Raw genomic sequence first — 127,079 nt, 5'->3', positions numbered from 1 at the left:
ATCTAATATGAATATTTAATTGAAATTCATTCTCTTTTTAAAACTTTTTTTTCAGATTTGACAATCATTATTATTAGTAGTAATGATCGCTATTTAAAATGTTGGCAGTGTTGGGTTTTTAATAGTTTTACCTGGGCTATTAATAATAGTCGGTGATATAGTTTTCTGCACCTTGCTTCTTTGCCCTTTTGGCCTATTCTGCTATGTTACAGTTTCCACTAAATTTACTACTAAAGTTAAGATTTTAAAAAAATCTCCAATCCCTTTTTCAGACTACCATCTTGACGGAAAATGTTTTCTTAGAGATGCAAAAGTGTGCTTTTAAAAACTCCTTTAGTTAGCTTAATACAGATATTGCCCATAGAAAGACCCTGGCACCCTTCACTTATCCCTACTCTGTGATGCTTGCTTCAGGTCCACTGAGTGGCTCTAAAGCAGGGGTGTCCAAACTTGGGAACTTTAAGACTTGTGGACTTCAACTCCCAGAATTCCCCAGCCAGCTTAAAGTTCCCAAGTTTGGACACTCCTGCTCTAAAGGTTATATGCTTCCATCTGCTCAGTGTACTAAATTTTAATTTAGGATATGAACATACCTATGTTCTGATTTTACAATTTGAAAGATTTTTCTTGAAGTGACAGAAATATTCTCCATAGCGCTGCTGGGAGAGTACAAGGATGGGTTAACACAGCCTGTTTGCCCATGGACTGAGTAGATTTTTCCCCTCTGGCCACGCCTCCTTTGCCTCTTCCGGCTCAGTTTTAAAAACTCAGTCTGCCCGGTAGGACGAGTTTGGGGAACACTCAGCTTTGAGCAAATAGGCTGGGTTCTCCAATAGTAATTTTAGAGTATTTTATGTGTTGATATTTAGTTGTTATTAGGATTTTTCCCCAGGTTTTATTATTTTGACTTTTTATTTTCCTTTTTTCTATTTTTTACCAAGAAGAGGATTTGCTAAAGCAAGGCTGAGGCAGCGATCGGTTCCACAGCTGCTTAGTCGCAGCTGGGGGAACAAGCGAGGCCGCTCGTCCGGCGTCTGCTGGCGAGCGCAGGGAAGGACGGCAATCCCCGTGTTTCCCTGGTCGTTTTGGAGGAGAGGCTTTTAAAAAAGCCCTTGCTTCTCCAAACGGCGTCTTTTGCCGATCGGGAGAGCGGCGGCCATTTTGAAAAGCGCTGCTTTGGCGCGCTTTTCGGCTGCAGCCAATAGGAAGCGCCTGGCCCTTAAGTGAGGCTTTTGGCGCGCAGAAGAACCGGCGGCCATTTTTTTGGAGTCTTTTTACTGTCCGGAAGCAGCAGCAAGCAGCAGAGCCTCTCCGCCTCAAACAGACAGCCGCGGAGGATTGCGAGGGCTTGCCTGGGTCTCCAGCAAGCCTGAAGTTCCCCAGACACCTAAGGGGAAGCGGCAAGGAGTGTCCTGGTGCCTGATCCAGCCTCCCATCTGAGTCTGCAGACGCTTCTGGAGCCGTCGGGCCAGCGTCCACTGCCCTTCCCACAGCAGCGACCTCTTCGACTCAAGATCAACCAGGGATGGCTGATGAAGGTTTGGAGCGAAGGGAGGAGCTGGCAGGGCCATCTGCAAAGCGCAGTAGGCCAGATCCCTCAGGCCAGGGGAGAAAGGGGAACAAGGGCACTGGGGGGAAAGCTTCCCACTCTTCAGCTGGGAGCAAGGCCCCCAAAATTCAAGGGGACAAGGGGCAGGACTCCCTAAAGGACAAGTCTGCTAGGCCCCAGGTTCCCTCTGCACCCTTACCAAGTGAGGCTGGGCCAGTTCCTTCCCCACCCATCCAGAGGGAGATAGAGCAGGGGGAGGAGATGGGGGATAGATCCCCATCCTTCTGTGATAGGGATTCCATGTCAGGATCCCCTGCAGCCTCTCTGGGTTATCCAGGTTCTCCTAGCTCTTCAGTCAGGGAGGATATCCCCTCCTTTCAATGCTGTTTTCATGCAGAGGATCAGAGAGATCCTCCTAGGAGTGCCAGGGGACAGGCCTATGCCCAATCCAGGCCTGTAGAGGACAAGGGCCCAGCTATGTCAGCAGAGATGAGGGATCTCATCACGCAGGCTATTTCCCAGGGTGTGGTAGAAGCCATGAGACTACAGGAAGGCAGGGGTGGCAAGGCCTCTAGGCCTACTCTCCCCCTGGGGGAAAAGAGGACCAGAGTACTCGATTCCCCGGGCACTTCTATCACCACAGAGGTGTCTACGTGGGAGGAGGAGACTGCTGAGGACTTTGCTCTCTCGGAGGATGAGGATATGCCTCCAGACAAGCCCTCTTTCACTGGTCTCTTTAAGCCAGCCTTATTCAAGTCCATCTTACACAAGGCCAGAGCCTCTACTGAGCTTGGTGCCAAACCTAAGGACAAGGAAGTCCCCTCTATTTCCCAGGACCTCATGGCAGGGTTGTTCAGCGAAACAACCCCTGACCCAGAACTGATACCAGTCCCTGACATGTTCATGGAGATTATCCAGCGCCAATGGGCACAGCCAGGTACCCTGGCCAACCCCAGTGGCGCAGACAAATCATTGTATCCCTTAGAACCTAGGCTGGAGGATGTATTGAAGCCTCCAGAAGTGGATGCCCCTGTGGTCTCTCTGACCTCTAATTCTAATCTCCCGGCCGAGTTATTAGAAGGGTTAAAGGCAGAGGATAAGAGGGCAGAAAAGGCTTGTCTCAAAACGCACCAGGCAGCTGCCTGGGCGATCAAAACCTCCACTTCTGCCTCGTTCTTTACGAGGGCATCCCTATTATGGCTGCGCCAACTCAGATCTCAGCCCCCATCTGAAGCATCTCGTTGGCGACATGATCTTAACAAGATCATTACGGCTGTGGAATATGCCTCTGATGCATCCCTGCATGCAGCGAAATTCGCCTCCAGGGCACTAGCGTCCAACATCACTTCTTGCCGCCTGCTTTGGCTTCGGCACTGGCAGGCGGACATGAAGGCTAAGTGGAAGCTGGCTTCAGCTCCATTCAAGGGAGAGAACCTCTTTGGGGATTCCCTAGAGAAATTCCTAATTGAGACAAAGGATAAGAGGAAGGTCCTTCCTTCCACCTTCAGGAAGCATGACAGGAAAGGTCAGGGCTCGTTCAGGAAACAGGCCTTTAGGGCACAGGAAGGTGCCCAGGCCTCCTCCTCTTCATATTCCTCCCAAAGACAGTTTAACCAGTCCTCTGACAGGTCCCAGGAACGAAACAACTTTTCTTCCAGGGGCAGACAATCCAATCAGGGGTCCTTTCGGAAGCCCTTTCGTGGGGGATCCCACAACCGTCAGTTTAGACGTGGGAAGTGACCGTCTGGGGTCTCCTCCCATCGGGGGCCGCCTGCAATTCTATGCAGACCGTTGGGAGGAAACAACCTCGGACAAGTGGGTCTTAAATACCATCAGGAGGGGTCTAACCTTGGAGTTTCTATCCTCTCCTCCGCGGACCTTTGTTCGCTGCCCACTATCCAAGAACCCTGTAAAGAGGGCTCTCATGCAGGCAGAGATAGATCATCTTCTGCAGATCAACGCAATAGAGGCAGTTCCTCCAGAACAGGAAGGGAGGGGGTTCTATTCCATTCTCTTCCTGGTCCCCAAAAATTCAGGGGGGGTGGAGGGCCATTTTAGATCTGAAGCGCCTGAACAGACATCTGGCCTACAAGCGCTTCAAAATGCAGTCTCTCCAGTCGATCCTAAGCTGCACACGACAAGGGGATCTGCTCACCTCCATCGATCTCAAGGAGGCGTACCTACATGTGCCCATCCATCCTGCACACAGGAAGTTCCTGCGCTTGTGTTACAACGGAAAGCACTTCCAATACAGGGCGCTTCCGTTCGGACTTTCTTCTGCACCCAGAACGTTCACGAAGCTTCTTGCAGCTGTGGCGGCCCACCTGCGCAAGCTTCCAGTCCGCCTGGAGTGCTATCTGGACGACATCATCATCCACTCAAGGACCCAGCAGCAAGCGGTGAGAGATGTAAACGTCACAGTTCACACCTTACAAGACCACGGTTTTTCCGTAAACATGGAAAAAAGCAACCTGACTCCTGCCACACGCATACAACACCTGGGCGCCATGATAGACTCGGTATCTTGCCAGGTGTCCCTGTCTCCGGAAAGAATCCGCAACCTCAGGAGCAGGATCCGGTCGTGTCGCAGGAACAGGTCCTGGCAGGTGGTGCAGCTATCCCAACTGTTAGGGATCATGATTTCTTGCCTCAACATAGTTCCCTGGGCATGTCTTCATGCAAGGGAACTGCAATGGTTCTTACTTCCAATGCAAAGAGCAAAGACCAGCAACTCCACCAGGAAAGTTCGCATCCCACCAAGAGTGACTCGGTCTCTGAGTTGGTGGCAGTCTCGAGCAGTGGAGAAGGGCTGCCTATTCAGAGAACCCGACAGGATCGTGGTAACGACCGACGCCAGTCTCTACGGTTGGGGGGCGCATTGCCAAGGTCAGCTGGCGCAAGGCAGGTGGTCCAGCGCGGAGGCAGCCCGGAGCATCAATTGGCTAGAACTCAGGGCAGCCCGGCTTGCGCTGAAGAGATTTGCAGAACAGCTGAAGGGGCTCCACGTTCTGCTACTGACCGACAATGTGGCCACAAAGGCTCACGTGAACCGACAAGGAGGGACCCACTCCAAAAGACTCATGTCAGAGGCGGAGGCCATAGGACGATGGGCAGAGATCCACTTAGCGTCGCTGAGGGCGGATCACATCTCCGGAACCAGCAATGTGAGTGCGGATTGGTTGAGCCGTCAGACCATCGACAACTCGGAGTGGCAACTTCATCCGGACCTGTTCGCACAGGTGGTAAGGAGGTTTGGTCTCCCACAGGTCGACCTGTTTGCCTCGGCGGCAAACACACAGCTTCAGCGGTTCTTCTCCCGCTACAAGTCAGCACAAGCGGAGGGGACGGATGCCCTGAGGTCCAACTGGCCTCCAGGGCTTCTTTACGCGTTTCCACCCCTCCCTCTGATCCCGCAGGTGATCTACAAGCTGCTGAAGGAGGGGGCGGAGCTCATTCTGGTGGCTCCACATTGGCCCAGGAGATCCTGGTTCGCGGACCTAGTCGATCTGTCTGTGGAGCAACCGTGGAGAATTCCTCCAGACCAGGTATCCTTGCGTCAAGGGGCCATCAACCATCCAGAGCCCCAATGGTTGCAGTTAGCCGTCTGGCACTTGAGGGGCAGCTCCTAAAGGACCAGAGCCTCTCAGACAACGTCATTAAAACCATCCAAGCTTCCAGACGTCCGGCCACTACTCGCATTTATGACGCGACTTGGGCTGCCTTTTCTTCCTGGTGCAGCAAACGGGACATTGACAGTGTGGAAGCGTCCATCCCTCAGTTATTGGACTTCCTACAAGAGGGCTTGGACAAAGGACTGGCACCAGCCACTCTCAGGCGCCAGGTGGCTGCATTATCCACCATCTTAGCCAGACACCAACCTCAATCCCTGAGTCACCATCCTCAGGTCAAGAGCTTCTTGAAGGGGGCCTACAACATCCGACCCCAGGTGGTGCACAGGTACCCGACCTGGAACCTACCCTTTGTCCTGCAGGCTTTGACAGCGGCTCCCTTCGAACCTTTGAGGAAGGTATCTCTTCGACATCTGACTCTTAAGACTGCCTTCCTCATAGCCATTACTTCAGCCAGAAGAGTATCTGAGATTGCGGCCTTCTCGGCCAAGGAAGAGCTGTGCATCATCCACCCAGACAGGGTCATCCTACGGTTAGACCCCGCCTTCATGCCGAAGGTGAATTCTCATTTTCACAGGTCTCAGGAGGTTATCCTCCCGAACTTCTGTCCCAGCCCTCAACACTCCAAGGAGCGCAGGTGGCACAAATTGGACGTACGAAGGGCAGTCCGCATTTACCTGAAACGGACTAAGGACATCAGGCACTCCGAGGCCTTCTTTGTGTCTTTTCAACCAGGCTCGCTGGGTCGCAAGGTGTCATCTTCAACCATAGGTCAGTGGCTGCGAGCTTGCATTAAGATGACATATGACCTTCAGGGCAAGCCGGTTCCACCTCGTGTAACGGCACATTCCACCAGAAGTGCGGCCACGACCGCGGCCTGGGCGACTCAAGCATCTATTTTGGACATTTGCAGAGCAGCCACGTGGACGTCTCCCACGGCTTTCATTAGAAACTACAAGATCGATTCCTTTGCCTCTGCCGAAGCCTCTTTTGGCCGTAGAGTATTACAGAAGGTTATTGAGGCTCCGGACAATGTCACTTCTTCCCGCCCTGGGACACAATAGCTTGGGCATGTCCCATCCTTGTACTCTCCAAGCAGCGCTATGGAGAATGACCGTTGTCTTACCTGAACGGTCGTTCTCGTGGCGCTGCGGAGAGTACAAGACCCACCCAGGGTGATTGTTTAGCTCCGAGATTGTATCTTTGCACAGGTGTGAGCTGAGAACGTCTTCGTCGGACAAGACCTCGTTTTTAAAACTGAGCCAGAAGAGGCAAAGGAGGCGTGGCCAGAGGGGAAAAATCTACTCAGTCCATGGGCAAACAGGCTGTGTTAACCCATCCTTGTACTCTCCGCAGCGCCACGAGAACGACCGTTCAGGTAAGACAACGGTCATTTTCATACCTTCTTCATTCCTACACAGCCCATGACATATTGCTTAAACATTCAGATACTACCTAAATAATAATGGTAAGATTGCAAAACTAGTAATGAACTGTGCTGTCATCTGTTTCACTTTCTTGCTCACTAAATATTCAACTTGTTTACTTTATGTGCTTGAAAAGTTTTTTTTAAGTAAAATGACAGCTTCTTGATAGTCTGGGGACCTCTAGTGGACAACACTAGAGTTATGAAACAATTGGGAAGAATTCTAGACGTCATAGCTTACTTTTTTTTAAACAGAAGTTGCATATTGTTGGCCATGTGATGCAAAGCGTTTTACTAAGGTGACCAACCGTCCTCCTTTAGGGAGGACAGTCCTTCTTTTGTAAGTTCTGTCCTCCCTCGAAAAGTGTCCTCCTACATGTCCTCCTTTTTGATATTTGAAGGCTAATCTCTTGCGCATTATGTGACGTATTTTATTAAACAGTTTTTAATGGTGTTTTTTTACTTCATCGCAAGTATATTGAACAGATATTAAATCTTGTGTTGAATTTTTATCTAAATAAATGCTAGACATTAAAATAGATGACAATTGTATCTTTGAAGAAATTAGAAGACTGAATGTATATTTAAATTCTGAAAAATTAATACAATGGGAAAATCAACATGTTGAAATTGATAAAAGATAGGTGGATATTTTCAGCCATTTCAAAAATGAACATATTCCACGTGAACATTTCTTTATACTTGTTCAATTTACGTTGTGCTGCCCTGGAACTAATGCAGCAGTTGAAAGAGTTTTTTTCAATTGCCAATGATTTTTCGACAAGTGAGAAATCGAGATTGAATGTTGATACTCTAGCTGCAGCACTTGCCGTAAAATTCAATATGAAGGATATTTCTTTTTCAGATATTTCCAATATATTGTTAGAAGATGATACATTGACAAAAAATATTAATTCAATGGAAAAGTACTCATTCAAATAATAATTAACAGGCATGTAACCATAATTACAATATAAAATGTTGCAAATGTTTTTATTATGCATATATCATATTTTAGTGTATTATTGTTGCAATGAATAAAATATTTCTTTTATTTATGATATATTTTTTCCAATTTATTTGTCCTCCTTTTCATTGTAAAAAAGTTGGTCACCTTAGCATTTTGGACAATAGAACGTGTTTTGTCCTCCTTTTCATTGTAAAAAAGTTGGTCACCTTAGTTTTACTAAGAAGTCTATCTTCACCTGCAACTCTTACTTCTACTGTTACAATTATTATTCATAATAATAAAAAGAATGCATAGAAAGAAACACCCTGACATTGCTTAGTAAGAACAAGTAGTAGTTCATGAGCCACTCTTTAGGCTGTCTTCTCTTATCCCTATTTAAAAGTATGTGTAGAAAAAGTTACACTTTCTTTTTTTTAATAAAAAGTTTATTTTTCCTTTCAAATTCATTCCAAAATATACATTCTTATAATTGCTATTTAACATTTGTCAATTCATATCATTTTTCCGCCTGTATATTTACATTTTCATATTTTTTACTTCCCCTCCTCCTAATTTAATCATGTGTCATCTGAGATATTTATTTCATGTTTTGTTCCTTTTCCTTTCTATTTATATCTTTTTTCAAGCCACTCATAAAATCGCCCCCATGTCCTGTAGTACACTGATTCCTCTTTGTCCTTTATTTTCAATGTCAACCTGTTCATTTCTGCACAGTCTAATTTCTTCTTTATTACCTCCTCTTCCGATGGGATTTTGTCTGCTTTCCAATTTGGTGCAAATACAATTCTAGCTGCTGTTATTATTTGTACAATGAAATATGAATCTTCTTTACTCTATTTCTCTGGTAGAATACCCAATAAGAATACCTCTGTCTTAAACTCTATGGGCTGATGTATACTTTTTTCTAACCATGTTTGTATTTTAACCCAAAAGCTTTTTGCGCCCCTACACATCCACCACATATGATAATATGTTCCTGGTAACTGGTAACATTTCAAACACTTAGCTAATTTATCCTTATACATTTTTGCTAATCTTTCAGGTGTCATGTGCCATCTATAAAACATTTCATATAAATTCTTTTTGTATGCTGTCGCCATTGTCAATTTATAGTTCCTTTCCCATAGTTGTTGCCATTTTTCTAGTTCTATTGTATAACCAAAGTTTTTTGCTCATCTTATCATTGTTTCTTCAACCTCCTCTTCTTCAAAATTTATTCTAAGTAAATAACTATACAATTTTTAATCATTTTTTCATCCGTTCCCATGAGTATCCTATCTAATTCTGAATCTTTTATATTAAAACCATACTCTTTAATATCTTTCTCATATCTTGTTTGTATTTGCATTTGTTTAAACCATCCTATATCAATCCCTTGTTCTTCTAATTCTTTCTTCTGTTTTAGTTCTCCCTGTGCTGTTAGCAGTGACGTTCGGTGAGGTTTATGACTGGTGAGGCTGGTGACGTCATCAAACCACGTGGTTGCTCCGATCGCAGGGGCGCAGCCCAAACGGAGAAGTTTCTTCAGCTCCAGCCTCAATCAGCGCAGCCGCGGTCCCCTTCATCTTGCCTCAGGAAGGAGGGGAATGGGACCACGTGTGCAGGGGAAGGGGATTGCGGCTGCACTGATTGAGGCTGGAGCTGCAGAAACATCTCCGTTTGGGCTGCGCCCCTGCTAGGTTGGGGAGTGGCGTTCTGTCCGGCCAGAGGGGAGAGTTGCCGGGCGGCTGCTTTCTTGTGAACTGGCTCCCGAAGAGCTGGGCACAGCCTCAGGGGCGAAGCAGCCATGAGGTAGCCATGCTCACGAGCAGCCGCCCGGCAAATCCCTCTCCAGCCGGGAAAAGCGCCATTCACTGACCTGAGCAGCCGCCCGACAAATCCCCTCTCCAGCCGGGAAAAGCGCCATTCACTGACCTGAGCAGCCGCCCGGCAAATCCCCTCTCCAGCCGGGAAAAGCGCCATTCACTGACCTGAGCAGCCGCCCAGCAAATCCCCTCTCCAGCCGGGAAAAGTGCCATTCAACAAGCCCTTGCGCAGCTCTCCCAGGCCACCGCCGCTGGCTGCTGCTGCCCGCCACCGCCCGCCGCTGCCCCGCTCCGCTCCGCGCATAACTTGGGGCTGCTGCTGAGATGTCCAGGGAGGCTAAACCAAGCCGCACACCTCTCCCAGCGACTTTCACGGCTTCCTGGAGTAATTCTTTTTTATTTTCATGATGAGAGTGGTGAGGCTCCGCCTCCCCTGACTGCACGTCACTGGCTGTTAGTATATCTTTGTACTTAATAACCTTTTTCGTACTACTAATATTTGAATGTGTCAAAGCTTCCACTGTTGAAAGCCACATTGGTACTTCCATATAGTGCTTTTCTTTTACTTTTTCCCATACTGCATATAAACCATTTCTTACGTAGTGTCTCTGAAAATAACCATGTATTCTATTTTTCCCATACCACAAAAATGCGTGCCAACCCAGTTGCATATCGTGTCCCTCCAAGGATAGTAACCTTGCATTTCTTAATAATATCCATTCTTTTATCCACCTTAGAGCTGCTGCTTGATAGTATGAAAAGTTACATTTTCTAACAACTGCATAGTACAGGTAATATCTGACCTACAACCACAATTGAGCCCCACTTTTCGGTTGTTAAGCAAGTTAGTTGTTAAGTGAGTTTGGCCCCATTTTGCAACCTTTCTTGCCACCGTTGTTAAATGAATTGCTGCAGTTTTTAAGTTAATACCACGTTTGCTAAATGAATATGATTTACCCATTGATTTTGCTTGCCAGAAGATCGCAAAAGGTGATCATATGACCCCAGTCATAAATACATGCCAGCTTCCAAGCTTCTGAATTTTGATCATGTGTCCATGGGAATGCTGCAACGGTGTTGAGTGTAAAAAAATGGTCATTAGCCACTTTTTTCAGTGCTATTGTAACTGTGAATGGTCACTAAAAGAACTGTTACAAGTCAAGCACTACCTGTGGTTACAGACTATGCTAACGTTGGACAATCAACAGACTTTGAATCGGGTGGGTTCCTGCCAGTTCTAACCTCTTCTATAGAAAAGGTTCCACAAATCTACCGTGCCATTTAGAACTGGTTCCAGCTTCCTCCCCCCGCCCGTCCGCACCACACTTGCCCCGCCCACCGCTAACTGGTTGGCTGGCTCACCAATTGTCCTGCCTGCCTCTAAGAGTCCTATCTAAACCTTAAAGTCTTAAAGCTGTCAAGTTTGAACATCACTGGGTTTTTTTCTAAAGGATTAGGGGTGCAAGGGTCTTGTAACTTGACAGCTTTAAGACTTGAGTGCTTCAAATGCCAGAGTTTCTGAGCCAACATTTTGGTTGCTAAGCAAGAGCATTGTTAAGTGAGTTTCACCACATTTTACAAGTTGGCCATGCCCACCCAGTCACAAGACTGCCAAGCCACTCCCACTCAGTCACGTGGCCAGCAAGCCACTCCCACAAAGCAGGCTACACCTACAGAAGAGGTTCTAAAGAATTTTGAAACCCACCACTGCTTTGAATTGTTGCATTTCTTGCTGTTCGAGTGTAGCCACTGAGGAGAAATGCTTGGAGCTGTAATTTAGCAACACTTTGAGACCAGCAATTATCTAATCCTATCTTGAAGAATGCAGTTATCTAAGAAAATAAAATGAAATGCAGTAAAAACAACTATAAACAATTTAAACCTGATTTATTTGAATGAAGAGAAAATGGAACCTTTTTCTGCCCCAAAGCACCTACTTTGTAAGCAGAACAATCCTTTGAGAGGCATCTTCTGAATAAAGCAACATATCTGACCATTTGGCCAGAGTCATCACCATTTTCTTTAGGAGTTCTACACTGAAGTTACCTTGAGTAAACTCCAGGTTTAATCCGTGATGGCGAACCTGTGGCACTCAGGCCAGAGGTGGCATGTAGAGCCCTCTCTGTGGGCATGCGTACCATTGTCAGGTGCTCTTCTGGGTTCCGGTGCACCCATGTGCACCGGCTAGCTGCTCTCTTCCGGGTTCTGGTGCTCCGGCGCCTGGATGTGCTCCAGTTTCAGCACTCAGTGCCGAAAAGGTTAACCATCACTTCCCTATATGATTTTTGTTTTATACTATTTTAAAAATTAGGTACTAAATATTTTAATATTGTAATAATTTAATAAACAAAGATCAATTTCATTTTATCTGCCCATATAATGTTTTATTACAAATCGGTCTATTTGATAGGATGGGGGGGGGGGGCGACAACCCACTTTCTTTCAAGTTGTTTCTACCAATGTAGCCGGAATGATGCAATCATCTTTCTGTAAAAAAACACTATGAGTCATTCTGCATTGGTCCCTGTGATGGCCACTGGAAAAATATAATTATTACCAAGTGTTATTCTGATGAATAGTATGTCTAATGGAGCTCTGTTCTGCTGAGTCTAGCATTGAAATAAGGGCATCATAAATTATGTGTACACATTACAGAACTAAAACCTTTGTAATACCTGAAAAGTACTTATTACCGGTGTCAAAACAGCATTGCACCCACAGCATTTAAAAAAAAAAAAAATTATCAGCATTTTTGCTACTTCAAAGACTCCTTGTATTAACTTTGAGAGTGCCATGTAAAAAACAGTCTGAATGTTACATTTATTTTGCTGGGATGCAGACTAGAATTTCCATGAATAAAATATTTGACAATATTCAAGAATCCTAGGCGATAAATAAGTAGAATGTTGTAGCTCTTACAGATTGTTGTCGGTTTTAAAATGTTTATTCGTTCGATAATATAAATATGAATGATTCTAGATAAAAGTACTTTCAAACAAATACAGTTAAATGAGAATGTTGGTATATTGACGGTATAAAGATCTTTGATTTAAAATGTACAATTCAATCTGAATGAAATATAAAGAATGATTGTAGTAATGCACGGAATTTAATTGTAACCAATCGACATGCTTGCTGGAAGATGTATTGAAGAGTGTTTTTTTTTGTGTGTTTTCTGTCTAATTAAAACAATAAAAAAATTTAAAAAAATTTGACAATATTCATGGCTATCAGGAATGTAAGGTCAACTTTTTGATTCATTAAATATTACCAACAATGGTGATTTAATAAGTGATCTCAAAATATGAGAGAGACTGAAAAGTCTTTATTAGATACTGATCTGTCTGCACAGATAAGAATGATGATGTAGCATGGCTAAGCATGCAGCTTATCAGGAAAAGTGAGCCAAGAATACATTAAGAACAAGTGTTCAGCTTAGGTGTCAGTCTAGGTGACTACTTTTTATTACAGTTTGTTTTGCCTTAGCAAGGTAGTAGGTTTAATTCAGCTTCAAAGGAGAAACTGAGGGGAAAATTCAGGGATTTTATTAAATGAAACAAAATAGTAATGGTGCCCTCCCTTTATGCCTATCAGGAGGATAATAAGGAATGCAGTACTACAAATTATGTAACTTAAACATGTATATCTTAAACCTAAGCAATGTTTTACCAAATAAAACATGACCACCATTTGTTCATCATAAAAGTATTCAATACAATCAGTACACATTAAAAACAATGGAGCTGTGAGAGCACTGTTGTGGTCGCCATCTTCAACTTTGAATCACAGTCCCCGGTTCATGATCACACTGGAGAATATCTCCTCTTAAGCAGATATTCAGGGCCAAAGGGACAAAATGTAAGTTGTGAAGATTTTCCTCCCTCCAATAGATACTGTGTGCTCCCATGTGTGGATTTCTGCTTGTGGAAGTCTCATATCCGGATCATGTTTTAAAAATTCTATTTCCTTTTAGAACGTTTGGAGCAATATGCTTGATTGAACTCTACCAGCTTATCTACGTAACAATTCCGTGAGAGAGTAAATTGTACAAGGTCACCTATTGAGCGACAAGGAGGAAACACTGGCTCTCTAAGCCAAGAATAAAGGTTGATTTTCCTTGGTTCCCCTCTTAGGCTGGCTTTCCAGGCCTCTAATTCAAGACCAGACATTGCAGGGGTGCGATGCTACCGGTTTAGCAATCGGTTCGCTGAGTGCGTGCTTCACACATGCACACTTGTTACACTTGCACATGCGCCTAACGTGCCTGATGTGCGCTGCACGTGCGTGCACAATTCACAGGAAAGCAGCTGAGGCGCGGCCACCCATTCTGCCACGCCTATCAGCTGGGCTAAAAAAACAAGGAAATATAGGTGAGTATAGCCTAGGGGCAGGCAGGCGCGCCCACCTGTTCGCTCTCAGCTGATCTTGGAAGCTACCAGTTCGCCCAAACCGTGCCGAATCGGTAGAATCCCACCTCTGATTCTCAGGTGGCGTGTTCTGATCACAGCAGCTGCTCTTTGAGGCAAGAGGAATCATATCAATTATTGGAATGTGTAGAGGACCAAGGGGGAGCTATGGGAAAAAAAACATTTTTTCCTTTAGAAAATTAGACTATTGGATAATTGCTATTTAAAAAATGAACTAATAAAATATCCTCCTTAAATGTCCATTGTAAATGTGTACAGCCACACGGTATCCAAGAAGGGTATGATCAAAAAGGCCTTTGATATTTTTTTTATTATATTGAATGTATCTAAGTGGATTATTTTTCATTCCTTTTTTTATTTCAGAGCAGAATGCATGTCTATGTAGAGTGTTGAAACATCTGTGACCTATTTACTCACCCAAAATGAAGAAGATGTATTGGGGAGAGGGGGAGAAAATTAATTTTGTTGACTTGCTTCCAAAAGTTTCTGGCATTATACTTTTTCTGTTCAGTTCATTGGATACACTTCTTCATGCCCCAGTTTCTTTTAAAGCTTTACAGAGGTTTTTCTTTTTAATTAAAACAATCTATACCAAATAAACATGTATTGTGTTTTGCTAAATCCCAGTTTGGGACTGAAATATTCTTAGTTATCTTTTTCCAATTCTTGGAGAAAAGGAGTACTCATTGGCTACAGCTGCCCAAACAGTTGGGATAGTCTCAGAACAGACAACAGCACTTAGCCAGCTTTAGATAAACTTAGCTGATCCAAGTGAGATAAAAACTAGTTGCTGCTTCTATATTGTTGCAAGAGAACTGTGATGACCTGGTGCCTGGCACAAAAGCAACACAACCAGAGAACATGTCCAAATCCAAATAGTGGGAGTCAGATTTGAGTTGCGGAAGACTACACCTTTATTCAGGGACATGTATAAGTTGGTCAAGAGCAGGGGTGTCCAAACTTGGGAACTTTAAGACTTGTGGACTTCAACTCCCAGAATTCCCCAGCCAGCTGGCTGGGGAATTCTGGGAGTTGAAGTCCACAAGTCTTAAAGTTCCCAAGTTTGGACACCCCTGGTCAAGAGTGTCAAACTGGCAAGCATAACCAGAAGATCAAAGGTCTGCCCCCTTTTAAAATACATGACACACAAGCGAAAGGGAATTAGCTTTTGATCATTTGGTCATGCCCACAGTTGGCTTGCACTATTGACCCCATACCCCACATGGATGTTTCAACCTTTTTGTTAACATAATAGAAGTGAATCACTTCCTTCATGCTCGTGACAATGCCTGTTTTGATATATAATAAAACAGAAGTTTAAAAGCAAACTAGGTAAGTGTGGCTAATGTTTGGCCAATGAAAAATCTCCTTTACTAAAAAAATCACAAATAAGCATTTATGATTAGAAATCTCATTATTTAGTTAAGAACCACCGTAGGAAAATATTTTTACTGTATTTGAAAGTAAACATGTATGGTTGCATCAGATGTGATTGGAATGGTTGACTGAAATGAATAACCATAGTTCAGAGTATATTAACCTTGCCCAAGGTATCAGGGACGTGCGGTCAGGGGAGGCAGGGGAGGCAGAGCCTCACCGCTCTCAACATGAAATTTTTTTTTAAAAAGGGAAAAGGGAAAAGGAGCTGAGGAGCCTTCTGCACACGTGGTCCGGGAATGGGACCACTTGTGCAGGAGGCTCTTCTAGCCTCAGCCTCCCTCCTGCACACATGGTCCCATTCCCCGCCTTCCTGAGTCAACATGAAGGGGACCACGGAGCGTGAGCCGCGGTCCCGCGGATCGCGCTCCGTGGTCTCCTTCATGTTGACTCAGGAGTCAGGAAGGAGGGGAATGGGACCACATGTGCAGGAGGCTGAGGCAGCTTCATTCCCTACCTTCCTGAGTCAACATGAAGGGGACTGCGGCTCGCGCTGATGACGTCACCAGCCTCACCAGCCATAAACCTCACCGCACGTCACTGCAAGGTATAATGTTGTAAGTTTCAGGGATCTGTGGAATCTCCCATCGTAAATTGCTTAGAATAGTAGCCATCTAAGGAAGAGTACTTTTTTCCCGAGTACATTATGCAAACAATATTGAAATATTGCAGTTTATACATAACAGCAAAGAATTCATTTGCTATTGCTTGTCTCATTCAGCATTCTACTTAGGACAGCATCATTATTCATAGAATTATATTGTAGATGGCTAGGATATTACTAGGACTCTGAAAAGCAGCCTTCTGTAAATAATGCATCAGAATGCTGTTAATAATAGTCATACAAGTTGCCATTTTTATTTTTCATTTTTTCAGGCGGATTTTTTGTCTTATTTGCTTGCGTTCGTACTTTGATGTTTTCTTTTGAAGCTATAAATGGGAACTCTGAATGCTGAAGATTAGCATATAAATGGTTAAATCTTGACAAAAATAAGGAATCTCCTTAAGCCAGCACTTTGAATACCTTAAAAATAAAGGAACACATAAATATCTTATTCCTTTAGTTAGCGTAGACCTTTTTCCTTGATTAACCTTTGTTCTGATCAAGCTACCTTGACACTTCTCATCATTGTGGAAACCTATGTTCACAATAGAGAGCTCTACATGGAAACTCCGTAGTGACCATCTTGCAAACAAATCTTGTTTCTAATCCACAGCATCATTGTTTTCTTTTTGCATAGGAAAAAGATTGGACATAGTAATACTATGGCTGAATTCACACTTATTGCTAAACCAGAGTATACTGCAGCTTGTTGGATTTTGGCTTAGTATGTTTTGTGACCTTACTAATTGTGATTTATAAGCCATGGTTTATAGATTAGCATGTTGGGTAAACCTAGGCATTTATTCTGTGATCCACATTTAAATAAACCATGATTTAATGCAACATGCCCTTGCCTAGACAAGAAACCACCTTATTTTGTTGCAGAAATGAAACCAAACCAGCTCTTTGTCGAAAGGAAAGGTTTATTGCGCAAGATTCAGCAGGGATAGCTCAAGCAGAATCTGAACCCCGAAGGGCAGTTGGTTACAGGTTTTTATACTTTATCAGCCAGGATATTGATCATTCTCCTAAGTATACATTCTTCCCATGTCACGCTTCGTACACATTAACCCCTAGTGACAGGATATCTTGATTGCCTTATAAGGATATAATCTTACCAATTTCCTGGCTCGACCTAGTCAGGTAGATAAGGTAATCAATCCCCTGTTGCATGGATAAAGCATCAGGGCGTTCTTGCCCGGCTTAACCTTACCTATATGTTAACCTTCTACTTTAATTTGGCTCGCTGAGCTTTGTGCTGGATTTGTTGCTCAAGTGTGTGTTTATTCTGTCTATAAAAATGGTCTGAGGGGAATTTTACATTGGGAATATTGTTTAAGGATACTGCTTCCCTTTCTTTCCCAATTGTCCTTCATCTATCTATGCAGCTGGAACAGCTAAAAGCCTGCTATTTCTGTTGCTCCCAGGTAGAAATGAGCATTCTGAAGAACTTTGCAAAAATGAATCCACCCTAGTGTCGGTTTTGGAACAGCAGCAGAAGCAGCATGTGGAAGAAAAGCAGCTCATGTGTTAGCTAGCATGCTGGAGGAAGAACAACTTCCAGTTGTTTCAACAGAGAGGGGCAATACCTGTGAGGTGCTTGGCTTAGAATGTGGGCCATCTGCACATTGCCACATCTAGAAGCAGAGGGGAACTTGAAGAGAAAACTTCAACCAAGCTGATGCACAAGGAATCCGATCTGCCGCAAAATGGGAGCTATTCAGAAAGCAGAACTGCAAACATCACTGAAAGATGTGACTATATTTTGTACCCCCGTCAATAACACCATCGAAAAAGGCAACAGAATGGCCTCCCTGCCTGAATACGGTAAAATATTACTATTAAATATACATATTTCATTAGCAATGAGGATCTTATATTTGTATAAAAATATAGGATTGTTAGGATATCTTACTCTGTGTGCAACAAAGTATTAGGTTTCCAGGTTCCTTGCTTCAGTAGGAAGAAGCAGCATTGTGGAAAATCACCTTGCTATCTTTTTATTTACTCCCCCCCCCCCAAGACTGTATGACTACGTTCATATGAAACATGGCACATCACTATCTAGCCAGTCACATTTTAGCCTAGCATGTTTATGTGCCCAGTTTACAGTAAGTTCACTGTGTAGAGTGACCACGGAAAATTAGGTTAAAATAGGAAATTAAATGATTTGCCAACTATGATGTAATCATGTTGTGTGAACGAGGCCATTGGATGTCCAAGATAGACTCACTTTTGTTGGCTGAAGAGAAAATGCTTCATTGTACTTTTAAGACAATTTTTACAGTTTTGGTTTCAGATGCAGTGAAATGCTAGAACTGAATATGAGAATTCCAGAAAGAATAATTTAGCCTGAACTTTTATACATATTAAGAGAGAAGTAGTTTTGGACGGAACTTAATTTATTTCTGAGTAATACACATAGGAACACTTTGCAAATGTGCATTTGGGACTCATGCTGCTATTTTAGTCTCTCTGTTTGTACTGTTAAAAGTTAATCTTAAAACATCTATCACATTTTATCTGCTGCCATTTAAAACATTGGGGTATTACTTGATATTTTATTTGCAAAGAAAGCATGCATTTTTTAACAAATCTCAAAAATAATAATTTATAAACATTAGTGCCATTAATGCCAGACTAAAATTACTAAGTGATCATTTGGAAGAATTGGAAAGTACATGTATCTATTGCATAGTAAAGGAAGAGCAACATTTCCACAAATCAAGGTTTTATTAATTGCTATTTTTCTTTCTGGCACATACCTGTAAATGTTGATATGCTATTTATGAGTGGTAGATCCACAAGATGCTATTTAACATGAGATTCTCACCAGTAGAAAAACAAATAGCTAATAATCAGTAAAAATATAGAGAGAGACTAATTATAGCAAAAATTGCATTTGATCCCTACGTTTTGAAGTATTTCCCTTTTGCAAATGGATTTCTGAACAAATTACTCAGCAGTATAATTAATTACAGAAATGGTTGAAATGCATTAGTCCAAATCAGAACCTTCATACCAAAGCAGATAGCATGCATCCACACATATCCAAACACATATCATATAAGTTGGATTGTCATCATCATAATTCCATTATTTAAAGGGGAAAGTACTGCTGTTTAAAGAATAGAGTAGCCTACCATTCTGAGATAACTATATTAAGTACAGAAAAAATTATATATTTGCATACACACACACACACACACACATATTTCAACCAATAAGTTTGAAGTTTGTCCAATCTTTGTCCTTTTGATTATGCATTTCCTCTTTATTGTAGTGTCTAAATGTGCAGCCCAAAAAGGATTTATAGGAATGCTTAAGATTCTAATATGCACAAAGTTTTAATTACAACCATTGTATATTCTCCTGCATTTTTATTTTAGATAGTAATATTTCTCATTTTTATTTTAGATAGTAATATTTCTCATGGCAGCAGCAGTCTTTCTGTTGGAACCAGCTACCATAGCTGCATCAGCCAAATTACAGTAGGTAAGAAATTGAATACACTTTGTTTTTCTTTTAGTTTATAGAAAAATTAATGTTGACACTTGTGAGTCCACCAATTTACAGTAGATATTGTAATAACGTTATGTACAAGCTTTGCAACAGAAATGTGCTTATATTCTATAAAAATTGTACAAAGAATATAAATAAATTTGGAGAGCTGCTACACTAACTTTTCTTCCGAAGCTTGGACTTGATTTCCCATATTAAGTCTAAAACAGTTGCAATTTTTATAGTTAACAATTGTTATGAGAAGATGACTGTAGCTCAAGAAAAGTTATTAACTGAATAAGGTATTTTGGATTTAGATAAGGACCAAACACATAATACATTACAATTTGTGTTGATTGTGAGATCAATGATTCTGACTGGTGATGTGGTTTATGTAGTTGAAACGGTATAGGGTTTCCTGCCTAGGCAGGGTGTTGGACTATAAGACCTCCAAGGTCCCTTCCAACTCTACTATTGTATTGTATTGTAGATGAGCAATGGATATCCTTGACTCATGCCAAGGGGCCCATGTTGCCCCTTGCAAAGATTCATAGGTCCTTTGTCTTCATACTGTGGAAATTTAGTGATTTAATATCAAGTTTAAGATTTTTGGCACCACTGGTCAAATTCTTCATATGACCAATACCTGTAAATAGGAATTAGCCAAAAATTGAGGCATGCTTCTCTATCTAGAAAACCAGCAAAAAACTGTCAGTTGATAAATTTTCCATACAAATTTCAAGAAGGTGAAAACATTCCAGTGTGATATAAAAAGACCCTTAAGAAATGAAACATGGGTGGTTTACGTGATTGGGAGAATAGTAAAGCCACCAAACATTTCCTGCAATCAACCACTTTGAAGAAAGAGCTTCTAGAAGAACCTGAGGCAGAAGGCTGCTTTATATTTGCTACAATAAATTTTGAGGAAGTATCTAATAAAAACTCTATAAATAAGTATATTTAATCTCAAGTCTTTAAGAACTATGCTTAAATCATCTTATTGAATTTTCTGTTTTATAAAGACTTTTATTTTGTTCATTTTACAACTTTAATAACTACTCCTGCCTGTGTTTGCACTATAGATAGTCTTCAACGTATGACTATAACTGAGGTTGGAATTGTGGATTTAAATTGTGCTAGTCATTAAGTGGGTCACCGTGTGATTGTGCCCGATTTTATTATCTTTTTCGTGGTCATTAAGCAAATATGTTGGTTGTAGAATGAACACAGTGGTTATTAAACAATCCACCTTAAGCAATGGGTGGTTTTTTGCTGGAAATTGGAAGTAAATGCCAATTTCTGGCAAAAAAAACAACACCCATCTTAAATTACAATCATATGACCCTAGGATGCTACAAACAGCCATAAATGTAATCACACATGACTGTGCATGGGACCCATCTGTCAGAACTTCAGATCTGGATTGTGAGTAATTCTGGGGAGGTCCTTTGGAACTAGGCGGCCAGCCATAAATTGAGGACCATGTTTATAGGAGCCAAATAGCCACGTTTCTATATACCACTAAAAATTTGTTTTAGTAACAATACCATGTTTAGAATCAAAACTATTATTATAACCAGCATGTTAGAATTATTGGAAAAAATATTTACACATTTGAAAGGGAGTTCTAAAACTTAATCTTCGGGTCTGTAGGAAACAAGATTCTATTGTGTTTTTTTTTAGACTCTGTACACATATTTGCATGATCTTTCATGAGTTTTATACATTCTGAAATTGCTTTGCATAACTGGTTTCAAACTGAATTATTGTAAACACGACTGGTTTAAAAAAAAAACCGGTTACTGGGCATACATATAAAGGTGCTCCAAGCTGCATTTAGTGTCATATGCAGATTTCTGTTTATTCAGCAAAAATTTATCTTACTTTTTTTTATCTTGGAGCAAATCTGGAAGTGAACATAGAAAAAGGGAGATATCCATTACGCATTTCTAAGGGCAAAAAAACAATTTTAAATAAGACCAAATAGTTAGTTAACTAGCTAGCTGGTTTATTATCTCAGCTCAACTCACTTTACAGAACTGTTATTGTGGGGAAAATAGAAGAAGGAAGGAATATTACATATGTTTGCCATCTTGAGTTATTTGTAAAAATAGTAAAGGTAAATAGTAAATAAATAAATCTCTTAATTTCTCTCTAAACAGCAGAGAGTGGTGAATTATTCCCGATTCCCAAACCTGTTAGTCTTTCAAAGAGAATATTCTGTCAAATAGGGCTGTTTATCCAGTGAGAGACTTCCTATATTAATGCATAGCTTGTTTTATTTCAGGTTTTGATGCTTCTGGCCAGTTCTCAATTGGACTTTCTCATTGGAAAAATTGCTGCTCTCAAGCTTTCCATCATCTCCCTTTCCCTTTCTATGAAGAGGCTGGCATAAATCAGTATGATGTCCCACAGGCCAACTTATCTGCTCCTTTGTCCTGTCCAGCTTCACTTTCTGTCACTCCGGTGCCTTCTTACAGTAACAGTAGCAGTGAGGATTCGCTTAATGAAAACCTCACAGGTAAAAGGATTTGGGGAAAGGGATCATAGCTTTTATGTTGGCATTGGGGTTCTTGGCTTAAAGTTTATAGAATAAGTACATAATCTGATGCCTCATATATGAACATTAAAATTGTGGGCGTAGTCTCCTAGGGTCTCTTCAAGAAATAACCTAAAATTATTTGTATTACAAAAGGAGAAAATTATTAAATAACCAGAAATAATTAGTGACATTTAATTGCACTCAATTTTAATTTAATCAGACTTACCTTTTGTCTTATCCCCATGATGACCAACCTATGGCACGTGTGCCCAAAGTTGCATGTAAAGCCATGTCGCCCAGCACGCGCGGCCTTGCCTGTTTGTCTTCCAGGTTTCTGGTGCACATGCACGCATGATGATCAGCTGTCCTTCACGCACATGGCAGTGCTGAAAACCAGTGTGTGCATGCCTGCCAGCCAGCTGATTGTTGAGTGCACATGCACACCAGAACCCAGTGGTTCGGCTTTTCTGGAGCGTGATCCCTTCACATGTGTGGCAGTGCCGAAAACCATTCCATGCATATGTGCCGGCCAGCTGGTCGTTGGGCACGCATGCATGCTAGAACTCAGAAGTTCAGCTTTTCCAGAGCGTGGTTCTGACCAGCGTGCGTGTGCGACAGTTCTGCACTTTTTCGGCACTCGGTGTGAAAAACATTCACCATCACTGTTCTATTCCATCCATCGTTTAGAGTACTATTCCTAACATGCCACTAAAGGACAGGCATGGTTCTTGATCCACAAAAGATTGCACATCATTGATCAGAGCCACTTTCCAAATTGTACCCCACATGAAAATTGACCAAATAAATTGTAGTGTGATGATTATTGGAAAGCGAAAGTTTTATAAGGAATGGACAATGGTTTGTTAAGATGATTTTGAGGCATTGTCAATACCAAAGAGAAAGTAAAAACAAGTGGAATAATGGAGAATGAAAGTTAACAAGCAGGAAGAGCTTCATGATTTGGATAGAAAAGCAAACCAAACCAGATATGAGTTCATGATTAGGGCAGTGCATACTGGAGAAAAAGGATGCAAATACTTTTTTAGAATCCTTTCTCTCTTGAAATTCTGCTATTAGTACTTAGTTGTCAAGTTTTGCAAAAAATAATTAAGATATTAAAATGAAATTTGTATGCATTAGCAGAGTGCTCTATCAGGTCTTGTATCTTATTCTTGTATGTGTCTAAAGAATAAGTATATTATAAAATGTGAAAATACAGCCCACTGCAGTAGAAAAATAATTGATTTTAAACAGACTCTTAATCATACCAAGCTTCTTTTATTCATGAATTTTCATTTAAAGAAACAATTATCCTAAACCAAAAGGAACCAGATGTTGCAAAACTCCCAGCTAGACAAAGAGGCATTAAGCGGGGAACTAGCCTTGAGACGTTGTGCAGCTATAAGAGACATAAGCCAGACCCCCTGGTATTTTCTGCCTTTAAAGGGAAAAAGGGATCTATGTCCAAATCTATGGACATATTTCATCTTACCAAATAAGTTTTGTGAAGGTGCTAAGATTTGTTGAGACAAGTTCTGTGTTTGATGATTATAGTATTCAACCTGTTAGCTTATTATTTCTTATTAGAACAACTAATGAAAACATGAAATAACTATGGTAAATGCAAAAATTCCAAAATAAATGTTTTAATTATGAATAATTATGAACAAAACATTAGATTATCAAGTCTCTTTTCTTGTTCCATGCAGGAATCCAAATTAAAATTTCTAAGATAGATGACTGTTCATCTACACTTGAATATAAGCTGGAAATGGGAGGCCATCACTTCTATAGATAATTGATTCCATTATCAAATTCCTCTCACTATTAGGTATTCTTTCTAAAATTAAATTAGAATCTACCTTCCTGTAACATAAATCCATTACTACATAAACTCCATTTTACAATGACAGAAAATCAGTCTTGACCTTCTGGGTGACTCCTTTCAGTTGAAGAGCATTGTTGCCAGAGTTATAAGAACGCTAAAGTCAATATTCTTTCCTTTTCGTATCTCATACTATAGGAATGAGTGCATCTTGTCTCTTTCATTTAGCTGGTATCTTTACAATACTTATCTCCAGTATTTAGTATAGCTTATTCTCAGTTGTAAAGAGAAAAAATAACGGGCTTTCTCCTATTAACTTTATTACAGGAGAAAAAACAATATTGCAAGGAAGCCTATAAATCAAGGCTTTTTGCAATCTTTTCTTTCTCTTTGCCCTCTTTGCTCCTAATGAGAAGCTTAACTGCAAAAAGTATCTGGAATGTACCATCTTTGTTCTTACCAGCCAGTCCTCTTGTAAATCCCCTAGGCTGGAAAACCAATTGTTACTTTCCTTCATTTTCAATTTCTCTTCTCCCAAATTCCTTTTTTAAATAATTTTGTTTTATTTTTAAACATACAAATACAAAAACATAGACTACATTTATATAACACACTGGAACTTCATGTTCCTTATAGCAGTTTCAAATCGGTACGTACATTCATCTTTACAATGTTTTCCCCCCTAATATGTTTCACTTAAATTTCACAATTTTTAACCCTCTTAATTTGTTATCTTTTACTTATCTATCTAGTATTTTGGCTGTTTGCCTCCATTTATCCTTAACTTGTAATTTTTATCTTTCTTAGGTTCTTATCATTAATTTTTGTTTCTTTCCTCCAACCACCCATACCATTTTTCCCATATCAGATAGTATTCTGTCTCTTCCTTTCACTGCATTTATTTTGTTAACTTATCCATCTTGGCATAGTCCAGAATCTTTCTTATTATTTCGTCTTCATTTGGTGTCAATTTGTTTTTCCATTTCTAGCCATTTTTTTTCTTTTTCTCCCTTTCTCCCCCTTTGCTCTTGCTTCCTCCTTTTCAGATCTAGCTGCTAAATCATCTAAGTAATGCTGTAAAAATTCACAATTTGCCATTGCTGCATTTTCCTTCCTGTAGTTATAGTTCCCCCTTCTCTTCTCAAGACTAAATATTTTTTCAAGCGCTATAACTAGATCATTGATCATCTTCATTGCCCTTCCCTGACATTCATAGGTAATTAATTTTTCATGCCATTTATAATAAAGGAAAAGAATCCATTTATTTTTTTTAAAGTACTGGAAATGCTAATTATCTGGCTCAGTCAGGACTTTTTCTATTTGTATTAGTTGCTGCACTGTACCAAAATAGCTTTCAAATGTAATTCTTCAGTCTTCACCTAGCCAATATTTGGACTCATTTTCTTTATGTACTTATGGAACAAGCAGCTTTCATTTGATTTCAATAATATGAACAATATTAAGGAGAAAAACCATTAGTGGATTCATTGATTTTCTTATTTCAACCTTCCTTTAATAGCTTTTATACTGGTTGAGATCCTATGATGCTTGTAGAATGGTTCTGTACCTGATTTGACCCCAGTAGGCCCATCCAGTTTCTTATCCTCTGATGAAGCTGAAGCAAATCTAGAAAAGTTTCATGGATTAGAAGGGATGCCTGTCCTGTTTACAAGCCTTTTGTAGGTTCTATATAATAAATAAAGCTGAGCTATAATGTTTTCTTTTCTAATATACTTCATATGTAAATTAATTGATGCCATTTATTGCTAAAACAGTATTAAATGCTCATGTAGTTTCTCACAGAACAATCTGGCCATTACAATGTTAATGCAAGAAAACTTCTAGAAGTCTGGTATTCTGATATATCAACCATCAACAGATATATAGAAATAAACTTCATTATAAGTTATTTTTTTTTAAAAAGCAAGCAAAAGCCAAGACTGAAGAAGACATTCTGGGGACACGTCTTCCCTTATCACATACCCAGAAAATAATACATAGATAAGTAAAGCCCAACACAACAGTCAGAAACAATATTAGATTAACCAATACAACTAATTGAGTCTGGTAGGTGAACCATAAACAAGTACCATCAACTACGATCCCTACCAAGATGGGTAGAACAATCTGTCATATGTAAAAGGCAGCAAACCCCATTCTTGCCTATCAGAGTACTGACAATCTTAACTAGTTTGGTAAAAAAATGCTTTCAAGAAAAAAAAATCAAGTTTAGTGAATACCAAGATCTCAATGTTTCACCCTGAGCTACTCTTTTCTATTTTGAACATTTACATGTGAGCTACTACCCTTAGCTCAACCCTACTCCAAACTGTTCCTTTTGTGGTGGCAATATCACAATGCACAGCAATTAATATTGTCAAGATGTTTTTCCCAGTGCTCAGAAGCTGTTGAATCTGAATGGGTAAGAACATGCTTTAGCTCAACTTAAGCATGACTGAATGGCTATGAGTTTTAGTTCCAGGAGTAGGAGGGCCTGCCCATGATCTCTCATTCTTGTGCACCTCCCAACTAGACCATTGCAATATATTCTACATGGGGTTGCCTTTGAAGACCATCTGGAACTAGAACTGGTCTAGAATGCAGTTGTACAAATAGATAAATATCCTCTGAGATGTTTTAACATCGTTTTGGGAACGATCACTCTTACAGGTCTTTTCCGATGTGATGACTCCCTTAGTGATTAACTTCAGGCACACCAACATTTCTGTGCTTAAGCAATGAACAAAATAATTTTATTTTCAATTTCTTACTTGCCAAATTATCACAATTCTGGGGAAAAAACTGCCTCTTGCTTTAAAATGTATTTATGTAGTTAAGACTGATAAGGCAGCATATTTAAAGTAAGCATTGTATTCAACTTTTTAAAAGATTATTAGTCTAAATAGTCTACTACAAAGGGATGAGTTTATACCATACTTATAGCATTCAAACATTATCATATACTGGAGGCTATAGAGATAATTACATCTGTACATAATTTGTATGGGATCTTTCTTGTTTCTGATCTATATATGTGCAGATATAACAATCAATTATGCATTTACTCATGATTTGCATGGCATAATTTTCTTCTATATAGGAAACCAACAATATATATAAAATGACATAGTGACATTCAATCATTATTTTTTTCTGTCAGTGTTTCTATCAAGAGCCTGATAGCACTGTTCCCAAATAACACATTTTCTTAAAAGGCATAAGCTTTTGAGACATTTGCAATCATTTGCCAGGAATGCTCCTCTGCATTATATGTAGAACTAATGGTGCAAACCTTGCACAAAATAGTTAATGGACACAAATTTGATATCACGACTCAAAACAAGGATAAAGTAATCTTGTTGTTGTACCATATTCGCCATTGGATGTTGGCGATCATGTTGGCGATCCTATTTTTTATCAACAGCAGCATGAAAAAGTACTATTGAGTTTTGTCCAAACCAGTTCCTCAAATTTTTAAGTGATGATATTTTTCTTCTGCCTGGACCTTGTTTGCCTTCAATCTTTCCTTGGAGGATTAAGTGAAGTATGCCGTATTTCTCTGGGTGTCGCATCACATGTCCAAAATATTCTAACTTTTGCTTTTTTATGGTTTTGATGATTTCTCTTAGCTTTCCCAGGCATCTTAAAGTAATAAAGTGTTTCAACTTCCCAGGACATTTAAAGCAGACCTCAAAGTCACTGTTTAGAAAAGTGGGTCTTTAACATTAACATTAAGTGAGAAATTGTTGAACTCTTGTACATCAAAAGGTTTCTGGAAAGCTCAGAAAGTTTCAACAAACAGAATGGATTTTAAAAGGTGCAGAAATTAGGCTTCATTAGATATTATGATGTTTGCATTCAGCACTTTTTCGAGGAATGCTAATATGAAAAAAACGCAAAACAAAGATTGATTATAAATCTGGTTTAGAAAGGATTTATCATAGTCATTGTGACTATGGGGTCTATGCTCCCCATCCTACTTTGCAACTTTTTATTTTGTAATCTACTACTTATTAGGAGTAAAAACACTGTTCTGTAGATTTATATTTATGAAAGTTTCTGTAAGTGTTCAACAGTTGAATAGGACCTTCTATCTTAACTTCTAAGAGAGCTAGCATACTATTAATTTAAATCAATGTATTTCAAATTGTTACCCTGAAATCTTGCACTTATGCCTTTAAGTGATTTTAAAAAATAGGATTATTACTTAAAGACAACCAAGCAAGTACATTGATTCTAGTAAAAGTCAAGATGTGTATTTCCAGAATACAGAATGTGCATGCACATGTATATGTGTATTATAAATATTGATCTATCTTAGTTTTTCCTGCGTGCACTTATTTATAAATTATGTATTTTAATTATTTTTGTATGTAAATGTGATGGAATATGCAGCTGCAGGAGCTGAGCGGGAGACTTTTGGCAACATAATAGCTTTTCCTAGAGGGAGAGGTCTAGGAGAGATTGTGCTGTCCCAATCTGGAGGTGGGACAGGGGAAGAAGTTCAGAGTAGACAAACCTAGAATTTCTCACGAAAAAGTTATAGTTAGTAGTGTAAAAAGTTATAGCTTTTATTTGGCAAGATTTTGTCCAGATGTAAGCAAATAAATGCCTGAACTCAATTGGATTTCACTGTGTTGTCTCTAGGTTTCGATCTGACGGTAAGAATAATTTCAGATTTTTTACTGAAATATTACAAATATATTTTCTTGTCAGATCTCTGATTGCAAAATTATCCCATTAGCCTTTGAAACTGATGAATCGCTATTTTAGGAATTGCACCTGCTGCAAAATGGAAACTATTTTTCAAAACATTCTATTTTAGATTTAAATTCGGATACTTTTGCTAATATTATTAAGTTTATTTTTTTAAGTGAGTGAAACATGCTACTATATTGTAAAAAGTTATTCGGAATCTGAAATTCTAACCTTTTACCCTACACCTGAGAAGCAAGATTCTTGTTATAGTTATATATATATATATATTTAAGTATCAGATAACTTTTTTAAAAAAATAACTTTATTTTTTAATGATACCAATATACTTCCATTCATGACATGGACTGAAGACATACACACTTTTCTTATTTTTTCCAGTAAAAATAATTTTATTTTGCATGCAAAGGTGTAAAACCATGTTCTCATTTTAGTTTCCATGGTATACAAAATAAGAATTAAACCGAATCCGGGCTTTCTGGATGAACTCAGTTGGAAATACATGCATACATATTGCATCAGGGTTGAAGGATGCAGTTTCTTATGACCCTGGATCTCTGGTTGTGATGTGATTGCAGGAACTGTTGTACAGTATGTGCAGGGCAAAAAGAAAAACAAAGCCTAACGTCCCTACTGTAAGGCGTGTATTTATTTTCTGAAAGATATTTAAACGTGCCCATTCTGCTTTTCTGCCTGTAACACCTTGTCCTCTCCGTGGCTCCGGGATGACTGCCGCGTGGGGGAGAAATAGTGCGTTTGGCACCAAAACCGTTCCGACCGCGAGGGCTTCGGATCCCGCGCTCAGATAGCGGGGCCAGCGAACGCCTCCGGGAGGCCGGGAAAGCGGCGCCTCAGCAGTCTTCTGACCCCAGCCCGGGAAAGGTGTGCGCGGGGCTTGCTCGCCTCAGTGCCAGGCTTCCAGGGCTCTTGGCAACGGCCGGTCGCGAGCTTAGGAAGGCGGCAGGGCAAAGCAAGAATCCCCACAGCGGAGCTTCGGCGTGTGTCCCCGCGAGGGAGGTCCCAATTGCCTGCTTTTAGCTGCAGTGCTCCAGGGGCAGAGCCATGCGCCCCACATTGGCCATTGCCGCACCGCGAATCGCCCGCTGACAGGTTTGGTAGATAGCGTAAAGGCTTCCCTGTTGCCGCGCGGTGTGTGTGCGTGTGTGTGTGCATGTTGAGTCTCGCATCTCGCCCCCTTCGCTTTGCCTCTGTCCTCCAGATGACTCTTTGCCGGAGCTTTGCTTGAATCTCGTCCCGTTAAGATCGCCTTTCTAAAGGACGCCTCCTTTCCTATGCTGTTTCCCCCCCTTCCGATGTTCCGATTCGTGTGGTAAGTGGCGGGTGTGCATAGATGGAGGTGTATTTGCTGCAGTGCTCCCTTAGCTCTACCCCCCCTTCCTCCTCTCCGCTCTCACCCCTCCGGATCGCTTAAACCTCGCGCCCTTCGTTTGCTGGCCCATTTTTTTCCAGGTGCTTGATTGAAGTCTATGCAGTTTTCTTCTGGTTTTTGTTCCACGCAACCCCGCCGAAGCCCCTTGCCTGAAATCCCGTTTGTCCTTGACGGAGGGAAGCATGGAACAGGCGCCGGTTTGTTGTGCTAGAACAATACAGAGAAATCCCGCCGAAATAAAATGGTGTGTTTGGGGGGGGGGGGGTGGCTGCTGGTTTCTGTATGCCAGATTACAGCCCATTCCCCACAGCAAAATAGCCTCGAGCTGCAAAGAACAGGCAAGGAAAGCCACTCGCGTAATTCCAAGACATTAAAAAGTGGGGAGGGTGGGCAAATATGCGCGCACACACAAAAACACACACACACACACACGTGTTCTCCATCGGCACTTGGTCCCTGTCATTAAAGGCAGTTCCTTAACGCGGCTGCAGTACTGCAGAGTATCTGGAAAATTTACCAGGCATTTAATGGACTTGCATGTATGTGTGTGTGTTTGTGTGAGTGTGGGTGAAGTCAATATTAGAAAGCAAGGCTTATTTGATCAAGTAGATTTATAATCCTGCGGTTGTTTAGTTTTTAATCTGAAAAGTTGGAATGTGTTGCAGCTCTCCATGAAGAAAGAAAAGGGTAACATAATGGAATTGTAATGGAGAATGTAATTATTTTGACCCTACTTTGTCAGTTAGTGCAACTTTAACTTGAATATCAGGGGTGTTTAGTATAAAAGCAGAATTGAATCATTGTACAGTACGAACAGCAGCTTTTTGGAATAGTGAACCATCACATTTTCCTTCTTACTTCCTGTTTAAAAAATTAATAAACGTGTACATAATTTACTAGGAAATCATGTATCACAATATTTTTTTCATTATGTATTAACAATTTCAATGAGATCATTTATCATAAACAATAATAAATCCTCAAAGTGCCACAAAATAAGGACATGGACTTTATCTCAGATATTACGAGTTTAATGTGCAGTACTTGGATCAAATATAAGTTGATAGAAATCCATGTGCTTTCTGTCAAAAGTATCTACTGTTTTTCATATGAATCATTCTTCCACCAGCATAATTGGCTCCAGGGCAATTGAGGGTCACATTGTACTGGCTGCTTCCAGAAGACTACAGCTGCCAGCTTGGATAGCATACATCACAGTTAGGAAAAGAAATGCCTACCTATATTTTACCTATATTTGATTTCCTTTTTCTCTTCAGGCTTGAAGGCAGAGTTGCAAGATTTGTGTTGCTGACATTCAGACAATCACTAAATTACATCAAAAGGGACAGAAAACACCAACTCTTTGTTGCCATTTAGTGATCTCTTGGATTTGTGCTGTGGAAACTCAGTAGCTACACTCTACTGTATGGTAAAAGTAAATATTTCCCCTAGTTAGCATCAACTAGTGCAGTGATGGCGAATCTATGGCACGCGTGCCACAGGTGGCACGCGGAGCCATTTGTCAGGGCACGCGCTGGCCAGCTGAGTTCACCTTTTTAAAAGCCATTTTTCGCCCTCCCCAGGCTCCAGAGGCTTTATAGGAGCCTGGGGAGGGCGAAAAGAGCCTCCCCCGCTCCCCCCAGGAGGCCCTCCGGAGGCTTCAGGGACCGTCCGGAGGCTTCAGGGACTGTCCGGAGGCTTCCCTGAAGCCTTCGGAGCGCTTAAAACGAACCTCCGATCAAACGAGGGTGGTTTTAAGCGTTCCAAAGGCTTCAGGGAACGTCCGGAGGCTTCCCTGACGCCTTCGGAGCGCTTAAAACGAACCTCCAAGCAAACTGGAAGTGACTTCCGGTTTGCTCGGAGGGTGGTTTTAAGCGTTCCAAAGGCTTCGGGGAACGTCCGGAGGCTTCCCTGACGCCTTCGGAGCGCTTAAAACGACCCTCCGAGCAAACCGGAAATCACTTCCGGTTTGCTCGGAGGGTTGTTTTAAGCGTTCCGAAGGCTTCTGGGAAGCCTCCGGACGGTCCCTGAAGCCTCCGGAGGGCCTCCGGGGGGGTCGGGGGAGGCTCTTTTTGCCCTCCCCAGGCTCCTATAAAGCCTCTGGAACCTGGGGATGGGCGAAAAAAGCATGTAAAAATGGGGGGGTCGTGCACTGTGCGCGCATGCGCACTGGGGGGATCGCGCATTGCATTATGGGTGCGGCATGCCCGCACACGACCCCCCTGCGCTCCCCCCCTTTTGGCACGCGACCCAAAAAAGGTTCGCCATCGCTGAACAAGTGGTTATTCATAATCCCAGTCATGTTCTTGTCTCCACTGCAAAATGGGTTTCCCCCCACCGTCTTCCAGATTTTTTTATGGTTAGGTTGAAAAAGCCACAGTTAAATGGATCCTGGTGTCATGCATGCTTAACCATTCCAGGTAAAAAGGGAGATTAGTGTTGAATAATTGTAAACAGGATACAAATATACATTGAAGCAACGTGTTTTATTAGTCTTGCTATAAGATTGTTTTATTTTTAAGAACATTTCTTCAGAAAAAGATTGTTGCCTGAAAAATGGGATTAGAGATGTTTTAAAATCTGAATTGCAGTAGTAATTTTAACATTAATCTAGAAAGGGGATGGTGCTGGTAAGCAAGACATGTAACAATTTTGCAAAACAAAAAAGTAGGATCAGATCTGATCAACAGTTAATATGCTGTTGTGGCAACTTTAAGCAACCATGTTCATGTACTTCAGAAAAAATCACATTTTAAACTATAAATACTATCTAAAATATAATTCCTAAATTGTAAATATGTAGAAACAGCCTTTAGAGTTTGTTTGATAGGATTAGTAGAATTTTAGCTAGTGTAGATCCAACTTACACTAGGTATAGTGTGAAAGCATTATTCTCAGTATATTTATTTGTCAGAATGCTAACAAAATGAATAGTTCATATGCTTCAGGCATGTTTTATATCACAGAAGTCCTCTTTAGTCCCAACAAGAACTGTGTTTATGTGCATGGGATGAAAATTGCGTTTTGCTCAGGTGAACTATATCTGTTTTATGTTATACTCTGTATACAGATTGCTCTGTATCTCTATATTTTATACTCCATTGCTGAAACCCAGAGAAATTTAGAACAACCCATCAACATGATCTCTTAAAATGGTAAAATTAAAATGATAAAATTTCATCTACAGAGCCTATTTTGTATAACTTTTATTAAAACACTATTGAGTTAGAGAAACACCTGCAGGAGATTGTCAAGATCAAATGAAGCATCCTGTCAAAAGCAATAACATTATTTTTATATAATCAAAATGATTTATCATATAATCATTTACTGAAAGACAGAAAACTATGGCATGTTCTCTTCCTATTGCATGTAGTGACCAGCTAGTAAGTATAATAGCAGCAATATGTATATAAGCAAGAAACTCCTTGTTTCTCTTTTTAATAGCTACCTTTTAACATTTGAATACAACAAAGTCTTCTGTACAATTAATCTATGTGTTAAACTATGATTCCTATTAACCCTAAACAACATGGGTCATGATGGCTAGGGATTATGGGAACTGTGACCCAAAATGCACGGAGGGCACCAGTTTGGAGAAGAGTCTTCAAATAAAAGAAAGCTTTGTCAGGTCAGGCAGATGAGTGGATTGAAAAAAAAATGTGAACAGTGATTCCTTTTGAGTGAAATGAAGTTCATTGTTATTATGGGCACAGTTGAATAAATCCAGCTCTTTGTTCACTATTTATTTGATTAGTATAGCCACTCATCTCACATTTGTGACTCTGTGCAGTTCATATAATTAATCAACAAAGCAACAAAAAAAAAGAGTGGGCATTACAACTCTTCAGCTACTTCAATACTATCTTGTATCTAGTTGTACAGACAGACCTCAACTTACAACAGTTCATTTTTAGTTATTGTTCAAAGTTACGATGCCACTGAAAAAACCTGTCAGTTATGACCATTTTTCACACTTATGATCATTGCAGCATCTCCATGGTCACATGATCAAAATTCAGATGCTTGGTGCAACTGACTCATATTTATGATGGTTGCAGTGTTTGGGGGTCATGTGATCACTTTTTGCAATCTTCTGACAAGCAAAGTCAATGGGGAAGCCAGATTCACTTAACAACCAAGTTACTATCTTAACAACTGCAGAGATTGACTTAACAACTGTGGCAAAAAAAAGATCCTAAAAGGGGGCAAAATTGACTTAACTGACTCACTTAACAACAGAAATTTTGGACTCAATTGTGGTTGTAAGTCAAAGACTACCTGCACTAAACACAAGCTAGTGTTATGTGCTACATTGTTATCCCAACTCCAGCTCTTTTGAGTATATATTCTTTATTTAATTATTTAAGTGTTCAAATGCTAGCCTCTAGAAATATTATGCTACTTAATATACAGTTGTAAATGCTTTAAGGGGTGGGAGTGAGGTTGAAGAGAAGGAACAACCTGTAGTCTTTCAGTTATTGTTGGACTCCAATTCTCTTGAGCCCCATCATATCTGACCAACAGTTTAAAAAGATGAAAAAATATCAACAACACAACTGTAGTGGAGTTATGTAGATCTTTCATTCCGTATGTATTGCATACATTATATTCTAGGAAAATGTTGATCAAATAGATCTCTATATGTGAATCTAACTCTAGGTTTTTGTACTCTTTGGTTTTACTGTGTTAGGAGACTCTGGTCACTAAGTTGTTTTAGGAACTACAAGCGGGAACAAAATGGCAAATGGCAATGAAAGTGGTAGTTCTTCCTCTTTTAAGCTTCTTCCTTAAGTCCACTTTTGCCCAGTGAACTAAAACAGAAAGGTGGTATCTAGTGAGGCTAAAAGAAATAGGATCATAATCCAGCAACAACAACAGCAAGCAGTTAGAGTACTGCTTCCATCGGAAGCTCTAGAAGAATGTGTGAGACATGACGATAGAGCATTTATTTCATAAAATCTGTCCTGCAATGATATTGTAGCTTTTTAGGTTGGAAATGCAAAAAGTAAAAAAGACAACATCCATCACAGAGTTTAAAGCTCTGTTTGACAATGGCAGAAAAACACTAGTCCAGTCCTTAAACTCAGGGAGATGATAATTCATGCTGATAACAGACACCATATCTGTAGCAGCGCTCACTGAGAGATAAGCCTTCATTAAATATGAAAGCAAAAGCAAAACCAATGGGGGTTACTATAATAGTATTATTTAAATATTTATTGGCATCAGTGCTTTTAATTGACAGATAGCTTCAGAGGACCTACTGTAGGTTTTATCTCTCACAGCACATAAGGTAGTGCTTTGCTGCACAGCATGGTGTTAATTCTTTCTGCAAGCTGCACAGATTGCTGCTACAGAAATAATGAAAAACCTATGTTTTACATGTAGTGAGCAAATTGAAGTCACTGTAAATAAATAGCATGATGCCAAGTTTTACTTTAAAAATCAACAGTGTTCATATTTTAGAATCAGATATATTGGTTCATATTTTAGAATCAGAATTCTAAAGACACTGAAGAACAATCAAATGATCCTTGTGGGACTTGCTTTTTAAAGGAACACACTTAATGCCCTTGTAATCATTGTGGGATTTGTGTTGATGTTGTCTTCATAGATAAAGCTTTAGTTGTATTTTAGTATAAGCAATTATTTTTGCACTTTTAACAGCATTATGTATTTTCAAACTAAACTGTTTGCTTTTTTGATCTGAAATGACTTTATAAACAATCAGACTTCATGTCCTCAGGCTCTGTCAGATCAGTCCAATTCAGCTTGGCTCAACCACACATTCAAAGTAAGATTTGGAAAGTTTTAATTTCCTATTGACCATCACAATAAATTCATAAAAGACTGGTATTTATTAGTCCTAATGGCATTTATCTACCAAATGACAAAGAAGTATGCATAGGTATTTAGGTGATAGGCTTTTCCACACTTGGACTTATTTTTAAGAGAAAGAATTATAACTTGTGTCCAACCCTCTATAGTTTTGGTATATTATATGTTTCTTTCTCCTATTCAATCCATAGGTATTTAGGTGATAGGCTTTTCCACACTTGGACTTATTTTTAAGAGAAAGAATTATAACTTGTGTCCAACCCTCTATAGTTTTGGTATATTATATGTTTCTTTCTCCTATTCAATCCTATCTGATTTTCAGAGACTGCTTGGACAAGTCCCTGAAGTTTTCTTGGCAAGGTTTTTAAAAGTGGTTTGCCATTGACTCCTTCCGAGGGCTGAGAGAAAGTGACTGGCCCAAAGGATCCTCCATGAAGAGTTTGTGACTGTAGAAATTGATCTTGGTGGCCACATGCAGCCCATTATTTGCATTATTTACTGTATTGAGGAAATACAGTAGCTAATTATGCGTATATTTTTTTCATTTGGAGGGATTGAAATACGTCTGGTTCATAATTATCTGAAGCCAATCAGTTCACGTAATAATATTGGGTTTCATCTAAGAAAAACAAAGCTTTTTATTTAGTTTTGATCATAGATGTAAGTTTTATAAAGCCAATTGAGCTGTACAGTGAGCGGGAAGGTTGCTATTTATTATCCAAATAAGGAAACATAACAACTACTAAAAGACTGAATACATTTCTTCAATATACATCAACAAGCAGAGTAGGCATCAGCAGAAAGTGAAAGTGAAACTTTATTCCTAGCAAACAGAAAAAAATGCAGGAGAAAAAATTGTGGGATGCCCAAGAGGAACTTAGTTTGGTATTGGTTATTGCAATTATGACTTAGTATTCATTAATGCATATAGGATTAAGGTTTTTCAAATAGCCTCTCTTCTTTAGACATATTTCCAAAGGTTAAATCCATGCAAATGCATTCAGCCCAATATGTCACAAATGCAGCATGAAAATTAAGGATGTAGCCAGAAATTCTAGCCTGTTTGCATCTTCAGTGAACATAGTTATTTTTCTGAGAAAAGAAGTAGTTTTGTATTAAAATAATCAGGCCCTTAGGATATGTAGCAGCAGCCGCAGCTATGTGATTTGATTTTGGAGACAAAGTCAGGAAATCAGCTCAAATATTTCTTATTACAGGCTTGGTGCTAAAAAATTTAAATAAGAGTACTTGTGTGAAGTGGGGTCCAGGGAGACAGTTGGGCTTGCTGATTGTATACCTGGCTCCTCGCTATGCATCAGCGGCCCTGCCCGAGCTCCTCGAGGTGATCGCCGAGATGGCAGTTGAGACCCCCAGGCTGTTAGTCATGGGGGACTTTAACCTGCCATCAGTAGGGGAAACATCCGAGGTGGCTCGGGAGTTCATGGCTTCCATGACAGCCATGGACCTGACCCAGGTAATTCAGGGCCCCACACACGAGGGAGGTCACACACTGGACCTTATTTTTGTATCTGGCCAGTGCAGGAGTGATCTGGGAGTAGGGGATTTAGTTGTCACGCCCCTGTCATGGTCAGATCACTCACTTCTCCGGCTCGACTTTCCAACCGCTGCTCCCCATCGCGGGGAGGCGGAACCGGAATGCTCTAGATGGTTCCACCCCAGGCGCTTGATGGAACCTGTTAGGTTCCAGACGGAGTTTGGGCCATTCCCTGTAGCCCTGACCCGCACCCGGATGGAGGACCTAGTGGCCGCATGGAACAGTGCGGCCGCCGGCGCCTTGGACCGGGTTGCGCCTTTGCGGCCTCTCCTGCGGCATCGAATCACCCAGGCCCCTTGGTTTACCGAGGAGCTGGGGGTGATGAAGCGTTGCAAGAGACGCCTAGAGAGCAGATGGAGATCGTCACGCTCCAAGTCTGACCGAGCACAGGTAAGAGCCTATTTACGGACTTACCTTGTGGCATTAAGAGTGGCCAAACGACAATATTGTGCCACTCATTGCGTCCGCAGATAACCGCCCTGCCGCCCTGTTTAGGGTGACCCGCTCCCGCCTTTCCCAGAGGCCGTGGGAAGCACCCTTGCAGGGTAGAGCAGAGGAATTTGGGGAATATCTGCAGGACAAAATCGCTCAGATTCGCAGCGAATGGGTCTCTGTTAGCGGTCTAGAAGAGACGTCGGAGGTGGGTCTTGTGCCATCCTGGGAGGAGTTTGACTCCATTACTTCCGACGATATGGACAGGTTACATGGACGACTGCGAGCCACCACATGTTTACTGGACCCGTGTCCCTCCTGGCTTATACTGGCATCCTGGGAGGTCACACGAGGCTGGCTCCAGGAACTAGTGAACGCTTCACTGAGAGAGGGGTCCTTGCCGGCCGTCTTGAAAGAGGCGGTGGTGAGGCCCCTACTCAAGAAGCCTTCCCTGGACCCAGCTAATTCAGTTAATTACCGTCCCGTCTCCAACCTTTCCTTTTTGGCGAAGGTTGTAGAGAGTGTGGTGGCGCAACAGTTCCCACGGCACCTGGAGGAAATTGATTATCTGGATCCGCGCCAGTCCGGCTTCCGGCCCGGACACAGCACGGAGACGGCTTTGGTCGCGTTGGTGGATGATCTCTGGAGGGCCAGAGATGGGGGTTGCTCCTCCATCTTGGTCCTGTTAGATCTCTCGGCGGCTTTCGATACCATCGACCATGGTATCCTATTGCGTCGCCTGGAGGGGCTGGGGGTGAGGGGCACCGTTCTGCGGTGGTTCTCCTACCTCTCTAGTCGAACGCAATGTGTGTTGACAGGGGGGCAGAGGTCGAGCCTGAGGCCGCTCACTTGTGGGGTGCCGCAAGGTTCGGTCCTCTCGCCTCTTCTGTTCAACACATACATGAAGCCACTGGGCAAGATCATTCGTGGGTTCGGGGTAGATTACCATCTGTACGCTGATGACTCGCAGCTGTACATTTCTACCCCGGACCACCCCAATGATGCCGTTGAAGTGATGTCCCGATGTCTGGAAGCCGTTCGGATCTGGATGGGAGGTAACAGACTCAAACTCAACCCATCCAAGACGGAGTGGCTGTGGCTACCGGCACCCCGGTTCAACCAGTTACGTCCATCACTGGCCATTGGGGGCGAACAGCTGGCCCCCGTGGATCGGGCACGCAATTTGGGTGTCCTCCTGGATGCCCGGCTGTCAATGGATGACCATGTGACAGCCGTGGCAAGGGGGGCGTTTCACCAGGTTCGCCTGGTGCGCCAATTGCGTCCCCTATTGGACCGGAACGCCCTCTGCACAGTCACTCATGCGCTTGTGACGTCTCGACTGGACTACTGTAATGCTCTCTACATGGGGCTCCCCTTGAGATGCACCCGAAGGCTGCAGCTGGTTCAGAATGCGGCCGCGCGGACAATTGTGGGAGCCACTAGATAATCCCACATAACACCTTTGCTGCGCGGGCAGCACTGGCTACCTGTGGGTTTCCGGGTGCGTTTCAAGGTGTTGGTTATCACCTTCAAAGCGCTCCATGGCACAGGATCTAGTTATTTGCGGGATCGTATCCTGCCCCATACATCCCTTCGGCCGATTCGCTCTCACAGAGAGGGACTCCTCCGGGTGCTGTCCACTAGGCAATGCCAGCGGGCGACGCCCAGGAGTAGGGCCTTCTCTGTGATGGGCCCGACCCTCTGGAATGACCTCCCCCCGGATATCAGGACTACCACCGACCTCCGCTCCTTCTGTAAGAAGTTAAAAACCCACCTGTTCAATTTAGCCGGCCTGGCCTAATTCCCAATTTTAGTCCCTCAAGCCTGCATTTTTAAGTTTTTTAGGGGTATGCTTTTTAGTTGCTTTTAATTTTTACTTTTCTGTACAGCTGTATTAGGTTTAATGCGTTTTTAAGGGTATAAGATATTTATCTTTTGTATTCGTTTTAATGAGACATCTGTACACCGCCCCGAGTCCCTTCGGGGAGAGGGGGCAGTCTATAAATCCTGAAAAATAAAATAAAATAAAATAAAATAAATAAATAAATAAATAAATAAATAAATAAATAAATAAATAAAAATAATAAATAAATAAATAAATAAATAAATAAATAAATAAAATATTGCTAATATTTAATGTATGCATTTTTAGTGTTTATTATTTATGACCAATATTGGTTCTTTTAATTGGTTCTTTTGTCTCCATAATTATTTTATAGTACTTGAATTAAGGCAAAATGTAAGTTTTATAGAAACGTAAAACTTTAGTTTAAGGTTAAATTTTATCTCTGTATTGACAGGCACATGAAAATGTATTGCACTCAGTGAAAAAAGTAGGTTGTAAAGATCAGTAAGTTTAATGATAATTTTTGTCAATCCATTAAATTATCTAAGTGTTTTAAATTATGAATACAGTGAAATCTATTACAATTTCAAAAATGTACATATATAAACCTAGGAAAAGAGATTGAAAGGTTTTGCAAAGTATTGCAAAGTATTAATGTGACAATTTAATTTGCATCATTCACATTTTTTTTATCATTGAAAGACTTAAGAGAGAGGTAACAGAGAGTTCATCATGAAGAAAATCTCTATAGTCACTAACAATCAATATCAACTTGGTAGCATATGGTAATTAAATTAAATTAAACTTTAATGCATTCATCTCTTTTCAGAAAAGATAATTATAGGTAGTTTTATTATTTGCACTTTTTTATCCACAGTTTCGTATATCTGTACATAAGGGATATCTTTATGTGATGCCTACCAAAAATGGCAGCCTTTGTAGATGTGTAAAATATATATTTAATATATCTTTATTTATAGTCTTATTATTTGTAATTATTCAGCTGAAACCAAACCCCGTAATTAGTGAGGGTTGCTTTCTCAGTTCATGGATTGATAAAAACAATTGATAAAAAACAGCTGAATTTTAGTTCTTTTTAACATAATATATTTCTTCCCATTGAAAAATTTGAGCCTTTTACCACAAAATGTTTTAACGCTAAACAATTAACTTTTAATATTTATTATCAGATACTTTCTATTTGAACAGACTTTAATATTCACAAATCCGTCAGTGAAATGGCAATGAAGTATTAAGATTTTAGTACTGTGGAAATAACTTTTCAGTAGACACCTCACCTTTTCCTGTTTAAGTATCTTTATATCATAGAAGCTGACTTATATTATGTAAAAAGTGAATTATCCTATACCATTTTTGTATCCTGAATGTAAGGACGACAAAATTCAAATTCTTTTTAAGAAATCAGTTCATAGAAGATCTGTTGCTCAGATTTAGTGTAGCCCAATAGCATCATAAGTACTTATTTATTTTAGTCATTTGTACTGGTCTCTGTACAAAAAATTCCTTGAGGTTCTAATGTAATGTTAACTTATAATGTCACTTTTTCCTCTTTCTTTATCCATAGTGTAATTGGGGAGAACAATATGCATTATTGCTAATGCAGTACTTTTTCCAAATAATTACACAGTTCCTTTGATTAAGTGGATGTTCACATACGTTTGCCATAATATGAAAGGACTTATTTTGGATACTTGGGTATAATCCTAGGTAATTCTAAACCTTTGCTTAAACTGTTAAGTGATTTTTTTTGGGGGGGGGGAATTAAAAATGGAGTACAGAAATAATATGCATAGACCAGGGGTGGGTTCCTGCCAGTTCTAACCTCTTCTATAGAAGAGGTTCCACAAATCTACCGTGCCGTTTAGAACCGGTTCCAGCTCTCTCCCCCCGCCCGCCCGCACCACGCTTGCCCCGCCCGCCGCTCACTGATTGGCTGGCTCACCAATTGTCCTGCCTGCCTCTAAGAGTCCTATCTAAACTTTAAAGTCTTAAAGCTGTCAAGTTTGAACACCCCTGGTTTTTTTTTTTCCTAAAGCGTTAGGGATGAAAAGGTCTTGTAACTTGACACCTTTAAGACTTGCGTGCTTCAAATGCCAGAGTTTCTGAGCCAACATTTTGGTTGTTAAACAAGAGCATTGTTAAGTGAGTTTCACCACATTTTACAAGTTGGCCACGCCCACCCAGTCACATGACTGCCAAGCCACTCCTACCTGGTCACATGGCCGGCAAGTCACTCCCACAAAGCAGGCCACAGCTACAGAAGAGGTTCTAAAAAATTTTGAAACCCACCAATGGCGTAGACCTATCGGTAGTACTTCAATCCTGTTCAAGATTATTTGAAATTCCCATTGAACATATGGCACTTAATTGTGACCAAAAAGCACACAGACAAGCTCTTTCAGTAACAGAATGAGTTGATAGTTGCTTGTATGCATGTTATGAAAACTAAACTTTTTATTTATTTCATAAATGCAGAATTTTTATCCAATATCTGATTGGAAATGCTTCAATTGAAATAAATCCTTAGAGGATGTATATTGCACATATTGCAATATAATAAAAATTAATGATATAAACTCTTGAATAAATTATGAAGAAAATCAACTGCTGTTATTAGAATGTTGGCATCATCCTGTACAATGACAATTTTGCAAATTGTGTCTGTTTTTTACTTTTATGATTTATGGATCCAAGGATTTTTTGCTTAATTAGCTGAATTTTAGCCAAAATCTAGTTACTTTCAAAGGTCTTAAACAAGCTGAAATGTTGCTTATGAGATTATTGTTTTAATTTGATAGCCCTTACTATGAAGCAAATATAAAACCTTATTTCTGATATTCTGGTTTGCTTCCGATTGTGTTAAATTTTTAGTAACTGAACATAAACTGAGTTCTATATTTAATACTGAAGGTTAATTTGGTAGTTTTTCAATCTAAGTGCTGTAAAAATATTGGGGGAAGTACACCTGTGTTTATACGTCTGCTTTTTTCTTACTTAATGTCAAAGATGAAGCATTTCTGGACAGTATCTAGAAACACGACTGAAATTTGGTGGTCTGCTCAAACAGGACTCTACGGGCTACAAAACTAAACATAACTTAAATAATATTTACTTTTTAAGATATGTTTAGAAACTAACTCTTATTTGATTATAATTTTGACAAGGTTTCAATATGTAAAAGAGGCAAAGTAACATTTAGGGACAACATTGCTATGAGTGTAAGAGAATGGGCAACTTCTGTAATATATAACAATATTCTCTGGGGTTAGAAAAATAGAAAATCCTGCTAGATTTATTTGCAAATTATTTTATTAGTAGACTAAATAATTGTACAGGAGAATAATAATTCTTATAAGTTAACTCATAAGTTGGAGATATACCGGTAATTTATAAGTTGGAAATGCTGATAAATGCAAATTCAGATAATAAAATTTGGTTGTTGAAAATAGGAGAAATTGAGAAATTCTCTGAATGTATTTTAATTTAAAAATTCAGAGTATAAGTGAATATAAGCCTTCTACTCATCCTTTGGAAAGTTATGGTATATATTCCTTTCCCCAATTTTTGAATCAATTTTACTTTTCAAGGCAGTTAACAATAAGTTAATGGAGTCATAGGCTAATCCTGAGAGAGTAGGTCCCTGAGAAAGAAATCATGTTATAGGTCTAGAGGTGGCTCGGTTAATGGCATACAAAATCCTTTTTTGGAAGATGTTGTTAAACTTTGAACTCATCTTAGGTTTTTACACATATAGTATCCATATTTAATGTAAAAAGGACATAAACTCTGATTTCTAATGTATTATTTTACACAAATACAGAGTTATTACAAATTAAACTTAAGTCAGGTAAACAGCAATATAGCAGTAATAAGGCTTTATAAAGAGCAACAATACGTACCTGTGAACATACTTTAAGGACAATAAACTTGGTTATTGTATAGCTCAGTTTTCCTAGCCAGCAACTGAACCTGTTTTTGTCTATGCAGGAATTGCATGTAGTTAAAACATTTGTCCCAAAGGTGCTTTTTGAGGAGGCAACTGGACTTCTTGTTTTTTCTTTGAAGACGTTTCACTTCTCATCAGAAAAGATTGCAGACTACAGGAACCAGGAGTACCACTCAGGTGACCCTGAGGACACAAATAAACCTCCAAGTGCTTTAATAGCCCTCTAAAAGGATGCAAATGACCAGCTGGAAGGAATATAAATCCTCCCATTCACCAGTATCCTGTCAGAGCTGAAGAAGCTTCTTGGATGAGAAGTGAAATGTCTTCAAAGAATAAACAAGAAAGTCCAGTTGCCTCCTGAAAAAGCACCTTTGGGACAACCATGACCTGGATGACTGAGAATCTCTGCAGACTTTAATAAAAGCATTTGTTTGTTTGTTTGTTTTTAAAGGGAAGCTCCTTGGGCTTACAAAGTTTTATTTATGTTTTGAAGATGATAAAGATAGCATGGCATTTAAAAATCTACACAGATATTAAAGTTAGTATAGAAAAGTAAGAATGTAAAGGGTGCCCTGTTGGATCAAGCCATAGTCCTATCTGGTCCAGCATTTTGTGTGCATTGGGAAGCCCGGACTAAAGGACACTAAACTTCTTCCAATGTCAATCAGTATTTAAGACAGGTTATGTATAATTTAGAAGGTACTGTAGTAAACAGCTACCAGCATTACTATTTAATCTGACCAGTATTCATGCTTCTGCAGGCAGTCTCCAAGAATTCGACACAATTGAATGGAAAGGGGGGGGGGGGCGAGGACTGATGTTTTATATATCTCCACCATATCTCCTATTACCCTTCTTTGTTTCAAACTAAAGAGCCTTGATTGCTGTAATCTTTCTTCAAAAGGGAGCTGGTTCAGTTCGCTAAAAAAAATTGTTGGTAATTTTTGATTATTTTTTAGGTCTGTATATCTCTGTTATATATATATCTCATTCAGCCCTCAAACAAGACAATCTGTGTACAAATTTAAGAAACACTAGCCCTTCCCCCGTACCTTCTTTAGACATTATCCATTAATTTCTCCTTTCCATCCTGTTTTCTTAGTAATTGCCAGCTCACAAAAGCACCTATCCTTTTTTATGGTTGAATTTGTTTAGGAGCCTTAAGAGGTCTTTTTAAAAAGTTTTTTTTTTAATCCCAAGCAATATCTATCAGGTTGTCGTTATTCCAGTGAAAATGGTAAATTTCTAACTGCTCTATGGACCAGGTCAAATACATGAAACCAGATATTTCCTATTTATTCCCTAGTGATAGGCAGCAATATATTAGAACCAGTTTTGTTATAATTTCCAAAATGCTCAGTTCTGTTCAGATTAACCAGTGCAAATATTTTAAGTGAAGGCTTCATATGATTCTGTTGTTACCAGTTTGCTCAGGGGTGTCCAAACTTGGCAACTTTAAGACTTGTGGACTTCAATTCCCAGCTCTGCTGGCTGGGGAATTCTGGGAGTTGAAGTCCACAAGTCTTAAAGTTGCCAAGTTTGGACACCCCTGAGTTTGCTAGTACCAGTTTCCCTAAGCCATAGAGATTTAGTGGGAATAATAGGATTTGTAGTCAAAGACATCTAGCATCTTTACTTTGGGAAGGACTGATATAAAAAGTGAAGTGAAGCATAAATTCCATTTTTAATTTTCATCTATAGATTCATCGCTCCCTTAAGAAATATTGTAAATTATTTTTCACTATGTAATCAGAATAGTTTGACATTTTTCCTCAAAGCATTAGAATGCTTTAGAAAAATTAAAAGTATTTTCATTCAAGCTGCTGAATTCATTCAAGAGTTGAAAAATGTTTGTCCCTGAATAAATATATCATAAAGAGGAAAGGAAAGCTAGTGTTGTGGTCTACTGGCGACCTGCGGAGCTGGCAGCAGAGTCGGACAGTGAGGAGGTTGAGGAGAAACATGTGCCAGTCCTGGAGTCTGGGGAAGCCTCGGACGAAGGTTCTGCATTGGAGGCAGAGAGGGGACCAGGGTCACCTGGGAGTTATGCATGCTTCCGGAGCTGCCAGAGTCGGACATCAGTGAGGCAGAGGAACAGGGGGAGCTTGTTCCCAGTGCCCGTATGTACACAGCTGCCAGAAGGCAAGAACAGTTAAGACAAGAGAGGCGACTCGGGAGTAAGGCTTGGAGTTGATTGGCCCCTCCCATAAGACATAAAGTAGGAGCGAAGGCATATGAGCCTTTGCAGGAAGCAACTTTGTTTGTTCTGGTTGGTTTAAAGTCTGAGGCTCCGTTTTGACTCTGTGCTCGTGTAGCCTTGCAAAGGTAATTGCCAAATAGGTCTTTGGCAACGTTTAAAGGGAGATAAAGGTGGGTGCTTATCAGCCTTATCCCGAAGGACTTTGGCAGACTTCTGTCAGACTCTTTACAAACTATTCGTGACTCATTATGGGCTGTGAATGAACATAATTCATGGCCGTTGAAATAAAAAGAGGGTATTTGGGACTAAGTGGGTGCTTTTTACTGTCTCAGGAAGCCTTGGTCAGAACAGCTAAGCTCACCTTTGTAACTACTGTGATGCTGTTTCTTTTTAAAGAAGTGACATTTTATCTTTGGCTATTGAAATCAATCAATAATAACTCAAAACTGGGAAATATTCAAATTTAAATTATGAATCCAGATTAGCATAAAATGTAGATATTTCTTTCAACTTTTCATTTCAGATTGTACACCAAAATTTGTACTAGTTATTCAAACTGTGCCTCCTATAAACTTTTATCTTTTCCTTTTTGATAGGTAAAAGCTTGTGTATTCATGGGGCTGAAAATTGTACACAGGTCTACCACAGGAGAAGTACAGCAAATAATTGGCTATTGCAACATCCATCTGTGGTTAGGCATTCTTCATTTCCACAAGTTAGAAAGTCTATAAACATGGAAGCTTCCTCTTCTGGATTTGTTACATCACCAATTTCTCATCACACAGGTATTTAGTTCTATTGTTTTCCTAACTGCTTTACAAAAATTATCCCTGCTGTGAAATACTGTATTTAGAATATCTATCAACCTCCATAGAATTACTCTCTATATCAATTAATAGAATGATTTTCTTTTAAAAAAAACTACAGTTATTTGCAATTGTCATAATGATTGAAAAGGAGAGCAGGAACAGAGATGGTTGGAAGATCTTAAAAAAACTGAAGTATTTCATTTTGTTTCTAAGATACTCTGTTATCATCATCTAGTATTGTTTCATGTCAGGCCAAAATGGCTATTGTATTTTTCGGAGTATAAGACACACTTTTTTTCCTCAAAAAAGAGGCTGAAAATCTGGGTACGTCTTATAAATCGAATATAGCATTCATTGCTGTTGCAGTCACTACTAAATTGTTGCAAACTCTACCCAATTCTCTTCAATTTTTTAGATAGAAGCGAGCAATATCATGGTTGTGAGCTGGAAACACAAATACCAATAAGGTCTGATGTTCAGAAGACACATGTGGACTTTTCAGAGATTCTTAATGCAATACAAGAAAGTAAGTTATTTTGTGAGTCTTAATTATATAATATGTGTTCATATATGTAATTTGAAAAATGAGCTAGAGTGGTTATAATTACGAGAATTGAAGATTGCTTTTTATATTTAATTTTGATGAAAAATGAATGTCTGGAAAAGACTTTTAGAGGTAAGATACTTGAAATGTCAATATAGGTGACAAGCCTTCCACCTTATCTTCTAAGCATAAAGACATAAACCAAATTGGAAACACAAATGTGTGGTGTTTGAGGGTGGGAATCCAATGAGTCAGACCTTTACCAGAACCAGTGCTTGAAAAGTAATCAGAACTTTAATAGCTTCTGAAAGATAAGCAGGCAGTCTCAGAACCAGACAAATCTCAGGGGAATATTGTTCCAAAGACCACTAGGACAATGGAGAAGGCATGTTTCCTGCTTCATAGGCATTGCCTAAGGAATGGAACATGCCAACCCTATCCATTCTTATGCGTCTGTGACACATTGTGCTTGTGCACACTTTTACCTCACATTTCAGCCCAAATTCTTGTAAACTGAGGTGAGGTGAGCTTCCTGTCAGCCATCAAAATGTGTTGCAGAGCCCAATCTTGCCGTTTTGTCGACTTTCTTGGTCTTCCAGAGCGGAGCCTGTCATCAACTGAACCAGTTATTTGATATTTTTCAACCACTCTGCTCACTGTGGTGCCATGGCATTTCACTCTCTTGGCTATTTTTGTACAGGAGTAACCCTCTTTATGAAGCACAATGACACAGTGCCGCTGCTCAGTACTGGTGAAAGCAAAGGCCTTCATCCTTGCCTGCAGCCAGAGCTAAATTAAATTTCTCGATGCTTTTCATGTCTATTTATAGTCAGAGAGTATGATAGCATTGATTGGCTCATAGATTTAGCCTCTGTGCATTTTGATTGGTCAGCCAAAGCTCGCTGCTGATTGGTTACTTTCGATCCTAACATTCTTGAAAATTCAAGTTGTATTTCTTTTAGCAGATAAACTCACTCAAAACCTTAAAAAGACTTTGATTATATTAATAAAAATTATGCATCTCAATCCGACTACAGAAATTTTCATCGAAGTACTAATTTTGCATGTTTTTTATGAGTGAAAAGTTGATTAAACATGTAAATACAGCTTAAAACTGAAAGTGTGCAGGACTTTTTCACACAGCTATATATATAGTGTGTGTATAAATATACCTGTAATATGTATGTATGTATGTATGTATGTATGTATGTATGTGTATATGTATGTGGTATAAACGGTATATAGATATAGATATATAGATATAGATTTGCTGATGCTTCATTTAAACTTATACCGCTATTTGTATAACAGTGATTGCATGACTTCTGTAGATACCATACGCTAAATAAATAAATTCTGTTATAATAGATACACATTACATACTTACTTTACATTATATAATTATAGCAGAGGCCAGACTGATCTTGTTCCTACAAGATGTGCTGAGCTCATCCATGCCAGTTTTGAAAAGATACCTAATATTTTTGACTTTTTATTATTTAAAGCACTAATGTTTTAATTCTTTGTCATTGCTTTTTAGTAGCCAAGGATGTCAATATTATCTTTGATGAATTAGAAGAAATAACAAACTCTTCCAAAGTTGATGACTCTTTGCTTCACCATGGAAACTTGACTAGTACTTCAGATGATTCTAGCAGATTGGAATCTATTGAAGAGGTAAGACATTTCATACAAATATTTTATTTATGGATTTCCTTTAGGTGACTCTGAGCTACTTCTCAATTTACTTTCCAGATAGAGCTGTGTGTTCAATGTACTGTAAAATCACAGTGTTTTCATCATTCTTGTATTTTGCAGATTATTTTGCTAAATTACACCCCCGGATTCCTCTAACAGCATAACTCATTCTTGTGTGGAAAATAAACATTTGCTTTGTCATATGAGTGACCGAAAGTCAAACAAGCATATTAAAACAGTGCATGGAATAACAATTTATTTATTTATTTAAAACTGTTTATATGCAACCTACTAAAAATAAAATAACAAATATAGAATACTCGCCTCCAATCATGAAAACCATAACCTCCAGGAACAAAATAAAAACCAGCATTCATTTTATCTTCTGAAGACATGATAAAAAATAATATTTACTTGTTTCTGAAACAAACATAGAGGGAGAAATTGTATCTTCATGGAAAAAGAATTCCAAAGGATTGCAGAGGGACTTGCCTCTGTGTTAACCATCTCCTCATGTATCCATGCAGAAGGAACAATTAATAAATGTTCCTAAATAGAATATGCCACTTGGAAGATTCTGTTCAGAGGGAGGGATCCCATACAGATTAATGACCAAAGACATGAAAGGTTTTGTAGGCAGTAGCACTTCAAAATATATCTGGAAGCCTACTTCCAAAGCCAGGCTGTAGTATTTTGGATCAGTTGTAGTTCCCAAGTAAGGCAGGCTTTTCTTTCCAAGGCAACCCCAAGTAAAACACATTGCAAATGTGTGATAGTGAGGGCATGAGTGACAGTTACAAGGGCATCTTCTTTCAGAAACAGTTGTATTGAGCATTCCAAGTATTTCTGTACAGACCAATGGTTTCTACCTTCTATTCCAGCAAGAGTCATAATTCCAAAAGAATTCATAGATTCTAGATCAGCTTCTTTTGGAAGAGCGCAACTCATTAGTAGTTAAATATTGAATTATAATGGATCCAAGTTATTTTTAAAAAAGATCTGTCAGAGCAATCCCTGGGAGAGATAACATGACATTTTGAAAACATGTAATAGGCACACTCAGAAAATAACCGTAATAGGAGATCAACTACATGGTGATCATAACTACATATGACATGATTATATGGAAAATTATTATGTGGTTTAGTAAATCTTATTTCAGTGTTTTGTTTTGTTATGCTATGCTATCTTATGTTATGAATATATGTTCTGTAGTAGTTTTCAGATATTTTGTTCTGAATCCTTTTCTTATCAAAACTGTTAAAGCCACTAATGGTTTTGTTGGGGTATTTATTTGACACCTGTACTGACTGCCTTACAGGCTATTCCAGAAAAAAATAAATCCAGTGGAGTATACTTCAGAGATGAAAAATGTTGCATTGACTATATCTTGGTGTACAGAAAATCTAACTTGCAAGCTGAGAAAAGAGAAGTATTTGAAAGAAATATTCGAGCAGAAGGACTTCAGATGGAGAAAGAGGTAGGGGTCTGGAAGCAAGAGTATTTCATTGCAATTTATAATTTACAGCAGATTTCAAGAGGGTTACTAGGATGTCCATTGACCTACATAATTGATTAAATACATTCTCCAAAGTTGGTGGAGACAGTGGTCATGCATGGGTTAACTCAGCCAGCAACCAATAGAACTGAGTCTACCAAAGTGATGTCATTGCCTCTGAGGAGCGTGCTCCCACTTTTTTAGACTCAGTTCGATCGGAACTGGCTGTGCTAATTGCTCTCTCCTCAACTTTTCTATTTAAAATTGCTAATTGACTAACGTAATTGGATTTAATTGGATTTTCTTCTCAAAATTGACTTTTCAATTTTTGGTGGAGAACTAATTCGGCGTGGAGAGCTCCTCTCGGAGCCAGGGCTCTTTCTTAGTCCCAGAGCTCCTCACGAGGGTTTGCTAGGTCGTCTTCGACACTTCAGCCTCCTGACTTTACCAGCAGCTTGCAAAGACATCCCGGATCGAAGCGCTGCCCAGCACTGGCTGTTGGAGGCTCCGCTCAGCACTGCCTCCTCTGCTGGCTCTCCCTCGTTGCCAAAAGCCATCAAATGCCGCCAAACGCTGCCAAATGCCACCACCACCGCATCACGCCGTTGCTACACGCCGCCACTGCTATTTAGCACTCCTTCCACCGCCGGATCGCCGCAGCTGCCCTTCTCTCCGCAGCCGCTCCGCAGTGCCACCAAAGTCCTTGCTTCTCCTGCGGCCTCGACTACCTCGTGGTGCCTGGCCCATAGGCTCTGTAGCCTCAGCACCATTTTGTTTTGGCACGAAGAAGCTCCAGCGGCCATTTTGAATACCTTCTTCACCAAGTCGTGAGTACAGGACCATGGCTTCCTCTCCTGACCATGAGCCACAAGTGCCTCCAATTGCCAGGGCCCCTGCTCCCACCACCGAGCCCCCTTCCTCCGGGACCCATAAGCACAGGCCTGCCCCAGAGGCTCCCATCTCTGAGCCCCCTTCCAAGACTCCCAGATCTAGTCACAGGAATGCAGCCAATCTACCTTCTCAGGAAAATGGCAGTGCCACTCAGGCTCCTTTCAGAAAAGCCAGAGGTAAAACCAAGCACACAGAATCCCATCTGTTTCAGCCCCAGAGGCCTGTTCCTCCTAGTCCTCCTCCTGACCTGTCTTCTGATTCGGAGGATGATCTCTCCCCTGCTGCTTCCATTATCCAACCTGAGGAAGCCAGGGGCAAGGGCGATCTGGCCTGCAGTGGGGATGAATCTGAGGGTGGCAGGAGCATTATGCATGATGAGGAGCCCCTCTACCAGGAGGTCATCTCTCCCCCTTCCCGCCGCCGTTCATACTCACCTGGCATGGCGGATACGATATCTGAGGCCATTGAACGAGGCATAGCAGCAGGACTTAAACACAGGTCTTCTAACCATTCTACTCCTCGCAGGTCTGCTTCTTCTTCTGGTTCCAGATGCAGGGATGGTGAGCTCTCGGCCTCTTCATCGCATGAACTTCTTGGCACGTCCAGTCAACCGTCGGTTTTCGGAGAGGAGGAACGCCCTGCAAGAGATTCAGATCTCTCAGAAGACGAAGGCCTTCCCCCCGACCCACCTACCTTTGTCGGCTTCTTTAAACCTGTCTTTTGATCTCTTCTCTTTAAGGCCAAGAAGATCACAGGCATCCCTTCACCCAAGACACCCCAGAGAACGGAAGCAGATAAGACTGACACCACTGACCCCCTCTTCATCCAACCTAAGGTGGAAAAGGAGGTGATTCCATCGCCCAGACTCTTCATTGATGTGGTCCAGAACCAGTGGGCGTCACCAGGTACAGGGCCCCTCCCCAATACCTTGGACAAGTGGCTGTATAATGTGGGACCAGACCTCACCAAAGCCTTAGAGGTACCTTCTATTGACTTACCTATCATTAGCCTCGGCAGCTCCTGAGGAAGCTCTTCGCCCTGAAGACAAGAGAATGGAACAAACTCTGGTCAAGGGGCACCAGACCTTGGCCTGGGCCATCAGGGCAGCTATTTCTGCTTCCTTCTTTAGTCGCTCAGCTCTCCTATGGTTAAGGCAACTCCAGGCGAGGCTTCCGGCCCGGGATTCTAGGGCTCTCAGGGATATTAACAAATTGAAGGCGGCCCTGGAATACACCGCAGATGCATCCTTGGATGCAGCTCGTTTTGCGTCCATGGCCATAGCATCCTCTATCACCACCCGTCAGCTCCTTTGGCTAAAGCAGTGGCAGGCGGAGGCCCGAGCCAAGTGGAGACTTGCCTCCTCTCCCTATTCTTCCTCCCTTCTCTTTGATCCTCCCTCGGAGCCTCTACTAATCCAAGGATAAGCAGAAGGTCCTATAACCGGCCACCAAGAAACACGAGGGTCGGAGTCAGGCAGCCCTTTCGTGGTGAGGACGGGGGTTCCTCCAACTCCTGTCTGCAATGCCAGGCTCCTCCCAGATAGGGCCCCTCCTTCTCCAACAGATCAGGCAGGAACAATCAAAGATTCCAGCCCAGAAAGTCATTCAGGGACAACAACAACTGCTCCTATAAGAGGCAGAAGTGACTGCCTGGAGGATCTCTAATCGGGGACGCCTGGCGTCCTTTGCGGATCGTTGCGATGACATCACCAATGACGTGTGGGTCAGGGTCACCATCAGATTCAGCCTTATCTTGGACTTGCGCTCCAGCCCTCTGAACCACTTTGTCATGTACCCAATCTCCAGGGATCCTCACAAAAGGCTCCTCGTAGAACAGGCCATCCATCATCTGCTCCACATTCGGGCCATTAAACCTGTGCCTCCAGGCCAGGTGGGATGGGGTTTTACTCTCATCTCTTTATCGTGCCAAAGTCTTCGGGGGTCTGGAGAGCAATCCTCGATCTCAAATTTCTCAATCAATTCATCAGGTACAGGAGATTCAAAATGCACTCTCTCCTATCAATCCTAGAGAGTGTACGCAAACACGATCTCCTCACATCAATGGACCTCATGGAGGCTTACCTCCACGTGCCCATTCACAGTCAACACAGACGGTTCCTACGCTTTGTCTATGCAGGCCGTCACTTTCAATATCGGGCCCTCCCCTTCGGGCTATCATCAGCCCCAAGGGTTTTCAACAAACTCCTGGCAGTCATAGCAGCCCACTTGCGAGCTAGACCCATTCGGATCATATGCTACCTGGACGATATCCTCTTATTGTCCAGGTCACACAACCAGGCTCTTCGGGATCTCCAGGACACCTTACAGGTGCTTCAGGGGGTGGGATTCTCCCATCAATCAGGAGAAGAGTCATCTGGTTCCCACCTCACGTCTAGTGCACTTAGGAGCCCTCATCGACTCTTCACAGGGGAGGGTCTTCCTGTCTCGGGAACGCCAGGTCAGCCTCAGGGACTTGGTCAAAGACATGTGGAGGAGACAGCTGGTCCCTCTTCTCCAGCTGTCTCAACTGCTGGGGAGGATGGTCGTATGCTTCTCCATCGTTCCTTGGGCACGGCTTCACAGCTGCTGCCTTCAGCGGTTTCTTCTGCCATTCCAGAAAACCAACAGCAGCTGTTCCCTAGTGAAAGTCAAGTTGACTTCAGAGGTACTTCAATCTCTGGACTGGTGGATATCCCTGGCCATATCTCAGGGATACCTCTTCAGAGAACCTCCTCGTCTCGTAGTCACCAGGGACACGAGCTTAACGGGATCCGGTGCCCACCTGGAGAATCAAGTAGCTCAGGGTCTCTGGTCCGATTCCGATGTCTCCCACAGTATGAATTGGCTAGAGTTGAGGGCCATTCATCTGGCTCTCCTCCACTTCCAATCCTCGCTCCGCAACACACATGTGCTGATTCGGACAGACAACACAACAGCCAAGGCGCATGTCTTTCGCCTAGGGATCTGGGCGGAAGCCAATCTTCTCTCTCTCCATGCCAAACACATCTCGGGCACCGACAACACCAGGGCAGACTGGCTGAGCTGCACAACAATCGACCCTGCGGAATGGAGCCTGAACTGTCTCATTTTCAAACAGCAGTCGTCCAGGTATGGGACTCCGGTTCTAGATCTCTTCGCAAAAGCTCCAACAAGCAGCTGCCCAGGTACATGTCTCATTACATGTCACCAGGCACGGAAGGAACGGACGCCTTAAGGTGCAGGTGGCCTCATGGTCTCCTGTTCGCTTTCCCTCCCTTCCCTCTGATACAGAGGGTGATTCGGAAAATGATAGAGGAGGAGGCCGAGTTCATCCTAATCGCCCCTCATTGGCCGCGCCGACCCTGGTATGTGGACCTGATCAATCTCTCAGTAGGCTCAGAGTGACGTCTTCCAATGATAACATCCCTTCTTCATCAGCGATCCATCCACCATCTCGACCTGCCCTGGCTCCGCCTAACCGCATGGAGGCTGAGCGGGCGGTCTTGAGGGCGGCTAACCTTTCTGAAACTGTAATTCAAACTATTCAGGCTTCCCGACGCCCAGCCACTAACAGAATCTATGAATCTATATGGCAGACTTTCATCACTTGGTGCCATTCTAGAGATGCTACTCCCCTGGAGGCCTCAGTTCCCCAGGTATTGGAGTTCTTGCAGCAGGGGCTCGATAGATGGCTCTCGCCTAACACACTTCGGCGGCAGGTGTCAGCCCTCTCTTCGGTTCTCTCTCTTCACCGGGATGAACCTCTCTCCTTGCACCCTCACGTCCGCCGTTTCCTTAAGGGCGCGTCTAATCTCTGCCCTCCTGTCATACACCATTTCCCCTTGTGGGATCTAGCCAAAGTACTTGACTTTCTCACTCAACCATCTTTCGAGCCTCTCAGGTCAGCCTCATTGCATCACCTTACACTGAAGACAGCCTTTCTGGTGGCAATCACGTCGGCACGACGGGTCTCGGAATTGGCGGCCCTTTCCATTAAATCTGATCTGTGTGTATTTTACCCGGACCGTGTGGTCCTTCGCCTTGATCCCACTTTTGTTCCAAAGATAAATTCGACGTTTCATCGATCTCTAGACCTCACTCTTCCAAATTTCTGTCCTAATCCTTCTCACAGACTTGAGCGCAAGTGGCACAGGTTAGACATGCGGCGTGCTCTTAAGATCAGGTGCACCGAAGCTCTCTTCGTGTCTTTCCATCCCACAAATAAAGGGCTAAAGGCTTCTCCATCAATGGTCAGACGCTGGATCCGCTCTGCTATTTCAAGGGCCTACCTGGAGCATCACCTTAGTCCTCCATCCAACATCACAGCACATTCCACACGCAGTGCAGCTACATCGGCGGCGTGGACTCAGTAGGCCTTGGTGGAGGAGATATGCAAGACGGCTACCTGGACTATTCCTACCCCCTTTATCCACCATTATAAAGTGGATAGATATGCATTGGTGGATGCGGCATTCGGGCGGCGGGTCCTCCAAGGGGTTCTTTCCTCTTCCAGTTCCTAGGCCAGCCTTTTCCCAACCAGGGTCCAGCCTAGCTTTGGTATGTCCCATGCATGACCGCTGTCTCCACCAACTTTGGAGAAAGGGGTGTTGGTTCTTACCTGATACGCCTCTTCTCTGGGCAGGTGGAAACAGCAGTCATCCCCACCCTTTCTGGTCCTGGCCTAGTTCGCAGGGGGGTTCTGGGAGAAATATTGAATCACCGTGGGATTGAGAGCAATCGAATAGCGCACAGCAGTCTACTTATCTCCTTCGTCAAGAAAAGCAGGAGGACACTCCTCAGAGGCGATGACATCACTTTGGTAGACTCAATTCTATTGGTTACTGGTGGAGTTAACCCATGCATGACCGCTGTCTCCACCTGCCCAGAGAAGGGGCATATCAGGTAAGAACCAACACCCCAATCTAGTGATTTAAGCAATGACCTGATGAATCTCAGTCTAATTCAATGGCTTCCAGATTTGACTTAAAACTTGATCCAAAATGAGGTTTGAAAAGCCACATCTTTGAAACTGAATATAATAACATGACATAAAATTTGATATGCAACAGAAACAAACCAAAGAAAGTTATATTGGGGATCAGCCTTTATAAATTTTCTCAAGAGTCGTACTTTAAGTTTTAAGATGAAAGCTGTTATGAGCTTGGACTAGAGGACTTCTGAGGTCCCTTCCAGGCCTATGATTCTACATTTGTACCACATCTTTTTCTATATCACTTTTATAATCCAGGTTTTTTTAAACTCCAGATCCACATTGAAAGCAGTCTCAATTTCTGTTTATCCAATAAAATCTGTTGTTCTTCTATATTCCCTGCTATAATACTAAACAATCTTGAAAGTAACTTCTGAGTGCATTGTTCCCAAATATCCTTGATTTTTAAAAAGTAATCTAATAGTGTTGGTCCATTGTAATAAAGAGCCTGTCCTCCTTCAAGAGTAATCCTTTGCTCTTTTGGTTCTCTATAGTCAGTCTTCCATTCTCCTCTTATCATCTTGTTTATAGAAGGGTTTCTTACAACTGATTTCAAAGACTTCATGTATTGTTTTATATATATTTTAAGCACCCACAGGAAATATTCTTTCAAGTCCATCTAGCCAAAATAATAAGTTAGTCCCCCTTTGGCTGTTTTCCAGAAATTAAAGCTTCTCATTTTTCAAAAGTCAGAGTCTTTCTTTAAAGATTGCTTTGAAACTGCAATATGCTGTACACAACGATCTGGCTTAGATTGTTCCCTTCTTGGAAAGGGTCTAATTCCTCATCTGTATTCCATTAAAGCCTCTAAAATATGCTGACCACACTTGTCTATTTGTGGTCTTCATAAATAGAGTATGAATTAAAATACATTAGAAAGAAGTGTAGTTAGTGCTTGATTCTCTTTCTGGCTAGAGCTTGCATGAATTTAATGTACAGTACTATAAAAAACACACTAACACAAAACCAATTCCTTTGTTGTTAATGTAGGTAATATGCACTTTATTCTGAATCAATGAACACTAACTTTATGGTTTTGTGTTTTCTTTTATAAATAATTTGTGTAAGACTTATGGCTATGCACTTAACAAACCTGAATATTCCTATAACCACAGATAACTAGATAATTCAACAGTAAATCTCATCAGTTGAAAAGCAATTAAAATTTCAATTAGTTTTTCTTGTTCCAGATAGGAGACTTGGAGCAAATGCAAAGGAAGCCAGTATGCCTAAGAGTTAGTGGACTCGATGTTCTATGAAGCACCTTTGAAAGATGTTTCATACAAACTTCCAACACAGACATATTGAATATGTAATAATTTCAATAGTGTTCTGCAATCAAGTTATGAAAGAATTGTGAATTCACAAGTTGGAAAGCATAAAAATATTTTTACTATGCTAAAACTGATTTACAAGCATCATCACAAACTCTTCTGTATTCTACAACTTGCATCTCTAACCTTTCAGAAAGGCAGTTCTGAATGGGATTTTCATACATTTCATTAATGTCTCTGTGAATGAAACACTTGAAGTAGATTTGTCTTGGGTCTTAAATGATGATTCATATTTTGTGGCCTTCTACACTCTTAATTACTTAACCATTTATATTAAGAAAATATTTGAGAGTAATTTTTCAAATATTCTGTGATTTTTAAACAATATATTATTTTTTTCATTCAGTTTATTTTGACGGATACTTTCAAAATATTCTGTTTAATTTTTCCAGAGTCATCATATTCCTACTTTTTAAATGGTTTCTGCACTAAAACAGACCCTTTCCCTGTTCAGACTGTTACATATGTAAATATAGAGTGAAGCCCTTGGACAGAGGCTTCGCTCAGATCCGTCTATTAAGTAGGAATTACCATACTCAGATCATTGATCCATTTGAACAGCAGGAAAATAGAGCGATCTCAGTGGCTGGGTTGCCTTGACAGGTCTCTTTAAAAGAAATACCGATAACAGAAAGCTGTAAAAGTGTAATTGTGATTTTAATGTTTGGAAAATGTCAAATATTTTTTTTAAAAAAATAAAATAAAATAAAAGAGAGAGCTGTCGAAGAGCCACTTCACTTTGGTATACCGGTCTACTCAATAAAGAGCTGAAGTCAATGCCTCTTCATTCAACCCCAATTTAACACAGCCCTTTCCTTGTGCTTCGGAATAATTTATCCTATTAGTAACAGCTAAAATGGTATTACCCATGAAAAAAAAAGCATCAGAAGAGATTCCCAAGGTTTGCAGAGCTTTTAAAATAAAATTTACATTTTTTACATGTAGGAATTTAACTTGTTATCTTTTATCTGTTGCAGTCCTCTTTATCAAACAGTGATATCATCTTTGTGAAGTTGCATGCCCCTTGGGAAGTCCTGGGAAAATTTGCAGAACTTATGAATGTAAGAATGCCTTTCAGGTAGGTTTAATTACAATCGTGGCGAATGTAACATGAACATGAAGTTGCAATTTTGATTCAGTTTTGACTTTGACTTAATATGATATATTCTGCAATGCTGCTAGTTTCATGGGGTATTCTATCCTTTAGCCCCTTCATTACTAGAGGCCAAATCATGCCCTGCTGTTTTTTAAAGGGACTTTTTTGCAGTCAGTGAAAGCAAACAAACTTCCAAGTGCCAGTCTGTCAGAAGAACCATGTGGCATATTTAGCGGCTGAGTTCAGCTATGATGTAACTTGCATTATTAGAAACAAAGTTCACCTAAACATTCAAGAATGCAGATGGTAGAAATTAAATATGTATTGTTCATTGAAGAAGAATTGTTAAAAGGTGATGTGATAATAATCCACAATTAACAATATATCATTATAATTTTGATATATTTAACTATTTTTTATAAAATTAAATATATTACAAGAATTGTAATTGACTAAAATTGATTCCTATATTATATTGTTAGAAATGTGGTATTTCAAGATACATTAGGCATATGTTACATTAGCATAAAGCGGTTAATAGTAACATAACATAGCACATAACTTAGTTCATCTGTCACCTCTATAGGCGTGACCTAAAAGACATTTGATTAATCTAAATTTTACAAAGGATATTCTACATAAATGAAAACTAATTCTTACTATGTTTTATTTGCAAAGACATGATTTTTTAAATTTTAATTCCCTTCTGTAAACATACAATGTTGGAATTAAAACTAACGATTTCAGCGTTGACTGAATTTTCATTGTAAGTGTAAACTTTATTCTAAAAAAGTTTGGGTAATAAAGTATATATGTTTATAAATTTAATGCTGACCAAAATACTTTTATGGCTAGCATTCTGTTACCAACATTCTTTAATGAAAAGGGAAATGATCTGAAATGAGCAGACTATGCTTTGGAAACTTTAGAAAATAATATAAAGGTGGTCAATTTTCTACTGCTTTTTCTCTTGATAATTTAGTTGCTGAATGATGGTGCATATATTCATGAATATAGGCATATATAGTCCCTATGGGACACTAGGTTAGTTCTTAGTTCTACCAACTTCCCCAAATGATAAGATCTTTATGATACAACACTAGATTAGAAAAGCCAAGTAATGTGTTGAAATTGAACAGGCCAAACAAACATGAGACCTCTCTGCTCAATCTTGTCCTCCAATTGGTTTTGTTCTGTAAATTGTTTTTTTTTAATTGTTCAAATTTTATTGATTTTAAAAGTTTTACAGGGAAAAGGGATTATAGGGTTATAGAACATTTTGACAGCTACATCGTGCGGGAGGGAGAAGCCCCCCCAGGTCTCACAACTTTTACAAACAAAAATAGAAAAATGTCAACATTTACATAAGTATTAGCAGTTTAGAGTTTAACACAAAATCATCAGTATTTTTCAATCATTTGTTTTGTATCACTTCCATAAAGGTACATTGTAACAACAATTGCAATAATGTTTCAAATCACTTTTGTGATCTGAGTCTTCTAGTTGTCGCATCCTCCCCCCCCCCCCCGTCCACTGGCAGAGCCTCAGCCCCTCCCTCTTTTGTTTCTTGTGTAACATCCCCCATTTCACCTAAGAGAACACTGTGTTTTTTAGTGAAAGCCTCTGCTTCCACTACTGTGTTGATTCTAATTCTACTGCCCTCCCAGAAAATCAACATGCCTTCTGGTAATAGCCACCTAAACCAGACCCCATTATTGTATAATGTTTTTTGCTAAGAAGGAATATTTCCTTCTGTTATCTCTTACTTTCTTTGGGATCTGTTTAAGAATGGTTATTTCTTTATCCTTATATTTTAATGGTCCTCCCCTTTGAGCTCCTAGAACCTCATCTCTTGTAGTTTTTCTAAGAAATTTAACATGAACTTCCCTTGGAACATTGTGTGTTCTTGCATAGGCTGAATTAACCCTATAGATCGGGTCAATATCCCACCAAAGCTGTTGTTTATCTCTGTTAACATATTCTGCTAATATTGTGGTCATAATCTCCTTAAGATCTTCATTCTCAACTTCTGGCATGTTTTGGAACCTAAGGAAAAAAGACATCCTTTCAAATTCCATTTTTAACATCTGATTTCCAAATTCTACATTCCCCCTTTGAATTGTCTTCATCTCGTCTCTCATCCCAACCGCACCCTCCTCCAGTACACCTATCCTCTGTTCATTCCGTGTGGTTTGCTGTTTCGTCTCTCTGAGCTGTTCATTTAAGTCCTGCAGTTGTTTTTTAATTTCGTCCTGTCCCTTTAAGATGACTTGAAGCATCTGACGAATAGACAAATCCTTTGCACTCTCTTCAAAGGCTTTAGGTTGTAAAAAAGATCCCAGTTGTGACTGGTGAGCAATGGGGCTGGACGTAGAAGATGTTGGGGCCGATGAGGCCTTACCAGGCGGTAACTTCTTTGGACCCATCATGAAGCTCAGAGATAGTTATTGTTCTATACAAAGAGATGGTGTCTGTGGGAGAGCACAACCGGTAGGGATCACCAGGCAAGCAAGTCCAAAGGAGAATAAATCGTCTGATACAAAACTAGAGCAAATGGGTGGGTCAAAATATTCCAAATCCAGGGGGAAAACGTATTTAAAGAGGCTCCTGGAGATCTCTGGGGTGGAAATTAGTTGAAAGCCATAAAGTTTTCCAAGGGAGGAGTCTCATTCATAAAGACAAAGAAGAAGAAGGAAGTTGGCCATATTGGCTCAGCCAGTACAGGTGGTCAGGAAACAACAAAATCAAAGTTCCCATAGATAGTTTAGAGAAGAATCAGTTCAGCCATCCTTTCTCTTGCAGTTGAAGTCAAGAAAAAAAAAATCCCCCCCACATTATCTAAGGGAAGTGAAAATCGATTTTGAACTTTCTCTCTTCCCCATAAAAGGGAAAGATTTTCCAATTGCCGCTTTTCCAAGGGGGTGGAATTCCCCCCCCTCCAATCTGAACTCCTCCAGAGGTTGAAACAAAGTCTCAAAAAAAAAAAAAACCCTGCAGAACACTCAAAAGAGTAAAGACAGTAAAAAGACCTGGGGAGACCCCTCACCTCACCGCGCTTCAGCTGTTTTGTTCGAATTGATTGTTTCCTTCCAGGCTGCGTTCGGCAAAGCGCACGGTAGCATTCTGCGCGCTCCCTACGCTCTCCGGCTCCTGGGGCAAAGCTGGAGACCCCCCGCGGCCGCCGCCGTTCCAGGGGGTCCCAGCAAGCTGCCCCTATGGCAGGGCGCCCCTCCAAGGCACCCTGTGCTCCCCCTAGATTTCAGGGGAGCCCACCGAAGCAGCGAAAAGGCAGACGCACGCGTCCGTCACCTTCAGCTGCCGGAAGTCGTTCCTGCAAATTGTTCTCCTGCATAGGACCTACTGAAGTAGCTATCATCTCATATTATTGGAGTGAATTTCATAAATGAATTATGCAGCTTTTCCTTTCCATTGGCAATTCTGACATCCAAAAGGAAAAGACATTTCTACTTTTAATAATCAAATTCTTAGCTAAGTTAAACATGTAATGTTCTTATAGACTTCAAAATACAATAATCCTTAAGCCCTATGAAAAAAAAATCACATCACTTTTCTTAATAATACTTCCCTTAAAGCAGTGAGGTTGTTGTTGTTTTTTTGAAGCTTAAGCCCTATTGTTAATATAGTAGGACCATTTTCAATTTTATAGTTCTGTTTTTATTTTAAATTAAATCTTAATTGAGCAGGATTCCATGTCACCTCTGCAATAGAAACAGAGAAGTTCTTTCACTGTGTTCCTAAAGCAACTTTCTTCAGTCTAGCTATACAACCTAAATGTGTTGGGCTATAGCTGCCAATAAACTTACAGTATAAGAAGATGATGACTTTAATCCCAATACACCTAGAAAGAATTTGTAATGCCAGTTGTTTGGGAGCATATCCATACTGTTTCTAGCCTGTTCAGCTTTACTCTAGGTTAGTTTATGAATATTCTGGTGAACTGACATCCTTTGACATGCCAATTTATCTGGATTGCAGGCTGCCATTGGACAATTGTTATGCTGCTGAGCTCTCCTAACTGTTTGTACCAGAAAAGCAATTGCCAATCATTTTCCATGCATAAAATACTAAACTGAATGTATATATCTCCACTTCTTGTTTAGTGACCGCATTATATTCCAATGACCATGTCCTTAATTAAAATGGTTGCTAAGTGAACATGTGACAGAGAGTGGGAGAGAGACTCCAGCATGTATTGTTGTCAGATACACACATTTTAGTTGTAAATGCACACATTGTTGAAAAATGAATTTTGTTATATCATTTATTACAACCATATTTGTGATCACAATCACATGAGTAAGATAGTTGTTTAATGAGGACTGGCTGTGTATATACATGCACATGCATACACATACACATACATATGTACAGATACAATAATCAACACTGAAATAAAAAACTATTGCCACACTGTAGATTTCTAACTCCAGTAGTTTCAGAACTATTACTAGTAATGATGCAAAAGACACAACTTGGATGAGATATAGATGGTTGCTGGTTCATAACAGAAAAGTTTTTAAATGACTTTTTTCCCTGAGTGATTTTTCCACTGAACTTTATTTTTTGTTTTTAATAAATGTCTAAATGTACCAGTGCATTTTTTCATCATCTTTCTGCTATAACTCCAAAATGCATCCATTTACCCACTTGATAGGATGATCCTGTCACTGCAAGGCAGTTAATCAAAATTAAGCATTGGTCTAGAATAAATTGAAGCACAATGAGCAAACTAGACAGCAATGTTTGAGTTGAAAGAAGCAGGCAACAAAGAGCAAGAAGACATGCCCAGAGGTTGCATTGCGAAGTGATGGGGAAGTGGGGTAGGGAGAGTACAAAGCAATGTCCTTTATTCGTGCCCTCAGTATGGTTGCTGGCCATATGCTCACTGGGCAAAGTGGCAGTGTAAATAAGCCCCTACTATGTTGCTTTTTGCTCTTGATTGAGTTAAGCCCATAACATCAATTGTGTTACTTTCTCTTCAGAACAAAACAAAAAAATTACACCTAATGTTAATTTGAATTAGTAGCATTGTCCCATGAATCTCTTACATCACATTCCTAATGGAAAATGCAAAAGCCATTCTAAGTTATATAATCTCATACTTACATCACAGATATAGGAAATATAAAAAATAGTAGGGAAAACACATACTAAATGCCTCAGTATCATACTATTGTGCATGAATATAATCTTTTCAAAACTGCATCACTAGCACCAACATCACCTGATCATGTATTGCATGTATAACTGTAACAATTTTCTTTTATAATCTCATATTTAAAGCATTTTATTATCAGTATAAAAGCTTAGCATTTTATTTCAGGTTCATTGAACAAAAAATGTTTCAAGGCGCATGACTTAATTGGGAAAAAGAAAGTAATGAACATACATGCATGTATACACACATACAGAGAAAGCGAAAGGGAGAAGTTAAGGATGTTTTTGATGGTTCTAATTGTTAATCTCTTTTTAGTTTCTTCTTCACCTCTTACAGGATTCTATCTTCAATCTCCTTTCCTTCCTTGCTAGTTCATACTGTAACTGACGATGGGTTTTCTTCTCGACTGGCTTCATTTTTGCTGTTCTTCCAGGAGAAAAATCTATTACCTGCATCGACGATACAAGATCCTGAACAAGTTAGTGGGTTTTATTTTTTTATTTTTTTTATTTTGGAAATTCAGTTTAATCAAAAAGTTAAATCACAAAAAAAATCCTAAACTGTTGATGTTTCCATAAAAGCAGTAATTACAAAAATAATTTTTAATTGAGTTCTTCCAGGCATTATCACTTATTTCTCAAATATGGTGATAATATTTATATACCATTCCATTAACTTAACATAACAAGGCTATGACGGCTTCCCAGTGCTGTAAAATCCCAGTTAAAAGATGGATTCTTTATGAAGTGGGCAGGAAGGGGCTATGTTCATGCTCTTGCATGCATTGAAGTGGCTTTTTGGTGTCAAATCCAAAGTAACTGCACCAATCAAATGGAAATTCCCCTGGGTGTATTCCTTTGAAGAGAAATGGTATATGACACCATTCATGAAATTAGCATTTAAATTGTTTTTTTAGAGTAAACAGGGTCTCCAATAGAAATTAAAGCCTGGAAGAGTAAGGTGTTAATTGCTTGATGATTGGTTCATTGATTGATTGTTTGATTGATTGATTATATGCCACAAGTCGGTGTCAACTCTTACTTAACTTTTCTCCATGAAGAAAGACCCCAACATGGTCTTTCATATCTTCCAATTGTGCAATCAATACTACTGTAACTGAGTCTATCCATATTGCCACTGGTTAGTCCCTTCTTCTCTTTACTTTCTCCTCTCTCAAGATCCTTAGAACCTTCTCCAGGAAACTAGACTTGAGCATAATGTATTCGAAATAGAATAATTTGATCATGGTCATTTCTGCCTAAACAGATTGATCTGTTTCATAATTCATTTGTTTTCTTGGCTATGCATGGTATTCTCAAGTCTTCTCCAACACTAATGTTCAAAAGAGTCAACACAGGAATTTCTTGACTCACAACCACAACTGGGACAGAAATTTCCATCACTAAGCGATGTGGTGTTTAAATGAATCATCATATGACTGCACCCTATTTTATGACTTTTTGTTATGGACATTAAGCAAACACATGGTTGTTAAGCAATCATGTGGTTGTTATGCAAATCTATCTTCCCTCATTAATTTTGCTTGTTGGAACCCAGTTGAAAAAATCACAAATAGTGACCACATGATCCCAGGAAACTGTAGTTATTATAAATACATGCTGATTGCCATGTACCAAAATTGTAATCACATGATCGCGGGGACTCCATCATAAGTGCAAGGACTGATCTTAAGTCAATTTTCACTGGCATCATAACTTCGAGCAGTTGCTAAGTAAATGATCATAAGGTGAGGACTATCTGTATTTTTTGTATCCTGCTTTTTCAAAATCCAACTTTCACTTCAATGGCTTGTCACAGGGAATACAGTTGCTTGTGCTGCTCACATCTTTGTAGGTAGAGAGTAAGTTTAGGAGTTACTAACCTTTTCTTCTACCTGGTTCCTAAGATAAAATGAAGCTTTTCACTTTTAGCAAAATAATTTCCATCGTGCATCTTTATTTTGTTATTTTGCTCCTTCTCTAAGGAACCAAAGTTTTATGATTGAAAGCATAATAGATAAAAGCAGTATAAAATTTTGAAAGAAACAAATGATTTGTTAAAGAATTTTACCTCAGAGAGTCACTGAATATATCATCAGCCCAAACAAGACACAGACTTATTTGTAAAATAAATTATGATGAAAGTAAATATATTTCACAGAGTATTCTCCAAATAATAATATGAAATATCCTATAAAACAATGATAAATTAAAAAAAGGATAGGACATTTCAGCTAGGAATAGATATTCAGACAACCACAAATATGTTCTAGATTTTTTGGGGTTTTATTCACCTTTCACCAGATCATATGCCACTTATATTAATGCCACTACTTTTCAGTACAGTGTAACAAGAAAACAAAATTTAACATTAGCTATTTATTTATTTTCTATAGTCATCCTTCTCAACCCGGTGACTCTGGGTGGTTTTAGTTCTAAAACAATAAAACATTTAAAACCAATAAAAACAATCCAAAGCTAAATATATATAACTGAGAGAATTAATAAATTAATAGTAAAGCCAAGAAATGGCCCCCTTTACAAATTCAGAGCGCCAGACCTGGTTACACAGCCAAATTTTTAAGGCCTTGCAGAAGGCCAACAGGACTGGGGCCATTCTAATCTCCAAAGGGAGAATATTTGACTGAGCAGGATCTGCAAAAGAAAAGGCCCGTCTTCTGAGCCCTCTCAGCCCACACTCTGGGTGGATCTTCGGGACCACATTGAATGGGTAGAGACTCTTGGAAAAAGATGGTCCTTCATGTAAACCGATCCCAAGCCATGTAGTCATGTTGCCTGTGTATGCTATTTGTACAGTCGCAATCTTGATTGAATAATACAATATATAGGGACTGATTACTCTCCTGGTAGCTCTTTTGCTTTTATTAAAAAGCAAATTCAGATTGGGAATGGAACACCAGAGTGCATGATATCTTCTAACAGTTGATACACAAAACTCAGCACTTGGTGTCTATATTGATACATCCAGGAAGTTTTCTTGGAATTGACTTGGGATTGTTTTCTTTCACATTTCCCTTCCTAGACTAGTCTATTATTCTCAATTCCTTATCCAAATAATTACCAGACATTATCCTGATTAGCTTTTCATAATCACCTAGCTGGACCAAAACAAGTACTTTTGAAACTAAGATAGCAGTTCCTTTCAAAAAGCTATCTTTGTGACACATGAGTGGGAAGAAAATGGCAGCGAAATCATTTCCCTAAAGTTCTGCTGCCAGAGCCTTTCATAATGATTCTAGGAAGTGTTTAGTGTATTTTATGCAGTTTTTCAGATGAGATTACATTTTTAATTAAAGAGTTAAACCTTTTGAAAATAAAATTGCTAATAAATGGTCCATATTGAAATTTTGTGCTAAAAATTAGTGGATAAAGCATCCTGAGATTATTGTCATGGTGTCTTTTCTTATTTGCTACAATTTTTAAAGCTCTTACTAGCTTTTTAAACCGAGACACGTAAAAGGAAGAGAAATCTAAATGCTTCATTCCTTTGCTTTTCCTTCTCAAAGTCTTTGTCAAAGCAAAGAGGTGATTCTAAGAGATGTATCTGAAGAATCCACCATGCTACCTCTTGTGAAACAAGCTAGATTGACAGTTATTTTATATAGAGATTTTATACACACACAGGTATAGTCTGTTTAGTCGTGGCAGAGTTAATTGCCCAGGGTTAATTGTAATTAATGTCTGGAAAATTATTGCATTTAATATCCCTTGCATCCATAAAACGTTTATGTATAGAAAGTGCTTATTTCCACTTAAATGTATTGGTATTGTTAAGTTTGCCTTCCCTTTCATCTCCTGCAGAATTGAGAAGCAATTAAGCAGGTTTCGAGGATGGGTACCTAGAAAGCCAATGAGTTTGGACAAGGAAAGATTGCCAGATTTGGAAGAAAATGACTGCTACACGGCTCCATTCAGTCAACAAAGAATTCATCAGTGAGTTTTATTTTAAAAGGCAAATGTGAAAGGTTAAATATTTATATTTAAATGAAAAATGGGATATAATGCTTGATAATTTTTCAAATGCTGAATTCTGGATCCTCCTTAACATATGCTTAAAAAGTCCACTTATCCTTTACCAACTAAGTATTTGCTGGGTACATAATACCTAAATAAAAGCACTGGGCTAGCAATGTATTTAGTTCTGTTTGATTCATTACACTTTGATTCAACTTCTTCATATAAAATATACCCTGTGCAGCATATAACATTAATACATCAATTATGAAGTAAAGTCCAAAATATTAAAATAAAAAGTTGAGATAGCTGATCTACTTAAATGCTTATAATCTTCTGCATATAGTTGATAATTCTTTTTTTTTTTTTAGAATAGAATTCGTTATTGGCCAAGTGTGATTGGACACACAAGGATTTGTCTTTGGTGCATATGTTCTCAGTGTACATAAAAGGAAAAAGAAAAGAAAAAAAGACATTCATCAAGAATCATAAGATACAACACTTAGTGATAGTCATAGGTTACTAATAAACAATCAAACAATCATACTAGGAAACAAACAAACAAAACCAAAACCAAACAAACAAAATTGTAAAAAATATAAGCAACATGGTTATAGTCATAAGTGGGAAGAGATAGGTAATAGGAAGGGTGAAAAGCAGTGACGTGCAGTCAGGGGAGGCAGGGGAGGCACAGCCTCACCACTGTTGTCATGAAAAGAAAGAAAATGTAAAAGGAAAAAGACAAGAACTGAGGTCAGGCTGAGCTAGTTGCTGCCTCACCGTGGTTGACTCTGCTTAACTGTTTAAAAAAAGCCTCTAAAAAAAGTGCCCTCTACTATGAGGCAGGAGAACTGCATGCCTTATCTAGTCTGACTTTAGGCGTTTTATGATCACTCGAGCAGAGTTAAGCAAGGGTTAAAAGCCTAAAAATTCCTGACATAGGTGAGGCACACAGTTCTCCTGCCTCATAGTAGCTCTGAAATAGCTGGAAAAGGTACGTGTGGGTCGGAGGCAGGGGGAGGAATTCAAACTTCATCCTCCTGGTGCGGGACTGTGTGTGTGTGTGTGTGTTTGTTTGTTTGAGAGAGAGAGAGTGAGAGAGAGGGAAGGGGGTAGGAGAGATAGACCAATCCAACTTCTGTGTGTGTGTGTGTGTATGTGTGCTTGAGAGGGAAAGAGGGAGGAAAGAGGGGAAGGGAGAAGAAAAAGAAAAAAAGGAAACTTCTTTCACAAAGGAGAAAAACAAATGCTATCGCTTTAAATCAGAACTGAGCATGCCTGGCTGTGGAATTCTGGGAGTTGAAGTCCACAAGTCTAAAAAAATTTGAAACCCACTACTGTGTCAGTGCCTCACCAGCCATAAACCTCACCGCACATCACTGGTGAAAAGAATAATAGTAATAGTCTTAGTAAATAGTTTGACAGTATTGTGGGAATTAGTTGTTTAGCAGAGTGATGGCACTCGGGGGGGGTGGTGGATACAAATTATATTTTACAATATATTTTGTAATATATTTTACAAAGCATCTTATATAACAATTTAACAGCAATAACAAATGCATTTACAGATTTCCATTACATCTATCAAAGGAACAAATATCTTTCTGACATAAAGAGGTCCTTAACTTGATCAAGATATATATCTTATTCTATTTGATATAAATGTTTACTTTTCTATCACCTCTAAAAATAAAAAGTTGGAGAATTAGTGTATTACAGTGGTTGGGATTTTAGTCTAGGCCTAAAGAGATCAAGGATCAAGTTCATCAGAAATTTACATTTGCCCAGAGATGGCATCATTATTATTTTACCAATATTTAGGGTGTACATAAACGGAAAATGAAAAAAAATAGTGCTTGAATTAATTGTAGCGAATAAATATTATTTGAAAGAAAATAGATGTTTTAATATGAAAATAAATTTTGAATTATCTTATCTTTGGAAATTTCATGTTGAATTCTATACTAACTAGTACCACCACAATAGGAAAAGAAAATTAGTTAAGCACCTTTCTGGTCCATATAGTACATGAGTGATATTTTTAAAACTGGCTATTTTTATTTGATATAATGCCATATATCTTAGTGTTCTGAAAGAATTATAGCAAAGTAAAGCAAGCTCAGTCTATCTTTGAATGTCTTGCAGTAGATAAAAATGTGTTGCCTAAATCTTCTTACAGGAAATCAGTATATTTGACCCAAATCTATGGTTTGTAAACTAGAACATTTCCAATCTAGGTAAATCAAAATTAATTAATTAACTGATTTACTGCCAGCTGCACTCAAATTTATTCTTTATATGACCGTGTGCTGCACATCTATACTGCTTTTTATGTCACATTGAGAGCACTTTCAGATATCTAAACAACCATTATCTTAGTCTACCATATAACAAATGAAAATATAGTATTTTTAGTATTCAATATTTTTAAAAAGGAATGTGTCCAAAAAGTGAATAAAATGACATTTTGTAATCCCAAGTTACATTATTCACTTGGCCTCCCATAATTAACTTGTCTTATGCTAGGCATTTCAGTTGTTTCCATGTCTTGCAGGTACCTTTGGTTATATACTAACTGGTGTGAGGGTTCAACGACTCTGAAATGTTTCTAACCCAAGCATTTTGATTTGAAGGCAAAAGGGTATTTCAGTATGTGTAGGATACAATTTCTTAAAGCAGCTGCAGCTTTTCCTGTGTTTTGGAACACCTTTTTGCCTTTGTATTCTAAGCACAGCCTTAATGTTGACTTGTCATATCTGGTAAGGAACACATACTTTTTCATTCAAGTTTGGTATTGATTTAAGATTCAGTGGCCAATTTGGTTACCATAGAATTGGTAAGGGAACTCATTGTTTGTGTCACAATATAAATTGTGTTATGATCCTTTCATTTTACAAGGAATATCACTGAAGTTGATTTACCTCTTTGTGACTATATATCCTACAAGCTCTAATAAGCAATAGCTTTTATTTACAATATTTTTAAAAATAGTGCAGTTGATTAGAACTTTTATTAGAAAATTCATTTATTTATATTTTTTATATTTTAGTGTTAGTATCTCAGACATATTAGTGAGACCTTTTCAGTTGTCAGAAACAATAACTGCATTTTCTTGCTTGTATTTTCAAAACAGCTTTATCATTCACAATAAGGACACATTTTTTAACAATGCTATAAGAAGTAGAATTGTTCATCATGTTTTACAAAGAGTGAAATATGAAGAAGGAAAAAATAAAATTGGTAAGCATGGGATTTCTGCAAATCTTACTCCCTTTCAACCTTTCCTATTACATAGAGTAGTGTTAAGAGAAGCTGCAATACAGATAGTCCTCAGCTTACAACAGTTCATTTATTGACCTTCAAAGTTACAACAGCACTGAAAAAAGTGACTTATGACTGTTTTTCACATTTGCAACCTTTAAAGCATCTCCATCAGTGGTGGGTTTCTGCCGGTCCTCACCGGTCCCTGCGAACCGGTTGGTGACTGGACCCGGAAGTAACTTCTGGGCCCTGGGAACCAGCACCGGCCCTGTCGCTCGCTCCCCCCACCCCTCCAGTCGCTGCTCGCTTGCTCCCCCCCACCTGTTCCCAGACTTGCCTAAGATGCCTGGCCACCAGCAAGTATGGGCGTGGGGGTGGGGATGGCGGCAGGAGATTATGCAGTGTGGCTGGCATCTTTGGCAAGTTTGGGGACCTCGCAAGGTCTTTGCAAGATCCCCGGACTTGCCCAGCAAAGCACGGGGCGGCGTGGCGGCAGTAGCTTGCATGGCATGGCCTGGCCGCCAGCAAAGCACCTCCCCAGACTTGCCCAGCTAAGCATGGGGCGGCACGGCGTCCCCTTGCTTTGACAGCTGCCTTGTTTCCAATTGGGGTGGGGAAGAAATCCATCTTTTCTGTCCGGAATGCTTGGCTTGCTCCCCCCGCCCGACACGATCTTCTTTCATTCTCCCTCTGCCTCATTTGCTCGTTCGGGCAGCAGAGAACGAAAGGAGATCGCATAACCGAGGACAAAGGAGCCGGCAGCCTCCTTTATTCAAACATTCAGGGGGGGGGGGGGCTTTCTCACACACCTTCTTTCTCTGAAACCGGGCCGGATTCAGCAAGCACCAGGCAGCGTGTGCCTTGGGCTTCTGCAGCAGCCGAAGAACAGGAGGCGAGGATTTGGCTGCTGCACAAGCCCACGGGCACACGCTGCCCTCTTCTCTCTGATAGCCGCCTGGTTAAAAAGGAGGAGGCAGCTCCGCTGGTCTGGAGCCCATCTGGGAAGACGAGGAACGCGAGGGGATCCCTTCCCCCGCGGATGGGCTCCGGACCAGCGGAGCCTCCTCCTCCTTTTTAACCAGGCGGCTATCAGAGAAGAGGGCAGCGCATGTCCATGGGCAAGAAGCACAAAGGAGGAGCAGAACGGCCTTAATCACGTCGAGCTGCCCAGTCAAAAAAAAAATCCCTTTTGTAGAAAAAAAAAAGGAAAAAAAATTACAGAGACAGACTGAAGGAGGGAATTCCTCAGTCAGGGCACCCTTTGCTCCACCACAGCAGCCTTTTCAAGCAGGATCAGACTAGTTTGAAAGCCTTGCGTTCTACTTCAGCGGGGAAATTCCCTGCCGCCCAGGCTCCATCCCGCAGAAAAAATCCCCTTCGCCGAAGCTCGATAGGCGAACGCTGCCTCCTCCTGCCAGAATCGCCAGAGAGAACTTTGTAACTAATTGAGGAACCGCAAACAGCGGACTTGAGCATTTGCACGCATTCAGCCAAGGTCCTGCTGAGCCCCGCTACTTTGGACCACCTGATGGATTTTACGATGGACATGCACACCTGGGAGGTGTTGAAGAAGGACAGGCAGCTCAGCCCGATGACAGGCACGACAGTGGCTTACAGACAGAGAGAGGGGGGGGGAGAGGCAGAGACAGACAGACAGACAGAGAGATACACACACACAGAGTGAGAAACACACACACACACAGAGGGAGGAGATACAGAGAGAGAGACAGAGAGACAGACACACAGAGAGAATGACAGAGAGAGACACAGAGGGGGGAGGGAGATAGAGGCACAGAGCCACACAGAGAGTGAGAGACAAACAGATAGAGAGAGAGACAGAGAGAAACAGAAAGAGAGAGAAAGAGAAAGAAAAAAGAAAGTAAAAGAAAGTGGGAGAGGGAGATGAAAGAAAGATAGATAGATAAAGGAAGAGAGACAAAAGGAAGGAAGGAAAGAGAAAAAAAAGAAAGAAAGAAAGAAAGAAAGAAAGAAAGAAAGAAAGAAAGAAAAGACAACTTATGACCACAATTGAGTCCAAAATTTTGGTTACTAAGCAAAAGTGTTGTTTAAGTGAGTTTCAGCACATTTTTCAAATTGGCCACGCCCACCTAGTCACATGACCGCTGAGCCACTCCCACAAAACAGGCCACAACTACAGAATAGGTTCTAAAAAAATTTGAAACCCACCACTGATCTCCATGATCATGTTATCAAAATTCAGATGCTTGGCAACTGGTTCATATTTATTACCATTGCTATGTCCCAAGGTCATGTGATCCCATTTTGCGACCTTCTGACAAGCAAAGTCAATGGGGAAGCCAGATTCATTTAACAACTGGGTTACTAATTAATCAACTGCAGTGATTCACTTAACAACAGTGGCCAGAACAGTCATAAAATCAGGCAAAACTCACTTATCAAATGTCTTACATAACAGAAATTTTGGGCTCAATTATGGTTGTAAGTTGAGGACTATTGAGACTAGTATATTTCTTGATAAAATTATTAGCTATCAAAATCGTTCCTTTTGGTACCTTTTAATTCAATAATAATTTCAGGAAAAAATACTAAAACGTGTGTGCCTTTTCTAAGTTGTATCTTCTCATGCTTACACCTACTGCCCACTCTTTGAATACACAGTCATATTAGATTGATTGATTGATTCAATTTAAGCACATCTGACTCTAGATTAGTGCTGGATGCAATATATTATATTCATTCCAGCTTTTTCTGTTATATGTTAAATATTTCTATTTCTAGGTCTCAATCGGTTGCTTACTAATGGTTCCTATGAAGCTGCATTTTCTCTTCATGAGGTATTCCTTCTTTTTACTTTTTTAAATCCAATTACTTCCCACCATTATTGTTGGCCCATTAATTCTGATTTTCACTATATTAAGGGTAGAAACCATTTAGGTCATCTCATTTGGCAAATGAAACAAAATGCAATTTCAGATTCTTTTTTAGAAAGGTATGCCTTTGAAGTCACAACAAATAATAACCAAAACAAGGCAAAGAGTAATTTAAAGGTTTGATGTATAAATTCATATTTAAGAAAATGTGTTGAAAATGATGTTCATAAAAGGTGATCTTCAGCTTTTTAAATCAACAATGAATGATGGACTGAAAGGATACAAATTCAGGACCATCTCTGGAAATTTCAGGGGAATGGCGTTCCATCCAAATAACAGAATAACAGAGTTGGAAGGGATCCTGGAGTTCTTCTAGTTCAAACCCTGCTTAGGCAGGAAACCCTATATCATTTCAGACAAATGGTTGTCCAATTTCTTCTTAAAAACGTCCAGTGTTGGAGCATTCACAACCTCGGGAAGCAAATTGTTTCACATGTTCCTTGTGTTCCCACAGGAATGAGAACCTTTATAATCAAATCATGAATTTACCAATATATATTCTTCAAGTGCTTTTTTTCTGGATGAAATTAAAGACATGAATAGGTTATTATGCTGCTTGCCTAGCTGACATTACAGAAGAAATAAATCCAGCAAGTACAAGATTTATAATCAATAACAACAATTAACAACTCAATATACAATAATTCCCAGGGCTTCCCCATTTTTGTCTAGGATAGGTATAACATTGCACATGCAAGACAGCTGTTCAGTGTGAACCCAGCTTAATTTTGTATATAGGTAGTCCTCAACTTACATAGTTCATTTTGTGATGGTTCAAAATTACAATAGTACTGAAGAAAACGACATGACCATTTTTCACACTTATGACAATTGCAGTATCCCCATGTCACATGATCAAAATTCAGAAGCTTATCAACTGAATCATATTTATTATGGTTGCAGTGTACCAGGATCATGTGATCACCTTTTGTGATTTTCTGACAAGTAAATCAATGACAAAGCCAGGTGCACTTAACAACTACGTTAATAACTTAACAACTGTGGCAAGAAATGTCATAAAATGGGGCAAAATTCACTTAACAAATGTCTCACTTAGCAACATAAATTTTGGGTTCAATTGTGGTCATAAGACAAAGACTTACCTGTAATTATTGGGCAAAATTACATATTTTAAGAGAAATTGAAGTTTGGAAAACGGTTTCTACATATACGTAATAACTAGTATTTTCTCTTTTTGATTAACTTTATAACATGCATAGCTTTACTACAAAATATCAAATTCAGTATTTCATTATGAACACTGCACTTATTTTTAAGTTAAGATCTGGAACTAAAAAGACCTCCATTCTTACAAAGCAAACTTCAAAAGTTATGAATGTGTCTTTGAAATATGGGGTCTTTTGTGTTCAGTAAGGTTTATTCTCAGAAAATTGTATACAGATGTATAGCTTCATTCTTAAGTTTCTGAGATGGCATAGACCACAAGCTAATCATAATTTCAATGATGACAGATAATTTTAGTGATAAAATGTTAAATCTATATTTATGAATTTAATACTCTAAAATATTATTCATATATATTTATAAATATCTATTAATGAATTCTTCTTTATTTACTTGTATTTTAGGGTAGTTACAAAAGTAAAAATTCCATAAGAAGTCATGGGGCAGAAAACCACAGGCATCTACTTTATGAATGCTGGGCCTCATGGAGAGCTTGGTATAAATACCAACCTTTGGATCTTATACGGTAACTTTTTTAAAAAAATCCATTTGTATTGGGAATGCATAGGTAACCTCAAATACTGAGATATATTTTGATGTTTTATTTATGGCGATTCACAATATGCATTTGAAATTCTCAAGAACTCTTGTGAGTGCCAGGAGACTAACCTGCCCTGTTACCTTTTCACTGACAAACTGAAAACTATGTCTTACTGCTGCTTTCTTTGGGAATGAAACAAGTGTTATATCTGCATATTAACATCATATCAAAATGGTATAATATGTCATTACACATTTTTCTGATTTATCAAAGTGATAGTTAACATGGTAAACCATTTAGGAAGGTCTCCTCTGACAGATGTTGTTCTTATGAAAACTGTTACCCTAAGAGAGGAATATGACAAAGGATTCCTGAAAGCCATTAGCACCTACTATATTAGTAGAATGAAGAATTTCAAACAGGTTAAAGGGGTTTTACAGCAGAAGCACAGGAACTGATGCATGTTCAATTAAATATACAGAAAGTATATTTATATGGAGTGGAGATCTTTCTCTAGCCTTTGGGGGGAATTTTACTTGTTTCCCTTTGTATATTTATTTGTTAACTGGTTAAATGATCGTTCTACTGTTAAATAATTCTACCAGGGCTAACCAAGTGAAAAAACAGCCCAAGGATACTTTGTGTCCATTCCATCCAGCTCTGCAGAGGCTTATTTGGGGATTCGCGAGGTTTCTACATCTAGGATCTAGTTACTGTATTTTTAGAGTATAAGACGCACTGGAGTCTAAGTTGCACCTTAATTTTGGGGGAGCAAAATAGGGGGGGAAAATCTGCCTACCAGATATTCATCTGGCTAGCATCCTCAGTCTGGTCAGCTTCAGCACATAGGTTTGCTGGTTTTGAGCACACACACCAGAGGTGGGTTCCTCCCGATATGGTATGATACGGTACACCAGAAGAGGTAGTGGAAGTCTGGCGTACCAGACAGGACTGATAATGGCCTAGCCACGCCCCAATACCAGCAAAAGAAAGAAACAGCCAAAGAAGGAAGAGGCCTCGACTGTTGGGAAGAAGTGCCTTGCTTGCTGTGGGGAGAAATCAGGGAGGGAGGATAAAGCCGAGCTTCTGCTACGGATGGTCTTTTCCTCCCTCTCTCCCCCTGATTTCTCACCACAGCAAGCAAGGCGGCTGTCAAAGAGAACGAAGTGCGGACGCTTCTTCCAACAGCCGAGGAAGGAAGAGGAGTGGAGCCTTGGCTGTTGGAAGAAGTGCCCATGCTTCATTCTGTTTGACAGCCGCCTTGCTTGCCGTGGGGAGAAATCAGGGTAAGAGAGGGAGGATAAAGCCGAGCTTCTCCTAGGGATGGCCTTCTCTTCCGTCTCTCCACCTGATTTCTCCCCAGCAGCGGCTCTCAGAGGAAGGAAGCAGGGATTATGGCCAGCACTCGCTTCCCTTACCACTCGCCACTGCAGCCCCAGCGGCCCACCAGTTGCAGCCTCACCTGCCCTGCTTAGCTGGGGGTAAGGGAGACAGCAGAGGTGAACGGTAAGGGAAGCGAGCACTGGCCAGCATTCCTGTCTCCTTTCTCTGAGAGCCGCAACAGCGGGGGAAATCAAGCCTCCTTTGCCAGCCTCCCAACTGATCCAGCCCCCCTTACACGTGTGCCTTGTACCGCGGCAAGCACGGGGTGTGTGTGTGACACACGTGCCTTTCGTGGCATGCCCAACACCTTCGGACACCCGCCAGGTCACCCGCCAAGCAGCAGAGAAATCGGGCTTCGGCAAAAGGAAAAAAAGCTGTTTGAAATTAGTCCTCTCTGCCGCTCTGCTAAAAAGGCAGGAACTGCGGCCAGGAGATAACAGGATGACTAATCATATTCGGTTAACCCTCAGAGCGAGAAGAGGCTGAATTGGGGGCTTGTGAGTTTATTTATTTATTTATTTATTAATCCGATTTATATGCCGCACCCTCTCCACCAAGGGACTCAGGGCGGCGTACAATTCATTACACAACAAATAAATAACAAGGAGGAGATATACAAAAGCATAGTACAATACATAATAAATAAATAATCAATTAGTTAAGAACAGCATAATGCAATTAAAAACAATTAAAATGCCCAAAGTCAAAACTTAATTTAAAATTTTATCCAGAGGGATTAGAGAATAGCTATAATTTAATTTAATTTAGGCCAGGCCGGCTAGTTGGAACAGGTGGGTCTTGAGTTTCGTGCGGAAGGAGCGGAGATCGGTTTCTGTCCTAATGTCAGGGGGAAGGTCATTCCAGAGGGCTGGGCCCATCACAGAGAAGGCCCTACCCCTCGGCGCCGCCCTCTGGCATTGCTTGGTGGACGGCACCCGGAGAAGTCCCTCTCTGTGAGAGCGAGTTGATTTGTAGGACACAGATGGCCGTGATCATAGGATTTGTTGGGTGTCGGTTTTAGTTCATAAAATATATCTACGAATATAACTGGAAGGGATGTGTGTGAGAGAGGTGGAGGGAGAGAGACAGACAGACAGACAGACAGACAGACAGACAGACAGAGTAAGAGAAAGAAAGAGAAAGGAAGGAAGGGAGAGAGAGAAAAAGAGAGAGAGAGAGAGACAAAGATAGAAAGAGAAAGAAAGACGAAAGAAGGAAGGAAGGAAGGAAGGAAGGAAGGAAGGAAGGAAGGAAGAAAACTTATCATCACAATTGAGCCCAAAATTTTGGTTGCTAAGCAAGAATGTTGTTAAGTGAGTTTCACCACGTTTTACATTGGCCACGCCCACCTGGTCACATGACCACCAAGCCATGCCCACAAAATTGGCCACACCCATAGAATAGGTAGTAAAAAAATTTGAAACCCACCCCTGGTGCACACACGCTTTTTTCCCCTGTTCAGGATAAAAAATGCTTTTAAAGCACAGCTGATCGTCGGAGAAAGAAGCAATGAGAAAAGCAGGCAAAGCACAGAAGATCGTTTCACTTGTTAGCGCCTCATTAGGGCTGAAAAACAGCTTCTAAAGCACAGTTGATCATCGGATGGAGCAGCAATGAGAAAAGCAGGCAAAACATGGAAGATCGCTTCACTTGTTAGCGCCTCATTAGAGCTGAAAAAAAGCTTCAAAAAAGCTACATTTGGAGTATAAGACACACCCAGATTTTCAGCCTCTTAGGGAGGAAAAAGTGTGTCTTATATTCCGACAAATACAGTAAATTTCTGAAATCACATGCCATAAAATGGCAAATTCTGACAATGGCAAGTAGTGGGATGCAATAACACTATAAAATCAGTCTGGAACAATATTGAGATTGAAAGGGGCTTCTGTACCCATAGAAATCTTATCTTATATAACAAATTTTGCTACGTAAATTAGTTCTAAAGATCCTGGGTGAAAAACTGAGAAGCAGTGTTGCCAAAACTTTCATGAAAATTGAAATTATCTCATGAAACGAATTGTTCTTTGTTTTTAATACTGTTTTTTTAAATAATTTTTTTTATTTTCAAAACAAACACAACACATGCTTCTTTACATACTGTAGAAAGTGTATCAGTTGGTTACAAAAAGGCTTACGTGCATCTCTTCCACAGTCAACAAACATAATTCATATTAACTCAAGTATTTTAACTCAGATATTTATACATGTTACCATCATCATACCTCCATTTTCATTTGACTATAATTATTTAAACGTCCTTCATCATAAAATATACCAAGATTTAATACATAAACACATACTGGCATTTCATTTACTATTTCTAAAATCCTCCAATAACACTGAATCCTTATGTCCTATTCTAGCTAGACATCCATAATATTTAATAACAAAGTTTTCTAATCCTTCTTTCCAAATCACTGTTTACAATTTACATCCAATTTCCTTATGTTATACCCATACCTGTATATACATTGTTATCATTATCCCTCCTTTATTTAACTTTATCCTGTATCATAACATTTTGCCCCTAATAATCAAGACTTAACTGTATCTAACTTAGTTCTTTTTTATTAACCTTTATATATAATCCAAAAGGATTTCTAATCTTCCTTTCATGGGTACCATTCAATATTCATATCCCATTATTACTTATCATAACACTACACATTGTATACATTATTATCATTATCAATTATTTATTTAACTATATCTATTGTCACTAAATTTCACTAAGTTTAACTAGTTTTAAATTATACTCTTCCATCTATCAACCTGTATCTTTCCAGTAGCAAAAGTCTCTTATCCTCTGCCATTTGTGGCGTCAGTCCTCTAATCATCTCCTTAATCAACTTTGTATGGATTCCTCTTAGCAACTCCTTGCTTATAAAATCTCTCATATAATTTCAATGCCCTTCTTTTGTTTCCTTAATCAGCTTATCTTTGTCAGTAGTGTTATCAATGATATTGCTTATAAAATTTCTCTCTTTAAATCCATAAATACTTTTGTTTTTTCTTCTTCTGTATTTTGCCATCTTGGATAGATTTCCCCTCCATTTAATTCCTCTTTCAGTATTCCACTCTTTCCATTTTAAGAGACAAACCAATCACCATAAATATCAGCAGTTTTAATTTCTTTATATTCATTTTCCTCTTCGATTTTTAGGATTTTAACCGCCACTTTTTCCATTTGATGAACATCTTCAACTTCTTCATCATATTTTGCTGTTAGATGCACTAAGTCTTCCAACTTCTTCTCTATCCTCTCATGTGTGTTTGATAATTTCTGTATTTCTGAGAATATCTTTTGCAGACTTAAAACTTCTTTCTGCTGTTGAAATTGTGCCATTATCTCCAGCTAACAAACACTGCTGCTCTAGCTTAGAAGGTTTTAACAAGATTAAGCATAGATTCACAATAACGTTTTATTTTCACCTTTCTCTGGTTAAAGATGTCAAAGGGACATCGGTATGCTTTTCTTCTTATCACTCTCTATAACCAAGCAGTGAGACCTTGAAGTGCCAAGCTAGGATAATCAGTGAGAAAAATAAGTGTTTCGTTTCCAATACACAAATCTCCAGCCTCCGGGTAGCAGTGTTATTGTTGCAATGTTGCAATTTTCTTTGTTTCTTTTTGTATCTTTTTTGTATTTCAAGTTTTAAAAATGTCCGATTCTTGAATGAGTTAGAAGAACACCCACAGTAATGAAAGAGGAGAATTTTAGTCCATAGGTTACAAAGAATAGTAAAAGAAAAAAAAGAGAAGAAGAAAACAATCCATTTGTTTTAAAAGGCTTGCATAAATTCCATCCATGAAGATAGCATTTAAAAAGTAAGATAACCCACTGTCCAAAACCATTCCAAATTTAATTCCACTGCTTATTTCTTCTGTTCTCCAATTTAAATTAATTTTAAGTTTTTTATAGGCAGTCTCTCTTAAAACAGTAAAAATTCCTCACAAGCTTGAAACACTTTCTCTTTCCGTATCCTTCCGTTTTGGAGCCGCCCCGACTTCATCAGCCTAATGGCTGGATTTTTTGTCACCGGCTTGAAGAACGTCTCTTGGATCGATCAGGGACTTTGCGATATCCCTGAGATCAACAAGACATATTCTTCCTGTTCACCGTCTCTGCGGGGCGGTTTAGGTCAGTTTGGACCACCCAGCGGCAAAAGTATCGACAGCGATCTCAGAGCATTAAGATCGCACGTCGTCTCGTCGTGACATTGGCTCCTCCTTCTGTTTTTAATACTGTTGAGCATAGAGTGGCAAAACTCAATCTGTCAAAATTAATAGCAAACATCTCTAACAAGTTAAATGAATGAAGATGCAGGACTATTGGTCTAATTGTGTATAAGGAGTAATCTGACTAGTGATAATCAGTTTTGGAAATAAGTGATAATATGAAATTCAGTATTGCTTATCTGTACTGATATATGCATCTGCATCAATACAATATTTTTTTAAAAAAAATAAGGGTGAAAAGATGTGGACTTGTGATCTTATTCATATATGGGAAGTCCATAATTTCTAGATCATTTTATATTAAGAACCACTAATAAATTCTACTTTATGTTAATAAAATTGTTTCTTTTTGTATTTTTGAACAGACGGTATTTTGGTGAAAAAATTGGTTTATATTTTGCCTGGTTAGGCTGGTATACAGGAATGCTCTTTCCAGCTGCCTTCATTGGACTGTTTGTCTTTTTATATGGAGTAGCCACACTGAACTACTGCCAAGTCAGGTGAACTCAACATGCTTATTTCTAAAATAGTTACATTGATGTCTAATTTTTCTTTTGACACAGAAGATGGTAGAGAATATGCTTATGAGTAGTCTGGAGGGTGGTAGCATTGCTAAAGGTCTTGACATTCTGAGATACATTTATTTTTCTCTTTATATGATTTCTTTTTATAACCTGTATTTACCTCACTTCCCCTTTCTAACCTATTATATATTGCTGTTATGCTCCCGCGATATAGAAATTTCCCTTTTTTGTTCTTGCTATACAAATGAATCCTAAATTACTTTCGATGGGCAACCATATAGTATTTTGCATTTGCTGACAAACCTTGCTATCTTTATATCACAAAAATCCTATTATTTGTTTAACGGGTCATATTCCAATTCAATACTGTACAGTAATTATTGAATCACTCAAATACTGATTTATTGAGAATAAAAGTGGATATGCATGTCCCAGGAAAATGTTACCGGATCCAATCTGGGTCAGTCACTGGAACCAGAGGTTTTGTCTTCCGAGCTTTTGGACTTGTGCTGGAGCTCATCTTCAGGAAACTTCTTTCTCTAGATCAAGCTACAGAGAAGTTTCCTGAACACTCTGGAGGGCTAAAACCGGCCCTACGAGCAACCCGGAAGTCCGTTCTTGAATTTCTGATTTGCTCGTAGGGCCGGTTTTTCACACTCCGGAGGCTTCAGGGAAATCTCCAGAGGGTGAAAAATGGCCTCAAACAAAGGCTGAAGTCAGCTGGCCAGCGGACGCATGTGCGCTGGCCAGCTGACAGGGCAACACCTCTTGTGCCCTGACAAATGGCTTCGTGTGCCACCTGTGGCACGCGTGCCATAGGTTCACCATCACAGATATAGGCTAATATAGTCTAAAAATTCTAAATAACGAAACAGTTAACCATCCCAGGAGAATTTATTACAATAATTTGAACGAAACACACAAAATAACTATTGGGAAGCAAAATTTAACATCAGTGCTTCTTGTCACAGTAAAGAAGCCAGGAAATTTAGAGATACGGCAAGCACACATACCCAGAAAATGTTTCTCCCCTTATTCCTGTCTGCGGCATAAGGAAGCATCTCAGGGTTTTACAAAATAAATATATATTTATGGAAACTAGTCAATGAGGGAACAGTATCAAGTGATGTGTAGTGCACAGATTGGAATTGGTACATAAATGCGGAGAAGAATTGTACACATGTTGAATTTAATGTCCTGAACTATTGGTGATGTGTCTTTAAATTAATTTTAAGCCAAAAAGAAAACATTTTATTGGTGCAGTTTTTACAGGAAAAAAACCACATTTTCTTTACAACTCCACTAGTGTCTAAATAATGAAAGGGTTTTTGTTTTTTTTAAGTAAAACAGATAGATAGTTAGACAATAGTTAGAACTTGGGTTAGTAATCCTTATCTCTTCTCTTTTGCAGTAAAGAAATCTGCCAAGCTACAGAGATTATTATGTGCCCTATATGTGATAAATATTGTCCCTTCATGAGGTTGTCAGATAGCTGCATGTATGCCAAGGTACAAATAAATGCTACTTTTCTTTTTCTACCAATAGTTTTATCTATGTGTGTGAGTGTGTGTGTATTCTAAATAAAGACATTGCATTTAAAAATGCTAGATATTTAAGTCTGTAGAGTCGAATGCAACAACTTCAAAGAGCTTGCTTCTTAAGTTATTAAAATATTAAGCATACTTAGTTTTTTTTAAAGGATTTGCTGATAGATAAATGTAATGAGTGAGGAATAAGGACAGAACAGCAAGTTTTTAATGTCTGTAGGTCACTAAAGGTTACACAAAAGTATGAGGAGGAGTGATCTGGGAGTAGGGGATTTAGTCATCACACCCCTGTCATGGTCAGATCAGATCACTCACTTCTCCGACTCGACTTTCCAGCCGCTACTCCCCACCACGGGGAGGCGGAACTGGAATGTCCAAGATGGTTCCGCCCCAAGCGCCTGATGGAACCTGATAGGTTCCAGACGGAGCTTGGGCCATTTCCTGTAGCCCTGACCCGCACCCGGATGGAGGACCTAGTGGCGGCATGGAATAGTGCGGCCGCTGGGGCCTTGGACCGGGTCGCGCCTTTGCGGCCTCTCCTGCGGCAGCGAACCACCCAGGCTCCTTGGTTTACCGAGGAGCTGAGGGTGATGAAGCGCCACAAGAGACGCCTAGAGAGCAGGTGGAGATCGTCTCGCTCTGAATCTGACCGAACACAGGTGAGAGCCCATTTACGGACTTACCTTGTGGCATTAAGAGTGGCCAAGCGTCAGTATTGTGCCACTCTTATTGCGTCCGCAGATAACCGCCCTGCCGCCCTGTTCGGGGTAACCCGCTCCCTCCTTCAACAGAGGCCACGGGAAGCCCCTCTGCAGGGTAGAGCAGAGGAATTTGGGGACTATCTGCAGGACAAAATCGCTCAGATTCGAAGCGAGTTGGTCCCCACTTGTGGTCTGGGGGGGACGTCGGAGGCAGGTCTTGAGGTTCCATTCTGGGAGGAGTTTGACTCTGTTACTTCCGACGATATGGACAGGTTGCGTAGGCGACTCTGTGCTACCACATCTTTACTGGACCCGTGTCCCTCCTGGCTTGTACTGGCATCCTGGGAGGTCACACGAGGCTGGCTCCAGGAGTTAGTCAACGCTTCTTTGAGTGAGGGGTTCCTACCGGCCGCCTTGAAAGAGGCGGTGGTGAGGCCTCTCCTCAAGAAGCCTTCCCTGGACCCAGCTCTGTTAGTCAACTACCGCCCCATCTCCAACATTTGCTTTCTGGCGCAGGTCGTAGAGAGTGTGGTGGCACAACAGTTTCCACGCCACTTGGAGGAAACTGATTATCTGGACCCACGCCAGTCCAGTTTCCGGCCCGGCCACAGCACGGAGACAGCACTGGTCGCGTTGGTGGATGATCTCTGGAGGGCCAGAGATGGGGGTTGTTCCTCCATCCTGGTCCTATTAGAACTCTCGGCGGCTTTTGATACCATCGACCATGGTATCCTATTGCGTCGACTGGAGGGGTTGGGGGTGAGGGGCACCGTTCTGCGATGGTTCTCCTCCTACCTCTCTGGTCGAGCGCAATTTGTATTGGCAGGGGGCAGAGGTCGACCTCGAGGCCGCTCACTTGTGGGGTGCCACAAGGGTCGGTCCTCTCGCCTCTCCTGTTCAATGCATATATGAAGCCGCTGGGCGAGATCATATGTGGGTATGGGGTAGATTACCATCTGTACGCGGATGACACCCAGTTGTACATCTCTACCCCCAAACCACCCCAACGATGCCGTCGAAGTGATGTCCCGGTGTCTGGAAGCCGTACGGATCTGGATGGGAAGTAACAGACTCAAGCTCAACCCGTCCAAGACTGAGTGGATGTGGCTACCGGCGCCCCGGTTCAACCAGCTGAAGTCCAATAAATAAAATAAATAAACAATAAATAAATTACTGTTTTATATTGCCTTTATTATTGAAAGTCATGAGCCTCTTGATGGGGACAGGGAGTCTGTTTATGATATTTCATAAACCGTTAAAACCTTTCAGTGAGGTTTTGAAGGCCATTGTTGAACAGAGACTAGGAGTTGTGCTGCGCTTAAGAAATAATTTGGAAAATATATTACACAGTTTGTGAGCGTTTAAATGCAACACTTTGCATTTGCCTCACGATCCTGGGAAAGATACAGCTGCTGTAAAGAGTTTAAAGAGTTTCAGACAGATGCTACATTTGAGCCCTTGTGCTGGGAAGCCCATTTTTTACCTACATTGTCCAACAAAATACAGGTGAAACTCAAAAAATTAGAATATCGTGCAAAAGTTCATTTATTTCAGAAATGCAACTTAAAAGGTGAAACTAATATATGAGATAGACTCATAACATGCAAAGCAAGATAGTTCAAGCTGTGATTTGTCATAATTGTGATGATTATGGCTTATAGCTCATGAAAACCCCAAATCCACAATCTCAGAAAATTAGAATATTGTGAAAAGGTGCAATATTCTAGGCTCAAAGTGTCCCACTCTAATCAGCTAATTAAGCCATAACACCTGAAAAGAGTTCCTGAGCCTTGGTCTCTCAGTCTGGTTCAATAGGAATCACAATCGTGGGAAAGACTGCTGACCTGACAGTTGTGCAGAAAACCATCATTGACACCCTCCATAAGGAGGGAAAGCCTCAAAAGAAGGTGGATGTTCCCAAAGTGCTGTATCAAAGTACATTAATAGAAAGTTATGTGGAAGGGAAAAGTGTGGAAGAAAAAGGTGCACAAGCAGCAGGGATGACTGCAGCCTGGAGAGGATTGTCAGGAAAAGGCCATTCAAAAGTGTTGGGGACTTTCACAAGGAGTGGACTGAGGCTGGAGTCAGTGCATCAAGAGCCACCACACACAGACGGATCCTGTCCATTTGCTTCAAATGTTGTATTCCTCTTGTCAAGCCGTTCCTGAACAACAAACAATGTCAGAAGCGCACACTGGAAGATGCTTGAAGTCCAGTGTGAAGTTCCCACAGTCTGTGTTGATTTGGTGAGCCATGTCATCTTCTTGTGTTGGTCCACCGTGTTTCATTAAGTCCAGGGTCAACACAGCCGTCTACCAGGAGATTTTGGAGCACTTCATGCTTCCTTCCACAGACGAGCTTTATGGGGATGCTGACTTCATTTTCCAGCAGGACGTGGCACCTGCCCACACTGCCAAAAGCACCAAAACTTGGTTTAATGACCATGGGATTACTGTGCTTGATTGGCCAGCAAACTCGGCTGACCTGAACCCCATAGAGAATCTATGGGGCATTGCCAAGAGAAAGATGAGAGACATGAGACCGAACAATGCAGAAGAGCTGAAGGCCGCTATTGAAGCATCCTGGTCTTCCATAACACCTCAGCATTGCCACAGGCTGATAGCTTACATGCCACGCCGCATTGAGGCAGTAATTGCTGCAAAAGGGGCCCAAACCAAGTACTGAGTACATATGCATGCTTATACTTTTCAGAGGTCCGATATTGTTCTATGTACAATCCTTATTTTATTGATTGCATGTAATATTCTAATTTTCTGAGATTGTGGATTTGGGGTTTTCATGAGCTGTAAGCCATAATCATCACAATTATGACAAATCACGGCTTGAACTATCTTGCTTTGCATGTAACGAGTCTAGCTCATATATTAGTTTCACCTTTTAAGTTGTATTACTGAAATAAATGAACTTTTGCACGATATTCTAATTTTTTGAGTTTCACCTGTAGTCCTTGATTTAATCTCATTAGCAAAGATCCTCTTCTGTTCCCATGAGAACCTCACAAGTAGAATCTAGTGAAAACATTTTAGAACTATGAAAAATTACCTAACAATTCCTTCCAATAAAATAAATAACGTTTAGTTTTAAACTTCAGCAAGGTATTTATTTACCATTCTTTGTAGAAGTTCACTTACCAGTACATAGAAAATGTAGGCGATGACCAGGCTGAGCCCAAGGAAGGGGTAGAAATAAAAATTGATTTAGACTATGTCTAGTTTAGAAATCACAAACCAATGTAAATTAAGAAAAATTAAATGAATTTAAGTTAAAATTATTTTTCTCCAGGTATCACATCTTTTTGACAATGGAGCAACTGTTTTTTTTGCTGTTTTCATGGCAGTATGGGGTAAGTGATGATAAGGGAATAATGCCAATGTAATTGTGTTTAAAATAACTACATGGAGGATGTGCAGCAGACTTAGTTCAATGATATGAAATTCTTGAGATACTTCTACTCCTCTGTTCTGTCCTTTAAAAGTGAACGCTTCTATTTTTATCTGCCCTCATCTTTGCAAACTAAATAGGAACAGTATACGAGAACAAGAAATTTATCTCATTTTTTAAAAGAAATTAAAACAAAAGTGTTTCCCTCAGGGAGTCTTCTTGATACTTAATTCTAAAATCTTATTTCAAATTTTTGTTATTTCTGTTGTTAATTGATTAACCACCTCCGCTGTGATAGTCCCCCATTGGAGCTCCAAGCCAACTGGCAGAGCCAGGTCTTTAGGCTCTTCGGAGGATCAGGGCTGACCACACAGATCTATGAAGAACTGTTCTACTCACTGGTATTAATTTCACTACCATCATTAGCTTTTCATGGAGCTGTCTTCAGTTCACCATTTGTTCCCTTGAAGTCCATATAGCACAACAAGATAACTGTAGGTTTCTTCTGTTAATAATGGACATAGTTGAATTATCCCAGATAATTAAACTAGAAATCGGAACGAAATGATACTGATTGTATCCTAAAGCAGATTAGCAACAATGAACACAATGCATTATCAACTGTCATTATCCACCTAAATTCTGCTGACTGCCAACAGTTTGATTCTCACCAGCTCAAGGTTGATTCAGCCTTCTAGGTATCCCTCTTTCTGTGATTTTTCCATTATGCACTACACCAGAGACTTGCCATTTTCATAATATAGTAACCACATTTATCAGAGGAATTGTTTATACATACACACATACACACACACACACACACTCACTCACTCTCTCTCTCTCACAGACACACATTTTCTGGTTGCAGGGGGGAAATACAGAGCTATCTTGCAAATTTTCATTCAATAATATGACCAGATATATTTTTCCTTCTATTTTTCTGCCGTAGCCACTGTTTTTTTGGAATTTTGGAAAAGAAGACGAGCAGTTATTGCTTATGACTGGGACTTAATTGATTGGGAGGAAGAGGAGGTTTGTATGGATAATATGTCACAATTTAAACTAATATTAATGTACTATTAACAGACTCGGTTATAATATAAACAGAAGATTTCCTGCCACATAGAGCTTAATTTGTTTCATGGTATATCTGTTTTAGCTATTGTAGTCTATGTCATTTTAGCTGAGTCACTGTCTTGCAGAAGATGCAAATCAGTCAATAGTCTGACAAATGTGAAACAATGAACAGAAAATGATGGGCGACTGTAAAAAAAAAAAAAGGCCAAGCAATGTTAAGGAATCTTATATCCATTTCTTGCAGAGAAGGAACTCATATAACGGATTAGTCATCAACTATTCTAGAGTTCTAATTTGGAGGAAACTGGCAGCAAATCATACATTTTTCCCAAGAAAATAAAGACCTAATTTACACAATGTGTCAGTTGTTTGATTTTTAGATAAATGAAGGGATTTGTAAAATTAAATTATGTGTTCATTTGGAATTCTTTTGGTATAATAAGCATGTATAAAAAAAATACTGAACTCTTCAATCCCCACATAAGAACCAGGTCAGCACTCTGCTTGTAGCAGTAATCTCCAATATGTTAATTTGCCCAGAGGCAAACACCAAACATCAGTGTTATCTTAGGCCATCTAAGGTCACTGTTATTACAGAGTCAAGCAAAGCATCACTTCAGAATCAGCTCCCATAATAAGCACAGCTTTTGAGTAAAATAGACCTCAGATGCCATTGAAAGAAGTGAGTGCAATTAATGAACTAATGGCAAAAAGCAGCAGTAGGGCCATGATGTTTATCTTATGAGATCAAGCAGGCCAGACAGCTGAGGATAGCTCATAAAGGGTCCTTTTTTGATTTTTTGATTCTCTGATGCTGCCCCAACCTCATTAATTATTTGGCATTGCTGCAAGACACTTAGTTAAAATATCATAATTAACCTTCTATTGCTATGTTTTTATTGTGAAGGGCAACAAGATGGAAGAAACAGTAATTTTCCTGAACTTTGAAGAATTTTCCTGTACTGTATTGTCAAAAACTAAATAATCCTTTAGCTTTGTAAAGATATATCTCTCTCTCTGAAGGATTACAATAGTATTTTATTAGTTTCTTAGCAATTCTTTTAAATATTTTTAACATCTTGGCCTACTGGCTTGGCTGAATGTAATGTATTAATAAAAGCTTCATAAAATTATTAAAAGCTTAAGTTCTCTACACAATTATATCTAATTCTTTTTAAATTTTTTGTATTCTTTAGGAAGAAATACGCCCCCAGTTTGAAGCCAAATACTCCAAGAAAGAGAGAATGAATCCTATATCTGGAAAACCAGAGCCTTATCAAGCATTTGCAGATAAATGCAGCAGAATGATAGTTTCTGCATCTGGAATATTTTTTATGGTTTGAAAATTTTAATTCATTGTTTTTCCTGAAAACTAGATTTTTAAAATAGCAACAAAATATCAACAAAATCATATATATAGCAAAAGCCTTCTTGACTTTTTTAGTTTTGTTTTCCTGCTTTAAAATCATTTGTGTCACAGAATTTTCTTATATTCTGAAAATATAAAGGAATTTAGTATTCAGTAATATAATTCCTAAAACGTTTACTTGCTATCATATTTAATAAAAATGAAATCCAGTGAAATAAAAATTACATTGAACAATGAAAATAAAACATAACTAGCATGTTTTTTTTTAAAGGGAAATTTAGCAAAGGAAAGTGCTCTTATCTAATATTAATTCAGATTAATTCAAGTTATTGTGCAATATGTTTCCCTCCGTGCATTCACTCTATAGATTTATATCTTTTTTTAAACAAATAAAGACTAATCCTCAATTCAAGCTAATATTGAATGTAAAATTTAGATCTACTTTTTCTTAGAGTAGAATTACTGTATATATTCTGTAAACTGACTATCAGCTTAACTCTATAAACATCAATGAGTGTTGGCTGGGATGAGGGGCAAGATGGGATAGGTTGAAATAAATGAAAACACATGGATAATGATGTAATGATTATGGTTTTGTGTCAGGGTATCTGATACAAATAATAACAGCATTCAAGGCATGACATTATGACATGCATATCATTTGCTGTTGCTGGAAGTAAAATCTGGTCCGGTTCCAAGCGGGGAGAAAGATGCTGAAAATAAAATGGAGGCAGGCTGCAGGAAAGTAAGTCTGTTTATTTGGTAGCTAGAAACTAGTGACAGCAACATGTTTCTGAGGTGGCTAATAAAATGGGGTTAGGTGGGTTTTTATACATTCTGTGGGGTTTTGTGATTGAGATGCCTGTTCTTGTGCAATGTACTTTGGCCTTGAGCTTGAGTGTGCTATTCTAATTATTCTAATTATTGTTGCCTGCCCCCCATTGTGGCTGGGAGGTTATGCCCTGTCCTTGGAGCTAGGTAGGGAGTGTAGATTTTAGGAGTCTTTGTTTTCCTGCTTTTAATCCCATCATCTTCAACCTTCTGTGGGAGCTGTAGCTGAAGGCATTTTGTTTATGAATGGAGCTAGCTGGCTTTCTGTAAATGGATAATGAATGGAATGCTCCAGTTTTCTCAGTAGATACAAAAGTATCTCATTCATAAAACCTAAATATTGGAGGGACTGCCTGGAGTGTTTTCCTAGTAATGGAGAGAAGTGTATGATTTGTTTGTAGGAAAGCCTCCTTTCTGTGGGGCGGGTGAGGGGGTTGTGCTGACTTCCTACAGTGTCATCATAGCTTCCTGCAGATCCCACTGCTTGCATAAGGTGATTGTAGTGGTTGTGATATAGAGGTCTCTTCGCTCTTGAATGTGCTTATGTGAAGTGGAAGAAAACTTATGCCTACAGTAACTTTAGATTTCAAAACAATAAACTATTATTTTATAGGTTTTTTTTTATTTTGACTGTTATTTATATCAGTTTAACTTTAACTATGTAATAAAAATAATTGATAGCCTGAAACTGATCCTTTAGCATTTGATTCAAGATTAATGAAATGTTTAATTAATTTAAAACTTATTATTTGTTGAAATGTATTCTTCAAATATTGAAGATATCTGTTTCAAACAGATGAACTTCATTTTATAGAGGTCATTTAATATTAAAATAAATGGAGCCAGCATTTATTTTACACTACAGGGAATTGAATGTTACTATGTTGTTACTGTTGTATAAGAACTAAGCGCTTTTCAAAAGTCGAGGGATTATCAAAGCAGTTATTAACCTGTTTTCTTTTGACTTTTTCTTGCTGCTTCTTATCTATTTACAAGTGAAGCTCAGTACATTATTATCTCCTTGCTTTTGTTGATTATCTCCTTTATTTTCAATAGCTTCGATCAAATAAGTGCTTCAATATCTATAGGTCCCAAAGCATTCCATAATTATTCTATACTGAGACTACTCCAAGATTTGTATATCCATATTTATTGTAATTCCTTCTCTCAATTCTCATCTAAGACTTGGTTTTTGGTTTTTTTTACTATTGCAGATCAGTGTTAATTGACTTTTCTGAGAGAAAAGGTTCATCATAATAGGTTCTGTTCTTGTAATAAAATCTCACCTCAGTAGAGCAATTAAGCAGATTTCTTTATTTCTTTTAATCAAAGCAGCAATTAACAAACTATTAGTTTAATTGCTTCTCTGAATCTCAGCCTGACTGAATCCTTCAGAAAAAAATAGAGAAAATTGCCAGCCCTTGGATGTGAGGCAAGGTTAAGTAATTGCACTGAGAAATGAAAACTCACAGAACACGAAATCCTACAAGCATGAAATTTTATCTTCAGAAAATTAAATTGCATAATTGACCCTGTTAACCTGACACTTGGGTCCTTGAACATTATTTCTTGCCATGACACTAATAATAGGAAGAGATCACATTGAAATGCAGAAGGAAATCAGGGACCCACACATGTCCCATTTAAGAAAAGCAGAGTACATTTATAGATTACTTACTGGACTTATTATTCAGTTGTTGAGAGCTACTGCTCTGGTTCTAAGCTATACTGTATGTTCTTTCTATCACTTCTTTCTCTAGATCTGTGTAGTGATCGCCGCTGTTTTTGGCATTGTTATTTATCGTGTTGTGACTGTTAGCACTTTTGCTGCCTTCAAATGGGCTTTAATCAAGAATAACTCTCAGGTTGCAACAACTGGGACTGCAGTATGCATCAACTTTTGCATCATCATGCTGCTGAATGTTGTAAGGAAACTTTTTCACACCTTGATTAATTTCAATCTGTATTTAGGTTGTTTCTTAGTTGTACTCAGATTTCTGTAATAAGAAATAGCCTCATCAGAACTATTGCACAACTTGTAGTATATGGTGGTTTAGCCAAAGTTTGTTTATATTTTAAAAGATTATTTATGTAGTTATTTTAGATGAATCATAAAATGTTTTATAAATGCACACACACATACAGGATCACACTGATTATACCAATATTGCTTTTCATGCATATTTCTGGCATAACAGAGATCCACTGTGAACATTTAAAAATAAACAATAGCAAAAATCAGTTGTGGATTGAATAGCTCAAATGTGTAAACATTTGAGAAATCCAAGAGGAATATCTCAACAAAAATGACATATGTATGATCCAAATCTTGGGAAGCTCCTGGGGTAGAGCAGAGTATTACATGGATGGATAGATGGATAGATATAGATGCAGCATTCGGCAAAATCTTACTGACTTTCTTTTTAAAATGCCTACAGAGCTAGTTAGAGCATTTTGAATCCCACTATTTTGCCTATTCAATATGGGTTTGTATTTGTACAAATCTATGTTTCAAATCAACCGAGACAGTGCTTTGAGAACGATATATTTGAGACTTGATAGTTTTGTATTTATTATAAATGCAAATAAGATAGGTAGGTAGGTAGGTAGGTGATGGATGGATGGAATAAAACTTCAACATTTTTACAATGCAAACAAACTTTTTTTGGCTGCTTATTTTATTTAAAAAATTGAGACATTAAATATTCGACTAAAATAGAGTAATGATTAACAATTGTTTAAAATATAAAATCAGAGCCCACCATTCCATTTAACTTGGTTTGGAAATAATTTGGAAAAATAGTGTTCTTCACTTTGATTTTTTAAGCACAATTTACAATAAAATAGATAAAGTATCTTAATAAAAAGCAGTCCCATTGTTGAAAAGTCAGTCTCTTTTTTAAGTATGTAAAAAATTAGATACTAGCAGTGCAAATCCTATGTGAATCTAATAAATACATTATTGATTATATGCCATCAAATTGGTGTCAACTCCTAGTGACTGCATAGACTTTCTTTATACAATAAATATTAGATAAATGCTAAATTACTTGGAGAAACAAATATGAAAAATGGGCCCTTTTATAATCTGTCTGGTAACCAGAAGAAATTGAAAAATTTAATGCATTTACGTATTTTTGGATGAAAACAGTTTCTTCTCACACCAAGGCCATACAAATATTAGAACAGGAATAAATTGCCCTTCTTTTCTATTCCGACTTTTCCTCCAATGATCAGAGTTTTAACTTTAAAAGAAAGTGCTTATTATTTGTATTTATAATAAATATAAAATATAAATAATTCATCTCAAATACACTTTCTCAAAGCGCTGTCTTAGTTGATTCAAAATATAGATTTTTACAAATGCAAACCAATATTGAATATCCAAACTCAGTGGATATTCAAAATTCTCTAACTCCGTAGGCATTTTTAAAAGAAAGGTCAGTAAGATTTTGCCTCTAAAGCTATCATTATAACTGCGGGAATAGAGAAATAAGGAGTGAAGGTAGTAAGCACATAATGTTAATCAAATGTGATTTATATATTACATTAAAATTATATGCCGTTTTTCATTTTTTGCAGTTGCATGAAAAGGTTGCTCTTTTTCTGACAAATTTAGGTAAGTAATGAAAATTAAGTAATATGTTTCATGGTTATCATGCACCTTCATTTCCTGCATAAATGGAGCTAACAGTATGCTTATTATTTGTTTCTCTGTGTCACTATATGTATGTATGTGTATTTGTATGTGTTCCTGTTTCTACAAATATACTTACTTTTCTATATGCCAGTTTTCCCATTCACACGGTCATCCATCCTACACTGCTAGGATGTAAAGAAATAAGACCTGGAACAATTCTTGTATAATAGACAATACTAAGCAAAAGAGGTAACCAGTTGAACCCTTACATGGTACAGTTGCATATGTTACTTATCTTAAACAGCATAAAATGGACTGTCAGAGCTAGTTCTAAACTTGCACAATCTATTTAAGAGCCATCAGTTTGAGACAGACTTTGTATAAAAGCTGGAGTTGTTTTTGCTATGTCAAAAAGAGGTCTTTGATTCCAGATTGAACTTTCCCCTTCACTGCATTAAACAATACACATGCTGCTTTATTTCTCAGAATTTGTTTACAACCACGTGTTTATGTGGCATGCCTTGCTCAATTAAGTGCTTAAATTTTTCAACTAGCATCTTTAAGATGTTTTAATGGCAGGAGGGTACTTCAACAAGTGCTTCCCTCGAGGGATCACTGAAATATAAAGATGAAGAAATCATCATTGTTAAGCAGATTCTGAAAGAGATAAGAGAAAGAAGGAGGAAGTATTCCTCCTTATCAAAGAAATTATATAATAAAGGAGTTTGGTTTAGATGGTTATTGCCAGAGGGAATGTTGATCTTTTGGGAGGGAATTAGGATTAGAATTAATACAGTGGAGGAGGCTGAAGCCTTCATTAAAAAACATTTCTCCCTCCTAGAGGACGAACACAGGGAAGGTAGTGAAAAGGGTAGCAAGGTACAAGATATGAAGGGGGGGCTGTGGCTCCACCTGGGGATGGAGGAAGGAGCAATATCGAAAAGGCTCAGGCCACAAAAATAAAAGTATTTGAAATATTTGTAATTGTTGATATACTAGAAAGTGACAAAGGAAAAATGATTGAACACAGGGTTGATACAATGTAGAATACGATTCTGTTTTTTGCTTATCTTTTATATCTTGTTTTTAATATTGTAAACATTGTGAGATTTGGAGGGATTTCTACCACCAGCGTGGGAGCTGCCAAAATTTTCTAAGCACCCCTTTACCTTTTCCCATAAATGTTTAAAAACCAATAAAAAAAATTTTTTTTAAAAAACAAGTGCTTCCCTCATCAGATTCCTAGACCATCGCACTCCCACCCCCGGACAGTCCAAGCTTTGGTACATCCCATGTATGGCTGCTGTCCCAACCACCTTTGGATAATGGGGCGTTGGTTTCTTACCTGATAAGCCCCTACTCTGGGCAGGTGGAGACAGCAGCCATCCCCACCCTTTCTCTGTGCAGGCCTAGTTCGCTGAGGGACGGTAATGCTGAACTATGCATTGAAGTATGCAGTGGAGTACCCCAAGGCTCTGTTTTAGGCCCAGTACTCTTCAACATCTTCATCAATGATTTGGATGAGGGAATAAATGGGGAACTCATCAAATTTGCAGATGATACCAAGCTGGCAGGAATAGCCAACACTCCAGAAGATAGGCTTAAGATACAGAAGGATCTTGACAAACTTGAACATTGGGCACTATCTAATAAAATGAAATTCAATGGTGAAAAGAGTAAGGTTCTACATTTAGGCAACAAAAACGGAATGCACAGGTACAGTATAGGTGATACCTTACTCAGTAGTAGTAACTGTGAAAGGGATCTTGGAGTCCTAGTGGACAACCATTTAAATATGAGCCAGCAGTGTGCAGCAGCTGCCAAAAAAGCCAACACAGTTCTAGGCTGCATCAACAGAGGGATAGAATCAAGATCACGTGAAGTGTTAATACCACTTTATAATGCCTTGGTAAGGCCACACTTGGAATACTGCATTCAGTTCTGGTCGCCACGATGTAAAAAAGATGTGGAGACTCTAGAAAGAGTGCAGAGAAGAGCAACAAAGATGATTAGGGGACTGGAGACTAAAACATATGAAGAACGGTTGCAGGAACTGGGTATGTTTAGCTTAAGAGAAAGAAGGACTAGGGGAGACATGATAGCATTATTCCAATATCTCAGAGGTTGCCACAAAGAAGAGGGAGTCAAACTATTCTCCAAAGCACCTGAGGGTAGAACAAGAAGCAATGGGTGGAAACTAATCAAGGAGAGAAGCAACTTAGAACTGAGGAGAAATTTCCTGACAGTGAGAACAATTAATCAGTGGAACAGCTTGCCTCCAGAAGTTGTGAATGCCCCAACACTGGAAGTCTTTAAGAAGATGTTGGATAGCTATTTGTCTGAAACGGTATAGGGTTTCCTGCCTAGGCAGGGGGTTGGACTAGAAGACCTCCAAGGTCCCTTCCAACTCTACTATTGTATTGTATTGTATTGTATTAACTCTACAGAACTGAGATATTGAGAGCAATCTAATAGAACAAGCAGTCTACTTATCTCCTTCGTCAAGAAAGCGGGAGGATGATCCTCAGAGGCTATGACGTTAATTTAGTAGACTCAGTCTTATTGGTTAACTGACTCAGTTAACCCATGCATGGTTGTTGTCTCCACCTGCCTAGAGAAGGGGCATATCAGATAAGAAACTAACTCCCCATTCTAGCTGAAGAATTCTGGAAGTTGAAGTCCACACATCTTAACATTGCCAAAGTTGAGAAGTACTGTCTCAGAAACTAGGACTTTCCCTGAATATGGGCAGCATTGTAAGCAAGATCTGTAACTAAGTTTACTGGGACATTTCTAGACTTGTACGGTGCATGCAGTTTCCCCAAATCTAGAGTTCAAATTTCAATAAATATTACAATTTCCTTTTTTTTCTCATTACAGAGCAGCCTCGTACTGAATCTGAGTGGGAAAACAGCTTCACTTTGAAAATGTTTCTTTTTCAGTTTGTTAATCTGAACAGTTCTACCTTTTATATAGCATTTTTCCTTGGAAGGTAAGATTAATTAATAGGATATCTGCATCTTTGTAGAATTATTGTTTGTTTTGAATTAAGTAGTAAAATATAGTATGTCCCTCAAAGTTCCTAAATGTAGATTAACTGTGATCACTAAAGGCACTTTTAGGGAGTCACATTAACATTGTGTATTTTTATCTGTAATACCACTTACATAAGAACATGCTATTCCCTTGTGGTTAAGCAATGTTACAGCAAGTGCAGAAGAACAGTAAGAAAGAGTAATGAAAAATAGAACATAGGAGAAATATTCCCACCCCCATTCACTATATCTCTCCTTAAAGTCTATCTTTCTTTCACTACGTCCATACATTAACTCATACATTGCCTTTTCTTATTTAAATTTCACAGCTTAGTTCGATCCAAAACCACTTTATCTATCTTCCTCTTACTATCAACCCATTCAATCTTCTCTGTGTGATTTAATAATTCATTCTCTACATAAAACCAAGCCCTTTCAACACATGTTGGGATGTATAGCACTGTCAAACATCAGCACAGGGAAACTTTTATGACATTTTCTATTATGTCATAACTATTTTAAGGTAGTTTTATGTCATAATGCCATAATTTATACCATAATTTATGTCAAAATTTACCAAATTTTAATTCCATATGAATCATGGATCCCAGATTTTGGACTCATTTTATAAGTTAGTCCATTTACCCGATTACGCTCTATAGCATTTTCCCATGGCACCCACCTTCCTACAGTCTGTACCACAATTGCTTGGCTCTCCACTCATGCTCTGTAGTGCCTGCCTCTGATACCCTCCCACATACTGTAGTCATCTCCTAAAGTACCCTCCCACTTGTCCTTAGCTCTCACCTGCCAACCTATTTTCCTGATTTCCCATCTTACCACATGACAGTCTATGCTTAATGACCCATGCGGTTTTTGAGTTATGGCAACAACTAGGATTACAAGGACTATGATTGCTAAATAATGTGTTCATGTGATGCTTTACAATGGCATCACTTAATGATGGAAATTCCAGTCCCACTTGCCATCATAACCCAGAGCTACCTATATTTGGGACAATATGTCACAAGCATAACTAAAGCCCAGTTTTATTCCAAGTGTGCTGAGGCTATTCTACATAAGATAAGATCTCTACCAGCAGTTTAAATGCTATGTTGCAAACTAACTCCACAAATATAGGTGAATGAAAAGACATATCTAGCTGTCTGAGTGAACCACTGCTTAAGTATGAGTCAGCAGTGGACTACAACTGTGAAGACCCTGTTGTCTTTTAATACATCAGTGTATCAAATAATCATTTGGAAGGTTCCACTTTTTTAATAAAATATTTTGGGGATGTTCACCAACACCTGAAAACTAATTTATCATTTGTTTGAAAGATTAGTATGTGTTTTATCACAAATATTTCGATATGGCTAAGCTGAAATAGTTATCTGTGGTATGAATCAAAACCAAGAACATAATTATTATTGTTAGCCAACATCTTGTTTTTACACAGTTAGGAAAAATAACTTTTATGTTTCATCCAGATCAGAGGTGTCAAACTCAAGGCCCGTGGGCTGGATCCGGCCCATGAGGTACTTAGATCTGGTCCGCAGTACTACCCTGGAAATAGCAAAGGATTGGCTTGTGGTGCCTCTGCCAGAAAAAAAACAGAGTTTGGGGGGGCCACGTGCAGCCTCCCAAGCTCTGTTTTCACTGGCAGAGGACTGCAGGAGGCCATCACAGCCAAAAACAGAGTCCAGGGGCGCGCGCACACACACACACACACACACCCTTTGAGTTCCATTTTCGCTGGCAGAGTGCTAGCAAAACAAACTACTCGCAAAAGTGGATCCCCCCAGCCCCACCTGGGCCACCACAGGTACCCCTGACATAAGTGATGTTGAGCTGGCCACGCCTACCTGGCCACACCCACCTAGCCCCCCGAGGTCAAACACAACCTGATGCAGCCCTCAGTGATATCGAGTTTGACACCCCTGATTTAGATTCTTATATAAACCACAAAAATATTTTTAAAAAGCAATTGGTACATTGTACATTAAAATACTAACATTAATGCAAATTAAATGCCCTTTTCCATGGAAAAATACAATTGTGCCTCTCGTCTTTGATCTTCTCCTCTTACATTCTTATTGTTTTGATCAAAAACGTACCTGCAAAGAGATGATGACCTCTCCTATATTGAAGGTTTACAGGTCACCCTGGTGCCTATCTCAGGCTGATAAACAGGTGGAGACTAGAAGAAGTAAGTGTTTTATATTAATATTGAAGCATATTGTACAAAGTTTCAACACATACATTCTTAGGGTTGAAATAAGTTATGCAAAAGTATCTGGAAGTCTATCATAATTTATAGTATCTAAAATATATCTAATGTACTAAAAATAATGTATGAAGTAATTAGTGCAATTTATTGGAAGTACCATATTTTTCGAACTATAAGACACAATGGATTGTAAGACGCACCAAGATTTTGAAGTGTTAAATTTTTAAAAACTGTTTTTGCCCTCCCCGGCCCCCAATAGCACTCTGCAGGCCTCCCAAATCCTCTACATGCCCCATTTTTTGTGAAAAACAGGACATGTAGAGAGTTTAGGAGGCCTGCAAAGTGCTCCTGGGGGCTTGGGAGGGCAACAACGCAACACATTGGGGGGGGGGGGTTGGGAGATGAAAAACAGGTGCATTTTTTGCAAAAACGGTGAATGCAGAGTGTTTGGGGGGCCTGTAGAGTGCTCCTGGGGGATAGGAGGGCAAAAGCGAGCAAAAACAGGCTCATTTTTTGCAAAGGAGGGCCCTTTTGTCCACAAAAGGGGGCATACAGAGAGTTTGGAAGACCTGCAGAGTGCTCCTGGGGGCTTAGGAGGGGAAAAAAACCCATTGTTGTGAAAAACAGGCCTGTTTTCACTCGTTTGTGCCCTCCCCAGCCTCCAAGAGCACTCTACAGGCCTCCCAAATCCTCTGCGCATCCATATTTGTGAAAAATGAGGTGTGCGAGGCAGGGTTTCGGGAGGCCAAGAATGCTGTATTCAGTGTATAAGACACACCGAGATTTTTACCCTCTGTTGGGGGGGAAGGTGCAGCTTATACTCCAAAAAATACGGTAATTGCTATTGAGTTAATATGGCTACTCCTATAAATACATATATACATATGGAATGGTAGTAAAAAAGATCCACCGTAGTTTAAATCCAATTATTATACACATTTGTTCAGAAAATAGTCTAGTTTAACTCCATTTGACTGACTGCTACTGTTCAAGCTTTTTCTTGCTTTGTATTGTCCATGGCAGATGTCAGTAAAGCTTACGTTTTGATCACTCCCAGACTGACCAGTCTGTAGACCTCATTGCCCATTCTGCAGAAATCATTTTCCTAGCAGGTGAAAATGTGTGCCTGCACAGCTAATCATTAATAGGTCTGGGAAGATTTTCATACTTTACAGCCAATTAGTCATACAGATAAAAACTGATGATTCCCCACTTCAATCCTTGTAGCTTTTGTTATTAATGCCAATGCAAGACATCACCTAAAACAGGTATTCCCAGGGTCCAAAGCTCCTGAAGCCTCCCTGAAGCCTTCGGAGGGCGAAAAACTGCCCAATGCACAAACCGAAAGTTTGGGATCGGACTTCCAGTTTGCCCGTTGGTTTGTTTTTTGCTCTAAGGAGACTTCAGGGAAGCCTCCTGAAGCCTCCGGAGGAGAAGAATGGCCCAATGGGCAACCCGGACGTCCGTTTCCAAAGTTCCGGTTTTCGTGTTGGACCATTTTTTGCCCTCTCCAGGCTGCTAGAAAGCTTCTGGAGCCTGGGAAGGGTGAAAAAAACGGACTTACTGGGCCCACCGGAACTCGGAAAATGGGCCATTTCCGGCCTGCGGGGGAGGCCGTTTTTGTCCTCCCTGGGCTCTAAGAAAGCCGTGCGCATATGTGTGGGGTAGCGGGGGTATGGAGATGTGCTTTTGGCACCCGAGGAAAAAAAGGTTCACTGCTCTATGGGTTATGAATTGCCCAACCTAGTATAAGCACTTACGGACAAATTTAAATAGCAGTTTGTAAATTCTTTCTCCATAAATCCATAAAAAGCAGTATGTAAATTCTTCCTCCAAGGTACAAGGAAGTGTTTGAAAGATGTACATAATATCGATACAATAAGGATACATACAAGGCTGAGTTCTGTGAAATATGTATTGCCAGTATTCCTCAGTATGAATGCTGGTGTTTCCTTCCAATAACCCAGTCAGCATGGCTTAAAATTCCCTTTGTTCCCTTGCTGCCTTCTTCTTCTGCAGTGCCACCCTAGTGGATGCCTTATTGATCTCTGTATGCAGATGGGTATTATAATGGTGCTAAAGCAAACTTGGAACAACTTCATGGAATTAGGCTACCCGTACGTATGTGCTTTTTAAAAATATACATATTAATGCCTGCTTATTGTAACATGTACAGAATCCTTGCTGACAAATACCTATTGGGCAGTGTAACCTGTTTATTCTGCTTTTGGAGATAACATTCTATTTGTTGTGAGGAGATGTCAGAATCCTTTATATCAGTGGTCCCCAACCTTTGAAGCATGGCAGCCCGGCTCTGAGGGGTGGGGGGGGGAGAGGGGAACCAGACCGCGCAAGTGGTGGGCCAGCGTGTGTGCAGCTCGACTCATGGTGGGCCAATGCAGATGCATATGCAGCCCGACTCACACGTGCAGTCCAGCCTGCAACTCATGCTCGTCAAATTGTGCATGCGCCAGCCCACAATTTGCACAGTCTAGTTGCAAATAGACTACAGCCCAGCGGTGGGTCACAGCCCTGGGATTGGGACCCCTGCTTTATATAAATTGGAATAGTAATAATGAAAGGTTTCTGTATTGCCAAATTACTTGTGTCATCCTCCTGGAGTTTCAAAATCATCTTCTCTTTTTCATTCCTTAATGTATAGGCCACACACTTCAGTTTATTTGCATGTTCAACATTATTTTGTTTAAGGGTGTTCAATTTTTTCTCTAATTATCTAAACACATAGACAATACATTTGGCTTAGAAGGTTTATCTTTGTAGGTGATATCCTTAATTCTTCTTTACTTTTAATTTCTTGTAAGATCTCCCAGATTTTTCCTGGGCTTTCTTTTTCAATTTGCTTGCATCCCATATTCTTTTTATCTCAATACCTTTGTTTAGGTTTTTGTCAAATAATTCTGTTAACTTCTCTTTGACATCTTTACTATTCACTCTTTCTGTAATAAAGTTTCATTAAGTATCCATCTAAAGTTTACTGATTTATTTCTTAAAGTCAATTCAACTGGATTGTGGTCAAAGAAAGCCTTTGAGGCCAGAGTAACTAATTTTTTTGCCTTTTTGCCTATTTTTCGCCTTCCCCAGGCTCCAGAGGCTTTATAGGGCGAAAAGAGCCTCCCCCGCCCCCCCCGGAGGCTTCAGGGAACGTCCCGAGGCTTCCCTGAAGCCTTCGGAACACTTAAAACCAACCTCCGAGCAACCCGGAAGTGACTTCCGGGTTGCTCGGATGGTCGTTTTAAGCACTCTGAAGGCTTCAGGGAAGCCTCGGGACGGTCCCTGAACAGGCACGAGACGTGCGTCTCCATCGCCCGGGCCCGGATCGCCTCCACTGCGCGGCAAGTTATAAAGCTCTCTCAAACTATACGCCCATGGCGTGGATATGTTCTTATTCCGTCCAGAGGAATTTTCAGCATCCCACCAGCCTTTTGATAGGCGCTAGGAGCCAAAGTGTCATCTTGCTGAGAAGAGATTCAGCTTCAGACATTCACAGCTATGTCCACCACAGCTGAACTTTGCATTTTTGGCAATCGGGTTATTAGTACATTAGTTATTCCAATTTTTATTTTATACTTTAAGGTGCTTATTTTAATTATGTTTTTGTTAGGTGGTTATTTTTATTGGGATTGTGTGAAAATGAGTACCTCTATTAAAAAAAAACCCAAATGTATGGCAAAAATGAAAACTTGAAATGTAAGTGATCTGAAAAATATATAAAAATAATATCCACATATGCAGGATAATTCAGAACTGGTGGACCAGACGAAGACTGCGACAAGAGTATGGTTCACAGCAAAAAACAACTTTACCACAATGGGAAAAAGACTACAACTTGCTGCCTTTGAATGCCTATGGACTCTTTGATGAATACCTCGAAATGAGTATAAACAATTCTTTCTTTGTTGCCTGATTCTGGTAGTGTTTATATATTATTACCCATGATCTGATATAATTTTTTAAAAAACAAAAACTTCCAGGAGAGTGTTGCATCCATGACTCTTAAGAGTAAATACTATGCCTTCTAGCACTTCCAACTATAGCATTGATAAAGAGGGGGTACTGAAAAAATAAACTGATTTAATCCAGAAACTTAGATTCTTTTAATTATTTTGGAGATGATAAACCATTGTATATTTTGATTTGTACCTTGCCATTTTAAGCAGCAATATTTAAGCCGCAGATTTACAGTCTGCAAATCTATAGGTATACTGTTTATTCTGGGGTAGACTGATTCCAATCTGTACAGAAAGAATATTTGCTCTTATGAATCTGCCATTGTTAGTATTTAATGTTGTGGTTTGCAAAAGAAATGTTTATTTCTATATAGAAATCATAAGCTTTGTATTTGTCCCTTATTCTGAATTTAATTTTTAGTGTACACTTTTCTTGGCCTTTGATCATACACAATATGTGTTAAATATAAGTGGCTAAATATGACATTCCTTCTCTCATTTTCCTTCTCAGTCCTCCAGTTTGGATTCACAACCATATTTGTAGCAGCTTTTCCACTTGCTCCACTTCTGGCTTTATTGAACAATATCATTGAAATACGTCTTGATGCATACAAATTTGTCACCCAGTGGAGGCGACCTTTAGCTTCTAAAGCAAAAGATATTGGTAAACAGAATATTTAATGGGCGTAAAGTGTTGTTGTGATAGCAAATTGAAGTTTAAATTTGTAATCTAAGATTATTTAGTCGTCTTCTGGGATGTTTTTGAGACTAACCTATCAGATCCTGTCTCATCCAAGAAGTGACAGGGTCCAATCTTACTTAGTTTGTTTCAAGATCTGCCAAGATCAACTGCTAGTGATTACTTGGACAATAAGTAGAGTCATAATCCGATTGTGCCAGCTCATTACTGGTATAAAGCCTTTTTTTAACAATATACACTATTCAAACATACATAAATCCTCCCAGCTACAATTTCCAGAAATATTGTTCAAGGAATAGCTTATTTCTGAGACAATTTTATTCGCTCATTTTCACATTAAAAAATAATAATCAAAAACCAATAAAGTATCAGGTAGCCAATAAAGTATCAGGTAGCTAATACCACAAGGTATTTCATACTTTGAAGAGACCATTTTTAATAAGCTTGCTATCTTGGACCTTGCCTTTTCAAATTCTCCCATACTTGTAGCATTAAATTATAGTGATGTGGAAAATGTTTGAGGCAAACAAAACAAGGGTAATTTCCACTTATTTCTATCCAAACCAAAACAAATATTTAGTTTATGTCTGGAATAGATAGTGTGTACCAGGCAGAAACTGGGAGGGTGAGGAGCCAAATGGGGATAGAGTGATGTCAAAGTGGAGGTGGCGAAAGAAAGATGTTGGAAAGGTAAGAAGATTGGCTGAAGCCATTCATTCATTTCATTCCTTTGATGCCACTTTCTATTAGCTTGTCTCTCAACTTTTCAGAGACTCTTCTCTCCCTACTTCCCCTTAACTGCTATCAATGTCCTTAGCTTCAAACTTTGTTATAAGGAAAGGAAAAGAAGACACTGAATAGATCAGAAGGCAGGCTAATGTACAGCCCATGGGAAGGACAAAGAAAAAATCTTACTCAGATTTTATCTTGGTTGAAATCCAAAACAACCAAGATGTTGCGTTTCAGTTCTGCCATACCACTTCCAGAATGTCCCAATAGAAATTCCAAAACAATATGTACATGCCCACTTCACAAAACACATTTTGTGTTTCAAGCTTCTTAAATAGCAGAGTTGTGCTACCATCATTATAGATCATAATTATAGTCCAATGTTAGAATATGATATACCAAGGTGGATCCCGTAAATCAGATTTCCTTCAGTGCTTTCCAGATTTGTTGAGTTGTAGATGTCAGATTCAGGGTGGCAAGCTTTTACTTTTAATACATTTATAGACACCATAGGAGAATAACCAACTTAGTCTATAGTAGCAAACATTAATAGGAGTCTGGGAGCACCTTTTCCAACTAGCACATTGCAAAAACCTATTAATAAGATTTATCAATGGATACTACCAAATTCTGATTTTTTAATTCATTTGAAAAAACATCTAATAGGGAAATCTTTGGTATTGACATTTTGTAGGCATGGGTCTGGTAGACCTATCTAGAACCAGACCATAAACAATGTTGATTAAAGTAGTGATGAATGCTACAATTTAGTTAATAATTTCAGAAGCTGAAACTGACATGCCTCTTCTTTTGCTAGGAATCTGGTATGGAATTCTTGAAGGCATTGGAATTCTTTCTGTCATCACAAATGCGTTTGTTATTGCTGTGACTTCAGATTTCATCCCACGGCTTGTTTATGCTTACAAATATGGACCATGTGCAGGTCAAGGAGAGGCCGGACAAAAGTAATTTTTTAAGAAATATGCTACAAAATAATCCAAATATCTTTTGCAGTTTCAATTTTAGAACCTCATAGCAATCTATGAGGTTCTAAAACAGACTTCATTCAGTTTTCCATAGGTAGGACTATGAACTTTTTCATGAGATATTTAAAGAGAAATATCATTGTTAAGCTTCTTTGCATCCAAATTATTCTGCTGCTTGATTCTACTGCAAAAATAATAATAATAATTTGAGGGAGACTAAATCACCAATAATGCAACCAACTTTTATCAGCTATTTATGGGAAAGCAGGCCACAAAGCTTTTTAGAAAGAACAAGTATTCTGGTGCCAATAACTAAACAAATATTTTGGTGATTGTCATATTAAAGATAACTGAACTTTTAAAAATATTAAATAATACCACCACATAAAACAATATGTTCCTCTGTGACCAATAAGTTCTATTATTTCTATTTTGATATTTCTTTTCTATGAAATAAATATCTCACTAATATATAGCCTTTTGAACGACCACAGATGGCATATCTATATGTCTGAATCAGAATAAGTTAGGCAGCATTTGTTTCATTAACCATTTAGATGTATTATATTTTGCATTCCTGCTATACAGAAAGCTATTTTGGAAATTTGAATTTTCTTATGAGTTAATATATTTGGATGTTATTGCAGCTTTGTCATAGAAGGATAAAAGACACAAAGTTATAATTTTGGGTATGCATTTCTGCTCATTCGTTAATGAGTCAAGGATTTGGCACCTAATTACAGACAGAGGAAAAGCCTACAGTATATTCTCTTGCTTTAATTTCTATTAAAAAATTCCCCTAAAACTGAGTATGAGGAGCTGAACTATTGATTAGCCTTTCTAGCAATGTATAGCTGCATTGCTTTTTCTGAGGAAATACATTTTGAAGCTGCATTATATGAAGTTTTTCATCTTAAGCTGCTAGTCTTAAAAAAAGTGGTGAGAACTGGAAGAAACAGCAGATTAAACAACCCATTTTATAAAAAAGTCAATAAAGTTATGTATTTAATCCATCATAGTGATCAGTAGAAAGTGCTTGAACTCCACTCCAGTTGTAGCTGTCAACTGATCACTGGCAAAAGATTGCCGTATCCGGGGGCTTTTTCAAAGCTGCCCTTCTTCCTATGATGGGCTCTCCAGAGGTTAAGTTGTTTGTATCCCATTTCAGTTCAGAAAGGGGCTTTATTAAGGGTGGAATGACATTTTTTTAAAAAAATCTTGGAAGTAATGAAGTCTCATGTAACTAATGATGTGATCATATGCTATATCTGAGGACAAATAAAGGTAATTCTAAGACACAGCAATTCTACAATATTGTCATTTGTTTATAATGACATTTCATTGTTATATGTTATTTTTTTCCTAGGATTAGTAAACTGATTTGAAGTTTAAAAAAATTCATACGTGTGTTGAGCCAATTGATGTTGAAAATGCCAATTTAATTTAATTAATTTAATTTAATTTTGTTAAGTTTGTTCTTCATTCCAACTGTGAAAAAAGTATCTTTTTCTTATAGTTCTTTGGCTCAGTATTAAAAATAAATTAACTAAAAATTGGTTAGTGACTAAAATAAAGTGTATTCATTTACTGAATTACTAACTAGAATCCCATGTGCAGTTCTCCATTGACTGGGATTTATTTTAAAATAATTTTATATAACGTGATTGCAGAACAAATATTTTAATTGAGAATCAGTATTTTTCTCTTGAAGTTATGAAACCCTAAGCCCTTTAAAAAACTGAACAATTTTGTGTTTTTTCCAGATAATAAAGTCCTCGGTGTATATTTATCTCAACATACAAATAACTAGACTAATGCTTTGGGAAAGATGTTTACTCTTATTTTCTCAATTATAAATGATCAGAAGCTTGGCAGATAATTTCTGTATTATTTTCATCAATCCAGAATTAAATCCAACAGCTCTTCCTAGGATGTTCATTGTTAGCAAATGATCTAAGTAACATGGACCTGAGTTTTTGTGAGTACTTATTACAGAATCTGGTGTAAGAAGGCTGACTTCTGAGTAAAATCATTCTTTCTTTCTAGGTGTATGGTTGGCTATGTTAACGCAAGTTTATCACTATTTCTGGTGTCTGATTTTGAACATCGTTCAGAGGCATCATCAAATGGAAGTGAGCTTTCTGATGCATCTTTAAAATATTGCAGGTAAGAAATATGTGTGAAAACGCTGCATATTTATCAGAATTTTTACTGCTTTACTATCATTATTTTTATTCAAAGCAGTATACATATTTTTTAAAAACAAATAACATTGACCTAAACACAGGTGTCAAACTTGCGGTGTCACATTGCTTTCATGTGATGTTTTGTGATGTTTTCCCCCTTCATGGAGCTGGAGTGGGCATGGCCCAGGTGTACACATCTATCCTGCGGGCCACCAGTTTGACAATCCTGACCTACAGCAATAGTAGCTACAAAAATCCATTTTCAGAAATACAAAGCTTTGAATGATTGCCCAAGTAAAATAAAAGCTTTTTATGCCATATGGAATCAAATCAGGGTTTTCCTGATTTTTAGGTCTTCATCACAATTTCCATCAGCAATATGGGATGGTAAAAATACTAATGTATCCAATGTAGTGCATATGAAGCAAAGGACTAAGATGCTGAATGAATACTATTTTATTATAGAAAAAGCTAGAACATTGTCCACTCACATCCACAGGGAGGGACAAACAGGCAAGGTAGCTGTAGCCTGATAAAAACCGATATACACTGAATCATATACAAACTGGTAGAGCCTCAATCATACCACAATCACCATCTTGCCTGTTCTGACATCCTCCCACAGATACGAGAGACATTAGTAGCTATGTAGACCATTGGTATCGCCTTTAAGATGTGACTTGTACAGGGAGTTAAGATTATGACTATTCATTCAGTGACTGTTCGAAGTTACATCGGCATTGAATAAGGGAGACCTAGGATAGGTCCTCAGAATTTCAGCTTTTGCAGTGTCCAGCTGGTCACATGAGCACAATTTCCAACATTCCCTGCTGGCTTCCTACAAGCAAAGACAATGGGTAAGCCAGCAGGAAGTCAGAAGTCACAATGTCAGCCTTACTAGGTAGACCCAACAAGAAACATAAGCTATTTCTACTTCATTGTAAAACTACCGGTATATTAACAAAATCCTATAAGTGTGAAAGTACAGTTCTCCCTGCCATCAGCTTAAGAAAAGTCCTTCCTAAGCTTTTTTTGCCCATTATGCAGTTATGGGCTATGCTGTCTCTTATCTGACTGTTCCCTAGACAGCATCATTTTGCCTATTCTCCCAAAGACATTTTACTATATTATTGCAGTTAATAATAGGAGGCCCCCACTTAACAATCCATGTGGTCTTCATTTAACAATGGCAACTGGAATTGCCAGAATTGGCGTCACTAAATGGCATGATCATGTGATGCTTTACAACCATGTTGCTTACTGATGGAGTTCCCAGTTCCAATTGCCATTGTAACCTGAGGATTATCTGTAGTCACATCAAATCTGTTATGAAAATATAACAGCACTTAAAACGTAATGCAGAAGCTATGTTTGAATTTTAATACCAAAAGATGAAAAAGAGCAAGATATAGATAGAAGAGGGAAAGAAACACAAGAAATAGGTAAGAAGCACAAGTAGTAAAGTTAAAACCAGAGATTTACGTAGATAAATGTGACAACCTGTGACATATGATGACCTAACCCATTGATTTCCATGGTTGATCTGACTGGTCGCACTAGCTTGTCAGGTGTCCCCTTTCTTCCTCATCATTCCATGTGTCCCTCACAAAGATACGTACTTAGTGGAATGGGATGTCAACGACAGATAGGATTGGTATGTCATTCTTCTTCATATTATTACCTATATTTACAACCGTCATACTGTTCTCTTTACTGGCAAGCAAATTATGCAAACATAAATGGTTTAAATCATCTTCTTGGTTGTCTAGAACAGTGGTTCCCAAAGTGGGCGCTATTGCCCCCTGGGGGGCGGTGAGATGGCTTAGGGGGGCGGTAAGAGGCCAGGGGGGCGGCAGGGGGGCAGTAAGAGGCAAGGGGGGCAGCAAAGGAGTGCTGGAGGTGGCCTCTAGCGAGCTATTCAGAACAAGTTTGCTCATTCACCCCCGCCCATCCAGAAGCTGCTCGATCGCTCGCTTCCCCCGCCCATCTGCACTATGCTAGCCCTGCCCACTCACTGATTGGCTGGCTCACCAATCGCCCCGCCCGCCTCTAAGAGCCCTATCTAAACCCAGTTAACTTTTTTTCTGCTTGGCTTTCTATAGATAGGGCTCTTAGAGGTGGGCGGGACGATTGGTGAGCCAGCCAATCAGTGAGAGCAGGGCTAGCATAGTGCGGACAGGCGGGGGGAGCGAGTGATCAAAGGGAGGCCATTTCGCCTCCCTTCGCTCCCACTTTGTCTTGATGAGGTTGCTGCAGCTGCGGGCGTGGACGGACGGAGGAAGCCAGAGTGGTGGGGAAGCCCGAGGGGGCGGGCAAGCGAGCAAGAGAGCTGCCTGATCCTCCATTGCTCACCCACTCGCCTGCCCGGGCTACCTCTGTCCGTCCGTGCCCGAAAGTTGCAGTGACCTCATCAAGACAAAGTGGGAGGCGAAGGGGCCTCGGTGCCCTGCCTGATCCTCCTTCGCTCGCTCGCTATTTTGCCTGCATGGGGTGCCTCGGCGGAAGCCCTTTACTGGCGGCCAGACCTCCCCTCCCTGGGGCGACAGCACATCCATGATCACCGTCCCAGTAACGCTGCGGCCGCTCGGCCTGCGAAGAGAGGGAGGGAGTAAGAGTGAAGGGTGAGGGAGAGCAGCAGGGGCTCTCTGCAGGGGCTCTGTATTCCCCTCACCACCGGAGCCTTCCCAGAGGAGGTGGGGCTGGGGAATGTGGGGCAGGGAGGCGCTGTCTGGGGTGGAACTAGATGACCTCTGGGGGTACCAACCAGCCCTTCTGACTCTGGAGACCAGAAGCAAGCAAACACACACACACACACACACACACAGAGCAAAAGTGTCTGGTTTTGAATATAATCCTCCCTAGTGCTTGGGGAAAAAATAAGAGGAACATTTGGATATACATTTTGAATTAACTTGGAAAGAAAATTGCTAAAATCACTTTTAGCTGTGTTCTGCATTAAGAATTCATGCAGTAGCATTTCTTGTTGAATTAGCAGAGTAATATTTATAACAGCCAGCTAAGATAGCTTTATCTGTCTTATAATGTGCGTGGGTAGAGGACTTAGGCATACGTGCAATGTTTGCCTGTGATTATATAATAAATTCACAGCTTATACATTTGAATTAGATGTTATTCAATTCATGTTTAACCTATACTTGATATACTTGTATTCAATACATAAGGTGTTAATTATGTCAATGGAAGAGATAGGAAACTGCATTAGTGATATATATGTCAATGCATTGATTTGTACTAAAAATGTTTAGTTTAAAGAAGTTATAAGGAATCACAAATATGAGTGTGGAAAATGTAATGTAGTTGTGGATGACCCTTTGCATGAGTTGTATTGGGAAAAATAAATAATAATAATAATAATAATAATAATAATAATAATAATAATAATAAATGATTCCCCAAAGAGGTAAAAGGCTACATTTTGCTAGAGTTATTCTTCCAAACTGTTGAGGAAGGGGATTGGACTCCATTGTCTATATTTCCCTTTCCATCTCCATGGTTCTTCAGTGAAAATTATAACCCAAGAACATATAGATCTGCTAAAATGTTCCCATTCTCACTTTCCATATTGGGAATCCCTAGGTACCATGCAATAATCTCATCAAATAATTCAAGCAAATGTTGGTGACATTGAACTGAAGCCAAAGTTCAAGAAATTGTACCAAGAGTTTTAGTTACAGAAAGAAATTTCTGATCGCTATCCTGCACTATGGACAGTGGTTAAGAAGCTCCTTGTTGCATTTCCAACATCATATTTGGTGGAATGTGGCTTCAGTGTGGTCCCCAAGCAAAGAAAATGATTCCAGATTACTGAATGTGGTGATTTAAGATTCCTGCTAAGTGACTTAAAACCAGACATTGGGAAACTGGTATCACTTCATCAAGCCCATCCATCACATTAAGAATTTACTGAACAGTGAAGTAGTTACTAAATTTTGCTAAGTTTACTAAGTTACTAGTTACTAAGGTTCTTGATAAATGACTATCAGACTTTGAAAACCTGGTATCACTGGATCATGTTCAACAATTTTGTTGAATTAACTAACTACAAAGATTTTTAAATTGGATTTTGAATAAATGTGCAATTAATTGTTACAGTTTTGAATTTTACTGTTACTATCTTTATTCCTTCATGCAAACCACCCAGTCACATGACTCCCCCAGCCACGCCCATCAAGCCACGCCCACAGAACCGGTCGTAAAAAAAATTGAATTCCACCACTGGGGGGGGGGGGCACTGAGGATCAGTTTGTAGCACCAAGGGGGCGGTGGACTGAAAAAGTTTGGGAACCACTGGTCTAGAAGCTCAGTATATTGGGAATTTCCATAATCCTTTCAATACCTTTGATTTCAGTTATTAATGGCCTCAATGGTGAACAAAGGCTTCAAGACAGACTATCATAGTAGTGTTGATATACATTCGGTAGATATTTTGAACTTTAATAGACAAAATGTATCTTTTTTTTGCTTGTCCTTTCAGGTACAGAGACTATCGTGATCCCCCTCATTCTCCAGTGCCCTATGGTTACACACTACAGTTCTGGCATGTCTTAGCTGCACGGTTGGCATTTATTATTGTTTTTGAGGTAAGTTTCAGTTTTGCAGCCTTCCAAATGTAAAACTTAAAAATGATTGAACTGCAGAGGTGGTATTCAGCAGGTTCTGACCAGTTCTGGAGAACTGATAGAGAAACTTTTGAGTAGTTCATAGAACCGGCAATACCACCTCTGGCTGGCCCCACCCCCATCTGTTCTCTGTCTCCTGAGTCCCAGCTGATTGGGAGGAAATGGAGATTTTGCAGTTACTTTCCCCTGGAGTGGGGAAGGAATGGAGATTTTACAGTATCCTTCCCCTGCCACACCCACCAAGCCACGCCACGCCCACCAAGCCATGCCTACAGAACCGGTAGTAAATTTTTTTGAAACCCACCACTGTTGAACTGCCACTTGGTTGTTCAGTGTCAAGGTATAAAATGCTGATACTATTAACACTGGGTATAATAAATTCTGGTTTCCCAATAGTGGCCTGTGCTCAATTTTTTTCTCTTCCAATATCTATTGAAAGGTTTTTTACAACACTATTCATATAAATTCACAGTATAAGATCTTCCTATGTGAATCTATTAATTCAAAATAGCTGTTGTTTGTATGTAGGATGGCTCATAGTACCAGGGACGTACAGATATTTCACTAAATGTAAACGTATTAAAATTTAATTTAAATAGTACTAAAAATTAAAAAAAAAATTCTTAAATGTATCTGGATTTTTTCCTCCTCCTATCTATTTCTTTATTGTATTGAACTAAATACACTGACACTTGCAATTTGAGTACAATAAGAAATAGATACCATTAGTTGTTCTTGGTCTCTTTGGGATGTGAGGATGTTAATAGAAATGAAGTGATTCTTTAAAAAAAGGAAATACAGAAATATAAAGAGTGTGTGGAGACAACTGTATTTTTCCCATTACACTTATTAATAATAAAGATTACTGTAAGTGTTCATGTTTTTATGCTAGTAAACTCACTTGCTGTTAAAACTTTCTTTACAGCACCTTGTGTTTTGTATAAAACACTTGATTTCCTATTTAATCCCAGATCTTCCTAAAGATCTAAGGGATCGTATGAGAAGAGAAAAATATCTCATTCAGGAAATGATGTATGAAGCCGAACTTGAGCGCCTCCAGAAAGAACAAAAAGAGAAGAAGAAAAATGGAAAATCTTACTACAAGGAATGGCCATAACTAATGGAGTGAGCATTTCTAAATACAGGTGTAAAGTAAATTCTCAAATAGACTGTAATTTTTCAAATAAATCAAAGTTCAGATGAGTATTTTATGAGGACATTGAACGGGGGTACTGAACACAAATCAGTAACCTGCATATTTTCCACAGTTAATGTATTTTCATTACAGTATAACATACTTATATCCAGCTATGGATAGGATTTAGCAATATATTTTTCAGAGCTGTGCAAAGCATCCATAGAAGGCAGTTGATGTTCCTTGAAGCATTAAAGTGGCTCTATTCTGCAAAAGGATAAGCATACTAAAGGTAATCCTTTTTTAAAAAAGAGAATGCTTCATTTAGCAACTATCCAAAGTTATAATGGAAAAAGTAACTTTATAAACAATCCTTGCATTTATGACATTTGCAGGTCTGTAAAGTACAGGAATGCTGAAATATAAGCAATGTTGTAGTTTAACTTACCAATTGCTTTGCGCTTAACTACCGATCGGTTGGTGCCAATTGTGATTACTAAACAAGAGTTACCTGTACTTTGAAGACTTTTTACTGGCTGCTTGTCCACCATGTGTGCATGCCCAGGCCACACTTCTGCTGGATATGCAGGCACACACACAGTTAGCCATTTAAAATATTTGAAACAGTAGTTGTGTTTCTTCCAGAGGAAGTGGATTCTTTAATATTTCAAGAATGTATTTTCACCAACATTACTTCATGTGGCTCCTGGATAATTTATAGATATTAGCATTTCTCTTCTCTTTCTTTGACTTATATGTCATCTTTCTGCCAATATGTTTTGGGTCTGGAAATAATGACCAACTCTCCTGCTTGCTGTATATGCATGGATCTCCTCTTCCAAAGATAGAGAGGAAGAGGGGAATGGTATGCATACTCAGTAGTATCTGATACCTACCTCCAAGATATTTATTTGCAATCTGATTATGTCTCCTAGACTGCAAAAAAAAAGCTAGAAGAAAAAAACTAGAGAAATATATATTGCAAGGACTATCCAGTTTTAAATTAAATTGAAACTTATTTTTTAGCATTCTAGTAACCATAGTACAATCATAGTACAATTTTAAGGATTCAGGATTAATTACTGTAATATACACTTAATATAGAAAAGGCATATGCACCCTAATAATTTAACTGGAAAAGGAAGGTGGAAATAAAAACTATTAACGCATAAAACTTTCAATGACAGCTCAGCTGATTTTTGTTTATGTTGTGTAGAGCTGGGAAGGATTAAATTTTTTATTGTTTAAATTCTTGTGAAAAACAAAGATTCTATGAATGGGAGCCCCCCAGAAAAAGAAAGAGCAACTCTTTTTTTCCATATTGATACTGCTCAAGCCTGGAGACAAGTGATATATATTCAAGATTCACTTCATATTAGGGACACAATGCAGTATTCTGACAATCTAAAATAATGTTTGGATATTGTGTTTTTCATATCTGCACATAGCAGATCTATACTCTTTTCCTTTTTTTATTTCCTTAAGAACCCTGTTTTCTGGAAAGTGGAAATGATGCAATGTCAATTCATGGGCAATTTTAAAACAGCAAATGGGGCAAAACATTTCCAGGAGTTTATTATTTGGAATAATGGGGCAGCCTGCATATGATTACTTTTGAATCTTAAAAAAAAAGTCTAACATACAAACAAACAAATAAACCTAATGGATACACTCTGGATCATTTTTCAGCCTGATTGCTCTTTTCTGTGTTATGTTTCATCTGACATATTTGAGTTTGAAAATAGAAATATATATAATATTACCACTGATTAATGTAATATATATTAGCAAAGCATATTATAGTAGCATTTTTTACTGTTATGTACATTACACATACTCTTTGCATTGCGATTTTTCAACGGAAATGCTATATATCATTGATGAATATGTACTATATATATTGTTTATTTGTAAATACCAAAAAATAACATGAAAATCAATTTTACACACTTATAGAATACCATTATCATAAAACTATATTTAGCATTCCTACAATTATATAATAAATTTTAAAACCTGTTATGAATTAATTTTTTGCTTTTATGTTTATTTTTCAAAGAATAAAAACATATTTTATGAAAGTCTATGATTTTGTCTTTTAAAAATATTACTCATTTAAATCCACATTATATTGAGAAATTGGTTGTTCCCAAAATTATAAGGTACCCATTCTCTGGCACCTTAAAAAGTTCCCCAAGTGAGCACAAAACCACAGTGTTTTCCTGTGTAGAATGTTAGCACACACCTATCTCCTAGAAGAATGAAATATTCTAGGAAATATTTAAAAGGCAGAATATTTCCCCTAAAAAAGAAATAAAAATCTTAAGGGACACAGAAACTCAGCCCCAGCAGATATTTTGGTGCCAACTTATCTACAAAACAAAAGACCTCCAACTCCAGGGTGGCAAGATTAGCCCTCACTCAAGAACCAAACCAGGACAAAGCCATTAAGCCATAACAGGAATTGCCCAAAGCCCCTTCATTAAATGACCCAGCAAGATTCAACCAAGCCTGGGACTCAAGACAACCTACAAAGTTACCACTTATGGCCCCATGGAAGTCTGACAACCAATCAGAATACTTGCCCTGCAATCTGATGGTCATTCCAGCATGTCTTTCCAGTGTGAATCTTCCAGGCTTTGTTAGTGTCGTTTCTCTTGGTGATTTTAAAAAAAAACTTAATTGCAATAGTTATTGACAGATTTATGGTACTTTATTTTTCTCCTATTAATTTCCTTGTGTACTATTTATAAGAATGGTATATGATGTTTACTATTCCTTTTCTAAATTGTATTTTATTGATTATATGATCTTACAATTTTGCTATGCAGGATGATTGAAAAGATATTGAGTCTTCAGTCTTTTAGTCTTTATCCAGCTGAAAATATTTCTAGTGGATGACCCTTTCCATTCCCAAGCAGTAAAAACAGCTTGAAGAAGCTTTCTCCCAGGTGATTAGCCCATCTCAAAGGAAGACAGTTAACTGTGAGTTGCTACTTTGAAGTGCTCCAGTGAAATATCCTGTATCAGCCATGGCTTTTCCCTGTTTAAAAAGAATTAGTAATAAAAGGCATTCTTTGGAAATTATCGCTTCAAGTACTAGTTGTTAGTTTGTGCATCAATATTTAATTTAGAAATTGCAGAATAGCTGCCAAAGAATGAGAATATCAAGGGAGATGCCAGGCTAGCAACAGACCCTTAATAAAATTTATTCAGAAATACATCCAACAGCACCAGGGGATCCTTCCTCAGTCTGCCTTGGTGAGTCCAAGTGGGAAGGGCTGCCTTCAGAATTAGGGCCATAAGGAAGTTGGGATTGCCAGGCAGATTTTAACAGATTTTCCCTGCCCTTTGGATTGCTCACCCCAGCACTGAGATGATTAACAAGAAGGAACTTGTGTTTACATTCATTGGAAAGGAAGAAATAATAATCAAGGTAATATGGAATTCACATTAAAAGAAAGTGATAAGGCTGGTTGTTTGCCTATTATACACTCATGAGGCAAAACCTATCAGCTATTAACTTATTAAGGTCAAGGCAGAGATCTTATTAATTTCAGGCAACAGTGGCAACTGTAGGAAACAATTAATTAAGGTCACGGAGTAGAGCTTATTAACTTGCCATTAGCACTTATTAGGGAAATGTTGCACTGCAGAGAAAAGTTCCTTAGGAAATTGGAAGAAAATGTCTCAGGCACAGGATACAAGTTCTCTGAAACAGAAACTGCACAAACCTAGTGGAGAAGAGTGAGTGGATCTCTTCAGTGCTTACCCTCTGAAGACACTAATACAAAGTAACCAGTCCTCCAAAAGGATCATTTGCCCTCTTAACTGCATACTTCCTACTTTTAAAAGTTCAGTAGACTCAGTTCTATTGGTTACTGACTGAGTTAACCCATGCATGACGGCTGTCTCCACCTGCCTCGAGAAGGGGCGTATCAGGTAAGAACCAACAACCCATTCTCAAAAAGTGGAAAGGGTTCTAAGTATTTACAGGTGAAACTCAAAAAATTAGAATATCGTGCAAAAGTTCATTTATTTCAGTAATGCAACTTAAAAGGTGAAACTAATATATGAGATAGACTTATTACATGCAAAACAAGATAGTTCAAGCCGTGATTTGTCATAATTGTGATGATTATGGCTTACAGCTCATGAAAACCCCAAATCCATAATGTCAGAAAATTAGAATATTACATGCAATCATTAAAACAAGGATTGTACATAGAACAATATCGGATCTCTGAAAAGTATAAGCATGCATATGTACTCAGTACTTGGTTTGGGCCCCTTTTGCAGCAATTACTGCCTCAATGCGGCATGGCATGGAAGCTATCAGCCTGTGGTACTGCTGAGGTGTTATGGAAGACCAGGATGCTTCAATAGCGGCCTTCAGCTCTTCTGCATTGTTCGGTCTCATGTCTCTCATCTTTCTCTTGGCAATGCTCCATAGATTCTCTATGGGTTCAGGTCAGGCGAGTTTGCTAGCCAATCAAGCACAGTAATCCCATGGTCATTGAACCAGGTTTTGGTGCTTTTGGCGTTGTGGGCAGGTGCCAAGTCCTGCTGGAAAATGAAATCAGCATCCCCATAAAGCTCGTCTGCGGAAGGAAGCATGAAGTGCTCCAAAATCTCCTGGTAGACGGCTCCGTTGACCCTGGACTTAATGAAGCACAGTGCACCAACACCAGAATATGACATGGCTCCCCAAATCAACACAGACTGTGGAAACTTCACACTGGACTTCTAGCATCTTGCAGTGTGTGCCTCTCCATTCTTCCTCCATACTCTGGGTCCTTGGTTTCCAAATGAGATGCAAAAGTTGCTCTCATCAGAAAAGAGGACTTTGGACCACCGAGCAACAGACCAGGTCTGTTTTTCTTTAGTCCAGGTAAGACGCTTCTGACGTTGTTTGTTGTTCAGGAGCGGCTTGACAAGAGGAATACGACATTTGAAGCCCATGTCCAGGATCCGTCTGTTTGTGGTGGCTCTTGATGCACTGACTCCAGCCTCAGTCCACTCCTTGTGAAAGTCCCCAACACTTTTGAATGGCCTTTTCCTGACAATCCTCTCCAGGCTGCGGTCATCTCTGTTGCTTGTACACCTTTTTCTTCCACACTTTTCCCTTCCACATAACTTTCTATTAATGTGCTTTGATACAGCACTTTGGGAACATCCAACTTCTTTTGAGGCTTTCCCTCCTTATGGAGGGTGTCAATAATGGTTTTTGTTGTATTCCTCGACTTACGACCGGGGATTCCCCTGCCTGACAGCCAGCAACAGCCAAGCCATGCCTGATTGGCTAAGATGCGGCTTGGCTGAAGAGCGGGCTGTTTCTCTCTCCTCATTGGTTTCCCTGCTTGACACCTCCGTATAAATAGCTATCAAGCAGGGGAACAGCGCTTCTCTCCTGTATTGCTGTTACTGCTTGTTGCAATAAATCTTTGGAAGTTTACCTCAGCTCGTTCATCGCCCACTATTCTATAGTTTTCTGCACAACTGTCAGGTCAGCAGTCTTTCCCATGATTGTGATTCCTACTGAACCAGACTGAGAGACCATTTAAAGGCTCAGGAACCCTTTGCAGGTGTTATGGCTTAATTAGCTGATTAGAGTGGGACACTTTGAGCCTAGAATATTGCACCTTTTCACTATGTTCTAATTTTCTGAGATTGTGAATTTGGGGTTTTCAAGAGCTGTAAGCCATAATCATCACAATTATGACAAATCACAGCTTGAACTATCTTGCTTTACATGTAATGAGTCTATCTCATATATTAGTTTCACCTTTTAAATTGCATTACTGAATTAAATGAACTTTTGCACAATATTCTAATATTTCAAGTTTCACCGGTATTAACTTGTTAAAAATGAAAAACAGATGAAAATGTTCCTCAGTTTTGATATTTCAAGAGAATATCACTGAGTAAAACCAAAGATTGCTACATGTTCTACATTACTGTATTCCATGGGTTTCATTTACAGAAGTTTTTTTTTAATAGAAATGCTCTTCTTTTCTGTTTTGTCTTCTGAATCAGCCTTGTTCAGGAGCAATCTGTAATGCAAATTAAAAACAACACAACCTTTATTCAAAGGAAACTTTGTTTCTTTACCAAGGCCACATCATTATTTATTTATCAATTTGATTTATGTGGCTGCCCATCTTACAAACTGAGATTCTGATCAGCTAATAAAATACTAAAACCAAAAGCAAAATTGATAATGAAAAAATAGCAGGAAACAGATGTAAAGTAACTGAGAACAATTCTGTTTGTACAACTTCCATCATTACAACGAAGCCCAATACTCAAATGAAAAGTCAATTCTTCAAGAACTTATAGAAGTCAAATAAGGTTCTAGCATTTAAAATATCTGGATAGAATATGTAGCATTTCAGATTTGATTCCAAATATATCAAGGTATATAAAAGCAGAAATATAGTACTTTTCTGGAACTACTATGCTTTTCTTGAGCTGAGGCCGAACTCTGCAAGCACCCTGTGATCCCAGGGAAAAAATTATGACATCTACTTCTGTCTGTTGCTGTCAATTGCTATGATTTCATTGCTTTGTTCATCAAATCGTCTTACTGAAATCAAATCTGCACAGCTCTATTAATATATACTCTTAAATTCCACTGAAACAAGTAAGGTTGGAGATTTGGGTATTCTCCAAATACCTAAAATCCACTGGCTCTAATTCATTGTGATCTAATTGTAAAAAGGTTATTTAAATTGCCTTGTGATCTGATCATGAAGTTCAGTAGAGTGATATAGTTTAGATAAGCATCTTGAATCTGACACCTATATATTTAGTAAACATTACCCAGTCACTGATAATTAATACTTGGAAAAAAGATACTGAACTGCCCTGTAATTTCAATTTGTACCAGAAATCTAATATCAAACTTTGAAATTTAAAGCTACAAATATTCTATTAGCATACTATCTAACTGGAAATAGGTACATCGATAGCACTTTTAAACTATACTTACAAATTTGTCTTTCCAGTACTGAATATTCATCATAAAATCCATTTTCGTAAACAGAAGTCTGTGGTCTATCTCTTTATTTAAACTGTTACACACTGATAATCAATATAGTAGTTTTCACCAAGTCCTCTGTTCCGGCGGGAATAGTATTCAAATCTGATTGGTCGAAGGGTCTGACAGCTCTCTATAAAAGGGCTGCTGCCAGAAAGAGTCTTTGCTGGATTGTACATAGTTGTCACTTAATAAAGAGCTGTTGCTACTAAAACCTGAGTCTGCCTCATCCATTCACCCGATCTAACACTGGCGACGAAGGTGGGATTGGAAGGCAATTAGGCACCAAAAAGAGAGGAAGCAATCCAGCAAATCAATCCAGCCCAGAGCGAAGCACAGCAGAGAGCAGCCATCTTAAAGCGGCTAATCCGCTTGCCAGAACAAGATGATGACGCATGCCCCACCAGCTCTGAACAACCCAGCCACTGAGCACTGGGACTCCTACATGATGAGGTACGAATGCTTCCTCGAAGCCAATCACCTCCTGGGTCTGTCCGATGGCTGGAAAAAATAAATGTTCCTGAGCTACTGCGGACCAGAAGTGTTTGAGACAGTAAAATATTTGTCTGAACCAATGCCACTCCATTCGGTCGCTTGGTTGATCCTACAACAGACACTGCGGACACACTAAGCTCCCAGACCATCTAAATACGTGTGGAGGAATGAATTCAACCTCCGCAAGCAGAAGGAAGGTGAAAAAATCAATATGTTGCCGCATTTTGGAAGGCTGCAGCCTACTACAAGTTCAGAGACTTAGACAAACTCTTGCTAGACCAAATTATATGTGGTGTTTGGGACATTAGTTACAGAGGAGGTTGCTTGCCAAGACCAACTTCACTCTACAGATGAAGCCAGGGCTACCGAGTCCTTGACCAAGTCAATGGAAACCCTACAGAGACAGAGCAGCCCAAAGAGCTCGCGCAAAACTACAGGGGTGCATCATGAGACTACAGAGCAAGAAGCCTCAGACAGCGATGATGACATCTATCACATGCGCACTGACAAAAAAGAATTGGCGTGGAAATTTGAAACATGTTTCCCGCCTTGCACCAGCTGTGGAGGCAACAACCAGAGATCAGCTTGCCGTTTCCAGGACACCATCTGCCAGCGCTGTGAACAAAAGGGGCACATCACCCGAGTCTGCAGGAGCGAATTCCCTGCAACACCCAGACAACCAAGAAGCCAACCTGCATGCCCAAAACCGCAGAGACAAGGGACATGGCAACCATGACCAAAGCAGCCAAGGCCAGAACCCGGAGTAACATTCCAGACTACTATCGGCCAAGCCTGCACGATGCGGGCCAAAAAGCTGAAAGTCACAATCCTCCTCGAGGGGTCTCCATGCTCCATGGAGATTGACACAGGGTCATCCCTGACCATTATGTCCTGGGCTACGCTCAAGAAGGCTGTCCCCAATTTGAGGAGGCACAAGCTGAGGGTTCCAGACCTACACCTGAGCGACTACCAGGGAAACTGAATCCAGGTTCTTGGACAGGGCACTTTCCGAGTGCAATTCAAATCTTTCAATGGACTGCTTCCTGTGACAGTAGTCGGTGGAGCCTTGCAGAGCCTCCTAGGCTTAGACTGGTTTGAATCCCTGGGCCTTGGAGTGACCGGAATCAACGCCATTCGCGACGAAAGCACTGAAGAACTCCTTAAGGAGTTCGAGGACATCTTCGGCACTGGTCTAGGTAAGTATGTTAGGACCCCAATCTCATTTAATTTGGACCCCAACTAGCCCCTATTAGGCTAAAACCCAGGAGAGTCCCTTTCGCTTTCCGCTCCAAAATCGATCTTGAATTGGACAAATTAATTGGCCAGTGAATCCTAGAGCCAGTAGATCACTCACGCTGGGAGACTCCTATAGTGACCACGGTCAAGCCGGATGGGTCAGTCCGCATCTGCGCAGACTATAAGTGCACAATAAATAAAGCTTTACAACAAAGTGCTTATCCTGTGCCCATTGTACAGCACTTACTACATTCGCTAGGCACCAGAAAAGTTTTCACTAAATTAGACATGGTGCAGGCATAGGAACAGTTACCTGTAGATGGCTCTACGGCAGAGGCCCAAACCATTGTGATGCATAGGGGTGCCTTTAAATGCACCTGGCTACAATTCGGTGTTAGTATCGCCCCTGGACTGTTCCAAAGCATCATGAAACAGCTTTTGCCGGGGATATCAGGAATCGTCCCCTATTTTGACGACATTTTGGTATCAGCTGCAAATAAGGAGCAACTTTTCAAACAACTTAGGGCTGTTATGACCAGAATTAGTGAAAAAGGTCTCTGCCTTAAAAAAAAGAAATGTCAAATTAATGTGCCAATGGTTGAATTCCTAGGGTACCTCATTGATGGCTCTGGGATTCACCCCACAAACAAAAAAATTAAGGTAGTTCAGGACGCCCCTACACCTTGCAATCAGACCGAGCTCCAGGCGTTCCTTGGACTCCTTAACTTCTACAGTGTCTTTCTCAAACAGATAGCCAGGGTTGTGAGCCTTGCATCAGCTCCTCAGCAAAAATACAACATGGACCTGGGGCAGAGCTGAAGATACCGCATTTGCCATGGTGAAAAAACTGTTGTGAGCATACACGTTCCTGATCCAGTACAACCAAACCTTGCCACTTGTGCTGACTTGTGACGCTTCATCATTTGACGTCGGGGCCGTCCTCAGCCACCGCATGCCAAATGGAACTGAGGCGCCCATCACCTATTATTCAAGGACCCTGTCAGCTGCCGAGTGGAACTACAGCCAACTGGACCATGAGGCTCTGGCTGTGGTAGCTGGCATAAAACAGTTCTATGAGTACTTTTATGGCCGTGATTTTGAAATCATCACGGACCATAAATCACTCTTGGGTTTTCTGACTGGGAACCGGCCCACCCCTGCTTTGCTGTCGCCATGGATAACCCATTGGACTATTTTCTTCGTGACCTACAGCTACCGCCTCATTCATCAGCCTGGCACAACATTGGGACACACTTACGCCCTCAGCCAGTGCCCTCTACCAGAATTGCTTGCTGATCCGACCCCTGAGATGCCAATCCTACTTATAGACTGCCTTGAGGCTGGTCCTGTCTTCTCCAGTGAGGTCGCCCACCACTCAGCAAAAGACTCTTAGACAGGTTTTGAACTGGGGGTGGAGGGGGGGCCCAAGGGGCCAGTTGGGCCAGAGTTTAAAATGTTTTTTGCAAAAAGGGACGAACTGTCTGTTGTAAATGGATGTTTGCCGGGTCGTTGTTCCAACCAAACTGCAAGTTGCAGTATTAGAAGCTTTGCATGTGGGGCATCCAGGAATTATCCGGATGAAATCTTTGGCTAGGAGTTATGTGTGGTCCATTAACATGGATAGGGAGATTGAGGAATGGGTGGATACCTGCACACCGTGCCAGGAGTCCAGACCAGCTCCCCCAGAGGCACCCGCTAAGGAGTGGGAGTGACCTCAAGCACCATGGTCTAGGGTGCACATTGACTTTGCCAGCCTAGTTCATGGCCAAGTATTCATGGTAGTTGTGGACTCCTACTTGAAATGGTTTGAGATAGTCCTCATGACCACTACCACAGCAGAAGCAGTAATCAAGGCACTACGGAGACCTTTCTCCACCCACGGCCTGCCCGATGTCTTGGTCTCGGACAAGGGCCCCAATTTATGGCCATGCAATTTGAAACCTTCTTAGCATCGCAGGAAATCAGGCATGCCCTGGCCACTCCATTCCAGCCGGCCAGTAATGGACAGGTGGAGAGAATGGTGCAATCTGCTAAAGAAGCTCTATCTAGAATGGGGGCGGGAGATTGGCAAACACGGGTTGATCAATTTGTCCTTATTCAGCATATCATGCCAAGTGCTACCACCAGGAGAAGCCACTCTGAGCTTCTAATGGATCGCTGGCTAAGATCGCCCTTAGACCGGCTACACCCAAACTACTCTGCTGCAACGCCCCCAGATTCAACCCACAAAATTAGACACTTTAGCATAGGGGATCATGTTTATGCCCACAACTATGTGGGGGGGGGCTCTGGATTCTTGCGACAGTTACAGGCATTACCGGACCTCGCTCGTATCAATTGGAGCTCGAGGACGGTTGAACTTGGAGACAGCATATTGACCAACTCCATGGCTACCTCTCTCAATCCAACCTTAGGCAACCAGAGGTAACTCCTGCATGAGTTAGCCAAAGCCCTACTCAAAAGGAGCACAAATTCACTCCTTCCACAGACGTCTCAAGCCCGAAGGTACCAGGGTATTTATCTGATGAGGTTGCAGGGCTGCAGCAAGTTCCTAGCGAACCGGCTCCAGAAACTCCAGCTGCGCCCTGTGGAAAGTTCCAGGAGCTTCCACCAGGCGAAATCAGGGAGACAACAGGTCCATCCGACCTGACCGAAGATCCAGCACCGACTGAACTGCACAGGTCTGGGCGAGCCACCAGAAAGCCCGCCTACCTGCGTGACTACATCACAAGCTGGATGAACCCAACTAAGAGGGGAGGGGTGTTACATATTGACAATCAGTATAGTAGTTTCCACCAAGGTCCTCTGTTCCGGCGGGAACAGTATTCAAATCTGATTGGTCAAAGGGTCTGACAGCTGCCTATAAAAGGGCTACTGCCAGACAGAGTCTTTGCTGGATTGTACATAGCTGTCACTTAATAAACAGCTGTTTGTTGCTGAAGCCTGAGTCTGCCTCATCCATTCACCCGATCTAACATAAACCTCCTAAAAGAAAGTTTAATAATATAAACCAAAATTCTTTTAAGCACTGACTATAATGAGCTCTCTATCATTTTAAACATTCCAAACATAACATGCTGAAACAAAAATGAAAGTTGGAAATGTTTTTGGAAGTAATGCCGTACAAAATAGACACTTTACCCCTGGGATTTGTTTCTAGTTGCCAAACATGCTATCTTGGCATTAGCAGATAATAGTCTGCCACACATCTGCTAATGCCAAATTTGGACTTTTGAGGAAATGATTATGGAAAAAAGGAAATAAGTTTCATTAGGCTTTTAATTGTTTAAATTAAAAAAATAGTTTAAACTTTTTATTTTAACAGTGTTAGCCATCTTAAGTACATGTTCCTACTTAAAGTTGATTTATAAATCACATAAATCAGCAATTACTAATTTGCATCTTAGTCAAGATAATTGATAAATAGCTTTTTTATACTATATAAGAATTCATAATTTTGTGTTACAATATCACTGATATAATACAAACATCAGAAAAGATTGCAAGATAATTTTTAATAAACTGGATGTGAATTTCCATAAATATAAATTAGATAGAATTACCTGTTAATAAACATAATTGTTCCCACAATAAATGTAATCAAAGCACCTAATGTGCTGAAATATACTGAATACCGGTACTCTTAAAGATTTTATCTGAAAAGAAAAAAAGTTTAGTATTTCCTGTTCTGTTAATTAGAGATCACTTAAAACAAACCACAAATTTAAACTGCTTTAGGATAATAAATATATTAATGTGGCTTCCCTACTCAGAACTAAACATATTTGATAGAACCATTTTTAACAAAGAAAAAATCACTCCTATTCTGTTTATATTGTGCCGTATGACCAATGCAGCAGCTCATACCTGAAGGCAAAAAATATTCTACAGAACCCACAGGGTTGAATGAATTTCCAATGAAGACTTGAAGAAACATTGGTTTAAAAAGAAAAAAGCTTTTTCCTCACCTGGCTGAGAGATAAGCTAATTATCTTCTTGATGGTGAGCTGCCCATAAGGTGGGTGCCTATATCAAAGTTATAAATAAATAAAAGCATTAGGACATATTAATAAGAGAGCTCTTTGCCAAAAAAAAATCACCTCTGTTTGATTCAAAGATCCAGATTGCAATCTTGGGTGAATATTAACAGTTGCAATCATGTAACAAGCTGGTATAATTCTAGATTTTCTAGCAGGCTGATATGAACATACTGTTTATGAATCCATGCACCTACATAGGGAGATGTACATTTGATAAATTTTCTGCAGAGTGGCAGGCTCATAAAATATCATTGATTTATCAAATAACACTTGGTAATAAAGTAATTTCTCATTTTGTCCAGCCCAAAGATTATCTATAAGAAGATTCTGATCCTCTCCGGGAATCTTGTAAACCAGGAAGTTGCATGTGGAAAAGACACACACAGTGGCATCCA

At 39.6% G+C, this 127,079-nt stretch overlaps 1 protein-coding gene across 1 annotated transcript; it reads left to right on the top strand.

The window, feature by feature from the left end:
* Positions 1-17,556: 17,556 nt before the first annotated feature.
* Positions 17,557-115,888, top strand: ANO4 (anoctamin 4; the record flags this gene model as incomplete). Its single annotated transcript, XM_081958708.1, has 29 exons — positions 17,557-17,674; positions 19,265-19,342; positions 21,636-21,869; positions 46,259-46,447; positions 46,887-46,997; positions 48,556-48,692; positions 50,035-50,193; positions 58,382-58,482; positions 64,113-64,157; positions 67,501-67,632; positions 70,787-70,893; positions 73,675-73,730; positions 75,416-75,537; positions 81,540-81,674; positions 83,110-83,206; positions 87,250-87,310; positions 88,298-88,380; positions 89,622-89,762; positions 92,386-92,550; positions 94,208-94,244; positions 97,146-97,257; positions 99,452-99,509; positions 101,550-101,647; positions 103,284-103,426; positions 104,010-104,162; positions 105,745-105,892; positions 107,960-108,079; positions 112,595-112,700; positions 113,665-115,888. The coding sequence occupies 29 exons, from the start codon at positions 17,557-17,559 to the stop codon at positions 113,854-113,856; spliced, it is 3,438 nt and encodes a 1,145-aa protein (XP_081814834.1). The 3' UTR covers positions 113,857-115,888.
* Between the last annotated feature and the right edge of the window lie 11,191 nt (positions 115,889-127,079).

The sequence above is a fragment of the Natrix helvetica genome (genome assembly GCF_964273705.1).
Source record: "Natrix helvetica genome assembly, chromosome: 6".
Taxonomy (NCBI): Eukaryota; Metazoa; Chordata; class Lepidosauria; order Squamata; family Natricidae; genus Natrix; species Natrix helvetica.
This window is presented reverse-complemented; position numbering and strand designations above follow the sequence as displayed.